Source organism: Ursus americanus, chromosome 33, assembly GCF_024610735.1.
Source record: "Ursus americanus isolate L20-20 chromosome 33, mUrsAme1.1.p, whole genome shotgun sequence".
NCBI lineage: Eukaryota > Metazoa > Chordata > Mammalia > Carnivora > Ursidae > Ursus > Ursus americanus.
Window position 1 is genome coordinate 11392194 of NC_142159.1, and position 121896 is coordinate 11514089.

Below are 121896 nucleotides of genomic sequence, written 5' to 3' on the forward strand. Positions count from 1 at the left end.
GGCAAAAGGTGGGAGTGCAGGACTGACAAGCTCTGATGCCACAAAAGCAGTCACATCATCATAGAGTCCGTTGCCCAGCAGGTCCCCAGAGACGGGCATGAGCCTCTCTTCTTTGCACCCATTTTAAGGTATGGAAACTAAAGATATGACTTGAAAAGCTCCCAGAGCAAGCAAGTGATGGAATTAGGCCAGCACCCAGATTTCCCACTCTGTTCTGTATCTTCTTTTCACAATCCCAAAGATCCTTGGTTAGGAATCCATGAAATTCAGAATGTTCCAAAATTTTTTTTGAGACTTGATGTAGTATTCTAAAGTATAATCAAGGCTAGTGATATGTTTTTCCCTTTTAAAATTTATTGGAAAAACATGTCCGTAATAAAAACTAAATACATTTCTGTGACTGGTCTTGCTGTGACATAATCCTTGCCTTTAATAAATGGTACGCCATACCAAGCATTGTGCATGCCCCAACTGCAATGGCAGAAATCCCTCACCACAATCTCCCCGAGGCCACTCTTCCCATGGCTTGCCCCCCGGCAGTGACCGAGCAGGCAAGGACTGGAAGCCAGGGCTATCTTGGGAGACGAGGGAGTCCTCTGATGGGCAACTTCGAATTGAGCTCCCCCACCCCCCCTTGTCTCTGCTGCAACTTTCTTAGAATTGCACCACAGTCTAAGACTTTTCCTGCCCGACCTTCCTTCCTCCCTCTAGCCTCTATCCGGGTCTCACTGGCGCCATCTTCTGCCAGCTCTTCCAGCTTCCTCCAGCTCCTTACCCATCTTCCCTCCCAAGTCTTTTCCCCAATAAATCTATCCCACATTTAATCCCCTCTTGACATTTGCTTCCAGGAAAAGCTGAACTAACACATCACTAACACAACAAGAATTCCTACAAGCTTCATGAACTCTTCCCCAATGCAGAAATGCATTGTTTCAACAAATATTTCTTCACTTTCATCTTAATGCATTCTCCAACCACGTACTGAATTGCATTTAAGATATTTGATCATTTTACTGTGTCTTGCAACTAGTCTTACAGTTTCAGTGACTGTGGTACTCAATGCATACTGTCTATTCAAAATAGGGGTACATTTTTTATCATGTTTTAAAGAAGATTTTATTTATTTATGTTAGAGGAAGAGACACAGCACGAGCACGGGTGGGGGGGGGCTAAGGGAGAGGGAGAAGCAGACTCCCCGCTGAGCAGGGAGCCCTACTCTGAGCTCCATCCCAGGACCCTGAGATCATGACCTGAGCCGAAGGCAGTGGATTAACCGACTGAGCCACCCAGGCGCCCCCGTTTTTAATCATTTCTTATAGCAGTTAATTTGTGACACCTGTTGTTTTGTGAGAGCCTGGGATGTCTCCTTTAATCTGAAGGTCGTGACCTCCTGGTAGTGTGCTAATATATTCTTACCTTATGAGTGTTCTATGGGAAATGAGTTTGTGAAGAACTGGCCCAAACCCATCTGGAACACGTATACCTTCTCAGTTCCTGACACCGCTCAGGGCAATGGGCTTTAGCTTCTGCTGGCTGAGGGCAGCAGCACTGCCATAATCCACAGGGAGCAAGCCTTCCAGAATCTGTGTCTGCCCATCTGGTGCCGAAAAGAGGACCCTCAGTTATGTCAGCCACCTTGTGTTGACCTCTTCGGTTTTCTTTGATGTGTTAAGAATCTAGAGGTGATAATACCGTTGGATGCCTTAGGGGTTTTGATCGAGATGAGGAGTTGTGTTTTATTGGTTTTTTATGTTTGTTTTTGTTTTTTTAAGTAGGCTTCACACCCAGTGTGGGGCTTGAACTTACGACCCTGAGATCAAGAGTCACATGCTCTGCTGACTGAGCCAGCCAGGCGCCAAGCAGAATATTTTTGAGTTAACTCAAAAGTGTTTTGTGTTTGTTTTTTGTTTTTTGTTTTTAGAGAGAGAGTTCACAGGGAAGCCAAGTAGGGGGAGGGACAGGGGAAGAGGGAGAGAGAACCTCAAGCAGGTTTCATGCCCAGTGTGAGCCCAACATGGGGCTCAATCTCACAACCCTGAGATCATGACCTGAGCTGAAATCGAGAGTCGTACGCTTAACCGACTGAGCCATCCAGGTGCCCCTCAAAAGATTTTTACTGTGAATGGTGTCTTTACATTTCTCTCATATATTTTCCAAGGTGTTTTCACAAATTGCTCATTTAGTTATTAAAAAGACTGTGAATCTTAGAGTACAGGCTCTGGAGTTAGGCCTGGGTTCAAACTCTAGCTTGTTCTGTAACCTTGGGCCAATCATTTAAAATCTCTGCAACTTATTTGCTTTTCTATGGAACAGAGATGCTGTCTCTTGTGGCAGGAAGTGAAGTCATGTACATTAGTAGTGGGCGGGCCAGGGGCTGCCTCAACAAGGCCTCACAGGCTAAACCAGGGGGTCTGGGAAGCCACTGAAACATTGAGTCGTTGTGACACAGTTGGCCTCCTCTGACATGGACGGGCAGAGGTGAAGCTCCCTGCTCTGTACTCCCTCAACACTTTCTCTGTCTCTTAAAGCTCTTCATCAGTACCCCTTATTGTGGTCTTTTCTACCCAGATGGGGAGATTTGGGGCGGCCGGACGGTATGGAGTCTACTGAGGTCCAGACACCGAGGGCTGACATGAATCCAGGAAGCCGTGGTGTACAAGGACTGCCCCCAGGCGGGTGAGATGGCCAAGACACTGAGCAACAGCCACTGGGTGTGATAGGCCAGCAAGCCCACCTGTCAGAGCTGAAGGAGCTGCTACCATGAGGGGCCCTGATATATGGGAGAGCAGGCGGTGCCCTGTTGGCTCCCCTTTGTTGACAGAGGGGGACCTGGGAATGAGAGGGATATTCTTCCCATTACTGACAACACAGCATGGCTTTGGTATGGTAGGCATGACTTGTCGGCTTAGTGCTTGGGGAGCCCCAGGAGACAGTGTCCTTGGCTTCCCATGGAGACAACGGGTAGCATCCCTCAGGTGGCATGTTTGCGAGTCCACAAGGCCATCCCCAAAACTTCCCGGAAATAATCCCCCTAACAGTTTCCATTCCTCCAGCCTTTGATCGGGCAAGGGGCTGGGTTAGGCACTTTGCATGCACTGCCTGTTACAATCTCCGTAACAACGCCAAGACTTGGATCTGTTACGGGTCCTATGTTGTAGATAGAAAACCGACGCTAAGGCATGCCGTGCAAGCTAGAGTGGCAGAGATGTGATCTGAACACAGTCTGGTTGACCCTAATAGCCTTGGGCTATTAGCCAAAATATTGAATTACCTACGTACCCTGAGGAGAAATAACTGAGAGAGGGTTCAAGGTTGGGTTGCAGTGCCTTGCTCACCTCACTGGGCTGTTGTGAGATTAACGGGCTGTGAGGGGCATGAAAGCATTTGTAAGGGGTCAAGTCTTAGAAGGGATTAGTGTGTCCCTTGAAAGAAGAGCAAGAGATGCAGGAACCCAGAAGAGCTAAGCTGTCTCCTGCCTCCAAGCCTCTGCCTAGAACTCTCCCTCCTCTTTGCCGGCTTCACTTATTCATTCAACATAAATTGATTGAGATCCACACCAGAAGGAAGAAAAAAAAAAGATGCCTCAAATCTTGACCCTGGGCGGTGAGCAGACACTTGCAAAAATGGCTGACCTCTTCACTTTTGCCTTCCAAATTTTACCCAAATGTATGTAGAGCGGAATCATATTCATATCCCCAGAGTCCTAGCTGCAAGGGAGTCTGGGAAATGTAGTTTTTTTTTTCATGTTCCACCTGTGTCCACCCACGCAGTACAGGAAGACATGCTAGGAGGAAGCAAAGGCTGTAGATCCCAAGCCGCCATTTCCACCACCATTTCTGCCAGTGCAGAGTCTGTGCGTTGGATTATTCTGTCCAGGGCCTGCTCTTGCTCACATATGCTTAGACTGGTGGTGTGGGGATGCTGACGTGTAGGTTTTCATGGAGACTTCATTGAGGACTCCTTTCTTGGAGCTGCAATTCCCATAGGAGGCATTTATGGGAAACTCCAAGAAGACATCCCAATGTCAGGAAAATAAGAATATACTCATTTTTTCTCTTTTTCTTGACAGCTTTAAGATATAATACATACATTTTGCAATTCATCCATTGAAAGTGTGCAATTCAGTGGTTTTTCGTGTATTCACAGAGTTGTGCAACCACCACGATCTATTTTACATGTCACTGAAAGTAGACACTCCCCATTTGCCCCCAAAGCCCCCTGCCCTAGGCAACCACTAATCTACTTTCTGTCTCCATAGATTTGCTTGTTCTGGACATTTCACGTAAGTGGAATTGCATGCCAGCTTTGTGACTGGCTTCTTTCTTCCATTTAACATAACGTTTTCAGTGTTCATGTTGTAGCATGTGTAAATACTTCATTCCTTTTTATGGATGAAGAATCTCCCGTTGTATGAATATACCACATTTGTTTATCTGTTCATCAATTCATGGGTGTTTGGGTTGTTTTCACTTCTTAGTTTTATAACTAATGCTGCTATGAAAATTTGTGTATATGTTTTTGTATGGACATATGTTTTCAATTCTCTTAGGTGTATACATCTAAGTAGAACTGCTGGGTCATATGGTAACTCTCTGTTTAACTTTATGGAAAACACCAAACTGTTTTCCACAGTGGCTGCACCATTCCCACCAGCAATGTAGAAGGATTCTGATTTCTCCACATTGAGCCAACATTTGTCTTTTCTTATAAATTATATATCATATATATAATTTTAATTTATTTTTTGTTTTTTTAAAGATAGATTTATTTATTTATTTATTTATTTATTTATTTATTTATTTATTGACAGAGAAAGAGAGCACAAGCAGGGGGAGTGGCAGAGGGAGAGGGAGAAGTAGGCTCCCCACTGAGCAGGGAGCCTGACTCGGGGCTTGATCCCAGGACCCTGGGATCATGACCTGAGCCAAAGGCAGATGCTTAACCAACTGAGCCACCCAGGTGCCCTTATTTATTTATTTCAGAGAGAGAGCACAAATGAGAGGGGCAGAGGGAGAGGGAGAGAGAATTTCAAGCAGACTCTCCACTGAGCACAGATCCTGATGCAGGGTTTGATCTCACAACCCCCAGATCACAATCTGGGCTGCAACCAAGAATCAGATGCTCAACTGACTGTGCCACCCAGGAGCCTATATATATATATTTTTTTTAAGTAATCTCTATACCCAGTGTGGGGCTTGAACTCACAGCCTACTGACTGAGCCAGCCAGGGTCCTCTTATTTTATATATATATATAAATTTTTTTTTTGGTTGTTGTTGTTTGTTTGTTTGTTTTTTGTTTTTTTTAATTACAACCATTCTGGGGCACCTGGGTGGCTCGGTCAGTTAAGCCTCTGACTCCTGATTTTGGCTCAGGTCATGATCCCAGGGTTGTGAGATCCAGCCCCAGCATCGGGCCCCCATGCTGGGTGTGGAGCCTGCTTGGGATTCTCTCTCTCTCCGCCCCTCTCCCTCTTTAAAAAAAAAAAAAAGGAGGGGGAGGCCCCTGGGTGGTGCAGTCAGTTAAGCATCAGACTCTTGGTTTTGGCTGGGATCGTGGTCTCCGGGTCATGTGAGCAAGCCCTGCGTCAGGCTTCATGCTAAGTGTAGGGTTTGCTTGACATTCTCTCTCCCTCGCCCTCTGCCCCTCCCGCTCATGCTCTCTCTCTCTCAAATAAATAAATCTTTAAGAAAATTTACAACCATCCTAGTGGGAGTGAAACAGTATTCATAGGGGTTTTGATCTGCTTTTCCCTAATGATGTATGACATTGAACATTTCTTTACATGCTTACTGGCCATTGGTATAACTTCTTTGGAGAAATGTCTGCATGAATATTTTTGCCCATTTTAGTTGGGTTCTTTGTCCTTTTCTTACTGAGTTATAAGAGTTATTGATGTATTCTGGATACAAATTCATTATCAGATATATGATTTGAAAATATTTCTTTCCATTCTGTGGGTTGTCTTTTCACATCTTTAAACACAATAAAATTCTGGGCGCCTGGGTGGGTCAGCCGGTTAAGCACCTGCCTTCAGCTCAGGTCATCACCCCAGGTCCTGGATCAAGTCCCCCATCGAGCTCTTTGCTCAGCAGGGAGCCTGCTCCTCCCTCTCCCTCTGCCTGCTGCTCCCTCTACATATGCTCTCTCTCTCTCTGGCAAATAAATAAATAAAACCTTAAAAAAATTAACACAACAAAATTCACATCACATAAAATTAACCATTTAAAGTGAACAATTCACTGGCATTTAGCCCATTCATAATGTGCAACCACCAGCTGTATCTAGTTCCAAAACATTTCCCTAACTCCAAAGTAAAATCTCTTACCTGTTAAGCACTTTCTCTCCATTCCCTCTTCTCCCTAGCCTCTGTCAAGGACCAGTCTGCCCTCTCTATGGATTCATCTGTTCTAGACATTCATACAATTGGAATCGTATAACATGTGACCTTTTGTGTCTGATTTCTTTCACCTAGCATAGTATTTTGGAGATGTATTTATGTAACATGTATCAGTACTTCATTCCTTTTTAATACCTGAATAATATGCCACTGCATATATATACAAGCACGTCTTTATCCATTCATCTGTTGATGGACATCTGAACTCGTGATTTTTTGCTACTGGAAGTAGCAGGTAAACTAGACTTTATAAAATTAAAACCTTTTGTGCTTCAAAGGATTCCACCAAGAAAGGAAAGAGTAGCTATAATTAAAAATAAAAGTAAAATAAGTGTTGGCAAAGTGGTAGAGGAATTGGAACCCTCAGATGTTGTTGGGGAGAATGCAAAGATGGTGCAGCTGCTGTGGAAAGCAGTTCACTGTTTCTCAAACAGTTAAACAAGTTACCATATGACCTGGCCGTTCCCCTTCTCGGCCTATACCCCAAAGAACTGAAAACAGGTGTTCAAACAAGCACCTGTATACACATGTTCACCGGAGCATTAAGCTGGTTGTAATTTAAAAAAAATATGTAATAAGGGGAACCCGGCTGGCTCAGTCCATAGAGCACCTGGTTTCTCTACATCGTTGCCAGCCCTTGTCTTTTATCATATCTGCACATCCACTTTAGAAAAAGTAACGTCTATACCCAATGTGGGGCTCAAACTCACAGACCTGAGATCAAGAGTCAGATGAGGATATTAGTAATTCTTAGCGTAGAAGATTTTTTTCTTTTTACCTTGAAAGATTTTGAGGCAGATTGAATGAAACGATTGTCAAGAGGTTTAGCACGTAGGAGTCCCTTAGTAAATGCACCCCTTGCTTTTTCCTGGCTGCACAGGACTTTGTCGCATGGATGCACAGCATGGGCAGCGTTCCTCTGGTAGTGGACGTGCAGGTGGACTTCAGTTTCCCATTTCCTACAAGGGTGCAAAGGATGCCCATGTGCACGGTAGGTAGCGTTGCATAGTGGTTAAAAGTATATCAACCCTACTGGATTTGAATCCAGAGTGTGTGACCTTTTTTGGCCTCCTATCCTCTTGGAATGGTTGAAATGAGAGGATGGATGGGATGACCTCACATGTCGTTTGAAGACATCTCTTAATTTTGTCCTCCGGATTGGAAGGTCACAGGTGGGTGCAGGCGAAGATGCAAGAGTCTTGAGGGAGCTGGGTGAAATCTGCAGATGTGAAAGCTGGTGCACTCTATCTCAGGATCTCCCCACCCTAGGGTGTGAAGCCAAAACGAACTCATTGCATTTGACAGACTGTCCAGGAAGATGAGATAAGTGGGTGTCAGGCAGGGGGAAGGAGGTGTCAACCGCAGAGCAGAGTGAGGTGAGAGCATGGAACTCCCCACCCTTAACCCTGTCCAGAGTCACATCCCACACAGCTGCTTAGCCCTCTGAACCAATGGCAGTCCCTGATCCCCTCCTGACCTGGATTCCTTACCTGCTGTCCTTCAAAAGTATCTATGCAACAGAGCTCCAGGACCCACGCACAGGGCGAGCTGGAAGCTCATCTGGCTGGCCTCAAGGTTGGAGGTGGCCATGGTTGTGGATTGGAGAAGCTTTTGAGGTTTTCAAAGAGGAAGTAGGGCATTTGCCTGTGGTTCCATTGTTTCTCCCTCTTACTGCATGAGCCAGCTCGACACCTGTTTTACTAATAATAAGTCCTGAGAGTTGCATCCCACTTTCTATTTCAGCAGCACCCAGCCAGCCTTCTGGTAACTGCGCTGAGGATTTCCAGGGTCTAGGTCATGTTCCCATGGGCTATATTCCCAGCAACTCATCCACCGCCTGAGACATAGTTCTCATAGTCCTGAAGGGAATCCAGACTCTCCTGTACCACTTGTGGCTCTTTTTACCTCTTCAAGCTGCCCCTGTAGTAATTCTCCCTTGAGCTCTCCTTCCTCCCTGGGACACGGCAGCTCCAACTTGGGTCATGTGATCTTGAGTCAGTCACTTTCTTTCTCTGAGTTTCAGTTTTCTTGCCTGTAAAACAGAACAAAAGCATTCATCTTGGAGGGTCATTGTACTGACTGAGTTAAGCAAAACGCGTCAAGATGCTTCGCAGGGTTCCTGGCCCATGGTGAGCGCCCAAGTGCCAAAGGCTATAATTACTGCGGGGTGTGGACTGGCGTGGGGGCAGGGCAGCGCCGGGTGAGTGCAGTGGTCTCCAACTAGGGGCTAAAGAATAACACAGAATGTAGTTAATCTTGCCAAGTGGGATGCTCAGTTCTGGTCTTCCAAAGTGAGCCAGGAACATTCATCACAACTTTAACACTATTCGGAAGCTGACTTGCAGATACTTGCCTAACTAGGCAAAGACTGATGTACAATATTAACATTAACCCACATTTGTCAAGTGCTTGCTTTGGGCCAGCCACTGTTCTAAGGGCTTTACATGAATTAACTTGAGGAATTCTCAGAAGAACGCTGTGAAGAAAGTACTCTTTTTTTTTTTTAAAGATTTTATTTATTTATTTGATAGAGAGAGACAACCAGCGAGAGAGGGAACACAAGCAGGGGAGTGGGAGAGGAAGAAGCAGGCTCCTAGCGGAGGAGCCTGATGTGGGGCTCTGATCCCGGAACGCCGGGATCACGCCCTGAGCCGAAGGCAGACGCCTAACGACTGCGCCACCCAGGCGCCCCTGAAGAAAGTACTCTTATTATCCTCATTTGACAGTTGAGGAAAGAGGCACAGAGAGGTTAAGTGACTTGCCATAAGGTCACAGAGCCGGGATTAAGTCCAGCGGAGCTAATATTCTTAGTCACTCCGCATATTACTTCCATATGGAGGTCTTTTCCAGGCTTGTGTGGAGCAGGGAAACAGTGGGAGTCCGCAATGCAGGAATGCAGTTTGCCCAGCCCTGCAGAGGAACACTATGCAGTCGGGAAAAAGCAGGAGGCCCCAGTAGACTGTTGGATGGAGAGAGCTGTACAACAGTATATGTACCGTATAAATCCATGGTGCATAAAAATGAAATTACAAAGTTCACTTACCTGTTTGTAGGTTTACACATAAATGTCTGGAAGCATAAACCCAAACAATTCACCTTGGCTTCGGGGAAACTGTGAAGGAGGGGAACTTCCATTTTTGTCTTTTTATTCTCTGCTGTTTGAAATGTTTACCATTAGTGCGTTTTATTTTGTCATTAACAGAAAGAGGAAGAAAGTGAGTGTGCATGAGCCGGGAGCCTGACGACCTCTGTCCAGCCCTCCAGCTCTTGTCAGAGTTCTCTCTGGTGTCTCCCACTGACTCCAGAAGGCCCTGCACCCTATTTCCCCTCCACAAGCACTTCCCAAATTCCCTCTGCTCCCTGAGGACTTGGCCTGGCCTGCGTCTCTTATCTGGGTCCAGGCATCTACACGGGCTCCCCAGCTATGAGGCTGTGGTCCTCTGCCTGTGCCACCCACCCCAGGGATGTCAGATGTGGGGACATCACAGTTGGGCTAATGACATCATAGTGGGTCCGTAGGCTGACAGGACAGAAGACCTAGCAGGGCCCAGGAGATGGGAGCAAGGAAGGGGTTGGCAGGTAGAGGCTGTTTTGGGCAGGAACTTGAGGGACTGTGCCCTCAGCCCACCTCCCAGGACATTCCTTTCAGGGACTGGAGATTCAGAAATCTCCAAGGCCGCTTCTAATCAAGAGGTTGTCCAGACGTTTTTGAGAGTTGGGAGCAGAGTATGATGCCAGAAGGGGGTGGAGTTGGCAGGTGGAAGATGGAAGCCAACCATGTGTGTGACTCTTCCTCGGGCGATGAGACTGGGGCCTTCTGTGGGTGCCCCCCTGTGATTCCAGGAAGGCGGTAGGGGAGGCAGTCTTGTGGCCTTGGAGGCGGGGGGACCCTAGTTTTTGGTGCATGGAGTTTCGGTGGATCGAGACTGCAAGGGGTGCTGTGGGAGGAGGTCCTCCGCTAATCTGGGAAAGGCAGGAAGCTGTGTGAACAGGTAACTAACCACTCGGACCCTTGACTGTTCCGGACTGAGCCCTGCTGCCTCATCTTCTGTTCTGTGCGTATATTATGCAGGATTCTCGGTTTAAGCTGTAGAAACCATTTCAGGCGGATTTAGGAAAAGTAAGTCCATTTAAAAGTTGTTGGGGAAACACACAGAATGTCTGGAAAGGCTGCAGAGGCAGGCCTGCAGAACAGGCTGGATCAGGGCAAGCTGGGAGGTCCAGGACCACACGTCTCCGGAGCAGCCCTGAGAAGATTCTGCCGCCTCCTCCGAACCGCTTTCTCTCCTCTGCGGCCCCGGAAGCCGAAGTGGCACCAGGTACAGAGTGGAGTCTCCACTGACCTCTACTTCAGGGCCACTGAGCTCTGATCCCGTCTGGATAGGGCCGTCCAAGTGGCCTGGTCCATGTCCTGTGTCTGCAACATGTGCTGGGACAGGGAGGTTAGAATTCAGTGTGTGGCCATGTTGGCTTTTATTATTATTTTTTTAAGATTTTACGTCTTATTTTGGCTTTTAGAGTGGGAGCTGCCTTCTGCCTCCCTCCAGACTCGTGTGGGGGAAAAGCTCCACAGGCTGGGCCTCCAGAAGACCCAACAGATGTCTGCAGGGGAGACAAAAATGAGTAGACAGTGGTCCCTGTCCTTGAGACTCTCCCAGACACACAGGAGTAAGTTATGTGGGAAGATAATTATGACAGGAAGTGATGGAGGCCATAGTGGAGGTGGTCAGCGGCCAGGGGCTGGGCTGGCAGAGAAACACGGATACCATGCCCCCGGCCCATGGCAGAGGGTCCAAGATGTCCTGTGTGTTCCAGGCCACCTAGAGGGAACGGCCGGGTGGAGTTTGATGACTGGTTGGGGCTGTGTCACACTGGGCCAGACACTGTGTGATACAGACACACCGACTGGGCAGAATTTGAGTCTCCAGAAACAAGCACCTTTTCTTGCTCACAGAAATAATGAAGTTGCTTGGCCTAAAAAGCTGCTTCCTGGCTAATGGAGCTTCTCTTTTGATATCTCGTCATGCCCTACCAGCATTTGGCAATGTCCTTGAATTGTCCCTGTTGGGGCCTCAGTGCAGCGTCTGGATTAGAGAAAGGGTTTCTCGGGATAAGCAGACCAGAGTTGGGACAAGAACGAGACAAGCGTATTTACTGCCTGCTGGGCTTCCGCTCTGTGAGACCAGACTTCTCTGCTTCATCCTATGTCCTCTGCGTTGCCTGCTCTGTGTGTGTCTGTGCCCGTTCCTGTCCCTGCATCACCGTCACCGTCTTCGCCGTCATCATCACGGCCTGCCTCTCTTGGCTGGGCCCCCATCTCCAGAGGGACCCCAGCTGCAGCCTTTCAGCCCCGCTCTGTCCCTCTTGGACTCAACCTTCTGGGTTCTCTGAGAACCAGACGTAGCAACCCCCACCCACTCCACCTCCACACACTGACATTCCAGCAGCGCCGCTTCATGGTGGCCCAAATCAGCATCTTGTCCTGTGCAGTTGCCACAGGTGGGTAAGGGCTGGTGGCGGCTCCTTCTGTTCAGGTCTTGCAGGGCCCCTTGCCTCCCCGCCTACCCCCTTCTTCCTATTTGTGGCAACTTCAAATGTAACACCTTCCTGTCATCTCTCACACTCACTGGGGCCCCAGCCGCAGTGGCTGCCCTCCTGCCCACCTCCTCGCAGCCCCCAGAGGGAACCTGCGCAGAGCCAGGTGACGAGCCTCGTGCAGGAGAAGAGCCTCTGCTGGGCAGGGTTGGGCGGAGTCGGGGAAGAGAAAAAGGAGACCGGGTTTTGGAAGGCTGAGGTACTCGAGTGAATGTGCTAGGGTCCCAGGGGCGCTTGAGAAGGGGAGACGTGTGGCTATTGAGGAGAACGGGAAGGAACTTTGGGGCACTTGCTGAGGTGAGGTGGTCCCTGTGCTGTGTGGCCTTCAGGGAAGGAAGATGGAGAAGCGGGGTGCTAACTGAGTGGACAGCAGGGGAATCAGGGCATCTTCCTGTCAGGCCAGTCAGGGGACCCAGAGGGTTCTTGGCCTAGTCTGTCAGACAGTTCCTGGTGAGGGAGCTGAGCCTGGGCAGTCTGGGTGGCAGGACCCTAGGGCTTCCTCAGCTGCCCAGAAAGGCTGTGTGGATGATCGAGGGTGCAGGGGTACCCCTTGGTGGGGAGGCTGTGGTTGGTAGAGTCATGGAGGCAGAAGTCCCTCCCAGCATGGAACAGAGCAGCTTCTCAATTCTTGGTGTCCTCCAGGAAATCTGGAATGTTCCTTCAGGTCTCTGAGTTCACTTAGAAATAACCTCCATGAGGACATTCCTCTCTCTCCTCTTCCCTAGGGATGAGGATAAGGCCAGCTCTGCTCCTTACCCCTGATTTTCTCCATTCAGTCCTCTTCCAGCACCTACCAAGAGAGAGCATCACTGGCTTCTAAATGTCAGTACTGAGTCCTTACACAACAGCCTGTCCAACCCTCGTGTTTTGCAGATAGGGAAACTGAGTCCAGGAGGGGCAGTGACTGGCTCCCGGTCACCAGGTCACATGATGGTTTGGTGGAAGGGCCAGCTCTAGAAGCCAGGCTCCTCTTTGGAGGTCCTTCACTGCTCACCAGTGACTGACCTGTCTTCCCAGGTAGTAGGGGCATGAAGGGGTTATCTGTTCCAGACTTCCATTGTTGCCACGTGGCTAAGCCTCTGGGGAGGACAGGGGGCTCCCCGTCCTCCAGCCTGGACTTCCAGCTCTGCCGAGGCGACCAGGTAAGGAGGGAATCCCAGCCCCATCTTTGAGGTCAGCCTGATTATGGAAGGGAGAGGATGTCAGGATGAAATGGGGGAAAATCTGTAGGGAGGAGATTCCCATTGTCCCCTGGGCCTGAGCATCCCTACCCCACCCTGCACATCGTGGGGATGTGCCCTTGAGGTGCCAGAGGCCCTCTCCCATGCCCCAGGGGCCAGACACTTCCTTTGGGGCATCAGAAGGGATAGAGCCTGCACCTGCAGGACGCTTGGCTGTATGACCATGGCCTGGGCCTTAGGGGGAGGGGATCCCAGGGCCATCTTGGGGGGCTTACAGTCTTTGATGAGTACTTTCTCCGAGTTCATCTTGGCTCCATTCAAAATAGTGTTGATGGTCTGAGACACAGTGGGGCCAGGGAGGTCAGGAACGGAGGCTAGGAGAGAGAACAGGGGTAGGTGAAGGGTTCTGGAGGGTAGGAGGAGGGCAATCCTGGGATGGGCATGAAAGTCCCCGAGGAAAGAAATTTTCAGCTGAGGGATGGGGAAGCCATTTAGTAGCAGACGTGGTAGAGGGAGGCTCTTAGCTTCTCTTCTCCTTTTGGAAACCAGACTGGAGCTGGGACCATCCCGGGGATACAGGTACCCTAGCCCCCCACCCCCAAGCCCCTTGCCTCCTGCCCTCCAGGTCTTCTCAGCTTGCAGGCCGCTCTCTGACACAGTGGATATCGGGGGCTTGTCCTGCGCCAGCTGGCTGCGCCCCTTGCCACTGGCACCAGCCAGGTCTGCCTTGCTGACCTGTCCCCAGGGCCTGGACCTATACCTGTGCACCCTGCAGCCGACACCACTGAGCACAGCCCCGCCGAGTCTCAGAAGCGACGTCTCCAGCACAAGTAAGTCCAGGGTGGACTGCTGCACCTGGATGGAGGTGGGAGGCGGGAGAGGACTCTTAGATTCCAGGACAGGAAAGGGAGGGGTCCCAGGGTCCCCGGACAGAGCCTCAGGCACTCTTTACCTCCACATTTTGGTTTGGACTTCTGGCCTTGGTGGGGGAGTGTTGGGGGGCGGGGGTGGTTTCAGGGGGTGGACAGGGGCTTTCTTGGGCAGGGAGATCTGGAGAACGTGTAGCCAAAGTCCCGGGGATTGAGGGGGGCGCTTTGTCTGCCTAGAATGTGTGAGCTAGAGAGGTCCTTATTATAAGAGTGGAGCACTGACTGGGAGCCCTCGGAGGGTGGGGTCCTGGTTCTGCCCTTTCTGGCTCTGGGACCTCAGCCACATCACTGAGGCCAGGTTCTTCTTCCATGAGAGCGGGATCTCACGCTACGCCTGTTCTAAGCTGTTGCATGGTAGTGCACTGCTTCATTGCACACTTGGGACCTCCTGACGCCGGGAACTATGCGGCCATGGCCCTCATTTCCTCTGCCCAGAGCAGAGAGAGAAGCCGTTCAGTGAGGCTGGCCGAGTGCATAAATGAGGATCGAAGCAGACAATCTACTCCGTGGCATGTTTTCTTTTTAGTATTTCACTTTCTGTCCTCCTAGCTTATCCCCCCTCCCTGGCTGTCCCTTCTCCGTCTCCCTTGCTAGCTCTTGTCTCCTTACCTCCTAAACATCCCCGGGGCTCCGGAACTCGGTCCAGAGCCTTCTTCCCTCCCCAGCCCCGCTTCAGTCTCCTCTCTCCTCTTCTTGCCTGCCTTCTTGTCTTGGAGAGCAGCGCGTTTGACAGGACCTCCTGCAGCCAGGGACACCCGCTGTGCTTGCGCTGTTGGCGGACCTACCGAGCCTTTTCAGCGGAGCTCACGGGAGTGAGGAGCTGAATGTTTATTGAACTTATTTTAATGAACTGAAATGGGATCACATGTGTCAAGTGACTGCCAGTTTTGAACACAGCAGCTCTCGCTCACCCTTAGGTGGTCTCATCAGGCAGGGCCCCTCGCACCCAAATGTATGTCTTCAGCTTGGAGCTCTCCTTGAAACTCCAAACCAACTAACTAACTAACTAACTAACTAACTAACTAACTAACTAACTAACGCAACTGCAAACCAATTCATCCAGCTGCCTACTTGACTTTTCCACCTGGTTGTCTAATAAGCTTCTCGAATCATTTTCTCTCCCTAAGAGTGTGGAGCACTGCACAGACACTAGGCACTTCTGTCCGCAAGGGCAGATCAGGGAGGCCCAGAGAGGGAAATGCCTGCCCCCCATCGTCCAACAGGCTTGCAGGCTAGAGGGCCCCCCACACCCCTCGCCAAGCTAGCTAGCAGGCCTGGTTGGATGGAGAGCAGAACTTTCCCCCAGGCTGCAGGGCCCTGACCATCTTTCTTTTCCTGCTCAGAGCACCAGCCACCAGGGCTGCAGGCCGGCTCCGCGGATGATGAGAAACTCACAGCCAAGTACCCTGCGAGCAGGGACAAGAGGGGAAGCCAGCAGGAAAGAGCTGGCGAGGGGGCCCTCTGCCCATCCTTCTCTCCTCGCAGCGGCTCTTCCCCACCCCCCTGGCAGAACAGAAAGAGCCCCAGCCCCTTGGCTGTCTGCTCCTGCCTGCTGCCTGCTCCCATCTCCAAAGAACTCCCATTCTGCCTCCACCCCTTCTACCCTGTGTATCCAGTTCTGCCTCCATCTCACCTGCTCACCTATGGGGCCCCACCTTCTGTCCAGGGTCCCCCCCTCTTCGTGCTGCCCCCAGGCCCCTCCTGCCCCACCATGGCTATGCCCAGCTTGCTGACGAGTGTCAGTGAGCCTGGGCACCCCACTGCCCAGAGGGAGACCCTGTATCCTTCCCCAGGGGCCTCCCAAGCCTCTGGCCAAAGCCAACCTTCCCAGGCCCGGAATCGAGGTCCTGGAGCGGCCAGGACCTACTCCCCAGGGCTAAAGAGTGCAGGCAGGGCGGCTCCATCAAGGCGGGCGCCAGTGGGCTCCCAGCGGGGCACCACGGCTCTGCCTTACCCGCTGAAGAAAGAGAATGGCAAAATCCTGTACGAGTGCAACGTGTGCGGCAAGAACTTCGGGCAGCTCTCCAACCTCAAGGTACCTGCCCCCCGGGCTCCGCGGCTCCCCTCAGCATCCGCCCATGACCCCCTCCTGCCCTGCTTCCAGAATCAAGGACCTTAAAGCTGGAGCAACTCCTGGGCAGCCCCTAGGCTGTGATCTGGGATGGCTCACTTGGCCCCTCACTGTCATGTTTGCAGAGAGGAGACGCAGGACAAAATGGCCTCACCAAAGTCCTCTCCACCCTAAGAGACTGTCTGTGAGAGCATCTCCTTCCAGTCAAAAATGGGGAAACTGAGGGAAGGGTTTGCCCAAGGTCACTTTGATTGCATGGTCACGTTAGGCCTTGATATTAGCCTCTCAGTGTCTAGTGCAAAGCTCTTTCCTGAACAACCATCTTTCTGGATCCCCAGTTAAGCCTCCTCTTGCTTATTTGTTTGAAGGTCCAGTGGGAGAGTGGGTAGATTTTAGTGAGTCTAGGTCACAGGCGTGACAATCAGCCTTTTCGACGCGGGACGCTACAAAGCAGCGTGTTGCCGCTCGGCCATCATCCGCAAGACCCCGGCCCGTGTCTGTGTGTCAGCCAAGTTGGGGATCTCTGCACGTGTAGGCAACACCGAAGTTGAGGAGAAGTTATGGCTGTTGAGGAACGACCCTTCGGGGTCCTCCAGGGTGTGAATCCTTAAACTTTAATGAGATTTAAACCTGGAGAGCCAGGAAACATGCAGATTTCTAGGTCCCAGTCCCAGAGATTTTGATTCAGTGGGTCTGGGGCAGGGCCTGAGAATCGGCATTTTCCACATGCTCCCAGGTGGTGCTGAGGCTGCTGGTCTGTGGACCACACTTTTTTTTTTTTAAAGATTATTTATTTTAGGGGGTGTCTGGGTGGTTCAGTTGGTGAAGTGTCTGCCTTCCGCTCAGGTCATGATCCCAGGGTCCTGCGATCAAGCCCGGCATCAGGCTCCCTGCTCACGGGGGGATCCTGCTTCTCCCTCTTCCTCTGCCTCTTCCCTCTGCCTGTGCTCTCTTTCTCTCTCAAATAAATTAATTAATTAAGAAAAAGATTATTTATTTGAGAGAGAGAGAGTGAGAGAGAAAGCAGGGGGAAGGGGCAGAGGGAGAGGGAGAAAGAGTCCCAGCAGACTCCACCATAAGCATGGAGCCCAATGCGGGCTCGATTTCATGACCCTGAGATCATGACCTGGGCCGAAGCCAAGAGTTGGTCATTTAACCGACTGAGCCAGCCAGGCGCCCCTGGACCACCCTTTGAGCAGCACTGCTCAGGATATATATACGTGGGCCATCCCTTAGCTAGCCTTCTGACCACTGTCACCTCCCCTCCCACAGGGCACCAGAAAGACTGAGGGTATTCTGGAGAATGGAAGAGAGGCCCTGAGGGCAGTGATGGAGTAGCAAGGGGACTGAGAAACCTTGATGCGAAATAAGGGTCCTGGGGGAACATGGGGAGAGATTTAGACAGGATCCCAGGCCCTGCTGGAGGGTTCCGGGCAGTTGGCAGCCTTTCTCCCACACCTGGCTCAGGTCCATCTGCGCGTGCACAGTGGGGAACGCCCGTTCCAGTGTGCCCTGTGCCAGAAGAGCTTCACCCAGTTCGCCCACCTGCAGAAGCACCACGTGGTGCATACTGGGGAGCGGCCCCATGAATGCCTGGTGAGACCCTCCTTCCCCTCCCCTGTACTCCTGCAGGCTGGTGAGTAGTTCCAGGCCCCTGGAGGGATGGCACCCGTAGCCTTCATTCCCCAGTGCTCCTGAACAAGTGGATACAGGACCGGAGGCAAGGGTGGAGGCGGGGAGGGAGGTGAAAATGACCCCTGTCAGCCTGGAAGGGCCAGAATGTGAGACTGGAGGTGTCTCCCTAGGCCTGGAGTGAGGAATAGAGATGTATGTCTACAGGAGGAGAATAATAAAGCTGGGGAGTCCTGGGGAGTGGATACCTGTAACCTACTTCCCAGGCTTGCTGGATAAGTAAAAGTCCTCGTGTGTGCGAAGTACGCAAACACTACAGATAACGTCAGCTCGATGTAGGCTCCTTCTCCCTTTGAGTCTTGCTACATTCCTCAGGAAGTCAGAACAGCAGGAATTCTTTCCCCAATTAACAGAGGCAAACTTGAAAGAAGCATCATGGTTCTAAGTCTGGGCTACTTGGGTTCAAATCCCAGCTCTCCCTCCAACGGGTGTGACCTTTGGCGAGTGGCTCTCCTCCTCTGAGCCTCTGCTTTCTCACTGTCATAGAGAAGTTATGCTAGGACTTAGTCATGCTTCCCCAGGGTCCTGGGGAAGACTCTATGAGACCAATTCCTGGCATGTGGCAGCTCCCTGTAAATGTTCATTACGCCCACGAAAGCTGTAGGCCCACGCTTAAGGGTCCTATGTGATGATCTCATTCAGTCCATCATACCTATGAGGTTAAGTATTAATAGTCACATGTTACCAATAAGGAGAACAAGGCTCAGACAGGAGATGTCACCTATGCAAGGTCATCCAGGGAGTAGGAACCAGGACACTAACCCAGGTCTGCCTGGCTCCAATGTGCCAGACGCTGTGGGTCCCAGCGAGAAATCATGGGAAAAGCTTCCAGGCTGGCGTTACAGGGAGGTGGTGGTGGTGTGTGTTGGGGGGGGGGTGTCCGGGGTGGGGAAGGGGAGCAGAGTCCCAAGCCAGCCAGGTGGGCAGAGCTGACACCAGTGCCCATTCCCACCAGATGTGCCACAAGCGCTTCAGCAACTCCAGCAACCTCAAGACTCACGTGCGCCTGCACTCGGGGGCCCGGCCCTTCCGGTGCAGTGTCTGTCCACGGCGCTTCGCCCGGCACAGTCACCCGAAGCTGCACCACAGCCTGCACGGCCCACGGCCTTGCGGCCTAGCTCACACCCACCTGCCCTTGACGTCTCTTGCCTGCCTTGCCCAATGGCACCAGGAAGCCCTAGATCTCGTGGCACTGCCATCAGAGAGGCAGACGGGCTGGGATTTGGAAAAGGTCAAGGTGTCCTTGGTCTCTGGGGAAAAGTCTGGGCAGCCAGTCTGAGCCCTGGTGCTAGGGCTGCCTTGGGGAGGGGGCAGGAGCAGAGCAATTAAAGGATTTTCTCTACGGCAAGTTGAGCCCTCCGGAACTTCAACGTAGCGGGGGAAGTCACTGTGTATCTGTCAGACTTCACACCTTACCTGGAAGCAGGTCAGGGAACACAGCCAGGGAGAGCCTATGATGCCCGCTCATGGGGTGGGTGCTTGCAGCCATCCACATGCGGCTGGATTTGGGTCCTGCTGCCTGTCTGGGACCTGGGCCTCCAATCTCAGCTTGCCAATGGATAGCCCAGCCTTCCAGGACTCTGCATGGTGCAGACTGTGCTGCCAAGCACTGGCCACATCGCTCTCTTTCCTGAACAGATGTTCCAGCACCTGCCTTGGTGTATGTCTGCTGCTTCCCATCACCTTCCTGTCTCACAGTTCCTGGGAAGCCAGTGTGCCTCCTTCGCTGGTACTCCCTGCCATGGTCAGGTGGGGTGTGCATGCCAGGATCTGAGGGCCTCTCCCCCCGCACCCGTAAGGGTGGAGGGGCAGGAACACAAGGAGGTCAATGTCCATTCATGACCCAGAAACACGAGGTCGTCCCGTGTGCCAGGACCACTCATCACAGAGGGCAAGGGGCTAAGGCGGTATGAGTCCAGGGAAGGCGTACAGACCCTACAAGGAGTATGAGGGAAGAACTGGCAAAGAGAACCTGAGGAACTAGGACCCTCCTAGTGACCTCTCTCCCTGCAGTCCCAGAGGATCCTCTCAGATGTGCAAGGTGTTCTGCACCCCCCGGAGTCGGGACTAGGGAGTTAGCATCAGGTGGGAAAGGGCACTGGCTGGGAAGCAGGAGACCCAGGTTACATTATTAAATAATAATAGCTGGCCAACGTCCAGCAGGGGGCTCCGTTCGCGCCCCCGTGGCTTTGAGAGCTCTTCCCCGCCCCGCCTCCCCCCCCCCCCCCCCCGGGGACCGGGCGAGCTTCGCGCTGTTTGTAGGCTCTCCAGGAGCGCGCGACAGAACGCTCAGGAGGAGCCCACCGCGTCCGGGCAACGGCGGGGTCGCCTTTGGTCTCCCCCGCCCAGGAATCAACGTCCGGGTTTAAAGCCCACCCCGTCACCCCTTTGGCCCTGCGCCAGAGGCCAACCACTCGGGCGAGGCCCCACCCATTCGACAAGACCGTGCCCCCTCCAGTCTTGACCCCGCCCCTACGTTCTAGCCCCTCCTCCTCGGGGGGAGAGACCCCCTCGTTCAGCCCCGCCTCCGGGTCCCCGCTCGCCCGGGGTTCCTCTTTCCCGCCCACCTCGTGCAAGGCCAGCTTGGCGGCGGCCGGCACCCGGTGTGCCCCTGGCGCCTCCCGAGGCCTAAAGAAGCAGCGCGGAGAGCAAGGCGAGAGCGGGGAGAAGTGGGGCTCAGGCGGAGCGGCCCCTGCAGAGCGCACCCCATGTCCTGGGGCGAGGGCAGCCTCTGGGTCAGTCCCCCGCCCGCAAGGGGCGGGCGGGGCCGCTGTTTGTTCAAGGGGGCGGGCCGGAGAAGGCGTTGCTCTGTCGAGGAGCGGATCCGGGTGGCCCCCGCGGCCACGGAGCGCTGCGGTGCCCGAGAGCCCGGGGCCTTGCCCTTGCCATGGCCGAGCGGCGCGGGGGTCTGGGGGCGCGCCTGGCCCGCGGCTTGGCCAGGCTAGGGCTCCGGAGGGAGCGCCGGGGGAAGCGGACCCCGGAGGAGGCCAGAGCTCGGGATAGGTGAGGGGGATGGAGGAGGGCTGCAGGGGCGCCCCTGGGCTCTAGGTGTGTGTGTGTGCGCGCGCGTGTGTTAGAGGGTAGTGGGTGTTCAAATAAGCGTGTATGAGTGTCTGAGAGCATAAAAATGTACGTGTCCGTGTACTACGATTTTGGGTCTATGAATGTGAACATGGTCTTTAGAAATTACCTGCGCTCTTTTGAAACTTCAGAACTTTTCTAATTCCCGAAGTCAGGTGGCGGCCCGTGGACTATGATTTCCTCTCGGGAGACAATTAGACAATTTAAAGGCAAACGTAGGGGCTCCTCCTGCCCCTGTGGACTTTGTCACATCACAGGCCAGTTTCCCTCTGGTCTAAATTCCCTTTGTCATGAGCACGACAGGCACCTGCGTTGCTTAGACCTCACTGCATCTGCCCTTAGATGTCAGGATGATCTCCCCTTTCATCCCCGATTATAATAACAATAAACCTTTATTTGCCACTTGCTTCGTGCCTCACCTGGATTATCTCATTTAATCCTCGCAGCAGCTCTGTGAGGCAGGTAGTTCGTGTGATTCAGGTATGGAAACGGCGGTTCAGAGAGGTGAAGTCACTGGCCCAGTCACACAGCTGGGAAGTGGTGGGGCTGGGTTACGAGCTTAGGCAGTCTGACTCCAGAGCCCGTATCCTGAAGCGCTGGGCTGCTCTGTGGCCTGGAGAGATTTCAAGACGGCAAGCCAGGGGGCCAGAGCTCCGTCCTAACCCTACGTGCCACCGGCCTGGTCACCTTGAACAAATTGCTTCCTCTCTCAGCCCATTCCCTGGTAGCTACGGTCTAAGTGGAAGTTCGGCTCTGGGCGGCAAAGCTGAATGGCTGCGAGGGGGATAGTGAAGAGGACCCCGGTGGCTCACAGGCCCGGTATCTGAAAAGAGCATGGAATGTGCTGGGAGGCATAGGATGTTGTGTATCTATGTAGTTACCAGGCAATTTGTTCTGATCTTATCATGACACAGCTGTCTTTAGCAGCCAGGGGAGGGGTGGGGTACCTGAGGACTGGGCGCAGAGGGAGAGGAGGGGTTTGTACTTCTCTCTCACGCCAGAGAGAGAGGGGAGGGGAGGGCCTAGCCGCCCTGGAAAGCCTGGAAGCCTGGGTGCCCCAGGGGGTACCCACACCCTGCCACTGCCCTGCCCACCCCCACCTGGAAGACACGCCCTCTCCCATTACCGGGTCTGGCAGGAACCTGCCCTATAGGCCCAGGTGGCCCTGCCCCTCCCTTTCCTCACTCCAGAGGAGGCAGGGTTGGCAAGCCGGTGAGTCAGGGGTTGGGAGGACAGGGGAGGGACTGTGCGTGCTCCTGGGCCAATGTGATGATACAGCCCATGTGTGCGCTTGGACTCAGTTCTCACCAGATGTGGGAATGGGACTCCAGCACTAAGGCCCAGGCCTCTCTGATCCCTGCTGATTGCCCAGGGTTCGGGGGCAGGGTGCTCAGGGGAGGAAGTCAAGGCACTTCCCCATCTTGCCCCCATTAGTGCCATGATGTCCAACCAGCCTTTGGAATGGGACGGTCCTAGTGTCCTTACTCGAAGGCTTACCAGCTGTGTGACTCCAGGCAAGTCACTTCACCTTTCTGGGCCTCAGTTTCCTTATCTGAAAAATAGGGGTATAATATCCACCTAGGATTATTGTGAGGCTCGAAGGAGATCACATGAACGCCCTACCTAAGGCTAGGCCTGGCGCTGGGGAGGGCCTCAGCAAATGACAGGCTTTTGAATTATTGAGATACTGTCCTTTTTCTATATTCTGGTCCCCACTTTTGTCCCCACTTTTTCCCAAGCTCATCCTTGTCTTTTTCTCTCTTTCTAAGAGTAGACAGCTAGGGGAGGGAGAGAGGGGAAGCTGCTGTGTAGACCTTGCCCCACTCCTAAGTTTTCAGGAGCTCAGCCTGCCTGTGTGCCCTGAGAGAAGTAGGGGAGGGCCCCAGGGTCCAGTCTGAGGGTGGGAGGGGAGGAGCCTACTTCACTCCTTTCCCTGCGCTTCCTTCCTAGGCCCTGGGGTGGCCAGAGCTGCCCTGACCTGGCCCAGGGCCTGGGCAGCACCAGCAATGTCAGCCTCAAGGTAAGAGAGAATCCGAAGGGGCGGGAGGGGAGGGGCTTCAGAAGCTCTGGGAGGGGCCGGGCAGGCCCTGAGAACCCTGACTTACAAGTCAGGTACCTGAAGTTCTCTAATCCTCCCTCTGCCACTGATTCACGGTGTAACCCTGGGCAGGTCACTCCCCACTTCAGTTTCCCTGTCTGCAAAATGGGGACAATAATGCCGCTTAGAGTTGTTGTGAGAAAGAAAGTCATGGAAGTAGAATATCCAGCAAGAGGCCTAGATGCGCTGGAAGCCTGAGCTTCCTCATGCTCAGGCCCTCGGGGAAGCCTGGAGGGCCAGGGCCTGGGCCCAGGAGCCCCCTTTCTACACTCCCTCCTTTAGCTTGACCTTGTCTCCTCTCTGGCCCCTTTTCCCCACTTCCTGGCATGGAGTTACAGGGGTGAAGCTGGGCCGGTGGTTTAACCTTCTGGCCACAGTTTCCCCATCTTCAGTGGGGACCTGAGCCATGGCTTGAAAAGTGACAGGGTGTCCTCCTTTGGAGGAGCGGAAGGCCGCCTCTGGAGGTGGCTCAAGCAGCCGTGTGTCTGTGGTCCTGAGTACCCTTGGTAATTACTAGCAGTTAATTGAGTACTCATTATGTGCTGGTTACTCCGCACGGCTTATCTCATACAATCTTCGTAGCACTCCCAGGAAGCAGGTACTGTTATTATCATACCCATTTGACACACGGGGAAACTGAGATTGTGGCTAGGAAGTAGCAGGGCTGAGATTTGAGTCTGGGTTGCTTGGCTCCAGGCCCCCACATTAATCACGGTGCCCCCCTGTCTTTAGAGGTATTTAGCCCTTGGGAAGCAAGAGGCTGTACCTATTTCACAGATGAGTAAATTGAGGTATTTGGGATCAAAGGCCCCTCCTAGGAGGACTTTTGACCCCAGACTTGGCTCCTCTGTTGCCAAGGACACAAGCCTGTCCCTGAAAATTAGTGGTTTGGGGAGCAGTGTCCATATAGGTCTGGGATCCCTGGCCCTCTCCCCTCACTCCCACGGCCAGGCTGGGCCCCAGAGAAGATAGCAGATGGAGGTTTGTCCCACTTTCAGGGGAACCCTCTTCCCTGGGTCCCTCATGGCCCAGGTACATCTCTATGCCCAGGTGCCTTCTCCCAGGTGTGCTTGGGAACCTCGGGCTGCAAGGGTACGGGGGTGGGGGGTGGGGGTGGGGGTGGGGGAGGTGGCTACAAGCTCTCCGGAAGCCTGGAGTGGGCAGAGATCATAGACGCTTGTACCAGGCACATCCACGCAGCCCCTGATCCCCAGAGAAGCTGCTGCCAAAGAGCCAGAGGCCTGGGGATGCCTGGGAAGGTGGCGGTTGGCCTGAGAGTTGGGCCCTCACTGAGTGACTTTAGTCAGGTCAGTGTCCTCTCTGGGCCTCACTTCCCTCATATGCAGAATGGGAGAGGGTGAGTGAAATGCTGAGCGCCTTCCCAGAGCTCTGCCCTTTTGTCCAGTTTTCATGGCCCTTAGGGCAGCTCTGCTTGGTGTCAGAGCTCTGTTCAGCTTCTCCTGTGCCCAGGAGGGCAGTCAAGGGTGTTGAGGGGTGCTCGCAGGGTAGGGAGAAGTGCTGTCACCAGGTCCCTGCCTCTGCTTTCCCTTAGGCCCAATCCCACAGCTGCTCAGAATGGGACCTTCGGGCAGGGAGCCGTGGTTCCCGGCTCTGGAGGAGACGACACAGCTCAGGGGAGCCCCCTCAGCCCCTGGGGCGCCTACAGAGGCCGGCTGTGGGCAGTGCTTCCGACCTAGCCAGCTATGCCTCTGTGGGCCTGGAGAGTCCGGCATGTCCGGTGCCAGCTCCTGGATGTGTGGAGCGAGGAACCCCAGGCTGCCCTTGCCTGCAACCCCCGTGCGCCACCCCAGAGCTTCCTCCGAGGCCTGAGCCACCAGGCAACCTGGAAAACCTGCTGCCCCGCCCAGCATCCTTCCCCACGGCAGAGGGGGCAAAGGGCGAGCCTGTCACACCAGGGCCAGCCCTGCCAGATTCAGCCCAGACCCTACGCGAGTGTCCCTGTGCCAGGAGGACCCGCTACCACATCACTATCACCCTCCAGGGGCACGGGCAGGCACCTGGGGAGGAGCGTGGGGAGCCTGAACCGGCCCAACCAGCTCTCCACCCCTGCGGCCCTGAGGAATCCAGGGGCTGGCAGGAGCCTCCCCAGGGGCCCCGCCCCATCACGGGGTGCCCGACAGACCTGCCCCAGGAGCCCCGGCTGAGAGCCCCGCCGCATCAGGAGGTCACAGCCCAGCAGCAGGAGCTCCAGGCCCACTGGACGCCCGGGGCCCCGCACAGACGGTGAGTAGAGGGCAGTCCCCACATGGGGCGACAACGGGAGGGAACACCGGCCTGGCTGCCCCCTCTTGGGTCTCTGCCTGGCCTCTGGGCTTTTCCAACTCAAGGCCCATTCATTCAGCCCCCTGAGCATGAACTGCCTCTGCCATCCGGGGCCCGCGCAGCTCTGCCCTCCTCTCCCTCCCCTCACCCACAGGCTCCCTCCGGGAACTACTGCTGTTCTTCTCCTCTGTCCACCTGTGGTAGCTTGTCGTGGACGGGATGGGGGAGAGTCACCCTCTCCTGAGCAATCCCCACCACAGACCGAGCCTGGGAATAGGTGTCCAGCCAAAGTGCTGCGTGTCCTGGGACAAGTTGCTTAGCCTCTCTGGGCATTGAGTTGTGGAGTAGGTCGCTGGAGGTGAGGAAGGAGGAGGTGATCACCGGACATGCTTTGAACTCCAGGGAGCTGGGCCGCCCAAATAGCAGGGATGCTCGTTACTAACGCCTCAGTCGCAGCAGTAATTGTCCCTTCTGGCTCTGGGGTGGCGACCACGGAGCAGGCGCGGGTTCCCAAGCCTTGGTTTTTATTTGTGTTGAAATGGCTCTCCTGAATCTGCCTGGTAGGCCTAGAGGTGGACGGGTGGGTCCCCTAAAACTCACTGAGGAGGGGGTGATATCTCTAGGGCCACCAGGAAGGGGCACTAGGGCTCAAACAGAGCTCTGAAAAGTTCCTAATAATGATGGTGGTGGCTGTTATTTATGGCTTTTTGTTTTAAGGTTTTATTTATTTATTTGATGGGGGGGGCACAAGCAGGGGGAGCTGCAGGCAGAGGGAGAGGGAGAAGCAGGGTCCCTGCTGAGTAGGGAGCCCGACGCAACACAGGACTCGATCCCAGGACCCTGGGATCATGACCGAGCCGGAGGCAGATGCTTAACTGACAGCCACCCAGGAGTCCCATGGCTTTTTTTCTAAGCATAATTCTTTTTATTTTTAAATTTTTATTGTTTTAAAAGATTTATTTATTTTATTTTATTTATTTTTTATTTTTTTAATGATTTTATTTATTTATGTGACAGGGACAGCCAGCAGAGAGGGAACACAAGCAGGGGGAGTGGGAGAGGAAGAAGCAGGCTCATAGCGGAGAAGCCCGATGTGGGGCTCGATCCCGTAACGCCGGGATCACGCCCCGAGCGGAAGGCAGACGCCCAACGACTGTGCTACCCAGGCGCCCCAGATTTATTTATTTTAGAGAGAGAGAGAGAGCTCATGCACACGCTTGCATGGGAGGGAGGGGCAGAGGGCGAGGGAGAGAGAGAATCTCAGCAGACTCCCCACAGAGCTTGATCCCATGACCCTGAGATCACGACCTGAGCCGAAACCAAGAGTCAGGCGCTTAGCCAACTATACCACCCAGGTGCCCCCTACACATAATTCTTTTAAATCCTCAGAAAGCCTCATGAGGCAGGACACATCTTGCTGACCGGCCCCATTGCAGCAGGGAAACTAAGGCTTAGGGAGGTCACATCCCTTGCCCAAAGTCAACTAGAAAGTGCAGGGGTCGGAACTTGAACCTGGATGCCTGTGCTCTAACCACTGCTTTCTCCTGCCTCTCCCAGAGGCCTTGCTGGCCCTGTGCCGCCCATGGAGGGTTGAGTGGGTGCTCTGCAGGGTTTTCAGTGACCCCGTGGGGGGGCATTTGGCAGCATCAGGAATGCCTAGGCCCCTGGGCAGGAGTCAGGATACCTCGTCCTGTGGCACGGAAGAGGGAGAGGTGGAACCCAGGCTGGCTCAGAGACCTGCTGGGGGGGGGGGCGGGGGGGGGGACAGGTGGGAGAGAAGGGCTGCAGAGAGAGGGAAGGTGGGCGGAGGAGGCAGGCATTGGAGAGAAGGAAGAAGCAGCAAGTTTAGCTGAGGGGACTCAGGCACTACCTGCCACTCCCTGGCTATTTGGGGACGAGGTAGCTAATGACAGACTCTGGCTGGAGGCTAGGGGCTCACTTACAGAGGCCGGAAGCGGATCTCCAGGGCCGTCACCCTTCTTTGACCCCTTTCTGGGGGAAGCATTCCCTGGGTCAGGATTGGCCGATGTTGGGGGGGGTTGGGGAGGTGGGACCCAGTCGGGGCTGCACGTGGGGCTGGGTAAGATAGGTGTGCATTCACGTGTGTGTCTGCGTTCAAGTGCAGGCAGATTTCAAGAGGAGGAGGAGAGCTGTGAGTGGACTGTGTGTATTGTGAACATGTGTTCACAGGGGCGTGTGTCACTGTGTCTGTGTGTGTGTGTGTGCGTGTGACTCATGTGTCCGCTGTGTCTCTGAGTGTGTGTAACTCTCTGTGTCTGACCGTGTCTGTCTGTGTAAGTGTGTGTGTCTGGTTTTGTGCCCGTGTGACTCGGTGGGTCTGTGCTGGTGTCTGGGTGTCGGTGTGTGCTGTGTGACGCAGCATGTGTTTGTGGGCCTGTGGGCCTGTGGACTGGTTTGGCCTAGTTTGGGGGTGACTCACAGGTAAGCGGGGAGAACCCAGGACTTGTTGGGTTAGATCAGGCTCTTTCCCACACTCCCCCCGCCCCCTCCTCAGCCTCTCCCTTTCCCAGCCCCACACACCTTGTTTGGAGGTCGTAGTCACCCTGCCAACGGACCCATTTCTGGTCCGGGGCCCTGAAGAAGAGAGGGCTCTGGGGATGAGGACTTCTGCTAGCCTCAGAGAGGCACCCTGGGTCATTGGGGTGTGTCTTCAGAGCGAGGACGTAAGGGGGCAGCTATGGGCAGGCAGATTCCAGCATAGTTTGAAGAACATTCTAGCAGTCATGACTATCCATGGATAGGTCAGGTCAACGTCAGATGGTGACCTCTGTATCCCTAGAAGTGTGCAAGCAGAAGCCGATGACCACATGTTTATGGAATGAGTGACTGTCAGGGGTGTTGTTCAGGGGCTGGGCTGGCTTGAGAAAGGCATGGAATTTCAATTGCTGGGAGGTCATTTACAGTGTCTGATCTGATGACCAGTGGCTTCCTTTGAAGCTGTTCTCTTGTTGCTTTGCCAAAACCAATGGGACCTTCCAAATGCCGTTCCTGTTTTTGTGTCCAGTTCTTTGGACCCCTGGACTCCTAGGATACCACCTTTGGGTGAACCAAACCAGGGTCCAGCACATCACCTAATACAATTAGCACTGAATGAATGAATCAATCAATCAATCAATCAATCAATGGATGACTTAGAACCCAGGCTCTGCCACTTCATGCCCCCGGGGGCAGGGAATTTCAGTGAAATCCTGGTTATTATTATTGCAGAAAATAAAGAGGAGACTCAGTGAGGGGCTCAGTGAGAGGGTGAAGCTCCCTGGCAGGGATCCCAGCAAGCAGGACAAAGTTTTGTTGGAAGAAAAGGGGCTCCTTAGTGAGGATGGGAGGGGGTCGCGGCCTCAGGCAAAAGGCTCTGATCTAGGGCCTCAGGTGTCTCCTTGTGTCCTGCTCTCAGGAATTCTGGTCTGGGGAAAGGTTTGGGATTCATGTCAGCCCCCTACCTTCCCCATACGCGAGGCTTTTCCAGGGCCACTCAGACCCTGTCATAGCTCCCATGGTTCCGGAGTCAAGTCAGGCTTCCCCGGGCCTCAGCCCCTTTCATCTGTGTTCCTCATAAAACCTGAGTCACGGCTGGGGCCACAGAGCAGGATCAAAGTTCTGGGTTCCACCAGCGTCTCAGGAGAGAAGACAGAGATGGGGGAGGGGAGCCGGGGGCAGGGGTGCATTTCTGGCCTTAACTGCCCTTATAATGGCCTGGGGGCTGCCTCTTGGAGAGGCGTGGCCCTGAAGACAGGCTGGCCCTGGGGCTGAGGACGAACAGCCTGACCTCTTGGGTCCTTGGGATCTGAGAATAGGATTGTCCTGTTCGGCACAGCCTGGACGTTGGAGTAGGGGCTGGGTGGTCCCTCCAGGACTACTGTGACCCCCTTTAAAAGTAAACCTCCAAACCATAGAATCTTGGTTCACCGGATAATTACATTAGGGAGTTTAGTATGGTGGTCAAGTGCCTAGGGTTGGGGTTCAAGTCTTGCCTCTGCCACCGTGTGATTCTGGGCAAGTTTCTTAATCTCTCTGAGCCTTTTTTGTCCTCATCTGCAAAATGGGAATATTTGTTTATAATTGATTCTTTGAGGTATCAAATACATGGGATTCTTCTGAAGAGTCAGAAGGACAATAAACATAAAGCAGTTAGCAAGGTGCCTGGCCCATGAAGCTTGAAGGGGAGAAGTGGCTGGCCCAGGGTCATCCAGCTAGTAAGCGAGAGGGTCAGGGGGAGCTCAGCTTTGTCAGAGGCCACAGCCCATCTTTCCTTCCCTTCCCTTATCATGGTCAGGAATGGGGTCAGAACAGTTGCCTGGTTTTCTAGTTTCTGGCTTCTGGAGAACTAGACCCAGGGCTCCTTGGGCAGAGTTATAGCCCCACCCATAGACCAGTTGAGTCCGACCCATATGCTTTTTTGCTCTCTCCCTTCTCTCTCTTTCCAGGCTCAGGCCTCAGCTTCACCCCCTTGAAGGACCCTGGCATTGGGGATCATCTGAAAGTGGGGAGATGGTGGGAGAGCTGGGAGTATCACGCCCATTTTACAGATGAAGAAACAAAGGTCCAAAAAGTCAAATGAGTTGCCTGGGGTGACCGAGCCTGAGCTTGGCAGGGGTCGTTACTCTGTACGGCCGAGAGCCACCCTCACCACCCCCTGACCCTGTCTCTCTTCTTCCTGGCACCATCTGCAGGGAGCTGGAGGACAGCGAGCCAAAGACACCTCAAGACAGGTTGCGAGGGCCCAACATGGAGGAGGCAGCTGGGCCCCCGGCTCAGGCTGAGGCCTCAGTGGTGAGCGCCATGCTGAGGCGACGGCTCCCTGCCCAGGAAGAGATGAGACACCGTTTTCACAAGGTGTCCCTGGTGTCGGGGGCGCACACAGAAGCCCCCCGGGAGCAGATGTTCCAGTACAGCCACTGTCGAGAGGAAGTCAATGGCTTTGCAACACGGGAAGAAACGACTATAAATTACCAGGGACCCCAGGATGGGACCGGCTCCAAGAGCTTCCAGAGCCATGGGCCCATCTTTTCCAAGAAGTACACACTGCTCCCCAAGGAGAAGAGGCCAGTGGGAAGGCTGAAGGAGGCCATAGACCAGGGTGATGGCAGCCCCCCAGAGCCCAGGACTGAGCCAACACACCCGGGAGCCATGGCCAGGACTGAGATTTTGGTGCCGCTGTCTGGGCCCCGTGAGCCAAGCCCCCACCCCGGTGTAAGTCTCATCAGTGGGAGCCCCCGGAGCCTCGAGGAACGTCGGGTGACACGCACTGTGCAGACCACCGTGATGGTGGGAGGGCACGTGGAGCGACGGGTGAACAGCTCTGTGACCGTGGGGCCGGTGCTGCCGGGCGAGGCCCTGCCGAGGGGCCGCAATGTTGTTCGTGCCATACGGGCGGTGGTGGTGAGCCCCCAGCCTGAGGGCTCACCGACCCGCAGTCAAGCCCGGGAGCTGCTGAGGAGCCTCGTACCTGCCGAGCGTAGCCCGGCCGCCAGCCGGCTTCCCAGGCCCCTGGCTCTTGTGCCAAGGAGTCCAGGTCTGGGCGGCACAGGGGGCGCGGCCTCGGGACAGCTGCCTGAGACAGGATCGGCAGAGCCGAAGGACAGAGTGGCCCTGGTACCTGCAGGCATCCCCGAGGTTACTCACCCACCTCAGAACCGAGATGTCCCTGCATCTCACCCAGACCGAGACCAGAGCCGAGCCCCGGACGCCAGAGCCCATGAGGTCCTAAGGGTGCAGGGAGCCTCCAGCCCCAGCCAGCCCCCTCTCCAGATTTCCCAGGGCCATGCACTGTCACCCTCTTCTCCCAGATGCCAGACGCCTACCCCCTCCCTGGACACAGTCCGCCCCCCAGCGCAACCTGCAGTGCCCACTCACCCCAGGACCCAGCTCACTGTCAAGCACAGGGGGTCCCAGGCGCTGCCCTCTGTAGAAGGGGAAGGGCTCACAGATCCGTCTGCTGCCACTGTCCTGCCCAAGGTGAAGAGCGAGGTGGTGGACACGGTCCCTGGACAGCCTCTTGCTCCATCCCCTACAAGAAGGAAGGCTGTCCCCAGCTCGGGAGGGCTTTCTGCTCCATCCTCCCTGAGAAAGAAGTTTGTTCAGGACTCTGAAAATGTCCCTGTCTTCTCCCCCACCCAGGAAGAGATTGTGCAGGGTCCTGGTGTCCATGCTGACCCATCCCCCACCCAGGAAGAGGTTGTGCAGGGTCCTGGTGTCCATGCTGACCCGTCTCCCACCCAGGAAGAGGTTGTGCAGGGTCCTGGTGCTCCTGCGGACCCATGCCCCAAGCCAACCAAGGTTGTCCAGGCCCCAGAAGGCAGCCCCCGCACCCAAAAAGAGGCTGTCCACAGTACTAACGGCGGCCTTGCTTCTTTTCTCAGCAAGGACGAGGCTGTTGGAGGCCTGACTGCCTCCGCTATCCCGACCCCCCAGAAGGATGAGGTTGTTGAGGGCTCTGAAGTAAGCCCCATCTCCTCTCCCGCCCAAAAGGAGATTGTCCAGGGTCCTGGTGCTCCAGCTGCCCCCTGTTCCACCCAGAAAGGGATTGTCCAGGATGCTGCTGCTCTCCCTGCCCTCTCCTCAGGGGGCAAAGCGTCCCCCAGCCCAGGAGGCCCTCCTGCCCCAGCGCTGATGGGATCAGAGGCCAGCCTGGAGTCCCAGCTTGTCCCTGACGCCGCCGAGGGCGAGACGCTCCCAGAGACATCCAGGGAGGAGGAGGTGGCCCTGGCTGCTGACCTGGAGATTTTCCTGGATACCCTGCGGAGCATGGAGCCCCCCGAGATCCTCCGCACTCACCGGCTGCCGCGAGCCCCCCGCTCCTCCTACCTGGCCATGTACGCTACGCTGCCCGCCATCGAGGAGGACCAGCCCGGACCATGGGTGCTGGGCCCCAGCCCCCGGGCGGCGCCCATGCTAGAAGGGAAAGAGGAGGAGGAAGAGGAGGAGGAAGAACTAGAGAACCCCTACCTAAGCGACGATGAGAAGCTCCAGCGCAGGCAGGAGAAAGCCGGGCCCAGCCCCTCCTGGGACTCTCGCCCTGCAAGGCCCCCCCAGGTCTCTTGTTCTCCTCTGGAGATGATGAAGAAACATGTAGCAGATGCCAAGGGCCCTCACCCAGAGCTGGGGCCAGAGTGGCAAGCAGGGAGCAGGCCCGCTTCCCGTCTTGGAGGCAGCCTTCTCTTCGGTGGTCTGGTGCCCGCCACGCAGGAGGCCCCCACCTCAGAACCCCTGGGCACAAAACTATCTGCTCTGCCACCCCACGTGACACCAGGGCTCAGGAAGGTGCCAGGACAGCTGCCCCTGCTCTGCAGCGAAAGGCCATTGTCAGAGAAGCCTGCTTGTGCCCGGCCCCCGGAGGGGTGGGTGAGTGAGGCCTTGGATGAGCAAGGGAGGGTGCCTGGCCTCACCTGGGGCAGGGTTTGGATGGCAGGAGGACTGTGGCACTGGGAAGAGAGTCTCAAGAAGCCAGAGGCTTGGGTCTGATGTCTAGTTCAGTGTGATCTTATACAAGCTACATCTTTCTGGGCCTCAGTTTCCCTAGTCACACAGCAGAAGCCTTGCACTGTGGAGCCCGAAGGGCTTAGTGGCTCTGATCTCTTGGAAGCTGGGGAGGGGGAGGGATAGGCACCCACCCCCTGGGATGGGGTGATGAGGTCCCTGGAGGTTGGTGACATCCTCTGTGGACCAACTCTTTGGGAGTGGGGCCCATAGGGAGCATGTGGGGACCTTGGAATGACAGATTGTGGGGAGGCAGTAAGGAGGCCACACCGTAAGCCTTTTTATCACCTCCCTGCCTGCCAGAGCCCAGCACTGAAGATCCAGGGCAAGCTGAACAACAGGCCTGGAAAGGTAAGGGGGGAAGGCTGTGGGGGGCAGCAGGAGGCAGGGATCTGGGGACAGGGCCAGAGGATTCTCTCTGTGTCTTCTCCAGATGACCCTCTTCTCAGAGCCTGGCTGCCGAGGCGGGAGCAGGGAGGTCTGGGAAGACACTGCCGACACCTCCGGCTGGGCCCGCGTGGCCTCCGTAAGGGTGGTTCGAGGCTGGTGAGTGCGGACTGCCAGGGCGAGGCGGGGGGCTGCTTGTGGACCTGGGGGATGCCAGGGCAGTGAGATGTGCCAAGGCCCACCTGGCAGAAACCCCCTCAGCCACCCTGCTTTGTGGCTACATCCTCTCCCCACCAGTGACCCTGGGTCTCTGTGCCCCCAGCTGGGTGCTCTATGAAGAGCCAGAGTTCCAGGGCCGGAAGCTGTTCGTGCCTGAAGGAGATATGGATTTAGGAGCCTCGGGGACCGCGTGGAGCACCCAAGGCATTGGCTCCCTGCGGCGGGTCGTCCGGGTGAGTGGCTGGGAGTGGGCACCAGATGTTGGCCCGTCTCCCCCAGGCCCCAGGCCCTGAGGACAGGGACAGCCTCAGGTGCCTGGAGTTGGAATGGCCGGGAGAGCTCATGTGGGCGAGGAACCTGAAGGGGGCTTACTATGGACTCACCTATGGATTCCTGACCTCAGAGCCCCAGCTGGGGAAGAAAGTTCCGGGGTGCTCTGCCTGGCTTGGGGAGGCAGGGGGCAGACAGAGGCCAAGCCCCAGCTTGGGAGAGCAGCCTGGGGAAATTTGAGCTGGACTTGGAGAAGGGTTCAGTTAGAGCCACAGAAACGGGTGGGAGGCGCTGTGGGTGCCAGCCCACCCCCCTGGGCCCAGGGTCTCAGGCCCACAGTCAGACCCAGGGCGCTCTGGATGTTTGTTCACTTGCTCACAGATGCTGGTTAATGTCTGCTGTGTGCCAGGCACCGTGCCAGGCAGCAAGCAGGCGGGGGAGACCTGCTCTCTGCCCTGCAGGACTCATGGTCAAGCTAGGGTAGGAGGGTGGGACTTGAAGCAGGAAAGCCATCTAATCAGATTAGGGGTTTATAAACGTCCCTCTGGCTGCCAGGAGGAGAAGTCCAGGACACAGGAAGACCAGGCAGGGCTGTGACTTCGAGGTGAGGGGCACTCTGAATGTGGAGGGAGAGGTCTGTGCTTTGAAAAAGCAGTATTATAGTTCCGTGTCTGCAAAGTAGGAAAAAACAATACTGTTTTTGTAACACAGATTTACAAGCTACCAGAATTAAGCTTGACAAAACCGTCTCGGCCAATAGGGAGACACACAAGAGAAAGCACTGACTCTAAAAGCAGGGCCTATCAGACTTTTTTTTTTTTTTTTAATTCAAGTACGAATAACTCCAAGACAGAGCTGTTGCAATCCTCCCGGTAAGAGGGCGAGAGCTGACGAGTCTTAACCAGGGCAGTGGCCCAGCTATGCAAAGGAGGGAATGGTTTTGAAAGCCTCTCCAGAAACACACAATGTTTGTGGACAATTTATTGTGAGCTTCTCACAATAAAATCATCTTCATGTAGGAGGTAATGAGGTAGAAGAGAAAAAACGAGAGCTTTGAAGTCAGGGGGACCTAGTTTCATTTCATTCATTCAGCATGGATTGGGCGCCTAGTGTGTTCCAGGCATGTGGGAGGTGCTGCTTGCAACAGGGAACAAAAACTACATTGCTCTGTTCCTTGCCCTGCTACATGCAGGCTTTGTGCCCTCGGGCAGGCCGCCTAACTTCGCTGAGCCTCACTTTCCTAGCCTGTGAATGGAGTCAGGACGCCCGTTGGGAGGGCCAGCTGAGAAGGAGTAGGACATGCCCTCACCATGGTGCCTTGCCCTCACAAGATGCTTCATAAGCGTTTGCCGACGGAGCGAGGGAATGAAATGGTCTCAGCGGGAAAGAAACACCAGAATGCAGAGGATCTGCTGCTCCCTGCGATAAGATGCAGGTAGAAGCCAGTCTGGACTAGGGCAGGAATTGTTCACCAAGGAAGAGTCAAAGTTAGACCTCAGGAAACAGCTGTCCATCCTGTCTGTCTCTGGGTTGGAAATTAGGCACCCCAGAGGCAAGGCGAAGGGCATGGCACTTGGCAGTCTCCCACTGGGAACTTTGGTCACAGGTACCAAAGGTCCAGAGGGCTTTGGTCTCAGGCTTGGCTGGCCCACCTTGCAGAGAACACCGCAGTCACCCTCCTGGCTTCTGTGGAGATGGCCACAAAGGTCTCCCAGAAGCGCCCTGGAGCCCTGGCTGGACAGACTTGGGGAAGCAGGTAGGGGCGGGGTGCTGGGTAGTCTCGGACGGGGGCTGTTTACACTCCCTTTTCCACGTCTCTCCTGCAGGGCTACATGACCCCAGAGATCATCTTGTACTCTGAGGAGGGCCTCAAGGGGGAGCAAGTGAAGCTGACCGACGCCTTGGAGGACTCCCAGGGCCAGGAGAGGCCCCTGCAGGTGGCGTCTGCCACTGTCTCTGCAGGACTGTGAGTGTGGGCAATTCTGGAATCCCTCCATTTAACATTCATTGTGCTGGCTGCCGGGGACACAGAGGGGGGTGGACACAACTCCTGCCCTCGAGAAGTGCTTAGTCTACTGGAGGGGACAGGCAAGGAAGAAGGCAGCGGCCATCAGAGTCATGGGATGCAAGAGCACGGAAAAGCACCAAACCAGTCTGAGGTCAGAGAAGCCTTCCTGGAGGAGGAGACATCTCAGCTGGGATGAGTTGGCTGCAGAAGATTCCCAGCATAATGAGATTCTTCGAGGGACTTTCCATGTTTTGTTCACTACTCTCTCCCTGATTCCTGAAGCAGGGGCAGGCACAGGGTAGATGCCCCTAAATATTTGTTAATTGAATGGGGAAGAGTATATCTAGCAGAGGGAACAGCACCCACAAAGGCCCAGAGGTGAGAGATCTAAACCTCGAAAGCTCAGTCTGGCCCAAGAAAGCAGCAGATGGGGAGATGTGAGGCTCAGGAGTCCGGCAGGGGGACAGATCCAGAGTCCTCTGTGCAGCTGGGCTATATTGTGGGGCTAACGGGGAGCTACTGAGGGCTCCTAAGCAGGTATGTGTGCAGGAAAGAACTCTCCAGCTGTGTGAAATTAGAGAGCACCAGCCCAGAGGAAGAGGGAAGGATGGTGGCTACTGCAAGAGATTATGGGGGTCTGAAATATCCTCCAGTGTCGTCTTGATGGGGGCCCCTTCCCCTAAATCATCTTCTCCCCTCTAAACCTTCCCCATCCACCAATCTGTGTCCCTGGGTATCTGGTATACAGCTGCCTCTCTCCCTCCCCCCCCTCCAGGTGGCTGCTGTACCCCAAACCCTTCTTTGAAGACACTCCCTGCATCCTAGAGCCTGGAGAGTACCCCACCTCAGAGGCCTGGGGTGCATCAGAGCCCAGCGTGGGCTCCTTGAAGCCCATGAGACTGGTAAGGGGCAACTGGTCACAAGTTACCTTGTCCTGTAGGTTGGAGGGAAGAGGCAGGGCCTGGGGGGCTCCTGCTGAGAATGGGATGGAGGAGAGGGGGAATTAGCTCAAGGGCTGGGGCAGAGGGAAGACAGGGGGTTGGCCTTTTTACGGGTCTCAGGATCAAGTAAATCCTGGGTTACCAGCCCCATCTGTCTTCTTCCTCTACCTCTGGGCCGGTGTCTCAGCTCTGTCCCCTCTGCAGGGCTGCCCAAGCGTGGAGAAGCCAGGGGAGCCCAAGGTAAGGGTCTGGGCTGCAGGGTCCAAGAGGGCCTTTGGGTGGGGTGTGTATATGCATGTGGCTATCATAGCCTGGACCAGAAGACTGGAGAGGAGAGTGCTGGGGAACAGAAGCTGGGTCTGGAAGGGTGGAATCCTATGGGCTCACTGGGAACTGGCTTTTGATGTGTGAGGAGCAGGTCAAAGGTCAGAGAAGACACAGGAGTTACCTAAGAGAATGGAGCTCAGTGAGAAGTGGGAGGACTGAGCTCTGGGCTCACGCTGGGCAGGGCCTCCCAGGGCTGGCTGGGTGTGTTGCAGTCCAGATGTCTCCCCACCAAATTCACACTACCCCTTTCCCCCAGGTTGTGGTTTATGAGTCCACAGGCTTTCAGGGCCAGAGCTGGGAAGTGAGCAGAGACATCTACGACCTTCAGCAGCCAGAGGACAGCCAGAGCCCCCACATGGCCTCTGTGGGGTCCCTGCGAGTTCTTGGGGGCTGGTGAGGACTCAGAACCCTTCCTCCTACTTCATCCTCTCCTCTGGCCTCTACCCTCAGGACTGGGGAATGGCCCCGGGCTGCCTAGGGGTGGGGGCAGCTGTCTTACACATCCATGGGCCTTCCGTGACCAAGTCTGTTTGTCCACCTCCGCCTTCCCCCAGCTGGGTGGGCTACCAGAAGGCAGGCTTCCGGGGCCACCAGTATCTGCTGGAGGAGGGGGAGTATGCTGACTGGTCACACTGGGGAGGCTATGACGAGGCGCTGACTTCCCTGCGAGTCATCCGGACGGTAAGCAAGGGCCATTGGGCCATCCCTCTGCCTGTGGCCCCAGCCAGACGCCCCCTCCCCCAGTACAATCTGTTCAGAGAAGAGTTGGTGCCCTCTTTCCTAGTTCGCCGGAGTACCTGGAAGTGTTCCCTGAGGTCTAGCCTCTTGCCTTCCTGCTGCTCTTTCCCAGGCCACACTGATCGCCTCACTCCAAAGTCCCCTGGTGGGCTGTATCCCCGGGGTCTGGGAACTCCGAGGGTTTCCGTGGGTGGGCAGGAGAGACCTGACTATCCCTGGGACCCAGGACTTTGGGGACCCGGCCGTGGTGCTGTTTGAGGCCATGGACTTCGAGGGGCATGGCGTGGAGGTGAGAGAGGCACTGCCGGACGTGGAGCTGGCGCGACACGGCCCCCACACGCAGGCCATCCACGTGCTCAGCGGCGTGTGAGTGACCCCGGCTCCGGGAGCGGGGCGGGCCAGGAGCGGTTCCAGCCCAGGAGCCGGCTTCGCCCCGCTGACCGCGCCCCGCCCTCCCTGCAGGTGGGTGGCCTATCAGAAGGTGGGCTTCTCCGGGGAGCAGTACGTGCTGGAGAAGGGCGTGTACCGCAACTGCGACGACTGGGGCGCTGGGAACAGCGCCCTCGCCTCGCTGCAGCCGGTCCTGCAGGTGCGCGCCAGCCGCGGGGGTCGGGGCCCTGGGACCCAGGCTTGGAACCTGGAAGGTGCCCGCCGCTGCGGGGGCGAGACTGGCAGGCGCGGGCTGGGAGCGCGGGGGCGGGGCCTCTGGGAAGGGGCGGAGCTAACACGGGCCTGAGCTACCTGAGAGCTCAGGGTCGAGGAAACTGAGGCTAGCGGCTGGTACCCTCCTTAAGTCTCGAAACTTTGGGCCCTCCCTTCAGGTCGGCGAGCACAATCTGCACTTCGTCTCAAAGGTAAGGAGATGGTGGGGGGCCTGTCTCCTCTTCCCCATTCTCTCTGTCCCCCTCCATCGCCCTGCATTCTCAGCTCTTCCTGTCTCTACCTGCAGATTCAGCTTTTCTCCGGCCCCGATTTCCTGGGCGACCACATCTCCTTCGAGGATGATCAGACCTCCCTGCCCGCCTCCTTCCAGGTCCAGTCTTGCCGTGTCCACGGGGGCAGGTGAGGACGTGGGGGAAGGGAGAAGCGGGGCGCACCTGCCCCGAGCGCTTAACTCAGCTTGGAAATCCAGGCTGGAGGAAGGTCTTTCTTTGAAATGATTTTTCCTTCGGCTTCCTTGAGATTAGCTATTCTGTCCCGAATCATTCAATCTTAAAACAAACGAAGCAAAATAAAGTTTTAATGGAAAACGTAAATCTTGTAGATAGTATAGGATAAAGAACCCCAATCTTGTTTCATCTATCTCGCTGCCTTTTTTTTTTTTTTAGTGCAGCATTTAAAATCCCTGACCCAACATAAAATTTTACAGGTAAATACTTAAATATATATCTCTAATAAGAAAGGACCCTCCCCAACCCACATAACCACAATTTATTATCACATCTAATAAAATTAACAGTAGTTTGTTAATATTACCTAATACCCAGTCCATGTTCAGATTTCTCTTATTGTCTTAAAAAGATGCCTTTGTGAAATTGATTTGTTTTTCTCAGGATCCAAACAAGGTCCACACATTGCTTTTGGTCAATTTGGTCTTTAATTTATAGCAGTTCCCCTCCTCTCTTTTTGTTTTATACCATTTATTTGTTTAAAGAAACCCAATAGGGGTGCCTGGGTGGCCCATTTGGTTAAGCCACGGACTCTTGGTTTTGGCTCAGGTCACAATCTCAGGGTGGTGAGATGGAGCCCTGGGAGCCCGGTGTCTGGCTCCACACTGGGAGTGGAGACTGCTTGAGATTCTCTCTCTCTCTCTCTCTTTTTTTAAAGATTTTATTTATTTATTTGACAGAGATAGAGACAGCCAGCGAGAGAGGGAACACAAGCAGGGGGAGTGGGAGAGGAAGAAGCAGGCTCATAGCGGAGGAGCCTGATGTGGGGCTCGATCCCTTAATGCCAGGATCACGCCCTGAGCTGAAGGCAGACGCTTAACGACTGTGCCACCCAGGCGCCCCGAGAGATTCTCTCTCTTCCTCTCCTGCACCCCCCACCTTTTCTAAAGGAAAGGAAGGAAGGAAGAGAACCAATAACTTGCCCTCTAAGTTTCCCATCTTCTGAATTTGCCTTTTTGATTCCTTCTGGTGCCTTTTTTTCCCCCTTTGTGTCCCATTTTCCTGTAAACTGGTAGATCTGGAGCCTTGATGAGATTCAGGGTGTTTTGTTCAGTTAGCAAAGAGACTATATAGGTCTTACTATAGGTAGAAGTAAGGTCTTACTTCTTACTACATTACTTCAGGCACGTGCCTGGTTGTCCCACTTTTCATGATATCAAGATCCCTACATTATAAGATTTGCCATTTAAAAAAAAAAAAAGATTTACCATTTACCTCTCACCTAGCATCCAGTGATGATAATTGCCTAGACTCACTATTTCTTTAGAGGTTACAAAATGATGATTTTAAGATTTTTTGGTATTCCTTCTATGTATGTTAGCTGGGGTACTTCTGTAAAGAAGAGCTTTCCCATTTCAATTATTTGTTTCCCTGAAATAGTTTATACAAAAAAGGCAGTTTGATCTTTTCCCAAGGATCAGTTTCTCTTGGTCAATTTTCAGAATAATTTCTGAATTGGTGCCCTGGCAACCTCCAGAGCTGACTAGTGAAATATTTTTGTAAGTATTGTTACGAACTCATGGATTTATATGTAGTTGAAATGCTTCTGTCTATTGGAGTTACTGTTCTTTTGTGTGCTCTAATCATTCTGTCTTTGGCAAATGGGAGCCCCTTCAAATTGTCTACTTTTGATGCAACTCCAATAGGTTTTTTACAATTTCCTTGTTTTCCTGGTACAATAAGATGCTCCAGGATCATTTTGTTCATTTTTGCCCTAAACTTGGATTCAGTTATCTGCCAAGGGACTTCGATTTCAATGGTATTTAGATGGAAGCTGGTTGTTTCAAAACTATAATACTAATATCACTAACAGTAAAGAGCAGTAAATACTGTTTGAGGTTTCTCTGTGGTTCTTTTTGTCCTCAGAACATTCACCAACATCCCACTTCGTATGTGCAGTTCAAAATATTGTTGTTGTTTTTTTTTAAAGATTTTATTTATTTATCTGACAGAGATAGAGACAGCCAGCGAGAGAGGGAACGCAAGCAGGGGGAGTGGGAGAGGAAGAAGCAGGCTCATAGCGGAGGAGCCTGATGTGGGGCTCGATCCCTTAATGCCAGGATCACGCCCTGAGCTGAAGGCAGACGCTTAACGACTGTGCCACCCAGGCGCCCCGAGAGATTCTCTCTCTTCCTCTCCTGCACCCCCCACCTTTTCTAAAGGAAAGGAAGGAAGGAAGAGAACCAATAACTTGCCCTCTAAGTTTCCCATCTTCTGAATTTGCCTTTTTGATTCCTTCTGGTGCCTTTTTTTCCCCCTTTGTGTCCCATTTTCCTGTAAACTGGTAGATCTGGAGCCTTGATGAGATTCAGGGTGTTTTGTTCAGTTAGCAAAGAGACTATATAGGTCTTACTATAGGTAGAAGTAAGGTCTTACTTCTTACTACATTACTTCAGGCACGTGCCTGGTTGTCCCACTTTTCATGATATCAAGATCCCTACATTATAAGATTTGCCATTTAAAAAAAAAAAGATTTACCATTTACCTCTCACCTAGCATCCAGTGATGATAATTGCCTAGACTCACTATTTCTTTAGAGGTTACAAAATGATGATTTTAAGATTTTTTGGTATTCCTTCTATGTATGTTAGCTGGGGTACTTCTGTAAAGAAGAGCTTTCCCATTTCAATTATTTGTTTCCCTGAAATAGTTTATACAAAAAAGGCAGTTTGATCTTTTCCCAAGGATCAGTTTCTCTTGGTCAATTTTCAGAATAATTTCTGAATTGGTGCCCTGGCAACCTCCAGAGCTGACTAGTGAAATATTTTTGTAAGTATTGTTACGAACTCATGGATTTATATGTAGTTGAAATGCTTCTGTCTATTGGAGTTACTGTTCTTTTGTGTGCTCTAATCATTCTGTCTTTGGCAAATGGGAGCCCCTTCAAATTGTCTACTTTTGATGCAACTCCAATAGGTTTTTTACAATTTCCTTGTTTTCCTGGTACAATAAGATGCTCCAGGATCATTTTGTTCATTTTTGCCCTAAACTTGGATTCAGTTATCTGCCAAGGGACTTCGATTTCAATGGTATTTAGATGGAAGCTGGTTGTTTCAAAACTATAATACTAATATCACTAACAGTAAAGAGCAGTAAATACTGTTTGAGGTTTCTCTGTGGTTCTTTTTGTCCTCAGAACATTCACCAACATCCCACTTCGTATGTGCAGTTCAAAATATTGTTGTTGTTTTTTTTTAAAGATTTTATTTATTTATCTGACAGAGATAGAGACAGCCAGCGAGAGAGGGAACGCAAGCAGGGGGAGTGGGAGAGGAAGAAGCAGGCTCATAGTGGAGGAGCCTGCTGTGGGACTCGATCCCATAATGCTGGGATCACGCCCTGAGCCGAAGGCAGATGCTTAACCGCTGTGCCACCCAGGCGCCCCCAAAATATTGTTTTAAAGACATTGGAAGTAATACTTTGTGTGTGAACCTGATCATTTATTTTATTTAATTTAGGTTCATATATTTTATTTAATTTATTAAAATGTTTAGGAATATTTCGCATTTTTACTTGGCTATATTTTAATTACATAAAAAATTTACAGTGTCCCTGTCTTAGCTCGGGCTGGTGTAACAAAATATCATAGGCTGGAAGACTTAAACAACAGGAATTTATTTTCTCATAGTTCTGGAAGCTGGGAAGTCCAAGGTCAAGGTGCAGGCCCATTCGGCTCCCTGGCAAGGGCTTACTTCCTGGCTAGCAAACAGCTCCCTTCTTCCTGTGTCCCCATGTGGTGGACAGAGTGCTCCTGTGTCTTCCTCTTCTTATAGAGACATTATTCCCATCACGAGGCCCACCCTCCTGACCTCATGTGAACTTCCCAAAGGCCATCGTATTTGAGGTTAGGGCTCCAACATATGAATTTCGGGGAGACACCTGCAGTCCAGAGCAGTTCCAAAGCCAAGTCAGTCAGTAGGATCTATCTCTATCCCTGTGATCTTCCCCCTCCCTCCTTCATAGGTAATCTTTTGTTTTTTCAGTGTTTAATTAATTCATCCATTGTTTCTTTTTGAAAATAGAAGCAAAATATACTCTCATATATAAATTTGCATATAACTATAGAAACCAAATATATTTGTTGGCCCCCTTCCCCATTTTCTTACCCAAAAAGACGCGTACGACAACCTGGTGAATACGAAAAACCACTGAATCGTACACTTTAAAGAATGAATTTTATGGTATACAAAGTATTCAAAAGGGAAGGATACTATAAACACTGTTCTGCCCCTTGTTTTTCCTTAACAGTTGGGAGATCACTTTATATCCCTCTAAGAGCTCTTCCTCATTCCTTTTTACTGCTATGTTATTATACTCTACATTCTGAGTTTACTCAGCTGTCCCCTGTGGATGGACATTGGGCTGCTTCTCTGCCTTGGCAAACAGTACTGCACGGAGAGCGTTGTGCACGTGCCATTTCATGTTTTTGAAGGAGGGTTCGAGATTCCGAGAAATGGGATTGCTGAGTGATTGTGCATAGAGTTTTGCTTGATATTGCCAAATACCCCTCCACGGGGGGCAGTATGATTTCATCCCGTCGTTTCTCAAGTCTCGACCTCAGTCTCGTGCTGCGGGGCCTGTTCATCCTTGACCTCCCATGGACTTGGGGGCGGTGGGGGTCACAGTCAAGTCTGCATCCACTCTCATCTCAGAGGGCCTGGCAGGCCAAGCACAGGATGGGACAAGCTCAGATACTTACTCCCATCGCCCCACTCTTCCCCTTCCCCAGCTGGATCCTGTTTGATGAGAAGAACTTTGAGGGTGACCAGCACATTCTCTCCGAGGGCGAGTTCCCCACTCTCACAGCCATGGGCTGCCTAGCCTCCACAGTCCTGGGCTCTCTCCAGAAGGTACCCCTGGTGAGTAACCTTGTCTGGGTCCAGGCAACCCCCTGAGGTAGGGCTGCTGCTGGGGGCGTGCTGGGTACCGAGCCTCTTCTCACTGTTGGCTAGGCGGCTGGAGCTTGAAGCCAGTCTTCGTCAGAACCATCCCAGGTCCCCCTGAGCCCCTGGCTTCAAAGGCAGTTCCACTCACTAGAGATTTATTGAGCGCCCACCGTAACAGGTCCCGGGGACGCAGATATAAGTCAGACATAGCCCTGCGTTCACAGGAACCCTGACCACACTGACATAAAGATGACAATGCAGAGTGGTGGGTCCAGATAGAGGTGGTATGGGGACAGGAGGGACTAGCACTCGGGTGGGCTGCGGGCAGGGGCCAGACTGCGGAGCGGGGCCTCTGTGCAGGAAGGAGTGGGACAGAGAGCTGGCTCTGCTGTGTGGGGAGGACGGATGGGCGGGGGACAAGGCAGTAGGTTTGCTGGTCCAGTAAGCGGGAATGAAGGGTGATGTGCTGGACCAGGGAGGAGATGGAGGGAAGTAAGGAGCAGAGTCTGCAGGATGGGGTGGGCCAGCCGCGGCAGCACAGCCGACAGTGACCGCCGAGCACGTACTTGGCTGCAAGCGGTGTTTAAAAGGCTTCCCGTGCACTAAGGTATTTAATCCTGTGAGGTTTGTTGCTGCCATCATCTCCCTTTTCCAGATGTGCAACTGAGGCACAGAGAGGTCATCAACTTGCCCCAGGCCACAAAGGTGGTAACGGGCAGAGCCGTGTTCTCCAGAGGCAGCCCTGCTGCTGAGTCCGAGCTTTACAACTGCACGCTGGGCTCTGGATGCAGACAGACCTGGGTCTGAAGCCCGGCTTTAGGGACTTGAGCAGGTGGTTTAATCTTCTCCAGACTCAGTTTCCTTTCTGTTAAGCAGGGATGATAATAGTAACAGCTACCTTACAGGGTTGCTGGGAAGTTATAATGCGATCAGATAAAGCACTTAAGACAGAATCTGGCGTGTGGTAAGCTCTGAGCAGGTGAGCACCGCTATAATTACCCACATTATTATCACTATTCTTAGAAGTACCGTTGACTGACACTGGGGAGAGGTTTGAGGGGGCAGTGGGGGACCCGGTCTGACACATGCTGCATCTGAGAATCTGGGGGACACCCAGCTGCCAGTGTCCAGGAGTCCGGGGCCCTGTGGGGCAGAGCTCAGGAGGGAAGAGGGCCTGAAATACAGATCTGGGAATTGGAGTATCTGGAATTTGGGGCCGGGGCTCTCTTGGCCTCACCCCTTCTCCATGCCCCCGGCCCCAGCACTTTTCAGAGCCCTCCATTTTTCTGTACGGACTGGAGTGCTTCGAGGGGAAGGAGATGGAGCTGGACAGGGAGGTGCGCAGCCTGCAAGCCGAGGGCTTCAACAACCACGTGCTGTCCGTGCGGATCAGGGGGGGCGTGTGAGTGTGTTGGGGGGGGCTCAAGGGCGGGGCTGCTAGGGAGTGAGGGCTGGGTCCCTGGCTTCTTGTCCCTTCCCGTTTCCCTTCCACTCCCCACCCCGAGCCAGGAGGGAGGGAGAGGGGCCATGTGAGGAGGGCTTTGCACCCCAGCCCAGATCCTCCAGGATCCCCCTCTGCCCTGCAAACCCCAAATCCACTTCCCGGCCCCCCCTCCTCCCTCGCGACCCTCACACCAGACAGAGGAGTCTCAGCGTGAGAGAAAAGCAGTGGAGAGTGTTCTGACATCTGTGCTTCCTCTTCCACCTGTCTGTCTGTCTGTCTTCCTCTCTGCATCCCTGGCACCTGCGGGGCCCAGCTGGGTGCTGTGTGAGCACAGTGACTTCCGGGGCCGCCAGTGGCTGGCGGGCAGCTGCGAGATCACCAACTGGCTGACGTACAGCGGGACGCAGAGGGTGGGTTCCCTCTACCCCATCAAGCAGGTGGGTAGCGCGTCGGGTCGTGTGTGTCCGTGCCAGTCTGGCCGTGTGCTTCCCGTGTTCCCCAAACCCAGCATTTGGGTACTTTGGTCACACCTTTGCCACATCGTCATTCCTCTTGGACCATTATCTACTTGATATTTTCCTCTAAACCAGCTCACTTTTTGTCTTCACTTTATCCTTATCCTAAGGACTTATAGCCATAAAATCATGGTTTTGATGTGTGTTTGTAGTTTTTCTCTCACTGACATTATAATAATTACATTACCATTACATTTTTAATTTATAAATTAAATTATACGTTTTTATACAATACGTTTATCCACTTGGATTAGAAATCACTTCATGTGAGGCCAAGAGTGGTACACAGGCCTCCCCCTGGGGAACACTGGAGCCACACTGAGGTTTCTCTAGGGCTGTGAGCACATGTCTGGACCTGCTTCTCATTTATGTACATGAGCATGGATGCGGAGGCGTGGCCATGGGGACGCGTGCGCGCGCGCGCATGCGTGCCTTTGCACGCATGCCCACTCAGGGTATTTCTATGGCTGTGATGTCATTTGTATCCACGTGTCTGTGTTCTGGAGGTGACGTGGTTGTGTGGGAGGTGTGGGAGGTGTGTCTATGACTACACGTGCCTGTTTTTCTGACACTGTTGAGACAGCGTGTGTCCTTGTATGAGGGTCTTTGTGTGGCCCCTAGATTCACAGACTCTTAGGACATGCTTGCTAGAAGAAACCTTGGAGGTTATCTCTAAGCCCCACATTTACAGATGGGGAAGTACAGGTCCACAGAAGCGGACAAGGATTTGCTCTACAATCTTGGGCAAGTACTGTACCTCCACGGACCTCTTTAAAGTGGGGATAATGTAGGGGCCGCCCGGCTGGCTCTGTCAGCGGAGCCTGCGACTCTTGATCTCAGGATTGTAAGTTCGAGCCCCAGGTTAGGTGTAGAGATTACTTACAAAAAAACCCAAAAAATAAAATCTTAAAAAAAAAAAAATTAAATGGGGATAACACATCTGATGAAGGTGTCTTGAGGACTGAAGAGAAAAGATGTTTGTAAAGCCCTTAGAACAGCCCTTGAGGGGGTAAGCACTCGGCACACGTTAGCTCTAGTTCTGTTGTTAGCGTCACCACGATGCAAGAGCCTGTCTGCGGTGCGGCCACCGGGGGTCTGCCCCACTGTGGTACTTAAGCGCGGGCGCGTGGGCGCATGTCTGGATTCTTACCTGCATCCATCCTGTTAGCAAACACCGGGTGTGGCGTCAGCTGGCGGGGGCCTGTGTGTGCGTGGCTGCGGGTGTCTGTGGCCCTGGAGCTGTGTGGCCAGAGCTACCCCCGGATACACGTGTGTGAGAGAAGAGGTGACTTAGAAGCAGGGCCAAGAAAGGGTTCAGGGCAGGAAGGAGGGCTCGAGGTGGGGGCTGGGGATCCTCATGGCTTCAGAGCTGAGGGTGTCGGGTGCCCAGCTGGGAGCATCCCTGCCCGGGGACCTCTCACTCTCAGCTCCCCCTGCCACTCAGCGCCGGGCGTATTTCCGCCTCTGGAATGCCGCACTGAGGGGATTCCTGGCCGTGCCAGACCACGTGGAGGACATGAAGGCGGGCCGTGTGGTGGTCTCCGAGCCCCAAGCGGGAGGCAGCTGCATCTGGTACTACGAGGATGGGCTGCTGAAGAACCAGGTACCGGCTGAGAGGCTGGGACGGGGGATACCAGAGCCCCGGGCCCTGGAAGGCTCCCTGCGAGGGCAAGTCCCAGCCAGGGAGGCGCAGGACCTGCCCTCGGGCCAGGGAGACAGAGAGGGACACACACCTGCCAGGCCCCCTGGGTAGGGGGAGGAGCTGGCACTTTGGGCTCTTCTCTGGGCCTCCGTTCCCCATGCGCAAAACGAAAGCATTGAACCAGATACTTCTAAGGGAACTCCCAGCTCTGATATCCTGGGACAGAACTTGGATCCTAATAATAATAATAGATTCACTCCACAAACATTCCCCGAGCACCTACTACATGCTCGGCCCTGTTCTGGGGGCCAGGAATAGAGCAGGGGGAAGCCAGAAATGACTCCCGCCCTTCTGAAGCTGACATCATCGTGGGGAGAGAGAGAAACCATTTAAATGAGTAAAATATCTCAGTACGTTAGGGGACGAGAAGTGCATGAGAGGAAAAATAAATAGAAGGGGAATAGGGAGTATCAGTAGCTCTGACAAGGGGAGCCCTTCTTAAAAAGCTGGCATTTGAGGGAGGCAGCCATGTAGGTGTCTGCAGGAAGCGTGCTCCAGATAGAGGGAACAGCGGTGGAAAAGGCCTTGAGGTGGGAACCTGCCTGGCCACAGGCCTAGCCAGCTCACCCCACCCCACGGGCTGGAGTGAAAGGAGGGAGGGAGGGAGGGAAGGAGCAAGAGAGGAGGTCAGAAAGGTTATGGGGGTGTGGCTCTCTGGAGGCCACTGAAGGAGTTTTGGGTTTTGCTTGAAATGAGAGAGAGGCTCGCTCTGTGGCAGGTGCAGTGATAAGCCCTTTACACAGATGCCTCCTGTGAGCCTCGGAGGGTAGTATGGAGCGGGTCTTACTCTACTCTCCATTTTATAGGTGAGGAAACTAGAGCACAGAGAAGTTAAGTAACAGGCTGAAAGTCACACAGGCAGTTAGGGTGTGAGAGCTTGTCCGATGCTCGGTCTTGTACTTTGGGAGTCAGTCGTGCGAGGCTTCCTGGAGGAGCTATTTTTCTAGACCTTTTACGGATTTTCACATTGAATGCTTGCTGCAGCCAGCGCGCGGAGACTCCCATCCCCAGGGAATCCAGCACGCAGAAGGGTTAGGAGATTTGCCCAGGGTCACAGTCCGTGAGAGCCAGGATTCAAAGCTGGGTGTGTGTTTCGGGTGTGGGGTTTGGCGGAGTCCCGGTGGGAAGGAACGGTGCCTGATGACCTCCTGGGGCCTCAGGTGGCCCCGACCATGAGCCTGCAGGTGATCGGGCCCCCCAGCACAGGCTCCAAGGCGGTGCTGTGGGCCGAGAGCCGCCTGCCCCGCCAGACGTGGAGCATCCGTGAGTCGGGCCACATCTGCAGCCAGATGTTCGAAGGCCGGATCCTAGATGTGAAGGGTAAGGGGGCCTGTATGCGGGAGAAGGCACCTGAGAGGGCTGCGGCCAGTGGGGTCCTCATCAATCTCTGACCCTCTCCCCATCTCTTACCCCTTCCCCCAGGCGGCCGGGGCTACGACCGGGACCACGCGGTGCTGTGGGAGCTGGCCAAGGACCGGGAGTCCCAGATCTGGACCGTCCATGTGCTCTGACCGCCCCTGCTCCCCAGCCCTGGAGGCTTTCCCTGGGATGAAATGTTTTTATAGGTGTTTTGTTGTTGTTGTAACATAAGCTGTTTTCTAATATGCCCCCAGGTATCCTCATCTTTGTGCACCTTGATATTGGGGGCTGGGGTGAGGATTTGTTCACCTGCCTTCTTTGCCCTATCTATACTCACCCTGCTTCTTTCCTCCCACCTCTGGTTCTGGGGCTCAGATGTAAGGCCTCCCTCGGCCACCAGAGGGAGCCCTGGGCCCAGACGAACTAGTGAGTGTGGGTTGTTTTTTTTTTTTTTTTTTTTTTTTTTTTTTATGCTGTTACCCCAAATGATGGGTTCCTAGAGCCTACTCTGAGCCAGGTCTGGCAATGAGCTGTGGGGCACAAACATGAGCCAAGCCCCTTGGTACCTGCCCTCTGAGAACTCACAGGCTAGTGGAGGATTCCAACAGGTAGGGTGATAGGCTCAGAGGTAGGATAAAAAGGGAAGTAGAGGGATGCACAGAGGAGGAGCCCGAACCACTTAGGGGCACAGGGCAGGCTGCTAGGAGGAAGGGATGCTCAGCTGAGATGTGGAGGAGGGGAAGGAGTCAGCCAGGCTAGCGGGTGGCAGAGGAAGAGTGTTCTGGGATGCAGGTAAGTCGAAGTGTGAAGACTTGGAAGTTCAGTGTGTTGGGGTTGCAGCGGGCCAGGCAGGAGAGGTGAATGGGAGACACACCCCCAAGGACCTTGCTCACCAGAGCTCCTCTTAACTTCCCCCAACTCTGGTCTCAAGGCCCAGAGGTTTGACCTCTCAGTCAAAGAAGCCAGAACAGGGGGTCTGGGTTCTTAACCCAGCCTAGAGAAGGCAGGACATAGAAGAGGAACAGCTCCCTCCATCCCCTAATCTAGCAGGCACTTCTCAGTCCCTTGGTCAAGGTCCTCTAGGAAGAGACAGAGAAGGTCAAGGCCCTTGGGGGCTTCTCTGGGGCTCCCTTCCCTCCTTGCAGCTCCCAGTACCACCACTGCAGACCTAGGAGGGTAGAAGTGGTTGGAGAAGCTGTGTGTCCTTCCTGCCTTCCCAGCCTGGGCAAGGTGGGGAATAAGTGGACAGCCTCCTCTTCATCCTTGAAACCCCAAGAGACTGGGGGGGGGGTTCTCTGAATCTGCCATTCTGAAGACACCCAGGTACTAGGGTGAGGGACTCTCTGAGCCTCTGCAGCTGGGATGTCCAGGGGCAGGATGGGGGTTCCTCTGGGACCATCATTCCCAAACACCCAGGGATGGGTAAAGCGAATGCAAGAGAACGGTAGATTCTGGGCCGTGTCCTGCAAGGTGATCCTGAGGGGAGAGGCGGCCACCCTGGGATTTAGGGGTAGGAGCGCTCTGGTGCTACCTCTCCTGCGGATGGGGGTAAGGGAAGGTCCTTGGTGCTGCTGCAAACCAGGCTCTTGGAGCCCAGCGATGTCCAGTGACCACACAGGACCCCACTCCAAGGACAGGACAACTTTATTGATCCCCAGCTGGGCGGCGCTTGCCCCTCCATATCAGCACCTCCCTGTGGGCGTCACTGCCTCCAAGGCACGGCCTTTCGATTCCCACAGCCTGCCCATCTCTGGCATCGACCCCTCCCGGGGATGTGTTGGGGAGGAGCTGTCTCAGGGGGGCCCGGGGCTCGGGCTGAGGCATGTCACCTCAGCTGAGATAGAAGAGCTGGATGAGGATGTTGGCCAGGAAGAGGAGGACACCGCCACCCCCCAGGCTGCTGAGTGCTGGGGTCGCACTCTTGGGTTTCCTGGTAGTGGCAGTGGTGGTAGCGTTTCCCAGGACTCCAGTTTCTATCTGCAAGAGAAGTGGCGCAAGCTCAGGGGCTTTCGAAGCTCACACTTAGAGACCTAGTTCCCTACCCTGATACAGTGGTTCTCCGTTCTCTGTCTCCTGTGACCGTGACTTCTGCCACAAGGTCCTATGGGGACAGGACCTTCCTGCCTTGACACAGGCAGGGTCAAAGGCGGTCCCTCCTCTGCCTCCCATGGAACCTTCCTTTCACCTCCACCAAGCCACCAGGTCCTCCAGCACGTGGGAAATAGGAACCTGTGGTCTCAGTCCTTGACCTGACTAGCGGGGCTAGGGGCTTAGCCTCTCTGAGCCTGCTTCCTCGTCTCTGGATGAGCCCATCACAGTCTTGAGGTCATGTGAGATGGGGCTGGGGAGAAGGCACTGGCAGGAGAAGGAGGTGGGAAGGGTGTGACCTCTTGCCCAAGGAAATCACCAGCTGGTGAGCAAACTGTTCTCAACGCTTGACTGGGCTACAAGTAAAGCTGCTCCTGATGGAGATGAAGCTGTTTTTGATGGCGATCAAGCTGTTCCTGATGCTTGATCAAGCTGTTCTTGATCTAGAACTTGATGGCCCTGGTCTAGGCGGACTAGCGCCCTTAGGGCACATGGGACGCTGCCAAAGCTGCCTCCTGGAATAGCATTTGAACTGGAGACTCCAGCTGTTTCTGGAGTGTGAGATTTCTATCTTCCTTGCATTCCTGAACACACAGGCTTTTCTCCCTGGGGTAGTCCCCCCCCCCCCCCCGCTATCTCCAGGACCAGCTCTGGCTCCACTTGAACCCGTCCTGGCCCCTTCCCAGCAAGGCCACTTCCCCACCTTCTCTGCAGATTGATGCCATCCTCACTCCAAGCTGTCCCCAAGCCTGGTCATTCCTATTCCAGCACACCCCCTGTATGCCTCACTGTGCCTGGCACCCTGCGAACACCCCCCTCCCCCCAGCCTCAAGCAGTCTGCCCCCAGCCAGGGGGCTGGAATGCGGGCACCAGGCCCTCCGCTCCCCTGGAAGGAGGCTGAGTGCCCAGGAGATGCATTTCCTCCCTCCCCTGCCAGGCAGGTCTGGGGAGTCCTGGGTGGTGGTGTCAGGCGGCTCCGAGGGGCTGTTCTTACCTGAGTCATAACCAGGAGACTGATGGTGAGGAGGAGGAAGAGGAAGCCCTTCATCTTTGAAGAATCTTAGTGGCTGTCTCAGTGGCAGCTTTTAGAGATGAGCGCAGGCTTGTCTGCAGGCCTCTTGGCTTGGTTGCTTTTGAACCAGGAGGCAGGAGAGGCGGGGTAGAAGCAGGAAGAAGGAGGGGCTATGCGTGTGGGGTGGGGTGCTTCTACCTTTCTCCAGACCTCATGATTGAGGACACCAGGCCCTAGGTGCTAAGGCCCTCCGTAGACAGTCGGTTCCGGATAGGGACCGAGGCAAGTGTTGTCGGCGTGGGCGGTGGGCAAACCAAGGGAGCCACTGTGGGGCGGTAAGCAGGGCTCTGGGCCTGGAGTCCTGCAGACTTGGTCTAATCACCTAGCAACCCCGAGACCTGGGCTAGCCCCTGCGCCTCTCTGAGGCTTTAACACTAGAGCTGTCCGGGGATTAAATGCAATATAATTAAGATGGCAGCAGGGGATAGGAGCTGAAGAAGAGGCTGAGGTAGGCTGAGGTTTCAAGGTAAGATAGCTGGCTCCACAGGCTCCGAATGAACGTTTGGGGAACATGAAAGCTTAGGGTTCATAGATTTCTGTGAAATCAAAGGATCACAGCTTTAGGAATCCGGAGACCTAACTTCTGGTGAGCCCATTCCCTCCAGGCCTCAGGTGTCGCCTTTCGAGTGAGAACACTGGAGTGGATGATTATTTTAAGGTCTAAAATTTTGTGATTTATTTTTTTTTTTTTTTAAAGATTTATTTATTTATTTGACAGAGATAGAAACAGCCAGCGAGAGAGGGAACACAAGCAGGGGGAATGGGAGAGGAAGAAGCAGGCTCATAGCGGAGGAGCCTGATGTGGGGCTCGATCCCATAACACCAGGATCACGCCCTGAGCCGAAGGCAGACGCTTAACCGCTGTGCCACCCAGGCGCCCCTAAAATTTTGTGATTTAGATACAGAAAATAGCAGATGGGTTGTTCGTGTTGCTGACCTTAACAAACAATTATTTGATCAGCAAAAACGGGTTTATTCGGGAATAGCAGAGAATTGCAATTCAGGACCAGCAACCTACCCGCAAACCCAGAGGCTAGCCCAACAAAGGAGAGAAACCTTATTTGATGGAGGAGGAGGAGGAAGTTGGGAGGAGTTGTTTTGAACAGAAGTCGAAAGGAGAGTAGGCGGCAAGTTCAGGATGGTGCTGATTTCTCATTGGCTGAGCTGCTGGGGTGGTCCGCCTCTTGTAGGAGTTGCAATGTACCGCTTTTCCTGTTGGGGTCTGTAACCGACACTTCTTTCTGTAATTGAGGTTGGGTGATTTGGCCTGAGAGCTCCCCCTGCTGGCCTCTCCGCTCCATTTTAGTGAGGTTTCCTTTTCTTTCCACATTTCCTCCTTTTTTTTTTTTTTTTTTAAGATTTTATTTATTTGATAGAGAGAGACAGCCAGCGAGAGAGGGAATACAAGCAGGGGGAGTGGGAGAGGAAGAAGCAGGCTCCCAGCGGAGGAGCCTGATGTGGGGCTCGATCCCATAATGCCGGGATCACGCCCTGAGCCGAAGGCAGACGCTTAATGACTGCGCCACCCAGGCGCCCCACATTTCCTCCTTTTGATCAAGAACTTTCTCCAAAAGCATCACTGATCAAGAGTCCGGTTTTCCTAATTCAGTGGCTTTTTGTCCCTCAGTGCCAGGAAGGGACTTCCCCTGGGTGTCATTTCCCAAATCAAGCAAATTGTACAGGTTGGAAATTCCCATTTGAGGAAGAGGGAGGGGAAGCAGGAGAAATCTCGGGCACTTTCCACCTATAGTTCATATTTATCAAGAACGTAGTATCGGAGATGATCTCCTTGTTGGGTACATAATTTTGGAAAGGTCTGACAAGCAGGTTCCATGCCCAGCCCGAGCCCGACCTGGGGCTCCGTCTCACAACGCTGAGATCATGAACTGAGCCAAAATCAAGAGTCGGACACTTAACTGACTGAGCCACCCAGGCACCCCAGCATGGTTATTTTTTTAAATTCATTTTATTTATATTCAACTAATTAACATACAGTGTATTATTAGTTTCAGAGGTAGAGTTCAGTGATTCATCAGTTACAGAGAACACCCAGTGCTCATTACATCACATGCTCTCCTTAATGCCCATCACCCAGTTACCCCATCCTCCCTGCCCCGTCCCTCCAGCAACACTCAGTTTGTTTCTTATAGTTAAGAGTCTTTTATAATTTGTCTCCCTCTCTGATTTCATCTTATTTTATTTTTCCCTCCCTTCCCCTATGATCCTCTGTTTTGTTTCTTAAATTTTGCATATGAATGAAATCATATGATAATTGGCTTTCCCTGATTGACTGATTTCACTTAGCATAATACCTTCTAGTTGCATCCATGTCATTGCAAATGGTAAGATTTCAATTTTTGGTGGCTGAGTAATATTCCATTGTATGTATATACCACATCTTCTTTATCCATTCATTTTGTCAATGGATATCTAGGCTTTCCATAGTTTGGCTGTTGTGAACATTGCTGCTATAAACATTGGGGTGCAGGTGCCCCTTTGGATCATTATGCTTGTATCTTTGGGGTAAACACCTACTAATGCAATTGCTGGGTTGTAGGGTAGCTCTATTTTTAAAATTTTGAGGAACCTCCATACTATTTTCCAGAGTGGCTGTACGAGTTTGCATTCCCATCAGCCATGTAAGAGGGTTCCCCTTTCTCCACATCCTCACCAACATCTGTCATTTCCTGACTTGTTAATTTTAGCCATTCTGACCAGTGTGAGGTGGTATCTCATTGTGGTTTTGATTTGTATTTCCCTGATGCTGAGTGATGTTGGGCACTTCTTCACGTGTCTGTTGGCCATTTGGATGTCTTTGGAGAAGTGTCTGTTCATGTCTTCTGCCCATTTCTATACTGAGTTATTTGTTTTTGGGGTGTTGAGTTTGAGAAGTTCTTTATAGGTTTTGGATACTAACCCTTTATCTGATAAGACATTTGCAAATATCTTCTCCCATTCTGTCAACTGTCTTTTGGTTTTGTTCACTGTTTCCTTTGCTGTGCAAAAGCTTTTTATCTTGGTGAAGTCCCAATAGTTCATTTTTGCCTTTGTTTCCCTTACCTTTGGACACATGTCTAGCAAGAAGTTGCTGTGGCCGAGATCAAAGAGGTTGCTGCCTATGTTCTCCTCTAGGATTTTGATGGATTCCTGTCTCACATTTGGGTCTTTCATCCATTTTGAGTCCATTTTTGTGTATGGCCTAAGAAAAGTCCAGTTTCATTCTTCTGCATGTGGCTGTCCAATTTTCCCAACACCATTTGTTGAAGAGACTGTCTTTTTTCCACTGGATATTCTTTCCTGCTTTGTCGAAGATGAGTTGACCATAGAGTTGAGGGTCCATTTCTGCGTTCTCTATTCTGTTCCTTTGATCTGTGTGTCTGTTTTGTGCCAGTACCACCCAGCATGGTTATTTTTAATGGAGGCAATTACACCTTTACCATATTGAAGTGCACCTTCTTTTATTAATTGTGGGTCAAAGGAGGCAGGGGCCAAGTGCACTGGACCTACTGTGACTATCTCAAAGGGTGAGAGTCTCTGTGTTCCCAAGGGGGTGGGTCTGAGATTTAGAAGGAGCAGTAGCAATGCTTCAGGCCAAAGTATTTGGAGGGTTTCTACAAATTTGCCAATTGAGTTTTAACAGTGCCATGTTCCACTAGCCCTGAGGATTGAGGATGGTCTGCACAATGAAAGTATTGCAAAACTGGCCAAACAGCGCAGACTTGTCAAAGCATCTGCCCAGTAAAATGGGTTCCCCAATCACTATGATGTTCAAGAGGGGTTCCCCAGATAGGGATAATCTTTTCTAACAGAATTTTAGCCACAGAAAAGGCAATGGCCTGTCTACAAGGGAAGACTTCAATTCAGTGAGAAAACACACAAACCATGACTAAACCGTATTTATATTGATGAGACAGGGCAAGCTGTATGAAGTCCATTTGTCAAAACTCAAAGGGTCCATTCGGCCATTTTAAGTGGGAGCTGTGACAACAGATTTCCCTGGATTGTATTTTGGACAGGTGGGACACGTGAAGTAGGCCCTATGGATTCTGTCAATATCAGTTGAAGATTTTGCCCATCAGAAGGGTGGTACCTGATCCAATAGGAACTAATGATCAGTGTTCCCAGATTCAGCTATAGTGCCATTAGAAATAGAGCTAATTTAAAGAGTCAAAAGGACATTTAATTCACTTGTTTGGCTATTTCGATTGCTACTGTCAAATTCTAGAGTTATTTTCCCCTTTTGGGAGAAGGAAATTCTGGCATGATACTTCTCTCAAGAAATCTTGGCCTGATGGGGCGCCTGGGTGCCTCAGCCGGTTAAGTGTCTGATTCTTGATTTCCGCTCGGGTCCTGGTCTCAGGGTTGTGGGATCAAGCCCCACGTTGGGCAGCAAGAGATTGCTTGTCCCTGTACCTCTCTTCCTCCCCCCACTTCCACCCTTTCTCTCTCAAATAAATAAATAAATAAATAAATAAATAAAATCTTCTAAAAAATAGAAATCTTGGCCTAATAAATGAATAGGGACAGAGGAACTTCAGAGAAAAAGGTGTGTACCTCTCAGAGCCTAAATGAAAGGGAACAGGCACAGAGACAGGGACATGTTGAGGTTTATTAGAGACGCCTCCGTGAGAGCTGTTTAGTTCTCCCTCCGCGGGGGCTGTACCAATCTCCCTATCATTCCAGTTTTAGTGTGTGTGCTGCCAAAGTGAGCAGACTCTTGTAGTGCTCCAAGGCAGGTGCTGTTTTATTACAGTGGGGCTGAGCACGGATAGTGTAGGGCCGGGACCTGTAAGGACAGAGATTCACTCTCATTCTAAAGAGTGGTTTCTCTGAGCTGATAAATAGGAAGGACTGGGAAGAGCCTCTGTAGTTCCTCAAAGCCCCGACTCTGGGAATTGGAAGGACATTGGAAAGGCTGGCTAGGGGGCTAAAAATGCCTGGGGCACTTGAGTTTGTAACCATCTTTTCTCTAATATCCTGGCCCTTTGCAGTAATAGCAGAAACTAGGACATATTTTATTTTTGTTTAGGGGCCTTGATTTGCCAGAGTTGAAAATTAATTTTAGCAGCCTTTCTTGTGACTCGTTTAGGGTGCAAGTGACCTGGTTTGCCAAATTAACTAAATCTGGAGTGGACATAGTTTCCTGTTCCATCCTGGTCCTTTTAACTGAAAGAGAAAGATCCCGGGTCAGCCCATGAATAAACAAAGTCTCCCCGAGAGGATCCACCAGCTAAAGGAAGACCAGCGTTTTCTTTGAAAACAATCTGAAATTGATTATAATTCTCACGAACAGGTTCATCAGATTTTTGTGTGCAGGCCTGAATTTTGTTCCAATTAACAGGCTTAGGGAAAGCTGCTGCAATTGCTCGGTGGGGGTTTTCAGCAAGTGTTCTAGCCATAAGTTAGGGGCTTGTTTTTTTTCTTTTTTTTTTTTTAAAGATTTTTATTTATTTATTTGACAGAGATAGAGACAGCCAGTGAGAGAGGGAACACAAGCAGGGGAGTGGGAGAGGAAGAAGCAGGCTCCCAGCAGAGGAGCCCGATGTGGGGCTCGATCCCAGAATGCCGGGATCACGCCCTGAGCCGAAGGCGGACGCCCAATGACTGAGCCACCCAGGAGCCTCAGGGGCTTGTTTTTTAAAATCCTGTTCATGATGTGCCCATCAGGCAAATTTTAGCCAAGATTTGGCCTGGTCCTCAGCAGCAAACTAACTGATATGAATCTGAGAAACCAGGTTGGTAAGTTTGAATAGCTATTAGTTCTTCAGCAAACCTATGAGGGTCCTCAGTCAGTTTCATAAGAAACTCTTTAAATATGGCTCACAATTGGGCCTTCTTCCAGGGAACAGAAGACATTTGGGGGTCATTTGAATCCTCAGAAGACTTAACTTTAAAGGGACTGTGTGTTTAGAAACAAAGGGAATGGGGGAGGGAAAAGAGAGGCCTCATAAGCCCTTTTCTCTTTAGTTGTTTATTTGCCTCAGTCCAGAAATTGTATTTTTCAGAAAGGCAATTTTAGATTCCTGATAACATTTGGAAGCTTCAAAACCTCAAAAGAAGGATCCCATGCCATTTTGGCAATTTTAGAGCCATGGCTGTTCAATTCGGTTTTGAGAAAAGTAAGTTTGGGGTGATTGAAAGTTCCCCATAGTGGTCATTTGTGTTCTAAATTACTTTTGCTTAAGTGATCCACTTAGTTAGAAATGCACATGAAAAGGGACTGCAATTTTTAAACATAAAACCAGCTGGGGTGCCAGAAAAGGGGGGATGTACTCTCAAAGCATTTTGATTACTGGGATCCCACTGCTTACAGGCTTTTCTAGGGGGGGGGGTATCCTAAACAGCATAGTTCCAATAGGAATAGCCCAGTTCCCCAAAGCAGTCAAACCAAAAGCCAGACAAATACTCCCAGAAAGGAAAAATCCTTAAAACAGATCCTGAATAAAGCCTGGAAAGCACAAAACAAAATGAGAGTGGAGCTCAATGTCCAGCAGAGACTTACCTTCAAGGTCCAGTGTCAGTGAGAAAGCACTGAGCTCAGTGGTCCCAGTGGGTACTGGCACCTGTTTGCTCACCGGCCTTGGAGTCGTTAGGTGGTAGGGAGGGAATAGGGTCGCCTCTGGATCCCACTTCTGACACCAAGTGACGTTAGCCTTGGAAACAAAACTGTCAGTTATTTTACCAGCAAAAATGGGTTTATTTGGGCATGGTAGAGAATTACACTTTAGAACAAACAACCTACAGCAGATACCATAGGCTAGTCCAACAAACAAAGAAGAGAAACATTATTTTATGGTGAAGAAGGATAAAGTTGGGAGGAGTGTTTTGGGACAAAAGTCCAAAGAAGAAAAGCATGAGTTAAAGGTGATGACAGTTTCTCATTGGCTGAGTTGCTGGGGTTGTTGATTTCTTGTAGGAGATGCAATGTACATCTCTTCCTGTTGGAGCCTGTAATTGATGATTCTTTCCTCTGGACAATTCTTCTGTTGGGGTCTGTAATTGACAATTTTTCCTGTAATTGGCCTTGCGTGAGATGGCGTGAGAGCTCCACCTTCTGGCCTCCTGACCACATTTTAGTGAGGTTTCCCTTTATTAATTTTCACAATATCAATCTAGGACGGATGGGAGGAGGGCTAGTGGAGGGACAAGCAGGTGACTACACTGTAGCAGAAAGGATCTGGAGTGGGGATGGCCATGAAGTCCCAGCGAGGGGTGGAAGATGAGATAAGTCACAAAGCTGCTTAGGTGGTGCTCTATTCTTTATATATTCTCTCACTTTATTCTCTTGGGGCTCTGCAATAGGTTTTCTAATTATCCCCATTTTCCTGATGAAGAAACTGAGGCTTAGATATTAAGGTAGTAAATGGTGGAGCCAGCCTCATTTGAACTTGAATACAGGTCTGTCTGAAGCCACAGACATGTGTGTAAACTCTAGGGCTTCCCTAGTAGTCAGTGATTCCCTGCCCCTCTCCCTCTTAGAGGACCCAGTGGTTGTCCCTGAAGCCCAGCTCTAGCCTCACCCACTCACCCTTCCTTAGTCTATTTTGTGCATTTGCTTGCCAGGTAGTAAAAGAAAACCTCTCTCATTTTCCTTCTGTGGTTTTAAGACTCCTGTTGCAAGCTTTAGAAAAACCTGAGTGGGCACTTAGGGGCATCCATCCCTGGCTAAAAAGAAAGAAAGAAAAAAGAACTGAGAGTGAAGACTGGTGAGAGAAAGCCAGGAAGTGAGGAGGGAGGGGGCAGGAGTCTTGAAGGGGTTGTTGGTTCAGGAGAGAAGCAGGAGGAGCCCTCAACTACCTATCACTGGGGTCCAAGCCCTGGGAGGGAGGGGAAGGGGTTGCAGCACATACTACCATATGTTCCGCCCTGCATTGTTCATCCACACTGAGAGAAGGCTGTGATCCAATAGTACCCAGGGCACTCTAAGGTAAATCTTCCTCCATCCGTCCATCCATCCATCCATCCATCCATCCACCCATCTGCCCATCCATCCGTTTCAGGCAATTTATTGACACATACTGTGTATTAGGCAAGATGAATGAGTGAGGGTCTCTTCACTTGAGGAGTTCATAGTCTAAGAGGGAGACACATACTGTAATAATCACAAAATTGAATAAGAAATGCTGTACTGACAGCAGGACTATTAGAATGCAGAGTGTAATTCTTCTTGGGAGGTGTGGGCATATCCATGCAGGAAGGAACACCTAAGCTAGTCCTTGAATAATTAAGGGAGATTTTCCCAAGGGAAAAAGGCAAAGGTTGATGTTCTCACTGGAAGGAGAGGCCTGAACATAGGAGAAAGCATGATAGTTTCTGGAACACTGAGAAGGATGGAGGGCAGGACTCATACTCTGAAGGCCCTAAATGCCAGTTAAACTAGAGATGGTGGGGCATGAAAGAGGCATAAAGTGGCCTCGATGTAGGTGGGAAGAGGGGAAGATGGGAGAGATGACCAGGGTTTTATTCTGAAAGGAATGTATGGACTTTGAGGACTTCTCTTTCCTTTATTACTTACCTTTCCCTCCTCAGCTGTTGGGACCCAATAAACTCTTTAACCCCAAAGGGGTCATAATTGATAAGGGTCTTTCAAGAAATGACCTAAAAGCAGAAGACTCTGTCTATTCCCAAGAATAGAGACTTCCAGAATCATCTAATGCCAGGTCTGGGGTCTACTTCCTCATCTTACAGGTGGGAAAACGGGCCCAGAGACAGCCTTGCTCAGAACCTCCCTCCTCCCAGTCCAGGGTCTGTCCACTGTGGTCAAACAGTGAACATCCACCCTGGGATGGAATGAAGAAGCGGCCGAGTGGACCCCACCCAAGAAGTCCAGAGGGAATCCTTGGAAGCCAGGCAGAGTGGCCTCCGATGTCCTCCCAACAGTCAAGTCTCATGTGAGCCTAGAGACCTTGCCAAGATTTCCAGAACCATCTAAGCTGAGGGATAGTGAAACCTAAGAAAAATAACTATTAGGTGAGCTTAAACTCTTGTTTTGTTTTCATAACTTTATTTCTGGAAAACACCTTTTTGAAATCAATAATGCGACAATGTTATGAGATTTAATTTGCACAATAATCCTATGAGATAAGGGACGCCTGGGTGGCTCAGTTGGTTAAGCGTCTGCCTTCGGCTCAGGTTATCATCCTGGGGTCCTGGGATCAAGCCCTGCGTTGGGCTCCCTCCTGAACAGGGAGCCTGCCTGTCCCTCCCCACTCTGCCCTTCCCCACTCTCTCTTGTTCTCTCTCTCTCTCAAATAAATAAATAAACAAATAAATAAATAAATAAAATCTTTTAAAAAATAGTCCTATGAGGTGGGTTCTATTAGTATCTCTATTTTATAGATAGGGAAACTGAGGCTCAGTGAAGTGGCTTGAGCAGGAACAGCCAGCTGCAAGTGACAGATCCCAGCTTTATAGACTTGATAAGTTATGCTGGCCCATAATACATCCTAGATAAATGATGGCTATAGTTATTTGCCAAGTTTCTATGTGAAAATGTATACTTGTTTTATAAAAAGGCTCTGACTTCTCCCAATAAATGTTTTTTTTAAAAAACTAATAAACTGGCCTACCAGGGTAGAGGGCTCCCACCTCTCTCACATCAACTAGGTGTTTGTTGAATATTTGCTGCTCCAGGATCCTGGGTAGGAGGGAGGTATGTGGTAAATTCTGATGCCCGGGTAAATGCCAATCCATGCTCCCCAGTCTTGCTGAGGAGGGAGGCAGTAGGCAGACCACAGCAGGGCTCATGAGGCCAGACCACCCGCCCTCACCTCCCATGCTGTTGGTCCTTGCTTACCCTCAAGAGCAGAATGAATATAAGCAAGGTGACGGTATAAAATTGCTGACCATGGCTCCAACCCCCTCAAAAACACCTGGCCCAGCGTAACCTAAAGATTTCTCAACTCATCTACCTCAAGCCACAGAGAAATTTCTGGGAGAAGCTCAGTGGCAAAAGAGCTCTCCCACCTCTCACTTCCAGTCACTTTCCACCTGAACCCCTCCCTTGGCGGTGGGCCTGTACCACCTACCCCTTGGCCTATCTTTGCCTGCCTGTTTCACCGAAGTGGGAGCTTCTAGAAAGAGCACAGATTCTGGAGGCAGACAGTTCTGGATTTGAATCCACTTTTACTGATTACCTGCATAATCCCGAGCAAATCTCTTCACTTCTCTGAGCTTGTTTTTTCATCTGTGAACCTCATAATGTTGGCATCTGGCACTGGGAAGGCACTCATTAATTTGTAGCTCTGTGTAAGGAATGCCCCAAGGAGCTGGCCCTCCCCTGAATGCAGTAGATTAGAAAGTCAAATGGAAAATATTACAGGTGCAGTCTGAGATATGCAAGAGAGTTTTGGTGGTTGAGCCCATCCATAAGGAAGTGGGTGCCTGAGAGTAGAAGTCACCGATTTTCAGACCATCACTGCTGAAAGGTTGAGAGATAATGCTAACAATAGTTAAAAACAGGAAATGTTTTTGAAAACTTACTCTGTATGGGTGTTGTGATAGGTACTGTGAATAATTATTTCATTTAATCCTCAATGTAACCCTGCAGGGTGGGTATTATCCCCATTTTACAGATGAAGAAACGAAGGTGAGTAACTTGCTCAAGGACACACAAGTCAGGCGCCAGGACTCCTGAGGCCAAAATCCATGCTCTTAATTAAACTGCCTCTAGTTCTAACCTAACGTCTTATTTTTTAGATGAGGCTGGGAGGGGAAATATCTCACTCAAAGTCAATGTCATCCAGAAGCAAAACGAGTCTCACCTGAACTTTTACACAAAGGAACTAGGATTTGAGCATGCCCGTAGGGCTTCATCTGGTCAAGAAGTGAGCAGAGAAATTCGGATTTAGGAAACATTTATTAAGTACTTGCATCATTTCAATTCATGTTCAAAAAAGCCCCCGCGATGTACTGTACTGATCAGATGGGGAAACAAGAGACGCAGAGGGATAATCTCCCCCCAAATCAATTTAGCAAAAACGGTTGCACTGTCGGATTACACATTCAGGTTTCAGACGCTTCAAGAATCTAACTCCAGGTTCTCTCCTTTCTCAGAGTGGGAGGTATAAATGAACCCTCCATTTCTCCAGACTCCAAAGGCAGTCACGGCGGTGGATTCTGGGATTTGCAGTATCCCGCGAAGAGTTTAGACTCGTGGGCCAATAGAATTCGAGCACAGGCGGTGGTACCCCGCTGGGACCCCTTGAATTAGCCAATGAGAAGCGCACGGGTCCTGGTCGCCTGGGAAACCGCGTGACAACAAGATGGCGGCGCCGCGGGACGGCTCTGTGGCCCTGCGTGGTGAGTCCCGGCTCAAACCTTGGCGGCTCCGGAGCGCCTCCCCCCCCGCCCCCACGCAGGCTGGGGCCCTCGCCCCGAGCGCCCGAGGCCCCGCGAGCCCCGCGGCCGGGCGGCCCAGCAGGCTTCCGCGTCCTGGGAGCGGCTTTGAGCCCCCGCCTACGGTGGCTAGCGAGGAGGCGGGAGGAGGCGACGCGGCTCCCAGGGAGGGGTTAGGTCGTGACTGAAGGCCCTTCGTGAGCGCTTCCAGCTGCAGAGTGAGGGCTTGAAGGCGTGCAGCCGGCCGGGCCTTGTCGGCGCTGGAGAGCTCGGGGGCCTGGGGTGGGTTGTGCGAGTAGACCGAGCAGGTGTGCCGGAGGATGTCATCGGTCAAGCACAGCCCTGACTTGGGTCCTAAAGACGTAGGGGCATGGGACACAGCTTTCCTCTCAAAGCCCCAGCCTGAAGGGGAGACAGTCCAACATTTAGGAGTCTCCAGCCTGAGGGGGAAGTCAACAGTCGGCCCCTGGAAGCCCCCATGTGAGGGAAGTAGACGTGGCTCTGTCCTCAGGCCCACCCCCACCCCCACCCCGGGTCTGAGTGAGGAGGAGACCCAGTCCCGGGCTCAGGAGTCCCTAGACTGATAGGGAGATGCATTCATCACCCTCAGAGGTCTCTTACAATCCATGGGAAAATTAATCTGGAGACAGTGTGTTGAGTTGGCCTGAAGGGTGACGGGAAGCAGGGAAGTCACTCGGCGGCCGTCGTGACAGCCCCAAGGAAGGGCAGTGAGAGCCCCACGAGGATGGCCAACGTGGGCATGGAAAGAAGGAGCTGTGTGAGAGACACTGCGGAGTTTAACCTGCCAAGTCTGGCAACGAATGGGATTAAGAGAGGAGGAAGGAGAGGAAAATTTTGTGGTTGGATGAAGGGATCCCATTAAGAAGGGGGAAGTGGGAGGAGCTTATTTTGAGGGAAGATGTTGGGTTTGGTTTAGGGACCAGGCCCCTTTTTTTCTGTGGTAGTTTTATTGAGATATAATTCCATACTATATACTTCCCCCCTTTGAAATCTAAATTCCAACAGTGTTTAGGACATTCCTGAGAGTTGTGCAACCACCACCACAATCAATTTGGACATTTTCATCTGTCTAAAAAGAAACTCTGTACCCTTTAGCAACTACCCCCATTTACACCCCAGTGCTCCCCAGCCCTAGGCAACCACTAATCTATTTTCTGTTTCTAGAATTGTCCATTCTGGATATTTTATATCAATGGGTTCATAATAATATGTGGTGTTTTGTGACTTTCCCTTAGCATAATGTTTTCAAGGTCCATTCATGTGGTGATCTGGCTTCCATTTCTTTTCATTGCCATATAATACTCCACTGTAAGGATACGCTAGACTTCTTTGTCCGTTGGCTGATGGACGTTTGGGTTGTTTCCATTTTTGGATATTATGAATAGTGCTGCTACAATCATGTAGACGAGTTTTGTGTGGACATAAGGTTTCATTTCTCCTGGTAGATACCCGGGAGCAGAATTGCTGAGCCATCAGGTAACCTTTTGAGGAACTTCCAGACGGTTTTCCACAGCTGCCGCGCCATTTTCCATTCCAGCTAAGGTTCCAATTTCCCCACCTCCTCATCAACACTTGTGAACTTCTGTCTTTTTTTAGCTAGTTTGTTCTGCGGGGTTGTGACGGTGGTAAGAATTTGGAGAAGGGAGGGTGGAAGCTCGTGCAGGACAGTGTTAGCCACAAAAGGAACATCACCTGTTAGCGTGATGAAATGTTCTGATGATTGATTGTGGTGATGGTTTCACAGCTCTGTGAATATACTCAAAACCACTGATTTGTACTCTTTAAAAGGGTTAAGTATGTGAATTAGATCTCAATAAAGCTATTCTTTTTAAAGGTCAATACTGTATGTTTCCATTTATGTAACATTCTCGAAGTAAGAAAACAGTAGTGGTTGCCAGGGGTGGGGGATGGTATGGATGTGACTAGAAAGGGTTGGCATGAGGGAGATCCTCAGGGTGAGGGAATCTCTGTGTGTGATGGAGTGGTTCCTTAGCTTGACTGCGGTTACCTGGAATGTCCCAGTGGGTGACAAAGCATAAAAGGGTACACGCGAGTAGTGTCACTGTTGGGAGCAACTGGGTAAAGGGTGCACAGATCCCCTCTGTACTATTTTCCTAATTTCCTGTGAATCTATAATAATTTTATTTTATTTTATTATTATTTTTTTAGATTTTATTTCTCTGTTTGACAGAGAGCACAAGTAGGTGGAGGAGCAGGCAGAGGCAGAGGGAGAAGCAGGCTTGCCATGGAGCAGGGAGCCCAATGCGGGGCTCGATCCCAGGACCCTGGGATCATGACCTGAGCTGACGGCAGACGCTTCACCGACTAAGCCACCCAGGCTCAGTCAGTTTTAAAATAAAAACTTAAAATATAACTAAAGAGCAGACAAAAACAAAAAAGAGGAGTTAGCCCAACCAAGGGAAGGGTGCAGGTAGGAGGGGGGATGCCATTCCAGGAATGGGTTCCAGGCTGGGGGAGCCATGTGTGCCAAGGCCTGTGCATTTGAGGCCGGGCTGGCTCAAGTGTAGGAGGGGAGATGGGGGAGTGAGGTCAGGAGATACAGTCAGGACCCTGATCATCTCTGTTATGGCATTTTGAATTTCTTTTTTTCTTTTTTTTTTAAAAAGATCTTATTTATTTATTCGACAGAGATGGAGACAGCCAGCGAGAGAGGGAACACAAGCAGGGGGAGTGGGAGAGGAAGAAGCAGGCTCATAGCAGAGGAGCCTGATGTGGGGCTTGATCCCATAACGCCGGGATCACGCCCTGAGCCGAAGGCAGACGCTTAACCGCTGTGCCACCCAGGTGCCCCAGCATTTTGAATTTCTTTTCTCTGGGCAAGAAGGAGTCATTGGGAGCTTTTAGCAAGGAAGTGACCTGTTAGCTTTGTTTCTGAAGATCTCTCTGGCCGGAGACTGGCACAGGGAACCAGGAGGGGCTGTCACACTTGGCCACACAAACCATGAGGATGCCTGGACAAGACAGCAGGGACCGGGGCAGGCTAGGGGCAGATTGGGAAGGCTGATGGTGGGGGTGAGGAAATTCTAGGCCTGGGGCAGGAGTCCCAAACTCTGGAATGAAGACCGAGAAGCTGCCTCCCAGTGGCACAGCTCCCCTTCTGGGAGGCCATGCCACACGTTTTCAAAGGGCAACCGCCTTGGATTTGTCCTAAAAAGACTTGATTCAGGCCCTAGTGGGGGTACTTTCGTTCTAGGATTTCTGGATATTAGCCACATAATATACTTAATTCACTGAATAGAGTAGTGGCCTTTAATTCCATTCCTGATGTGCATTCATCTTTCCTGAAGGAAGAGAGAAGGAAGGGCATGAACGTGTATGAGTGTCCTCAGTGTATAGTAACAAAAGCTGCAACAGCCACATTAAAAAACTTTTTTTCTTAAGAAAAAAAATTATTTTATTTTAAATTTTTTTATTTTTAAGTTATCCATACACCCAACATGGGGTTCGAACGCACGACCCCGAGATCAAGAGTTACAGGCTCCACTGGACTGAGCCAGGCAGGTGCCCCCACAGGTCAGATTTTTAAGTGCTTCCTTTTAGCGTGGTGCTGGGCTACGTGCCTTACGTACGTTATCTCTGAATCCCCTTGATAACCCTACCTGACTGGTACTATCACCATCCCTACTTTATATCCAAGGAAACCAAGGCACGGGTTACCCTGGCGGGTCGCAGAGCCTGTGCAGAGCCTGCGCTCTTGACCTGCCTTCCACATGGACTGTGCCTTGGTCATATCCTGCCCTTGGGTTCCCCCTCTGTGGCTCTGAGAGTCAGAGTGACAGCTGGGTTCTTGTAGGAGGGGACGGGACACTGGAGCTTTGTGTCAACCAACTCCTTGAAGGACAGGTAAAAGCCTCAGGCCTTCTGAGTAGTCTTGTGTCCCGGCTCTAAGTCCCTGGCCCATCTCTGTACCCCCCACCCCCATCACGGTTTTCCCAACCGACATCAAGCACAGGGATCCTGAGGCCAACCTGCCACCAGAAAACTCTGCAGGTGTGGTGCGAAGAAGTGAGGGGTGCTGCTCCCTGGACAGTGCTCCTTCCTGGGAAAAGAAACCAGGGAAGAGGAAGTGTCCCTGGTCCTGAAGCCCTGGGCCCCCTCTGTCCCCAAGGACTGACTTCCTTCTTTCTTCTCAGGGAGTTCCTGACAGCTAGAATCTAGAAGTGGAACATGAGCTCACCTTTGGCCTCCCTTGGCAAGACCCGAAGAGTCCCCCTGCAGTCAGAGCCTGTGAATCCAGGGTAAGGAACCTGCCTGGGGCGGGGGCGGGGTGTCTTTGTGTTCACGGCCCCACCTCCTCTTGCCCCCCCCCCCTCCCGTGGACTAGGAGAATGGCTCCTAGTGTCTCAGGGAAAAAATGAGGAGTTACAGAGCCTTCCCTGACCACCGTGTCTTTCTCTGTGTAACTTCTTCAGAGAGGCTCCGCAGCGTGTCTGAGCCAAGCGCTGGCTTGTGTCCTCTGCCAGAGTGGGGGCTGGGTGGGAGCGGCACAGCCCCGGGTAGTCCCTGTTCAGGTGTCGATTTGCCAACACCGATGGGCCAGCTACTCCGGCCCCGCCCTGTGCTGGGCCCTCAGGAAAGGGACTCCGTTACATCTGTCCCATGCTCTCATCCTTTTGAAGCATTTCTTACCTCCTTGCTCTTCCGAACACCACTTTGAGTCGCTTGAAGGCCAGGGAGATCTAGGGCAGCTTAGCAACAGGCCTGGGGTCCCACAGCCATTTCAAAGCGGAGCTGGGGCGGGGGCTGGGCTCCTGGGCTCGGGAGCTCTTGTGCCTTCCACCCAGACCTCTGCCCTTCAGCCCTACCGCCCGTCTCCGTTGGGAGGAGGGGACACCTCAAAGCCCGTCCCTTGGCTTGCCCCAGCACAAGGATGGGTTTTGGGGAGGAGATAGCCTCGGGAGGCAGAGGCCCAGCCTCCATTTCCTTTAGGCTTGGCTGGGCACCTAGTGCCAGAGCTGCTCCCCCAGTGACACTCCAGAGGGTCCTAACTTGTCTGTCCTTTCCTTCCTGCTCGGCTTCCCAGCAGGCGAGGGATAAAAATCTACGGAGATGGTAAGTGTGGGTTCTGCCCTCGTGTCCCCCTCACCTCCCACCTGCTGGGTGTCCCTGGGGTCCTGCAGATGGAGAGAGGGCCAGGATGATGGCCCTGTCAGAACAGCTGGCCCGCGTGCAGCTCCCCTACACCGCCCTGCGGCAGGACTTCTGACAGGTCTCGGATGAGGAGGCCCCACGCCCTTAGCAGAGACGTCACTGTTGACACGGAAAGCCCCCCTCCCCGCCCCCCCCCCCCCCCCCCGCTCACTGTGGGGTTGGCTGGTGGGTGCCAAGAAGCCATGGGGGTCAGACCCAGCTCTCCTTCCCCTGACAGCCTCTCCAGCCCATTACCGCCTGTTCCCCCAGAAGCCCCATCCTCACTTCGCTGCCCCGCCTCCCACGGGCTCAGACCTTTGCCTCCCAAACCCCATTCTTGCTGCCACCGTGTGGCTGGCCTTGGCTGCTCAGGTCCTCCCGGGAGCCAGGCTGGAAGAATTGAGAGAAAGCCTGTTCTGGTTGGATCCTTGCTCCCTGACCTCTCACGTGTTCTATCCACGTACACTTGGGGGTACAGAGTACAGGCTGCTTCATCTGGGCCAGAGCCCAGGGTCCCAGTTTCCTCTGGGCTTCAGCCCTAGAGTAGTGACCCGGGCATCCCTGTTGGCAGAGGACGAGGCAGACGTGCTGAATAACGGACTTGACTCAGAAGAAAGGATCTCTGTCCCTTCCTGCTATGGTGGCGTAGGTGCCCCTGTGAGTAGACAAGGTGAGAACAGAGGCCTGAGGGGGTTTGGGTCCCCAGCAGCAGGAGAGGGTCTCAGAGAGGGGACGAGGCCCAGAGAGGCATGGACCTACTCTGGCCTGCTGTGGGTGAGCCACTGGTCCCCAGACAGCCCTCCTCATCTGGCCTGCACTGTCCCCAAAGGGCTGTGATGGCACTGATCTCAGAGGTGCCCGGATGGGGCTCACTGGCAGCTTCCCAGAGGAGGGAAGGTGGAACGGGCATGGGCACTAGGGAGACATGGGCAGGTAGGGTCACAGTCTGCCGCAAGTCTGGAGGAGATGGGGATGAGGTTAGAAGGTTCCACTAGCTCTGATACCTTGGGTAAGCAACATTCTGTCTCTTTGCCTCCCATTTCCTCTTCTGTGAGGTGGGAGGCAATCCTCCATGGAACACCCCTCCAGGTGATAGGACAGGGAATGGAGGTGGGAAAAGGAGACCAGAAGAGCCTGGCTCCACAGTCATTCAGGCACAAAGTCAGGATCTCCTGCAGCCCAGCTGGGGACACTCTCATTAGCAAACCCTAATAACCAGCTCCTCCCCTTAAGGAGCCATCCTGTGTGCTCTCTGCCTCTCCCCTGGCATCTGCTCCTCACCCCACTGTCAGCCAGTGTCTGTCCTCACCGAGGTCACAAACAAGAACTTGCCTGTCCTGTCTCACTTCTCTGCACAGCAGCATTCCACACGGGTCACCGTTCCCTCCTTCCCGGATCGCGCTGGGCGCTGGGCCACCATGACACTGCTCTCTCGGATTTCTTCCTGCCCCCCAGGCTCTTTCCTGTCTTTGCTAGCTCCTTCTTTTCCTCCCAGCTTTTCAGTATGATGCTTCTCGCTTGAGTTCTCCCCCCGCCCCCTCTCTCTTTCTCTCTCTCTCTCCACTGCCTCAGTGAGCTCATCCGTGCTCCATGCACACACCAGGCCCAGGTGTCTGTATAGCCGTTACAAAGCTTCGCCTGCAAGGCAGAGAAAACCCTAACTCAGCTAGCGGGAACACTGAGGAGGACTTACGTCCCGCCAAGCCCCAAGTCCAGGAGGCAGCCCCGGGCTTGTTAATCCAGCCACTCAAAGACATCATGGAAAGTCCAGGTTTCGGGGCACTTGGGTGGCTCAGTCGGTTAAGCGTCTGTCTTTGGTTCAGGTCATGATCTCGGGGTCCTGGGATGGAGCCCCGAGTTGGGCTCAGCGGGGCGTCTGCTTGTCCCTCTCCCACTGCCCCTTCCTGCCACTCGTGCTCACTCTCTTAAATAAATAAATAAATAAATAAATAAATAAATAAATAAATAAAATCTTAAAAACAAAAGTTCAGATTTCTCCATCTTTCCATGAGCCATCCTTGGCATGTCAGCCCACATGGCTGTGTGGTGACAAACGTAGTCCCTGCTCCACACACAGGGCAGCATGCAGGGGAAGGAGAGGGCCCGTTCCTCCCACTGTGTTTCTTTTGTTTCTTTTCCCAAGCTTTTTGTTTTGAAGAATTTCTAGCCTATAAAGAAATTAATGTAATAGTACAGTGAACACCCATATGTCTGCCGTCTAGATGCAACGAGTGACATTTTGCCGCTAATTTGCTTTCTCTCTGTCCACATACACCTATGTGTGGATGTAAATGTATTTTTTTGATGAACCATGTAGGGGTCAATCTCAAATATCATGCCATTTCACCTCTAAATGCTTCAGCGAGCGTCTCCTCCGAATAAGGAAACACATGCCCACGGTACCGGGACGGCACCCAAGAGCGTGGTAACTCGGTGATGCTCTCAAGCCCCTCTTCTGGGCTCAAACTTCCTATGTTCCAGAATTAGCTCCTGGCTATTGTTTTTCCTGATCTAGGTTCTAATCGGAGTCGTGCTCTGCATCTGACTGTTAAACCTCTGTAGAACAGTGTCCTTGCCTTTTTAAATTTAAAATGACACGACTCTTCGAGGAGCCCGGGCCATGTGTCCTTCAGAGAGCTCACACACTGATCTGGGTGCTTGTTTGTCCTCGCTGCTGACTTGCTCCTCTATCCGCTGTGTTCCTGTCAACAGAGGTGCACTTTGGAGACAGCACGAGCTGATATAGGCAAAGTATTTAGGACAGTCCCTATTATCTAAGCGGCAGCTACTATTTCTACTACTCTTTCTGCTTCTGGGGATCCCTGTCCCCCTCCACTGGACCCCCACACTTCAGCCTCCACTCTAGGCCTGGGCTCCAGGACTTTGTCTGTTTGGCAGTCCCCGTATTCCATGAGTCGGAGCTGGTGGCCACCTTGACCAGGAAGATGCGGGATCTGGAGCAGCGAGTGAGGTCTCAGACTGATGAGCTGCTGTCCAAGGTGGGACCCCATGGAGGGCGGGGAGCGGGCCGGGGTCTGGTCTGAGGGGTGGAGCGGCCCAGGCTGGGGAGGCCAGTGAGTTTACTACTGCAATAGGTCAGGGCAGGTGTGTTCTAGAACCATCTCTCCCACTGAACCTCCCAATTCAAGGGCCACGTAGGGGCTGGGGCTGATCTGGGTCCCTGTGACCTGAGCAGAGAGGCGAAGGGTCTTCTCTACAGCTGAGTAAGGCCAGTAGCCTTGGACGAGGTGGCAGCAGTGGCTGCTGGCGCTGGGGGACTTGGGGGTGCTCCCCGCCTCTCCTCATCGCAGTGGAACCACAGAGATCTGAGGGATAGGAGCAGTGGCTGTGCCAAAGGGGGCAGGGGCAGGGTCTTTAAACTCCCCAGTGCCCCACAGAGGCAAGAAGTTTGGGTCTTCCCGTCTGGAAGGGGCTCCGGTCTGCCTGTCCCTCCTTGTCTTGCTGCTGCAGGATCGGAAGATACGGGCCCTGGAGGAAATGGTGCAGACCCTCCAGGAGCACCAGGGTAAGAGGCTCTCTCGGTGGGCCGGTCAGCCCTCCTGGGGCACCTCCCCTGGGCCGGTGGCTCCTGGGCATCAGGGCTCCAGGAGCGGCAAGATGAGCCCTGTAGTGGGGCCTGGACAGCGGAGCCCAGAGAGCGACCGTGACACACCAGGACAGTGCCGTCCTCCTCGCTGAGTCCCCGGAGTGTGGACATAGCCTAGCCCTGAGCACTGGGCACGCCATCAAAAGTGTGGAGGAACACAGGCCCCTCAGGAGCCTCGGGGGGTGAGGTTGGGGGGTGGCGGTCTCCCGAGAGTCAGTCTGGGCATCCCCTCTCAAGGTCGGGGGAGAGGCCAAGAGGCCGTTTTCAAGGGACCCTTCGAGTTTTCAAGGGGCAGCTTCTCCCAATGACCCTCAGGGCAGAAGGCTGCGCAGGGCCAGAGGTGGTCCAGCAGCCTCCCTGCCGGGGCAGCAGAACCATTCTCGATCTTTCCCCGCAGGCAGGGTCACCGCGCAGCAGCAGCAGGAGCTGGAGGCCACGTGCTCGCGGCTGCAGCGGCAGGTCGGGGAGATGGAGGTGAGAGAGGCGGCGGCCCAGGGCTGTCTGCCCCTCGGGACCTGGCTCGGAGCGCTCCTGTCTGGGTCCCCCTCTCATAAACCCTGTAAATCCTTCTGCAGGACTAACCCAGAGTCTGAAGGCTGGCCTCTGCCGACCCCCTCGGTCTCGCCGGGGGCCTCTCCGCTCCCGCCCCGGGCCTGCCTCTTGTTCTTTGACCCCATCGAGCTCTTCCCACCTCAGGACCTTGGCCCGTGGGAAAGGTTTTTCCCACCTTCCCCTGGCGAGTCTTCACTCAGCCTCAGCCTCAAATCGGGGTGGGGGCCCTTCCCAGGGGGCCTCAGTCTCCCCGTGGGACTGCGAGCTGCACGAACGCAGGGACGCCCTTGCTCCTGTTGGTTGCTGCACAGCCAGGAGCCGGCGTAGCGCCCGGCTGTGTGTGCTCGCCGCCGGGCCACGGCCACCCCCGGCCTCCGAACGGGGCGTCTCACTCACCATGTGCCCTCTGTCGCGCCCACTGACTTCCCCATTCACACAGCAAGACTCGAACTGTAGGGATCGTAGACTCAAGGGAGGGTCCTGGGCACACAGGCCTCCCCAGGGCCCCCACCCCTGATGACGGGCCCCCCACCCCCAGAAGCTCTTCCCTCGGTCTAACCTCTCCCTCTTGGCACAGAGTTGACTCCCAAAGCCCCAGCCTAATTTAGACCACGGAAGCACACTGTAGCTGAGGGCCCTCACCCCCCGGGCCTGTTCTATACCTGGGGCTGCCGGGCCTGCGAGAGGGCTGGCAGCCCGGGGGCTTCGAGCAGCTGCCGCAGGGGGTGAGCGCCGTGCCCACAGCTTCAGGGCAGAGGGGGTCGCGGCTCCCACGTTGGTGGCATTCACGTATCGACTACTTCGTTTAACTCACACGCAGTATCTCTGTGTGCCAGGCATCCTGCCAGGCGCGGGGAGGTAGACGTGGTCCCTGTCCTCGGGGCCAACCGGCTGGAGGGGACAGAGACATAAACAAGGGCGCAGCTACACGAGTACAGAGCATATGACGAAATATTTAGATCTTTAGCTGGGTGACAGGATAGAGGCGAGCTGGAGTTTGGGCCACTCTGCAGGGTGGCATCGGGCAGATCTGGAGATGAGACCAGGGAGGGAGGATCGAGGCGGAGGAGATGCCAGGCCCCACCTCCTGTCACACAGACGGTGGCGTGGACGCGGGGAGCGGGAGTGAGAAGGAGAGGTGGCAAGGACCATCCGGGGCTCGTCTGTCGTGCGGGGCTGGGTTCTGTCCTCAAGCGTGGGAGACCATGGGAAGGTTTCAGAGGCGTGGACGGGGAGGCCGGTGGAAGCGCAGTTTGAGTTGTCCAGGGGGAGACGGCCGGGGCTTGAGGGAGGAGCTGGAGCGGAGTGGAGGGATTCGAGTGTGCGTTGCAGGTGGTGCTCAGAGGCCTTGCGGGTCGTGGCTGAGGCCCAGGTGGAGGGGGTGCTGTTGACTGAGACTGGGGATCTGGAGGGGCAGAGGTTTGGGAGGTGGGGACACGGAGTCGTGACCGTTGGGGACAGTTCATGTTGCGATGCCTCTGAGACCTCTAAGCGTGGACGGCAGGAAATACGAAAGTGAGAAGGAGCGAGACGTGTTGAGGGGCTGAGGACTGAGGACGGAAGCCCTCTGGGTTTGGCCCCGGGTTGGCCGTCAGTGGCCGCACCTGCGCAGTTGCAGTCAGTTGTGAGATGGGGGCCCTGTAGAGTGGGTTCAGGAGAGCAAGGGAGTCGAGGAAGCAGCGACAGGAAGTGTAGAAGAGTCAGAAGTTTTCCTGTGGCAGAGGGGACGGGAGGCCGAGCCCGGGAGAGGCTGCGTGTGGCTCACCACGTCCTCTCGGTCCTGCACAGCCCGTGGCCCTGCCCCTCCTCCACTCAGGCCAGACGCACCAGGTGCCCCACTGCCATCAGGGCCGCCTTCAGTGAGGCCTTCCTGGCGCCAGACTGTGCTTTAAGTGCTCGATGTGAATTACCTTAACTGAATCCTCCTCACACGCGCGTGGGGCAGGGAGGAGCCTGCAGCTCTAGGAGGTGAAGTGGCTCCCCAAGGTCACAGCCAGGAAGTAGCCACGACCCCGGGCGCCCATCCCTTCTGCCCAGTGCGTTCTAGGAGCTGAGGCCTGAGGCTGGGGACTGGGCTGCTGCTGGCTGCTCCTTGAGGGGCTGAGCTGACCGTGCCCCCTGCACCTGCCTCTTCTCTCCGTACAGCGGTTCCTCGGTGACTACGGGCTGCAGTGGGTGGGCGAGCCCATGGACCAGGAGGGCTCAGATGACCAGTCAGACTCAGAGGATGGCAAGAAGGACTGGATGACAGCCAAGAAGTTCTGGAAACCAGGTAAAGTAGGGGGTCCGCCCCCAGTCCCTCCTACAAAAGGAATTCTTCAACACCACTATTGGCCAGCAGCTGTCCGGAGGCGATCTCACTCGTGCCCCTGACCCAGGAGCAGGGAGGACAGGCCTCTGCCTCCATCACTGACCACCTGACCTGCCGACCGCTTTCTTCCTCTGGTCTGGCCTCAGACCCTCTGCTTGCTCATCTTTCAAAGACTGCAGAGACCCAGAGATTTGAGATGTAAGAAGACCTCATTTGTCTCAGGCTCCATAGTTTACAAAATGTCGTCCATCCCAGTTTTTTAAAAGTGAGCCCTCTGCTTTGGAAGCTGCCCTCAGTGCCAGGCTCGATCCCCTCTTTGCGTTCCTTTTTCAGCCTTGCTTGTAGCCAGACCATTGAACTCGCCCTGTTTCTCTGGGACTCCACCGTTCTTTATTCTGAACTTGACTGCTCAGATCTAGAGGAATGCCCCCCACACGTGTGGGGCCATAGAACCGGCCATTTCCGAGAGCCAGGTCCATTCTCTTCAAAGAACGGAGGCGACTGGCCAGGAGGTACTTCTCCAGGCTCTGGAGTGGGTCAGACCTGGGTGCTCATCTCCATTCCACCGCCCGTGGCCGGTGGGACTGGGGCACATGACTTCTGTTCTCTGAGCCTCCAGTTCCCCATCAGTAAACGGGGGTGTGCTCTTCCCCGCGGAGTTGGGAGGAGTCGGCGGGGTCGATGCAGAGCACCTGGCACTGACCTTGCGTGTCCTCGGCCCCACGAGTAGGGGCTTCCCTTGTTTTCCGCGGTCAGGCGGCAGCGGCGCCTCGGGAGCGTGGATGAGTGTGGCTCCCGAGGGAGTGTTTGGAAAATGACGACGCCGTCTTGATTTCACACGTTTCAAAACATGAGAGTCCTGCCTCCCATTCCGGCCTGAGCTTCGGCCAGATCCCCCTAAATCTCAGGGCACAGCTCCCTCACTGCGTCTTCTAAAAACCTCACTTCCCACTTGCACACCACTTGCAGCTTTCAGAGCGTTTTCATCAATAGCCTTGACACGGGCCAGGGGCTGTTCCATTTTATGGATGAGAAAACTGAGGCGCTTAAGAAATCTGGAGACGGTTGAGCGAAGGGGGCCAGACGTAAGGCCGAGAGCCGTTTAGGGGGTGGTTCCAGTCCTCCAGGCAGGAGACGAGATGTGTCCAGCAGAAGGGTGATCCTGGTGGGCACCGCGAGGAAGGGCAGGGCAGATTTAGGAGCTGGAATCCGTGGTCTCGGTGATTATGTATCAGGGAGCAGACAGGAGGAATCAGGGATGGTCCGGGACACCCGCTCCGGGGTGGGAGGTGGAGCCCTGAAAGGTGACCGCCAGATACTCTAAGAACGTTCTGGGGTCTAGCACCAGAGGCCTGCCCCCACTGCACCCTGGGCCCCCCACACGCCCCTGCCGGCTGGAGGGCGGCCTTCCTCCTGGGAGGGGGGGCTCCCGGCTCCTTTGGGGGTCAGCCCGGCTAGCTGGTTTCCGGACCTGGCTGTGTGGACTCCTACCCTCTCGCTGCAGCCCTCACTCTGCTCCATGTTGTTTGTTTACGCTCAGAATATGCTGGCTCTAGGGGAGCCTGGGTGGCACAGCGGTTGAGCGTCTGCCTTCGGCTCAGGGCGTGATCCCGGCGTTATGGGATCGAGCCCCACATCAGGCTCCTCCGCTGTGAGCCTACTTCTTCCTCTCCCACTCCCCCTGCTTGTGTTCCCTCTCTCGCTGACTGTCTCTATCTCTGTCGAATAAATAAATAAAATCTTTAAAAAAAAAAATGCTGGCTCTGAAGCCCAGGGCTTCAAAGCTAAAGCAGCTCCGAAAACCACTGGCCGCAGCCCCCCGCTGTGCTGCCGCCCGCCCCCCCCCCCCCCCCGGCTTTCTGATTCTTCAGCATGGAGTGGCCTCGGTTTAGCTCTTCTGCCCCCTGAACTACAGGCTCTTCATTTCCAGCAGCTTTTCCTCCTGGCACCCCCATCTCTCTTGGCTTCTCCCCTCCCCCACGGCTTTGTCCCCAGGTGCCAGGCTGCTGCCACCCCAAGGGCCCTCAGGGGCACAAAGCTGGCCTCTTGCTGGCCCGGACACTCTGGCTCGTTGCTCTGGCTCTCCCTCTGTTGGATACGACCCAGGCCCCCCAGGCGGCAGTGCAGGGTGGGCGACGCATCTGTATGGGGCTAACTTGTCTAGAGCCAGGACTCTTGCCTTGGGAAGGAGGCTTCTCTGGCCCAGGAAGGGGACTCAGCCCAGGGGAAGCCTTGCAAGGACTTGGCCTCAGGCTGGATCATTCACCCCTCCCCAGCCTCCCCACCAGTAAATTGAGCATTAAATAGGATGCCAGGTGCTTCAGGCTATGCGGAGACTTGAAAGGGACAGTCCTGCTCTGGTGCAACCCATTACCAGGTGGTGAGCCTTAGGGCTGAGAGCTCCTTGCTCCTGCTTCACTCTCCCCTCCGAACTCCCCACTGTCACTCGTCCCAGTCCTCCAGTCCTCGTCCTCGCTGAGCTCCTCCTCCCCCTTCCCTGTCCCCTGTGAACTCTTCCTCCTCCTCCTCCCCATTCCCTCTGAGCTCCTCCTCCCCTCATCCCTGTCCCTCTGAGCTCCTCCTCCCCTCATCCCTGTCCCTCTGAGCTCCTCATCCCTGTCCCTCTGAGCTCCTCCTCCCTGTCCCCTCTGAGCTCCTCCTCCCCTCATCCCTGTCCCTCTGAGCTCCTCATCCCTGTCCCTCTGAGCTCCTCATCCCTGTCCCCTCTGAGCTCCATGGCTTCATCTGTGAAATGAGCAGGTGGCGTGCGTTTGCCCAGGCCACCGAGGGCACTGAATGCCGTAGCGCACGTGGAGGCTCCCACGGGTCACTGATGGCGTGTGAACGACGACTGTGAGCCGTGGTTGCTTAGCCTCTGTCAGGCCACAGAGTACCCAGCACGGGGCTTGGCCAGGGGCCAGGGCGTGGGCTTGTGCGCGGGATCGGTGGGGGTGCCTGGGTGCCCAGGCCTGGATGGTCTGGCACGCCGGGATGACCCTCTGCACAGGATGAGGCAGGGGTGGGTGGCACGATGCTCAACTGCGGGGGCCAGAGAATTGGCCGTGACCCTGGCGGTGATCGGACTCTCAGGGCCTGATGTCTTTCACCGGCTCCGCGGAGGAGCAGAGTGAACGTAGGTCCCCAGAGCAGGGCCAGGCTTGCGGGTGTGTGGAGACAGCAGGTCTGTTTCCTGTGCAGCCTTTGTGTGAGGTGGTGGGGACAGGCGTGCCGGGGCCCCAGGGCACGACCTTGGTATTCACAGCAGCAGGTGGCCCTTCCCTGCAGGTGTGAGGAGCCAGCCCCGAGCAGGCACCTGCCGAGAGTGGCCAGGTCTGGCCCTCCTCTGGGCTCAAGGGCCTCCACAGCGGTACTTACCACAGGTCATTGTCACTGCTGTCACCCTGTCTCCTTCCCTCAAGTAGGAGCTTGAGGAGGGCAGGACTCAGTGTGGGCACAGCCATGATTCTCAGGGCCGAGCAGAGCTTGGGCACTCTGGACATACTGGTGGGATGGAGGGAGGGCGGAATGGGTCCAGTACGTGCTCCTTGAGCCCCCACTCTGGGCCAGGCCCCAGGCTGGACGCTCTAGCCTGCATTCGAGGGGTGCCCACTGTGGTTGGAAAGACAAGCAACCAGAAAAGGACAACAACCTGTGATAAGGGCCGCGCTCCGGAGTGGGCCCAAGGGCTACAGGAGCTCAGCAGGCTGAGTCTCCAGGGCAGGGGCTCCTGGCAAGGCCTCTCAGAGGAGGCTGTGGGTGAGCACCCTGAGCCAGTGATGAGCGAGGGGAGGGGGGGTTGGTGACAACAAAAGCCACAGTCTGCCATGCACTTCCTCTGAGCCTCACAGCCACCTGTGAAGTGGGGACTTTTATCGTCCTCATTTTATAGAGGAGGAAGCCAAGGCCCAGAGAGGTTGACCCACTTGTCCAGGATCACACAGCTTAGAAGCCGTAGCCCTGGGAGGATGGCTCCAGAGAGTGATGGGGGAACAGGTTGAGGGGAGGATGGGGAACCGGGGTTCCAGGGGTCTCAAGCTTTGGGCCAAGGAGCTTGGTGTTGATCTCCATGCCTCCCCAACTCTCCTTTTTCATAAAATCATGGGTGCTCAAAGTTGGATGAGGCCTCAGAGATGATCTCTCCCTGCACCACACCCCTCCTCAGAAAGGGACCCCAGGGAGCAGCCTCCGAAGAACCAACGCCGAGAGGCAGCCTGCATGGTCACGGAGAATAGAGGCGTGGGGTCACCTGGGCCCCGAAGCCGCACGACCAGGAGCATGTCACCTTACAAGGCCCCGTCTCCTCATCTCTAAAACGGGAGTGCTAATACCCGCCTCTAGGTGCGCGACGCGAAGTGAACGCTCACTGAGCCCTTAGTCAGCTCCCCCTGCTGGATCTTGCTGGATGGAATAAAGGTTCCTGTTCTCTCCCATCCGTGGACGGGAGCCGCCAGCTCAGAGAGGAAATGCCTCAGTAGACCTCTGACCTGCCTTGCGCCATGTGACCTGGCGACAGGCCAGGCTTCTGTGGCACACTCCCTGCTCTGTGGTGCCAGTGCCAGGCTTCCTGCCTTATTCTCAGGCCCGGTTGGCCCGGAGCTGCGGTTCTATCTCCTGGGCCCCTTGTGTCCCCGCGAGCTGCTGCACCCGCCGCCTGCCCAGCCCAGCGCGCTGACTTCTGCACACCTTAGCCCCACTAGCTGACAGCCTCCAGGGCTGACTCTCAGCAAACTCTTCTCCCTCCAGTTGCTTCGTGGCATCCTCCCCCGGGCTTCCATCTGCCCCTTCCACTGTCCCTCACCCCATGTCCTTCAGCTCCCTGAGAAAGCCTTGGTTCCCGGATGCAGCTGGATTCGCAGTCAGCGTATCTGAGTGGTCCTGGGTCAGCTTGGTGTGGTCTGCGTGGGCCCAGTCACCTGACCTTTCTAGGCCTCGCTTTTCCCACCTGTAAGAACATAGGGGTAGGGGCAGGAGTTCGACGAGACAAGCTCTTCTGTTGTTATTTTTAGGGTTACCAGTGTGTTCTGAATGTAGTTCGTTGTTAAAGAGAAAAGTGGCTCGATACTGTTCTGACTCATACCAGGGATGCCAGGTGTCCTGTGAGTTTTTCTTGGACATCTCAGGAACTCCAGGGGACCCCAGAAGGAGGTGGGGAGCAGGTGCAGCCCCTACAACCTAGCAGATGTAGGGGAGGGAGGAGTCCAGCTGGGGCCGTGGCAGCCACAAAGGCAACAGGAAGCAAAGCCGCCCACATCTGTACTTGCTCAGCACAGCCGCCACGCCTCCAGAGCCACTGCGCCACTGTGAGGAAAGGAGTTGGGCCCCCAGAGTCCTGACCCACATCCTGCCGCAGCCTGGCTGTCCTGGTGAAAACAGGTTTCGTAGGGTTACACCCTAGTGGATGATTTACTGGGGAGCCAGATCCCTTCAAGGACTGACAACGGGCCCCCGGCCTGTCCCCCTCCAGCATCCCACTGCCCTCCAGCCTTCTTGTTCTGGCGTCTGTTGTGGCTGTCCCCACCATCCCCTGAAGCTTAGGCACACGTGTACGTGCAACACATTTTTCAGAAGAGGAGGCCAAAGTGTCTGTCAGCTTCTCAAAGGGGTGTGTGACCCAGAAATAGTTGCACAAGCCAAGGTCGGCCGCATATCTGTTCTGTCCAGCAGCTGTCCCAACGCCCCCTGCCCCCAAACAGCCATGTGTCCCTACCCCCACCTCCCTTTCCTGATGGTGCGGATGGGTGGGAAAGGCAGACTCGAGAGTCGGCCCCTCCTCTAATTTGCCAAGTGACCTGGGGCAAGTCATTTTCATCTCCGTGGACCTGTTTCCTCATGTGTACAATGGAGATGAATGACTCCTGTGTCATAGCCTCGAGGTTGGCCTGAGGTCCGTTTGTGCAAGGTAGGGTTGGTAGCAATAACCCACTGGGCAGCCGGCCTGCTCCGAGCTGGCCCTCTCACAGTCCCCTTCCCAGACCCTTGTAGGAGGGGAGGCTGTGGTGCGGAGCATTACGGGACTTGACCAAGGCCACACAGGTGGGAGCTGAAGCGCTGGGATTTGAACCCAGACGGATGATCCAGAGCTGACGCAGGCAGAGCTGGTATCAGAGCCTGCTCCCGCTGCTTACTCTCTGCAGCCCAGGCCGCCGCGAACCTTCTCTAATCTGGGGTTTCCTCAGCGGAAGAATGGAGGTGATCCCAGCCCCAGCATAGGGGTTGGTAGGACGAGAATGGCACGATAGGTATTAAGCCCCCAGCACAAGGTGAGTATGCAATGAGACAGCTCTTCTGTAGCGGTAGTTGTCCCCCCTCCCTGCCCAGATGGCCGCTCACAGAGACGCCGAGGCCACTGCTGCCCACGCTAGGGGCCAAGGAAGTTGGGGCTGCTGGAGCACACAGCTGCCATGAAGAGAGCCTCATGGGTGTTTGTCCTCTTTGCCAGGGGACTCACTGGCGCCCCCCGAGGTGGACTTTGACAGGCTGCTGGCCAGCCTGAAGGATCTCAGTGAGCTGGTGGTAGACGGTGACACCCAGGTGACACCAATGCCCGGTGGAGCACGGCTCCGTGTCCTGGAGCCCATCCCACTGAAGCTCTATCGGAATGGCCTCATGATGTTCGATGGGCCCTTCCGGCCCTTCCGTGACCCCTCCACGCAGGTAGGAGTGGTGGGGAGGGGAGACAGGCCGCTCTGGCGGCCTTGCCCCGCCCTCACTCACCGGTAGCTGGAGTCTGGGTGGGCAGCTCAAGCCACCCTGCATAGGTTCCCAAGCCCACGTGCAACTTGCAGAGCGCGCCCCAACCCCGCCCAAGTTTTGGGGCCCTGAAAATGTCCAGAGTGTGATCCACTGGGTAAACCCAGGGCCCAGGGCCGGTCGTCCAGACAGGAAGCAGAGCAGGAGGCACCACCCGGGTCCAGCTGGGCCTCACTCTTCCAATCCCCGCCACAGCGCTGCCTCCGAGACATACTGGACGGCTTCTTCCCCTCAGAGCTCCAGCGGCTGTACCCCGATGGGGTCCCCTTTAAGGTGATGGGCTGCTCCTCAAACCACCCTGTGTGAGGAGTTTGGAGGGGGTGGGGGATAAACTGCTTCCTCGGGCATCACCCAGTCTGGGGGGGAAGCCACTGCCCCACCTAAGGGAGCCCCAGTCTGATGACCTCTGGGAGGAGGGTGAGCCTAAGCTGGGCAGAGAAGGGAGGAGGGAGGCCGCAAGGCCACAGCGGCTCCATTAGCCAGGGCGACGGCCTGTAGCTGAGCGGCAGGCAGTGCCCCCTGCTGGCACCCTAGAGGCACAGCCTTCAGCCTTGCAGGGCCACTGCCCCTCCCCGTCGAGGACACCTTCCTTGACAGCCTGGGGTTCCCGAGGTTCTATGCAAAAGCGGCCTGGCTTGCCCCAGAGGCCCCTGAAGCCATGTGGTGGGTGTGGAAGGCAGCGCTCTGGGGGGCAAATGTTGGGACTAAAGGACAGGGCATGAGCCAGGCCCCCGCTGGTGGGGTGGGTGGGGGTGAGATGAGGGCTGCGGCGGTGGGAGCTCAAGAGCAGCATCTGGGAGGGTGGTGCGTCATTCCACAGCAAGGGTGCGCGAGGGAGGGTGCACCCCCACCACCTGGGCTTGGCAAACCGTGTGAGTCACGACCGGGGGTGTTTGAGGCAGTCCATGCCAAGACGGGGCTTTGCCCTCTCCTAACACCCTGGTCCCTCGCTTCCTGGCTGGCTCCTGAGAGTGGCTCTCTGGGGAGGATGTCAGTATGGTGGCTCCAGCTGGCATGGTGAGGGGTGCTTGCAGGGGCCGGGCCCAGGTGGGTGACAGCAGCATGAACTGCAGCTTTCCTGCTCTCTTGGGGGCCTCAGTTTCTTTATCTGTAAAATGGGGATTGCATCAGACCATCCTTGAGCCTATTCCTGGGGGGGGGGGAGGGGGGAAGGAAGGCCTCTGGGTGAAAAGTGTGGGGTGGAGCCCAGGGCTGAAGGTCTGCGCTCACTGCTGTTGCCCTTCCTTCTTGCCAGGTGAGTGACCTGCGCCATCAGGTCTACCCGGAGAATGGGCTGGACCCGTTCCCAGGTGAGGGCCGTGTGGTGGGCCGACAGAAGAGTCACAAGCTGCTGGACAGGATGGAGCACGCAGGTGAGCTTGGCGCTGAGGCCGAGCCGGGTGGTGGGGGCACTGTGCAGGACAGGCTCTGGGCGGCCTCCTCCACCATCACCCATCACACAGTCCCTCCCCTGGCCCAGGCTCCCAATGCACTCCCTGCAGGCTCCAGGATGACTGCTGAGAAGTTTCTGAACAGGCTCCCCAAGTTTGTGATCCGGCAAGGCGAGGTGATTGATATCCGGGGACCCATCCGGGACACCCTGCAGGTGAGGCCAGCCCTTGCTCCCCCAGCCTTCTTGGGCTCCCAGGCCCAGCCTACCAGAGCAGTGGCTTATCTGGAGACTCAGGCTTAGGGGCCGCTGAGGAGGGCCTGGATGGAGAGATGAGGCTCTCAGGGTAGTTCCACTGTCTTCTGAACACAATCTGGGGAGGGCTCCGGGCTGGCACCGAGAGGCTGGGTTGGCGGCCGTGTGGCTGTAAGAGGGGCGAAGTCAGAGTCTAGGCCAGGGGTGAGCCCAAGGCCTGGGCCACCTCCTCGAGGTCCAGACCAGAATATCCATTTTGGTCCTGGATTTCCCTTCCTGGCCCTTAGAACACATCATCCTCCCTCCTCCCTCCCCATCCTGCTGCTCCTCCCCATCCCCACCAGTGAAAAGCACCAAACCTCCGTTTCCTACCATTCTGCTTCCTTCACTCCACCTTGCCAAGTCCTGTCTCATCTGTCCATCTCTAGCCCTCCTCCCAAATCCATCTCCTCTCCCTTCCCACTGCCCACCAACCCAGACTAGGCCCCAGAGTGGCTGTCTCAGACACCTACAGCACCTTCTTGCTGGCCCGCCATCCCCACTCCTGCCTTTCCAACTGTCCTCCCCCTGCGGTCTCTGTGCTTCTGTAAAACAAACTGGATCTGGGCCTTCCCTGTTGAAAGCCTCCAGTGGTTCTTGGGTAAGGCCAAGCTCTTATCCTGGCACTCAAGGCCCACCATCCCTTGTTGGCCCTCTTCCCATATCCAACCTTTTCTTTCTTCCAGTCCAGCCTGATTCTCAGCTTCAGCTACGTGAACTGCTAACACTTTCTCAAAAGTATCATCTCCCAGAGAAGGTTTCCTTGACCAGGGGTTCTCTTCCTGCCCCCATTCCATTTCTATGGACTCCTCATCCTTAGTCACAGCTCAGGTGTCATTTCCCTTGGGAAGCCTTCCCTGACCCTTGCTGGGTTAGGCCTCCAGCCCAGTTACTGTGTGGGGTTCTGTCTCCCCCACTACCCTGGGGGAGCTTAAGGCTTCTTAGGGGAACGACGGGGCTGCCTCCCAAAGCTTCCATTTTCTCCCCCTTTGGCTCACTGGTCTCATCCATCCTTGGTCAGGTAGAAGTCCCCTCTAAGTTGGGGAAGGGTGTGACTCTAGCAGGGCCCAGGGATCATCCTTTCATCGATGCCTTCCAGAACTGCTGCCCATTGCCTGCCCAGGTCCAGGAGATCGTGGTAGAGACACCAGCCTTGGCTGCTGAGCGTGAGAGGTGAGGGCATAGTGAAGAGGTAAGGACCTTGGGGTTGGGCCACCAGGGGGCACTGATGACCTCTGGGCCCACAGGAGCCAGGAGTCACCAGAGTCACCGGCACCCCTGCTCTCCATGCTGCGCATCAAGTCTGAGAATGGTGAGCAGGCCTTCCTGTTGATGATGCGGCCTGAGGACACTGTTGGTGATGTGCGCACCCTGCTTGCACAGGCCAGGTGGGCACGGGGCAGGGCGGGCACCTACAGGGGCTCTCCAGCCCCAGGACCCGGCCTGATGCATTCCGCCCGGTCCCCAGGGCCGCGGACGCCACCACCTTCGAGATCATCAGTACGTTCCCACCCACGGTCTACCACGACGACACAGTCACACTGCAGGCCGCGGGCCTGGTGCCCAATGCAGCGCTGCTGCTTCGGGCGAGCCGGGCCCCACCGCCTGCTCCAGGACCCGGCCCCTCCTCCAAATAAACGCCCGCTCCCACACAGGCTGCTCTGCGAGGCTCTCTTGGCGGGGCAGCCCAGCCCCGCGCCAAGGAAGGCCAGGGGCCCAGCTGGACCGGGGAGGGGGCGGTGCCGACCCGCCCCCTCTGTAACTCGAGCCCCAGCTGGCGGGCCTGGCCGCTGGGTCTTTGTCCTCTAGGTTCCTCTTTCTCCGCAGAAGGGCTGAGAGAGCCAGCGGAGGGAAGGCGGGCTCCAGCTCCGCCGCAGCTGGTGTAGAAGAACCTCACGTGCGCGTGTGCCACTGGCAGATCCCTGTGCACGGACAGGCACAGAACCACAAGCACACAGGGACACTTCCTCAACGCTCTGCACAAAGCCACTGTCCCCGAACGGGTAGAACTGCAGCTGTGAACCCACTTCCATGACACACGCACTCCGAGCCAGTCTGCTGGATCCCGGGCAGGTGGCCACAAGGCACGGACACATTACCGAGTGGCATACGGATGTGCTAGACTCACCAACCTGGGCACGTCAGGACACTATCACATGCGTGTGAATCAGGAGGTGACCCACCCACACTGTTTCCAGAAACGCAGGTCCACACAGTTATGCATGTGCCAGACATACACCCACATACGTGCACAGTCATACCCACAGGTGCCATGCAGGAGACCGCTCCACCGACCTGCCCACAGGAGCCCAGCCTCAGCACAATCCCATCTACCAGCCTTGCTCCGAGCAAGGGCGCGGGTCACATCAAACAGACACGGTGTCCATGGAATGGGACATTTAATTGTCTCTAGGGTGCTCCCAGGACGGGGAATGCGGGGCCTTTGGCAGAGCCCTGGCTGATGGAACCAACAAAGGTGCCCATCAGCCAGTGCCAGGCAGGGTGGCAGCCTCAGGGCCTGGCGGAGGACAGCCAGCACTTGGGCTGTTGCTTAAGACAATTTTTGAAACTAGTGGGTAAGGAATGTTGCCTTTGAACGGAGGAGAGGGGAGGAGAAGGGGCTCGGGTTGGGGGAGAGATCCCAAGGTCAGAAGGTCCTTCATGGTCGGGCGGTGGCTGGGGGAATGTGGTGACGGAGTCCGGGGGCTCAGGCCAGCTTCAGGAACTCCTGCAGTGTGTTCTGTTCCACCGCCTCCACGAAGAGCTCATAGTCCTGGAGGAGGGCAGGGGAGATGGTCACCTGAGTGCTGCTGTTTTGTCTCGGGTCTGACTCGGACTTCTGACTCAGGAGAAGTCCTCCTACACTTCCCCACTCCCAACCCCCGGGGCCCATACCCCACAGTACTGGTCCCCGTTGACAATCTGGGGTGGGGTGGCCTTGGGGTTGCCCGCCAAGGCTCGCATCTCATCCCGCAGGGCGTTGTCCTGGGAGATGTCCACTAGCTGGTACTGGATGCGCTTCCCATCCAGGATGCGGGTCACCTCGCTCTGCTGGGACTTGATCTGGGGGTAGAGGGCGGGCAGGGGTTAGTGAGCAGGCTGGAGGATTCATGGGGGAACCCTGGACAGAAAGAAAGGGACTGTGGCCAGTAGTTTTTGTCTCCCTCCATACCTGGGCCAGCGTTCTGGCCACTAGGGAGTTAGGAGGCTGAGTCAGGCTTGCGGTGGTGCAGGATGAGAGAGGGACCACCATGCGGAGGGGAGTCAGAAGGAAGAAGGGAAGTGGGATAAAGTTCGGGGTGGGGGAGCGGGAGAGAACCAGGAGCTCCGCGAGGGGAAGGCAGGGCAGGCTTGGGTGGAGGCTGGTAAGGGGCCACCCCCGCCCAGGTACACACAAAGTGGAGGAGAGGAAGGGAACGATCAGGACGTGATCGGGGTGGTAGTGGGGTTGCAGAGAGTGCGTGTCTGAGCGACGGGATGGGCGTGGGCAGCTTGTGCTGGGGCTGCCTAGGATCCAGGATGCCCAAAGGAGGGGTTCGAGCCTCGGAGCCCACCTTGGGACCCGACCCGGGAGTCCGAGCCCCACATCTCGTCGCCGCCCCCCCCCCGCCCCGCCCTGGGGGTGGGTCTCGGGCGCCGGGCCGTAGCGCCCCGACACCGCCGCCCGCGCTCTCCCCCAGCGCGGCCCGGGCGTGCACTCACTTCACGCGAGCCGGTGACCGACGTGCTGTAGACGCGCAGGCCGCTCATGCTGTGGGTGGACGGGCGAGCCGGCAGGCGGACGGACGGCTGTGGCGGCAGCTGCACGGCCTGGAGACGACGCCGCCGCGCTCGGGAGCGGTTTCCTTCCTGCTCAGCCCGCGAGTCACCGCTCTCGGGACCAATGGGCGGCGCGGGCAGGCGTGCGGCCGGGGCGGAGCCTGCGCGACCCCGCCCTGCACGCCGCTGTCCCCCTCCCCTCCCCCCTCAGTGGCGACTCGCCGAGGACCCTAGTGCCGTGCAAGGCCATCCCCTTCGGCCCTTCCCAGATCTGGGGCTCCGTGTGAGGCTGGGGAGGGGCCCCGGTGGCCGGAAAGGCCAGGGAGGGCAGGGGTGAGGGTGTGGCCAAGGCCGCCTCAGCCTCCCCCGGGTTTGCTGCGCGCAGCTGCCCAGCCCTGGTGCCACGGAGCGCAGCGCAGCTCGGAGCTTTGAAGGCTTGGGCTGTTTTGAAACCGACAGTTCCTTGACTAGGGAACCTCACTCCAAGGGACCCTTTCCACAGCCCCCTGGGCGACACGCACACCTGGCTAACCCCATGGCACACCAGGGACAGCCCCTGCTGGGAGATTTCCCCAAAAGTTCCTCAGCACTCAGGTTTAGACAAGGAAGGGTGGTGGCCAGAGACAGGGCCACACCCTCAAGGCACCAGATGGAGGCCACGGTAAGAGGCTGCTAGCTTCAGAAAGGGTGGAGGGGAGGCTGGCGAGGACTCCTGAGCCTCACCCACCCTTGTTAAAGATCTACAGATGGTCCTAGGGTGGCCCTGGCTCAACCTCAACCCCTGATGGCATTCTGACGCTGCTCCTGCTCCCAGAAAAAATCTAGGGGTTCAGAGGGAACAGACTCCAGCAACCAGCCCAAATCTGGAGGCTTGGCTGTCTGGGGTTGGACATGACTCCCCTCACGAGTCCTCCCCAGGTCCAGGGGTCGAATAGCAGCCCAGGAAGATAAGCCCAGTTCCCCAAGGCAAACAGTGGCCTGCTCCAGAGCAGCCACTTCCTCACAGCCACCTAGAGGCAGCTGACTTCCTCTCAGAGGATTACTGAAACTCTCTCCAACGACAGACCTGCTCAATGACTCAGGGCGGCTTCACCCAATAGAAAGTGGTGCAGGAAGAGATCTTATTTGTCCCCACAGAGAACAGAGGAGCAGAAGTGGTAGAAATACAGACGTGAGGCTGGACCTGCCAAAGGTCCCTCCTTGCTGCCATCTGGGGAACTTGGCTAAACACCCGGGCTTTGGCTCCAATAAGCCAAAATGAGGGGTGGAGTAAGGGATGGTGATGATGGTGATGGAAAACTGAGGAGTTTGTTAAATATTTTATTTTGTAATCAAAATAGGCAATACAAACCAGTTGACATAACAAGGATTCATATAAATAACTGTTTATAAACTCTGAGGAAAAATACCCGTGAGCATGGTGGCTGGGCTCCCAGCACAGGGTGGAGACCAGCCAGGCAGCTCTGCTTTTAGGAGGCAGGAAGGAGCCCAGAGGCTGAGGGGATGGCTGGGTGGGGCTGTTCTGAATGGAAGGGATACATCACTCCATAAATAATTCACAAAATTGTAAAAACACTTAAGAAGTCTCATTCAGACCCAAGAGGGAGGTTCAGGACGCTTCTCTGATGGCTCAAAGCTTACCAACAAACTCATAGTGGCTGGCTCCTGAACTGCTCTGTGCTCCTCCCTCCACACCCTTACAAGGCCCTGGCTTGGCCTGGCTCCAGATCTAGTGGAGGTCTGGGGTCAGCCCAATAACCAGATACAAACAACTGTGTTGTGAGATGCTCCCTAAGTGAGGCAGGACAAACCAGAAAGCGTAGGGCCTAAAGGCCCCAAACAAAACCCAGCAAATAAGGAAAGCTATACCTTAGAACCAAACTATACTGGGTACTCTGAACTCTCAAGAAGCCCCAGAGCAAGAAAGGGAAAGGACCCTGCCCCCAAACAAAAGAGAGGCACAAATCAGGGCTGGACACCAGCCCTTAGCCCCAGGAGGAGGAGGTGAGCAGCTTGATAGTTGCCCTGTGGTATTCTACGGGAAAATCCTGCCCAAATCCAGAACCATAAAGAAGAGTTTGCAAGGGGGCTACTTGACTGGCCTGAGAACAAAAGGGAAGGGAGCTGTGCTAACCACATGACCAGGGCCCCAAGGGACAGGGCAGCTGGAGAGTGGGGCATCCTGTAAAATGGCATGACAGCACAGATGAAGGCAGCCTGGATATAATCTTTAGGCCAATTCTAGTGGGTACTTTGCTAATAAACAGATCACCCTGAGGCGTCTGTGAGAACAAGAGCCCTGAGGAAGCAGCAGTGGGACCAGGCCTAAGAATACCCAAGAAAAGCCAGCTCAGATCCCAGGCAGACTGGCCTACTGGCCTGAGAATTCTCACATGGCCACTGTGACTGTTACCCAGCCTTTCCATGCCCTTCTACTTGAACTCTGGGCATTAGCAGGACCAAGGTATGGAGTGGGAATGAATGTGAATCCGTCCCAGAGGATGGAAAAGGGAACTGAGCAGCCTGTTTACCTTTGCCATCAGCCTGGGGCTGGAACAGTCTGTAGGACTTACCAGTCAACCTGCAAAAGTTAATTAGTAACTCACCCTCAAAGGGTAAATCAGGATGACAGGACAAATGCAATCCAACAAGGCAAAGCCAGTGTGGGGCAGGGCAGGCACAGTTCCTTCATCAGCCCTTGGCCCCCGGTGGAGGTTCTTAAGCCCCTCTACCCCTTCTCTCTGGGAATAGCAGCAGACAGGAGGCAAGAGATTGTCAGGGCAGGACCTGCCAGACTGGGTGCTCAGCAGACCAGATCTTCCCTGGGGGAACAGAGCGTGTGCCACCCCCAGCATTCCTCACTGTGTGACACAGTTTTCTCCCATATCCTGGGCATATCGGTCTGACATGGTGGTCCTTAAGTCCTCGATGTCACGGCGCAGCTGTTGAACCTCTTCTAGTTTCCTCTTGATCACATCCGGCTTCTGCAAATCCATCTGAGTCCCCGGGTGCTGTACAGCTGAGTAGGAGAGCATTTCGAGAGAATGTTAGTGAGTCACTTAGGAGATGCTTTCATGTGGAGGGGGCAATATAGATAAGTAGTTCTTTGAGGCCCATGATCTGGGGACACGGCACGTCATTTTGTTTGTTTTAGGTAGGCTCTATGCCCAGCATGGAGCCCAATGCAGAGTTTGAACTCACCACCCTGAGATCAAGACCTGAGCCGAAATCAAGAGCCAGATGCTTAATCGCCTGAGCTACCCAGGTATCCCAGGACACAACATGCTTTTAGAAAAGCAGATGGGGATAGTGGGCTGAAAACTTGCTGCCTCAGGGCAATCTTCTGGTTGTCCTGCATTCAGGTACCCATTAAGGGATGCTTGTTTCCAAAACAGATTTACTGTCTACTTTGCTAAACACATAAACTCCCAGGGGGCAGTGACCAGACCTACAAAGCCTTATTCACACATTACCATACGGATGGGAAAGTTGGGTGAGGGTGATAAGAGAGTGAAAGTCACTCTCTCCTGGGTCCCAGACTGGCCTGAGGACTCACAGTGAATGCCCAGGAGCAGAGAGAGATTGGGGTCATGGCCCTGGGCCCTCTGGGTCACAATGCTACAGACAGCCTGCAGATCTTGAAGGCAATTGGCCAACTCCTGGTGCAGCTCAAATGCCAGGTGGGCTGTGTCTGGTGAAGACAGGGACCCTGGCTGGGCCCGGCGCAGGTGTTCCTGGAGTGTCAGATTCTTCTCAATCAGGTCCTGGTTCTGCACTGAAAGCTGAGCATATAGACAGGCAGACACATTAACCCAGGCCAAGGGAAGGGCAGAATATCTGTATCTGTGTGTAGATATATAGGAGTCACAGGTGGTATCCCCCCTCCTAAACCCTACCAATTCTCCTGCAGGTAGGTTGCGCCTGTAGGGTTCCAGCACTGGAGAGGAAACCACTCCCCAACAGACTGAGTCATCAGCCTCCGGGTTTCTGTTCAGGAACCAGAGAAGATACTCTCGCCCCTCGGAACTCTATCTGAAGCCAGTCCCTCAGCCAACTCTGTTAACCAGGCTATTAGAGAAGGCTTAACGTGAACTGTGAAATCTGAGGAGACACTGGTTTCAATCTCTCCCTGCCACCCTGACAAAAGTGGCCAACCGCCAGCCTGATCAGAGCGTGTCAGAGGAATAAAGGGGGCAAGAAAGACAACAATACAGCTAGCGGCTGGCCACCGGGTGGGGGGCTGGAGAAACTAGGAACCTGGAGAACACAGTGCTAGAATGTGTCCTGCCTGCCTTTTCACACCCTCATCTCAGTGGAGTCAGGCTTCTCTACGAAGACCAGCTACTCATGTCTGTCTGTGTCTCCTTCCCTCCCCCTCCCTGAACAGCTTAACCCATTCTCCCCGCCCTACCTCTATTCCGATTTAAAGACACTGAATACAGTTCCTTTTCCAGTCCCAGGCCTTCACCCACACTGGGCCATCTGACAAATCCCAGCTCTGAGAGACTTCTTCCTAGGTCACTGAACTTGGTCACCCCTTGCTGACAGCTCTGTTTATTCCATGAGGACCACCAAGCTCTCAGCCTTCTTGAACCCTTCCTCCCCAGCCCCACAAACCTGTGGCTACAGAAAGACAGAGAGACTTCTCACATCCCAAAAGCATTCCTGGGTAATTATGGCCACTCTGAGATGGGCTTAGGACCTTTAATATAGAGGATGGTGTGATGTCCCTTCCCATTCTTCTGCCAAAAAAGCTCAGCAGGGACCTCTCCGACAGGAGGGCTCTGTGGGAGTAGGGATGGGACGGGTTCACAGAGCAGTCAGGTTTGTGGAGGCAGTACTGAGAAGCCAGCTGATGCTACTCGCCTCTTTCACGGCTGTGCGCAGCTGCTGTAGGGCTGTCTCCCTCCGCTGGGCCTCCTCTTTCAGGGCCTGGCTTGTTCCTTCTTCCTGAGCCACTTCTTGCTCTAGGCTCTGAATGGTGGGATTACACATGAGGAGTCACAAATCTGGTTCAGACCATATCACCTCTGGCCCGGACTACAGTAAAGCCCCACCCCACCCACACACTGCTAAGAGATTACCTCAGAACAGCCCTGATCCGCTACTTCCCTTTGAAAACCTCCTGTAAGTCGATGACCATGTACCCAATAGAGGCCAGCTTCTCAGGAGGGCATTCCAGGCCAGTTTGGCCCTTACCTACTTTTCCAGCCATATCTCTTTTTACCTTCCACACAGGGTCCACTCCGGTCACACCAAATGACTGAGCAGCCTTCATTCCCAAAGGCTCCAGCTCCAATGCTGTTGCGCTCTCTCCTTCCCCTTTGCCCAGGCTACTCTTCCGCTCTGTCACCCAGGAAACCTTCAAGGCCCACCTGAGCCTTCCTCAATCTGCAGATCAGATCCTATTAATCATATTCTCGCCCTGCTACTCATACCTCTGTCATGGTTCATGAGTACATTTGTTGGCTGTGCACATGATTCCCCCTCCATAACTTTCCTGAGGGTAGGGAATGTCCATTCAGTTGAGTTCAGTATTTATTGAGCACTTACTGTAACACGCACTGAGGATACTGACAATACCAAACAATACCTGTCTTTGAGGAGCTCACAGCCAAAGCCCTTGAGAATACTGTATATTAAATGCTTCTGACAGAGATAAAGAGTAGGAGAGAGCTCCCACAGGCACCTAATCTAGTTAGAAGGGAGGGAGGGAGGGAGGAAGAGAGTGTGTGTGTAGGGAGGGTCAGGGTCAGGGAGAGGGAGGTATTTATGTTTGCTATTTTTTTTGCCTCTCATTCTATTCATTCCAATCCCCTCCCCCAGTTTTGAAACTTATTTAAATCAAGTATTCAAAAATTTTCTGAATTTTCCATTTTGTATTAATAAAAAAATGTTTAACTGCCAAAGGAGAACACCTCGTCACCATGAAATACTCTAGGCGACCATTCTGAATCTACCTGATTCCAGCAAATTCACCTGATACTTTAATTTGCCTGAGGAGTTTCATCATGGGTAAATGTACCACTTAAATGTTGGGCTTTTTCAACCTTTGGAACCTGTGGGTTCCAGAAAATGTATCTGAGATCCATTAAAAACTCTACCAAGAATCTGGGATTTTAAATGGGTATAAACACTCACAAGGCTTGACTACCGTTAACAGGACTTGAAATAGGGGAAGTAGACAGACACAGCCTGACCCACATGATGGCAAAGGCAGAACTGCAGCTTTGAGCTGTTCTCAGAGTGAGTGCATTTCACATGTTTTGGTGTGAAAACCTCTTTTGGAGTCCAAAGAGAACCTGAGTAAACCTGCTTTGCTTAGGATTTCTTGGAGAACATAATTAAGGACACCCCCCCCACCCCACACTCTGGCCCAAAATAGAAACCAGGAGTCATCTGTAATTTTTCCTTATTAACTCCCTACATCTTGTCAATCACTGATTCCTCTCAATTTTACCTAAAATTCACTTAAATCTGTTCACTCACATCTCCTCCTTGCTATGCTGCCTTATGCCACGTTCCTTCATCATCTCTCACCAGGATTTCTGTAATAGTCTACCAGCCTCCAGCCTTGCCTCTCCCCAAATGTCACTCTTCTTTCCAACTCAAGCCTGAGTTGCAAACCCAACTACATCACACCTAAATTAAATTCTATAGGAAATTCCCATGAGGCACTTGGGTGGCTCAGTCAGTTAAGCATCTAGCTCTTGATTTCAGCTCAGGTCATGATCTCAGGGTCCTGGGATTGAGACCAGCATCAGGCTCAACAGTCAGTGGGGAATCTGTTTGAGATTCTTTCTCTCCCCTCTCCCTCTGCACCTCCCTCTGCTGGCAAGTGCTCTCTCTGAAATAAATAAATCTTTATAGTAGATTCCCATCACCTACTAAAAGAATAAAAGCAAATTTAGTTGGAAAGATGAAGCCCTCCCATAGCCCAGTTTCTTTTCACCACCTTACTTCGACAATATCAAACTGCTTGCAGCTCTGTGTGCAAACTCTGCTGTTTCATGCCTCCATGTTCCCACCAGTGTTATTCCTTCTATCTGGAATTCCAAAACCAACCTATCCAGCTCTTCTTCTTTCCCTGGCTACTCTTCCTCCTCCTTCCAGGCTCATGATCTCCAGAAACCCTTCCTTAACCTCCCCTGCTCTGACTCTTCTATGCTCCCCCAAAGTAACATAGACATTGCTTTCACACAGTACTGTGCTGAAACCCCTTCCCAATAAGACTGTAGGCTAAAAGCATTGATTGGGTCTCATTCTTGCTATACTCCCAACACTGAACAAACTGTATGACACAGAATAAAGATTTGGCTGAATCCTATAGATTCCATCAAGTCCTGCCTACTGTACCACAAGGACACCAGCTCACCTGTACTTGTAAACGCAGCTGATCCATCTTCTGCTGTTGCTTCTCCACAATCTGAAAGGCAAAGTTATTAAGGCAGGCTACAGCCAATCAACAGTGAAACCAGGGTGAAGACAATTTAGCTCTATTTACAGAAATATAATCCAGACTCCCTATCCTAGCTAGCTTCACACTTCTGTGTTCTGCTCATGAAGAGGTTGAAATAGGAATGTAGTGTGGACCTATGACCACTACTGGGGGGAAGGGGGAACCCACCCTGATAACTGTGGGCCAGTGGAATAAACTTTATATATAACCAGTATACATTTTGGTTCTTTAGTAAAGGACATGACTAAAAATTCAGTTTAATGAAGTCTATCCTAAGCAGGGCTGTGATGGATGCTATTATTTATAGCTTTGGTCACACTGAGAAGAGAACCTGAGCAGGCCCAGTTTCTTGTCCTTTGAGACCCCAGGTATTCTCTGAACCATTTCTGGGTCTTCTTTCTTGCTGACCTGCCATCAGTCTCACCCACAGGTTTGGAGACTTTCTTCTCTGAATTAGGGCCACCTCACTGGTTAGAACTCTGGCCAGTGGAAGAGGTCTGTATGGGGCCTAAGCCATGAACAAAATGCACCAAGCTTCAGTGCACCATTTTGGAGCACCTAGTTTGGATGTTCAGAAGCACACCCTCCCCTAACTCTGCTTGCCTGTCAGAAGGATAAATACCTAAAATGCAAACATTATGCAGGGTGACTTGTCAGAAAAGGGAGGAAAGCTCTGGGTAATAGAGCTTAGGTGGCCTAGGGCCAGAAATTCATGGTTCCTTCCTAGTACACAATCTTCTTTCCTCTTAGCCTGCCCCCTATTACAGCCTGGACACTCTCAGTCACCTTTCGGAGGGAATCACATTCTTTCTGCCAGGACTCCATTTCCGCTTTTGGACCTTCTCCCTGTTGGGCTGAACCTTCTCCACTGGCCTCCTCCACACACTGCTTATCTTGCAGGCTGAAAAACAGTGGCCTCTTCAAGAATTTTGAAGTCAGACAGATGTGGCTTTGACTCCTGATTCTATTATTTACTTTATATTTTGGGGCAAGACACTCAGGTGCTTCCAAGCCGTAGCTGGGGATAATGTTAGGTCTGTTGTAACACAGTGTGTGCCATACACAAGCTGCCTCGTGTAAGTTAGTTCCCTTCCCTAGAGGCTAGCATCTATCTAATGTGCCATCAATTCTCTAACTGCCCAAAGCTCTTTTATATTTGTTTTGATATTTAAAAATAAACATCGCATGTATTTAGATTATAAAAGTCATATATGTATACTGCAGAAATTTTGGAAAATACAAAAAAAATCTTTTTTCTTGGCACACAAAGTCTGGCGCAGAGTCAACTTTGACCCCAATCGCTCTTCTGACTCCAACCAGTGGTCTCCTCCAATGGATCCCCACAATCACTTTCATCATGCTTCATCTGCTGAGATAAACAACAAGGTCACTGTGGTTGAATATGGGATGAGAAATCTAATCCATCCCATTAGAAACTGGATTTGGTTCAAGAGGCTGTTGAAACACAGACATCACATTTTCAGAAACTGCAATTAATATGGAAGAGGCTCTCAAGACACCCTGAGAGTACATTATAGCATCTTGTTTTGTTCTTAGAACCTGTCATGACCATCGAGAACAATCCCTAGGGCTGAAGAGAAACAGATGTTCCTGGTAGCCTTTAGCTTACAAGGTTCAAAATGTAGATAATCCCCTCTCCAGTCCTTAACACCAGGATCTGCTTTTACAAATATACAGATAACTAATTTCCCAGTTTATAAAGTGGCTCCCTTCATTCAACACATACATACTCAATTATTATCCAGTAACTATCATGTCAGGCACTGGGTTGGACCTTCCAAAGGATACAATAACAAGCCCCCACTGCACCACTATACCCTCCACTCTCCATCTCAAAGACCTATTCCTTACCCATAAGCAGCTTTCCTATTACTCATATTCTAAAGAAACGAACCTCAGAAAAGGAAAGTGATTTGCCCAAAGTCACACAGGTAGTGAGTGGGACAGACTTAGCTTTCTACTCCTTTCCTCTACCATACTGGGGTATTTACCTGTGTCTAATGGAGAATTCTGCTCCTTTCTGTCTCAGGCTTTCCAGTTGAACCTCCTTCTCTCTGCAGGCTGCCTGGGTCTCCTCCAGCAAACTCTCCAGCTCTGTCACTCTCTCCTGCAGCTCTGTACTCTTCAACTCGGAATCCTTAAGCTAAGAGACAGGATCCCATGCTTAGGTCAACAAGCCAAAGAACACTGGGTATCTCAAAAACTCTGCAGTCCAGTTGCAAATTTGACAGACGTGAGTCTGGACATGACTCCTTTGGGTTTTTCCTTTCAGGAAACCATAGTGTGACTGCGTACAGCAGAGGCTGAGAAAGTGCCCCTGCTTGACTACTCCCCGCTTGCCCCAGGTATGCCCAGACATTGCTGCTACCTGCTGGCTCTGCTTCTGATGGTCTTCCAGGGTGGGCAGGTCAGCCAGGTAGCGCTCCAAGGTCTCAATACGCTGCTGCTTCTCCCGGTTCTGTTCTGATTCCTTCTGACATTTCTTTTTCAAATTATTGATATGCTTATCACGACCCTTTACCTAGGGAAAGAAGCGTCAAGAATCTGTCTCCACTGACTCTTCTAGGACCCTGAACATCACGGTTTTTCTGAAGTGACCACTGTCTCTGCCCTTAGGGCTGTAAATGTTGTTCCACTGCAATGAAGGCAGGGAGGTGATCAAATTTTGTCATTCAAAATTAGGGCACACTGCAGAGTTAACACACCTGAACTTTCCAATCAAGGGTAGGGAAGAAGGGCTCCTTGGGCAGTTTTAAAAAACTGGTAGCACTTCTATATACAGGCATACCTGGGCGACACTGCAGCATTGGTTCCAGACCACTGCAATAAAGCGAATATCACAATAAAGCAGGTCAAATGAATTTTTTGGTTTCCCAGTGTATGTAAAAGTTATGTTTACACTATACTGTAGTCTATGAAGTGTGCGATAGCATTATATCTAAAAAACAATGTACATGTCTTAATTTAAAAATATTTTATTGCTGGGGTGCCTACGTGGCACAGTTGGTTAAGTATCCAACTCTTAGTTTCGGCTCAGGTTATGATCTCAGGGCCCCGAGGTCGAGCCCCGCATTGGGCTCCCTAGTCAGCATGCAGTCTGGCTTAAGAGTCTCTCTCCCTCTCCCCCCGACTCTCACTCTCTAAAATAAATAAATAAATTTGAAAAAAAAAAAAAACTTTATTGCTAAAACATACTAATCATCATCTGAGCTTTCAATAAGTCTTAATCACTGATGACAGATCACTATAACAGACATAATAATAATAATAATGCAAAAGTTTGAAATATTGCAAAAATTACCAAAATATGACACAGAGACATGAAGTGAGCAAATGCTGTTGGGAAAATGGCACCAACAGATTTGTTCGAGGCAGGGTTGCCACACGCCTTCAATCTGTAAAAACTGCAGTATCTGAGAAACACAATAAAGTGAAGCATAATAAAACAAGGTGTGCCTGTTAAAAAAGAATTTGTCTGGTTTTTGTCCTGGGTTCCTGGCCCGGGAGAAAACTTCAAAACTCTTAGAATTTCCCAAATAACAGGAGTGTCTTTGTTATTCTTAGTGGTCTGGTCTGTCCTGGTGAGATAGGTAATGCATTCTTCCCTAAACACCACACATGATTTATAGCTAAGCAATCATGTGGAAGGGTTAATGAGACTCTAACTTCTTGAGAGAAGGAGCTGTGTCCATTTTGCTCATTATCATAGCCCCAATATGATGTGCCAAGTATGATGCTTGGCACAGAGTGGGCACCAACCAAGATTTGCTGAACGGAGACTTTTTCTTCACTATTATGGTTTTTTCTTTGGCTTATGAAAAAAGGATGCTGAAGGAGCAAGAGAAAGCAGAGAAAAAGGCAGATCTACTGAAGTCAAAAGGAAACACAGACCTAATTTAATCCAAAGATAAGAAAGTACTAAGAATGGATACCTGAAAATCAGCCAAAGGATTTACTTCAGGTATAACCTGTACCCTTTTAAGCTCTAAACCAGTGATTCTTACATTTTAATATGTCTCAGACTCAGCTGGGAAGCTTACTGAAAATGCTGATATCCCTGAGTCTGGAATCCTCCTCATCTGATTTCTCCAGAGAAAAAATCTCCAGTCTCCTGCTGGGGAAATCTTTGAATTAAAAAAAAAATGGTGGATTACCCACAGACGTTTCTTTCTTCTCCCTTCGAAAACACCTCTAAAATGACAGAAAGGAAACAAAGTACTAACTTTAAAAAGTTAATAGAGGAAGAGACAAAAGTGTATGAGAGATTTCAATGTGTTTACAGAAGATGAAAGTAGATGGGAGATAAATTACTCAGAGAAGAGTTATAACCTGCAATGGGAGTTACAGACAACTTGGAAAACAATGTGCCCTTCATACCCCACAAGCGCCTCTGTACTCAGAGCACCAGGTATGTCGGAGGCAGGTATCAGACATAGATCTGAAAACAGGGCACTCATTGGAAGTCTACATAGAGGTTAGCTGGATACCATTTTTACTCTAGATTTCCCCAATAGGAGACTGGAGGAGATTTATTCTCTAAAGAAATCAGATGAGGGAGATTCCAAATGCAGGGATATCAGTCAGTAGAGAGAGTGCAGCACTGGGTTGAAAGTAAGTGTAAGTAAAAATCTATGTACAGAACTGTGGGACTCTAAGCCTAATCTCCTTCTCAGTATTGAGATCCTAAAGGCCAAAAGCATTCTTGTCCTTAGCCTCCCAACTAGGCAGCAGGCTGAAGATTGATGCTTTTCTGGGGAGAGTGAGATAAGACATTCAGATACTAATATTTGAGTGTCCCCAAGTGAGAAGGCAGTCTAAATCTGATTATCCTATAATGCAGTCCACCAGGAAATTACCATGAACCCAGAGCTTCTATCCGGCTTTTAAATACTTCATTATTAAACATGAGTGCCCATTCATTCAAGGATCATGAAAGACACCAAAACAATATAAAACGTTCTGAAAAAATAAGAAACAACACTATAAGCAGATGTAGACATCCCAAAAGATATGATCAATATCATCAGAGAGAGAAGTTGCACCCATGAACCAAAACAGCAAAAACCTCAAGAATACTACTCAGAAATAAAGAGGTACATGTCAGGAGAAAAAGAGTTAAGAATGGAAATCTTTGTGGAGTGGGGTTGGGTACAGAGCTACTAAGTTTTATTATAAACATACTGGTATTTGATTATTAACTTAGATACACGTATTCTGACTAAAGGTTTCTTTTTCAACAAGCCTCTAAGTCCTTGCTATACCAGTGGCACCAGCATCACCTGGGAGCTTTTTAAAAATGCAGGATCTCAAGCGCACCCCACTCTAGTAATACTAAATCTAGATCTGCATTTTAAGAGAATAAGAAAAGATTTTATTTTTAAGTAATCTCTACAGCCAACGTGGGGCTCAAACTCACAACCCCGAGATCAAGAATCACACGCTCCACCAACAAGCCAGCCAGGTGCCCCTGGATCTGCATTTTCAGCAAGATGACCCAGTGATTCTTAAGCATATTAAAGTTTAAGAAGCACTCCTCTGGTTGATTTTGATGCAAGCAGTCCAGAACTAAACATTACTAAACTGGTTCCCCAAGAACATTTGCATTAGAGCAAGCTGTGAAACCGAAGCAAAAGGTTTTAAATCAGCTCCTTCTATGATGACCAATCTTACCCTAAGGCCATTCTAAGAGCACTGGCAAAAATGTAAAAATTCCCTAACTGGCTGTACACACGGAATTCTTTTCTACTTTTTAGGTAGAATAAGGAAAAACCAGGCTAAATGACGTAAATTTACCACAGATGTTTAAACATCTCGCAACAGTACCATCCGGTATGACTGCCCAGGCTGGTTTTCTACCCAGGTCAGTTGAAGGCTCACCACAACTTGGGGCAGTGAGGGACTTTGTCTGTGGCAGTTTTGTGGAGCTGAAGCAAAAAGGAGGGGTGCCATTTCTAGCAGGCCAGTCCTGCACGAAAAGTCAATGTAGCATCTTACCCAACTGGTTCCTCCTAGTTCCAAGGAACAGCTTAGGATTTGGCAGGAGAAGGCTGACTGCCAACTCCTTTGTGAATTAGAAAGCTACCAATTCCTTAGCTCACCCTTTCTTCCTGTTTCTTCCCCTCCTCTGAATGCTTCTGCAACGCCACTTTGAGTGATTCTCTGATGAGCTGGATTTCAACTTCTGAAGCAGAGAGTTTCTTTTCAAGCTCAATCTTTTCTTTGCTCAGGGCTTCTGTCTTCTGTGCAAACTGTGCACGTAAGAACGTGTTCTCTCGCTGCAATTCCTGCATAAAGATTCTCGATACGTAACCGTTCCTCACCCTTACAGCCCCATGTACTTTACTTAACCTCGGTCTACTTTGTGGTCAAATATCATCTTTCTCTAAGAATTTCTTCAAGCAGTGCTTCTCAGTGTGGTCCTAGGACTAACATCTTCAGCATCACCTGGGGATTTGTCAGAAATAAAGATTCTTGAGCCCAACTCCCAGCCCATTGAATCGGAGACTCTGGGGATGGGGCTCAATAATCTCTTTTAGCAAGCCCTCCACACGATTCTGAAGCACACTCAATTTTCTCCTCTACTCATTCTCTATATGATCTTAGACAAAAGTTCTTCCACGTTCTTGGGCCTCAAGTTTTTCACCAGTGCATTAGAGGACTGAACTAGATTTTATGGAAGGGTCTTTCTCACTCTAACATTCTGATTCTATAAGACAGAACACTGTATTAACAGGCCCCCTAGGTGGCAAAGCCAGTACCATAATCTGTCTTAATACCCATCGCTAAAAAGCCCACACTGCAGAAGACGTCAACAAAGCAGGCTTTTTTAGGAGCTACCACTCTCAGTGAAAACATCATTTCCTTTAGTTGCTCCTAGACATGGAAAAATAAAAAAATGAGAATGGCTCTAAATCCCATTACCTTTGCCTCCCTCCATTTGGCTAAGGCTGATAGATTAAGACTTCTCAGAACATCACCCAACTCTAGAATCTTACGATGTACCTTGCTCTGCCTTCATTTTCTCTCAAGTACGTCCTGACACCAAGGCATACCTGATTCTACCCTCGAACCTTTTCTGCCCCCACAAAGGAAGAACAAGGGATGCCTACCCTTTAAAGGCAAGGACACCTTATATCACTTGATCTCTTTCCTATCTCCTGGGTACCTAGAAGTACCAAGCAAAAGGAAGAAAGAAACTGGACGCCAATCCTTACCTGCAGCCTCAGCAAGCAGACATCCCCAAAGGGGGCAGGGCGGCCCAAAAGGGCACTGTGGACTTGCAGTTCACTTTCCCGTACTTTCTGCTCCAGCTGAGAGATGTGTTTCCTCTGCCTGCAAAAGCCAATAGAATGAGATCCAGGGTCCTGACACTAATCCACTTCCAACATGAGCCCCTACTTTCCTTAAGTGGGTACAATTCATACTATGTAAGGCAAAGGCCTTGTGTCTGGGCAGTACTGTTTTGCTGAAGGAGGAAGAGCAAATAAGAAAGCTGACTTGGGGGAAATGAGGAAAGATCAGCTACAAAGAACTGGCTGCCCGCTTTAGGTACTCCCAGAGTCCCTGCAGAGGATACACAATCGGCCTATCCCATTAGTCAGATAAAGGACTAGGCTGCTTATTAACCTAGCTCTACCATGTGTGAGGCAAGGTATGGACCCAAACAGAGAGGGATGTGCTACCCTTGGATAGACCTCATTAGGTGCCCTCAGTGGGGGCTGGGAGAGCAGAGGCTGGTCCTAGGGCACCCCTTGACCTCTTACTTGTCAATGAGGAGCTCCTTTTCCTTCAGAAGGTGTTCATTACTGTTTAAGATGCTGATCCACTGTGCTGGTTCTAATGTGGGCAGTGATGGAGCAAAAGCAGCAGGATGGTGGCAGATGGCTCCATTCTGAAGCTGGAAGACAAGGAGGCCCAGAGGAGCTTGATCTTGACCCACAGGCACCTGAAAACACCTGAGCGATACCCAGCTGGGTCTCTAGTCAAGGCTCACTTTGGCTCAGCCTGAGAAAGCCCAGTGTTTATGAAATAATTTTAGCTCTGATGCATGACTGGAAAGAACCTGCCAGGGAGACTTCTGCCAGCTGGATACTCCCTGCTCACAAAGGCTCTAGTTTCTAAGAAAAGGTCACTTATCTTACATTATCTGGCAAGAGAGGCAAACAAGGAGCTAAGATGTCCTCACCAACCAGGAAAGGAGAATATGTCTTGCTTTTTTCCTTCCCACTCTTAAGCAGCACAAGGCCTTTTTCTTTTTTAAACACAAAATTGGTATAATGGAAGAAACACAGGGGTTCAGAGATGGTTTTTAATCCCTAGCTCTGCTACTTACCAGCTTTGTGACCCTGGACAGATTACTTATTCTAAGAACCTGGTAAATTTCTACATTTACCTCACCAAAGTGCTACAAGGATTAAATTAAGATTCTGTATGTGAAACTAGCCTAGTGACTGGTACAGAAGTACACAATCAGTGTTAATGTCATACTTTTGGGGTCTTCTGTTATAACCCTCTACTCTGGAGGACCTTTTGGTGTTTAATTAGACGACCAACATATTCAATGGCATTCACAAGCCTTCATTTCCCATCTATAAACATCTTCCATCTTTCTTACAAATGTTTTCTTTAGAGTCAAAACTTGTAGGACAAAACCTATATAGTTCTAAGCTCTTCTAAGAACTCACAAAATCCAAGGAAAGAAGGGCCTCTACCTGCATTTGTTCCATCTGTAAACGGATCAACTCCAGCTGCTGCCGACAAGTGCTGAGCTCACAAGATCGCTCACGGGGGTGCCAAGGGTCAGGGTTCGGCTGCCATACCTGAGAGGGTAGAGGCTTGGAGAAGCCAGGAGCAGGCTGGAGTCCCAAAGGGAGCACTCCACTGCTATTAGGGTGAGGTCCATTCCGCTCACACACCACCCCACTGCCCGGTGCCTTCTTGGTCTCAGGCAACACTTTGTATAACTCCTTGTTTGTGTCAGCTCTTGGGTTGTGAAAGTGGACTTGGTAGTGGGGATCTGAATAAAGTGTCTCCATCATTGCCGACTGATTAAGGGTAGACTCCATACTGGGAATATCAAACTTCCTCACCTCTTCTTCTCTTTCATGGCCCACTGCTGGAAACCAGGACTGCTCAATTCCATTTTCTCCAGCAGCACCACAAAGATACATGAAATCTCTAGACAGGCCTGGAGAACGTTTCATTGCACCAAGGTCTCCATTTCTTGTCATCCCCACACTTTCAGCCAGCCCTGACAAAGGGAGTTTGGAGGAAGAGAGTCCAGCAGGTATAGAATTTGGCTTGGCAGGAGAGGTCCCCAAAGTAGAAGGTATCACATGGGCTGTTGGAATGGTTATGTGGCTTTTGATGGGCTGGAAAGAAGGGCTGCTACTTGAGCTACAAAAATCTGCAAAGAGAATAGTCTTCCATAAGTCAAAACTGAAGCAGCAGGCTTTCTGGAATTTGGCTGCTATGCCAGATGTTCTCTGCCTGTCCTGAGACCAGGCAGAATAGACACTATCATCCCAAATATCAGGCAGAAAGGCAGCCTAACTGAGAAGTTACGTGTATTCTAGGATCTCCAATGCCATTCGCAAGGTAAGCCAACAAAAGGCAACATTAGCTTTACTTTTAACTTACACTCTGTCCTTTTACTCGAAAAGTATCTTGCCAGTCAACAAACAAAGCTGAAAAACGAACTTAAAAAAAAAAAATCACTTACTTAAGGGAAATGGATTAGGTCCTACTCTTCTGGGAGCTGGGCAACTCTCAAGCTATAATCCAATCCAATAAAAATACTCTTTCCAAGGGCTGCCAGAATTCTCTGTGGACTCCAAAAGCTTCCCAGTGAAGGTAAGCAATGAATCTAAACTAACCGAAGAATAGGCAAAGTGCATAGTGCTGCTCTGTACCCAGGACAGGGAGTACAGCATCTGAATCAGGATTCTATTCTCTCTCCCACACACCAGACCTGACTGCTTGGATATGTGAAGTTATTCTTAGTAACTCTCAGGTTTCACTCCAGCACAGTGAGCACTCTCAAGTGGGTACACACTGAAATCCTCTATTTTATATTTTGCCTTTCACTTCCCCCTTGTTTATATCCAACTGTGACTTTTCACTTTTCTTTCACACTGGATTTATGCTTCCTTTAGCTCTCGCCTGGTTTTGGGAGACAACTCTCTGATTAGACCTGCTGCAGAAGGTACACATTTCTACATTATTTCCAACTTTCAAGTACTAATCTGAAAAAGACTATAAGGTCACAGAATTAATGTGTCAAGGCAGCGGGCTGCAAGCAAACAACAAGGCAGGCATGTCAGGAAACATACCTGTTATCTTCAGCAGGGAGAAAACGGAGTAAGGTGACAAAGAATATAAATGCCTTCCTTTTTCAACTATGTCCAGTACTCTTTCCAAACCAAGCACATCTACCATGGAGAAGAGTGGACTACCAATTTAATTCATTTGTCTTTTTTCTTTCCATCAACCAACACAAACACACTCAGCTAATGAGGACAGATACTACAACCTTCCCCAGAATTACTACAGATCAGCTACCATCTTCTCATATGGGTTTGTAAGCAGCTCTTTAAAAACATGGGCACAGGGCACCTGGGTGGCTCAGTCGGTTAAGTGTCAACTCTTGATTTTGGCTCAGGTCATGATCTCAGGGTTGTGAGACTGAGCCCCAAATCAGACTCCATGCTCAGAACAGAGTCTGCTTGAGATTCTCTCCTTCTCCCTCTGCCCCTCCCCTCAGTCACACTCTCTGTTTCTAAAATAAATGAATAAACAAAATCTTAAAAACAACAAAAAAAGAGGGGGCGCCTGGGTGGCTGGGTTGGTTAAGTATCTGACTCTTGGTTTCGGCTCAGGTCATGATCTGGCTGCGGGATCAAGCCCTGCATCAGGCTCTGTGCTCAGCATGGAGTCTGCTTCAGAGTCTCTCTCCTTTCCCTCCCATGCACATGTGCTCAAATAAATAAAAAATCTTAAAAAAACAAAACAAAACAAAAAAAAAAACACCCCAAAAATGAAAACCATGGACACACCAAATTATCCCTTATAACATATGGGATAAGGCAAAGTATCTAATTTCCTATATTTAGATAATCTTGGGATATATATAAAAGGTCATACTAAAACAAAACAAAACAAAACAGTAATTTCTTTTTTCTTTTCTTTTTTTTAAGATTTTATTTATTTGACAGAGAGAGACACAGTGAGAGAGGGAACACAAGCAGGGGGAGTGGGAGTGGGAGAAGCAGGCTTCTCCCCAGGCACCCCAACAGTAATTTCTGATATATATGTCTGCCTCCAAGGACCAAGAAAGAACATTTTAGAGGCAAAGGACACAGTTTTTGATGTCCCGTAACTTATACACAGGAATAGTCAATAAGCTAAGGTAGACTGTGGTGATGAAAACATCCAAGACTACTAAGCTCTCTACTTCAAATCCTCAGTAACAGCACCATAATATTCACTCTCACCAAGGGTCTCTGCTCTCAAAGTATAATTATGGAACAGAAGACAGTGAGGTTTCGGCATATGAGGGGCGGCTATCACGCTGAACTTTGTAACACTTCCTTCCATTCTCCATCTACGGCACCACTCACTCTCAAGACTCACCAAATTCAGTTTTGAGCCCATAACCCCCGAAGTAGTAATGCCAAAACCAAAGCCTGAAAAGGTACCAAACGGCCCAGGAAAATTTGGTTTTCTTAATTTTCTTTTCTTTTCTTTTTTTTTAAAGATTTTATTTTATTTGACAGAGAGAGACAGCCAGCGAGAGAGGGAACACAAGCAGGGGGAGTGGGAGAGGAAGAAGCAGGCTCCTAGTGGAGGAGCCTGATGTGAGACTCGATCCCAGAGCACCAGGATCACGCCCTGAGCCGAAGGTAGACAGTTAACGACTGTGCCACCCAGGCGCCCCAGTTTTCTTAATTTTCTAGGCGTGTGGTCCATTCACTGATTAAAGAATAAAGGAAAATCTTTGTCAGCATGTCACTTATCTATTAGGTTTATCTATTTATAGTAAGGAAACTGGCAATTCTGACAAATTGCTATAAAATGTCAAGTTACACCTTAAGTCTGGTTTGTATTTTGAAACGCCTTGAAGCAAAACAGCAACGCTCATTTTCAAAAGGGCCACTTTCTACAATTTTCAAAGACTTTCAAAATTTTGTGTATGGGATATGTGATTTTTAGAGACGTCTACAGTTCTCAGAATCATTGGGATTTTGCCACTTTAAGGATATCTATATTTCTAAATCTTTTCTCTCAACCACACTCTCTCCCCACTCCCTAATTCTTTCTAACAACCCTGCTTTTTTGGTAAGGGGTAGATTTAGGTATTGCTAAATTTTGATCATTTCTGTCTATATCCCTTACTGGTTTATGAAGTAAGGTAGTCTGAACTAAGCCAGTAACTACTGCAGTCTTCGGCTGAAAGCCTTCTGAGCTCTCCAGTATCCACCTCTACCCCATCCCTTGAGAGTCTTCAAGGTAAAACATTTTAATGAAGGGTGAAATCAAAAGCAAGCCTGTTCATTTTAAAGATGCAACAATGAAAAAAAGAAAGATGCAACAACAAACTATATTTTATACCAGTCATAAGGGTTCTTGTCAACTGGGCTCCAAATAAAACCGAACTAGACTGATGAGCAAGGATTAAGATAAAGACCATTGTACATAACAAACATGGCAGAGAAGACATCTTGGATCCTTTATTTATTTATTTATTTATTTTTTTAAGATTTATTTGTAGAGAGAGAGAGAGATTTGTGCGTGTGCAAGCGGGGGGAGGGGCAGAGGGAGGAGGAGAGAATCTCAAGCAGAGTGCTCTGAGTACGGAGTCCGATGAAGGGCTCAATCTCACAGTCTCACATGATCTCACCCCGAGATATGACCTGGGCTGAAATCAAGAGTCAGACTCTTAACTGACTGAGCAACCCAGGTGCCCCACCTTGGGTCCTTAAAAAAACAAAAAAACAAAAATAAGCACTACATCAAGGCTACTACAATTTAAAAAGAACTCACTACACAAGAAATATATTTTCCTCCCCCAAAGGAATAAAAAGCACACATTGTGTAACAATGTGACTGAACTAAATACAGCCGCTCAATTCAATACAGGGAAAATCTAGACCATTGTTTGATTTTTATTTTTTTTATTATTATTTTTAAAGATTTTATTTATTTATTTGACAGAGAGAGACAGTCAGCGAGAGAGGGAACACAGCAGGGGGAGTGGGAGAGGAAGAAGCAGGCTCATAGCAGAGGAGCCTGATGTGGGACTCAATCCCAGAACGCTGGGATCACGCCCTGAGCCGAAGGCAGACGCTTAAGGACTGCGCCACCCAGGCGCCCCCAGTGTTTGACTTTTTAAAAGAGCTATTATTTAGTCAAAATGAAAAAGGTCCCATGACTGCACATGTAGACAAAACCTTAACAAATAACTAAACTGAGAGGAACACCTGATTACATAAGTGACAGAAAAAAATACTACAGCTGGGAGATCTGAATCCTACTAGTTGTATGACATTAGGCAAGTTACTTAAGCCCTCAGGGAATTTTTGTTACTCACCAGCAAAAAGGAACTGAATTAAATGAATTTCAAAGTCCTGTCTACAACGAAATCTGTGATTCAGTTCTACTCAACATTTATGAGCACCATGCCCATACACACACAGCTATCAAACTATTAAAATTAAACATCAGGTGTCTAGGAGTCAACACTACTATATATCTGTTTGGTTTTTGTTGGTTTTTTTCCCCAAACATTTCTATCCTTTTCTTAAAAAAAGAGCTCTACTGAAATGTAATTCACATAACAGTCAATTCATCCACCTGAACTGTACAATTCAATGGTTTTTAGTATATTCATTGTTGTGAACCATCACTACAATCAATTATAGAATATTTTATCACCCCAAAAAGGAACCTCTTACCCTTTAGCAGTCACATTCTATTTACCCTAACTTACCTAGCTTTGAACAACCACTTTTTTTTCTGTCTCTCTGGATTTGCCTATTTTGGACATTTCATATAAATGGAATCATACAGCATGTGGCCTTTTGTGTCTGGCTTTACTTAGCATAAATGTCTTAAAAGTTCAACCATTCTGTAACATGTATTAGTACTTCATTTCTTCTTAATGTGAAATAATATTCTATTATATGGGTATACTACATTTGACTCATCCATTCATCAGCGGATAAACATCTGGGCTGTTTCCATTTTTGGCTACTATGAATAATGCTGCTGTGAATATTCGTGTAACAAGTTTATGTGTGGACATATGCTTTCATTTCTCTTGGGTATATAGGTAGGAGTAGAACTGTTGAGTCATAGGGTAACTCCATGTTTACCCTTTTGAAGATTTGCCAAACTGCTTTCCAAAGCAGCTGCAACATTTTACATTCCCACCAGTAATGTATAGAGGTTCCAATTTCTTTACATTCTCACCAACACTTGTTATTATCTTTTTGATTATAGCCATCCTAGTGGGTGTGACATCTGATAAAGTACTAAAGTGACTTTGGTGACTTTAATCAAGTCATCTAATCACTTTGAAATTCAGCTTTCTTCAGGCGGCTGGGTGGCTCAGTCGGCTGAGAGTCCAACTCAGTTTTGGCTCAGGTCATGATCTCATGGGTTGTAGGATCGAGCCCTGTGGAGGGCTCTGCCCTCAGGAGGGAATCTGCTTGAAGATTCTCTCCCTCTGCCCCTCCTCCCACTCATGCTCTTTCTCTCTCTCTCAAATAAATAAATCTTAAAAAAAAAATAAAGAAATTCAGCTTTCTGTGCTGTAAAATGGAAATATTTCATAGAGTTCTTAAAGATGTTCATGAAAAACGTAGAAAAAATTTAGTTTAGTATCCATCATAAAATATTTAATAAACAGTTATTGTTATCATCAGGTCCTCTGCCCTCTAGGAACTCACTATCTAAATGAAAAAATAAAATACTCTTGTGGTGCTTGGCTGGCTCAGTTAGTAAAGCATGGGACTCTTGATCTCGGGCTCATGAGTTCAAACCCCACACTGGGTGTAGAGATTACTTAAATAAATAAAACTTTAAAAAAAGAAACTACTCTTGTAAAGCGCTGTCTGGCAGTTATTACTTAATTTAAGTGTCCCCAAAATGGCAGATACAATAAAGATACAAGATTGCAGAAAGGGAGGGGTGCCTGGGTGGCTCAGTGGGTTGAGCATCTGCCTTCAGCTCAGGTCATGATCCCAGTGTCCTGGGGTTGAGCCCCGCATCGCATCCGGCTCCCTGCTCAGCAGGGAGTCTGCTTCTCCCTCCCTCTGCTCTCATTTTCTCTCTCTCCCCCTCCCACCTCCCTCTCAAATAAATAAATGAAATCTTATTTTAAAAAAAAAGATTGCCAGGCACCTGGGTGGCTCAGTCGGTTAAGTGACTGCCTTCGGCTCAGGTCATGATCCAGAAGTCCCAGGATTGAGCCCCATGTTGGGCTCCCCGCTTAGCGGGGAGTCTGCTTCTCCCTCTAACCACCCCCCATGATCTCTCTCAAATAAATAAATAAATAAATAAATCTTAAAAAAAAAGATTGCAGAGAGGGAGATCAGTAATGCGTGGAGGGGATGGAAAAAGTCTTTTCAGACACTTTGCTAGATTTTTTAAAAAATAAGATCAGCATAGCTGGGAAGTGCAAGAGGAGGTGGAAACAGCACAAATGGGCCTGGATTAAAGAAGAAAAGAGCTCAGATATCCAAAACAACAACAACAACAAAAGTTCTGTGCTTTTTCATTGCATAGTAAAACGCCACACTTTGTAACAATGAGAAATATGTCTGAATGGGTGGGATAGGGCCAGATCACAGAACTAATAAGCCCTCTGAACTTGATCATCCAAGTAACAGAAGAAGTTGAGGATTTACAGGAAAGGGAAACTATGAAACCAGGCTTTTAGAAAGATTAACCTGGCAGTAGAGGGAAAGACTTGAGGACAAGAAACCTATTAAAAAGTTATTTAAGGGGCGCCTGGGTGGCGCAGTCGTTAAGTGTCTGCCTTCGGCTCAGGGCATGATCCCAGCGTTCTGGGATCGAGCCCCACATCAGGCTCTTCTGCTGGGAGCCTGCTTCTTCCTCTCCCACTTCCCCTGCTTATGTTCCCTCTCTCGCTGGCTGTCTGTCAAATAAATAAATAAATAAATAAAATCTTTAAAAAAAAGTTATTTAAGATAGGACAAACAGTAAAAACTGAAAAGAAAGGGCCAGATGTAAGAAACAAGGAGTAAGAAAAATCAAGCAAACTCCTTGGCTGAAGGGATTGAGTTATGAATATTCTGGTAATGACAATCACCTGCAACACAATCTGAAAATGACAACACATATTAGTAATCAAAACATTAATCCAAACTTACCCTCTGCAATGTCTGAGCACGATGTGCCAATGGCTGTGTCCCCACTGTCAGCTACACTTGAACAGCGGCTGAAGCGACTCCGAAAAGCCTCTGAGATAACTGGGGTCTGCCATTCAGTCCCCAGGGAACTACCCTTTTGAATTACACCGGAACCTGAAACAAGTGGTATTTCCCATCTTTAGTGTGAACCAGTTGATGTAACCCCACAAGACCGTTTAAATAAAGTACTTAAAGGTATTTAAACCTATGAAAAAATAGCATCACTCTCTCTCCTGTGCCTATTTCAGCTTCTCTGAGTTAGCTAATTTTAAATGGAAATAGGATGAGAGGTGAGAATGTTCACAGACAGAAATAAGACTTACCAAGAATCCAGGAATACTAGGATAGAAAACTACTATTCAAAAGTAGCTACCATTTTTTGAAACTTAGGAGCCATAACACTTTACCAACATGATCTCATCTACTTACTTACTGAACAGTATCATCACCCCTATTTTACAGAGCATAGAGCTGAGATTTGACCCCATGTTGTTTTGACTACAATATCCACATTCTTTCCTCTTATAAGATTTCTCAATAGATGCTTTTGGCATACTGTGCATGACAATTCTTCAATGTATAGTCTATACATGTCAGGATGGTTTAGCATCCCTGGTCCCTATTAAATGCCAGTAGCAGCCCTAACCCTATCCCATCACCACTGTGAAACATGAAAATACCCCATATGTTTCCAAATGCTCCCTAGGATAACAGGCAGTCCAGTCTCTTGTTGAAAACCATTGCTTGGGGGTACCTAGGTGGCTCAGTCAGTTAAGCGTCTGACTTCAACTCAAGTCATGATCTAGGGGTCCTGGGATTGAGCCCTGCATTGGATTCTGTGCTCAGAGAGGAGTCTGCTTCTCTCACTCTGCCCCTCCACCCACTCATGCATGTGTGGGCTCTCTCTCAAAGAAAGAAAGAAAGAAAGAAAGAAAGAAAGAAAGAAAGAAAGAGAAAGGAAAGGAAAAAGGAAAGGAAGGGAAGGGAAGTGAAGGGAAGGGAAGGGAAGGGAAGGGAGGGTAGGGAGGGAAGGAAGGGAGGAAGGGAGGAAGGGAGGAAGGAGGGAGGGAGGGAGGGAGGGAGGGAGGAAGGAAGGAAGGAAAGAAAGAAACCATTGTTTGACTGAACTGGGTACCCTGTGGGCAGCGTGAATGCAGATCAAGGTAAGTCTTAAAAGTCAATCTGAAGAGTTTAAGACTATTTTGAGTGCAATGCAAAGAAACCACTAAAATGTCTGAGTGGGTAAGACAAAACAAGACTGAAGAGATTTATTTAACTTTATTAGCTTGCTACTTGAGGGCTAGTAGGTAGAAAGTATTCAATAAATGCTTGATTTACTAGTATTTATTGTTAAAAAAAACACTGTAATTTTTCTAAACTGTATCTCACGATCCACATAAACAAATAGACAAAAATGTAATGATGGCTACTTATCCATCTAAAATGTCATAGTTTTAGTTGAAATCAGAAAACAAGGTTCTACAGCCTCTTTGACTTAGTGGGAAGCAAATGATATTTGAACACAAATCACTTTATTCTCTCTTCCAATTTTAGTGCTTCTTCCATCATTTTTAACTCACTTTCCTCTAATTCTGCTACCCTCTGCTTTCTACTGAAGGCACTCTAACTTTCCCCCAAGGACTTATTCTTAGGGTCACAGTGCACTGTCTGATATGAAAGAATCTATATACATGCAGTAATCTATAATAATCTTTCACAGAAGACATACCCAACAATCAGAGCTACCGATTAGTGTAAGATTAACTGGTGTTACCATCTGTACTAAGTATATTTCTAGCTAGAAGGAAAGAAATTTGACTTCTTGATAAGTCTATATGGTGTTATCACTCTAGTCAGTAGACAAATTTCCAGGCCATTTAAAATAATGAAATTCGATTGAGGGCCTCTATTACCATCTTCTTGGCCTCTTACTTCTTGTTACTACTACTAATCTTCCATTCTTTACCAGTACCACTTTTCTCTCTCCTCACTCCATACATCAATTCTGAAGAGATATTTGCTAAAATAAAAATGTATTTTGGAGGGTGTCTGGCTGGCTCAGTCAGTAAAGCATCCAACTCTTGATCTGGGGTTGTGAGTTCAAGCCCCATACTGGGTGTAGAGATCACTTAAATAAAACTTTTAAAAAAATGTATTTTGGTATAGGTATAGAGGCTTATGCTTATTTCAAAATTCAAGTTTGAAAGCTGAAATTTTTTTGTATTATGTCACATGTCCTATCACCAACATCTTTTTTATCAAAATATTAAGACCATAAATAATCGAATGAGAGACTACTGAAGACAAAGCCATCAGAAAACCAGTGAGTTTTGTTAGAAATTGCTACATCCCCAAAATTTGTGTGTTAAAACATAACTGCCATGTGAAATTATACGATCCAGCCCTAAAACAGTGTATATGGCATATAGCAGATGTTCAACAAATATTTGCTGAAGGCATCTTGAACGGATTCAACAAACACTTTTCAAAATACTTAATCCATGCAAGGCAGTTCCTAGGAGAACACAACAAATATCTAATAAATGTCTGCTGTAAGGCACTGCAGGATTTTAAAGTTAAATAAAATATATCCTTAGTTGAAAAAATGTACCCCTCTCTTCATAAATACCCCAGAATTCAAAAAGCTTTCTATCCTACTTTCTATTTAAATATACCATATCTACTTAATATGTCTACTGAATATATATATTTATTTATATATTTATATATGTTTAACATATATACTAAATATATGCACTTAGTATTGAGCTTTCAAAGTCTTGTCAATCCATTCTAAAGATAAATTCCTGAGTCTCTAGTGACAACGTAACTGAGACTGTTGGCATCCAAGAAGAATTCCAATCTTTGTGGGCTAGCAGATGACTGACCCACCCACAGGACTACAAAGACAACATAGAACACAGTAATTTATGCTGTGTTTTTCTGATTTCAAATGGAACTATGTTCCAAGTCATTCTGTTCCTTCATGTGTCCTCCCCTCCCAAATATATCATGTGGTCTTCTTGGAAGCCATGTAGGACCAGAGATAAATAGTTGTTCTTTTGGAGAGGGCTGTTTTTCTATTCAATATAGAGTCATGTTATTTTTGTTCTTTAAATACCAGCATTTCAGTGAATGTTTGTTTGCTAAGTATTTCCTTTAAAGGAAATTTCTGTTATGAAAACACAGACCAAAGGTCAGAAAACTTTGACTACTCACCTGGTGAAGTGGCATGAGAGATCCTCTCACTTGGGTATTTCTCCTGCATGGCCATCAACACTGTTATTTGAGCCAGCTGTAGAATGAAGGAATAACCAGTCAGATCTCTCCACTGTCTTTTAATTCCTTGTAACTTGCTCCCATTCAGCTGAAACTGTCCAAACCACACAGGATTCGTCTTCCACATGTTTTACTCCTAAAGATATTTTTTAAAAAAGATTGTATTTATTTATTTGAGAGAAGAGAGAGCATGAGCCGGGGGGCGGGTGTGGAGGAAGAGGGAGAAGCAGACTTCCCAGCTTAGCAGGGAGCCCAACGTGGGGCTCAGTTCCCCTGGGACGCTGGGATCATGACCTGAGCCGAAGGCAGATGCTTAACTAACTGAGCTACCTAGGCGCCCATCCTAAAGATATTGTTTAAGGCAAAGCAACTTCCAATACTTCATCCTACTTCTCTTCCTAAAGTAAGGGAGAGAAAATCTAGAACCAAATGAAGATTCCCAATACTGATCCTATATGTCCTAGAACCCCTCAACTGTTGCAAAAATTAAAAATAATATTACTTTTATTTTTTTGTAAAGGTTTTTATTTATTTGAGAGCGAGAGGGCGAGAGAGAGAGCACAGGCACGCAAGAGTAGAGAGGAAGGGCAGAGGGAGAGGCAGAAGCAGGCTCCCCAGTGAGCAGGGAGTCTGATGACTCCAGGCTCAATCCCAGGATCCTGGAATCATGACCTGAGCTGAAGGCAGACGCATAACCAACTAAGCCACCCAGGTGCCCCATAATATTACTCTGAATTAACAAACTTTACTATTGGGGCGCCTGGGTGGCTCAGTCGTTAAGCATCTGCCTTCAGCTCAGGGCGTGATCCCAGGGTCCTGGGATCGGGCTCCCTGCTCTGCTGGGAGCCTGCTTCTTCCTCTCCCACTCCCCCTGCTGTGTTCCCTCTCGCGCTGGCTGTCTCTCTGTCAAATAAATACATAAAATCTTAAAAAAAAAAAAAACAACTTTACTATGGATTTTCTTAGCCATGGAAACAGGAAGAGAGTGGGGTAGTGAAAGAACTAAATAACCAAACCAACAGTGAAGTAGTATAACTTCAATTATGATTAACATAAATTCCCCAACTCCTCCAGTAATGAAAGCTAATTATATGATGCACAAATAGAATTCTTGGTCATAAGCAGAACCCCAAGTCTCAGCTGGGAACATAAGATTTTCTTCCCATTTCCTTACTTCTTAGAACATTTATATTTATTCTAATGGTAGGCTGTGAGAATTCAGCAAAAGTCTGATTACTATCTGTGTAAACAAAAGCTTTAATTAATGTAACTAACAATAGCAAATAATAATAATATCTTATATTTCCATAGTACTTGAGAGGCGTGGCAGTACAGGGAAGTGGTTCAGAGTATGCAGTTATGATCAGACAGCTTGGGTTTGAAGTCTGACTTAATTAGCTATGTAACCCTGCACAAATTTTGTAATATCTCTGTACCTCAGTTCCTTCATATAAAAGTGAGGGGGGGGGCGCCTGGGTGGCTCAGTTGGTTAAGCATCTGACTTCGGCTCAGGTCATGATCCCAGGGTCCTGGGATCAAGTCCCATGTCGGACTCCCTGCTCAGCAGGGAGTCTACTTCTCCCTCTCTGCCTTACTCATGCTATCTCTGACTCTCTTTCTCTCAAATAAATAAAATCTGGGCGCCTGGGTGGCACAGCGGTTGGGCATCTGCCTTATGCTCAGGGCGTGATCCTGGCGTTCCGGGATCGAGCCCCACATCGGGCTCCTCTGCTGGGAGCCTGCTTCTTCCTGTCCCACTCCCCCTGCTTGTGTTCCCTCTGTCGCTGGCTGTCTCTATCTGTGTCAAATAAATAAATAAAATCTTTTTTAAAAAAATAAATAAATAAAATCTTTAAAAATAAATAAATAAATAAAAATTAAAACGAGGATGGGGGCACTTGGGTGGCTCAGTGGGTTGGGCATCTGACTCTTGATTTTGGCTCAAGTCATGGTCTCAAGGTTGTGGATGGAACTCCGTGTCAGGTTGTGCATTCAGCAGCGAGCCTGCTTGAGATTCTCTCTTTCCCTCTCCCTCTGTCCCTCCCCCAGCTTGTGGGCATGCACCCACTCTCTCCCTCTCTCAAATAAATAAATCTTAAAAAAATAAAATAAAATAAATGAAAATGAGGACAAGAGTGCCTGGCTGGGTCTGTCAGTTAAGTGTTCAACTCTATCTCAGCTAAGGTCTTGATCTCAGGGCTGTGAGTTCAAGCCCTGTGTTGGGCTCCATGCTGGGTGTAGAGCCTATTTAAAATAATAATAATAATAAAAATAAATAAAAATGAGGATAAAGACAGGACCTAATTCACGCCAATTCATTTAGAATTAACTCACAACAGTGCCTGATGCATATTAAGTGCTTAATTATGGTTTTTTTTAAATTATTACTAGGTAGTTTAAATCAATAAAAAGTGGCATATGATCATCCCTGGAAGATAAAGTATGAATTTAGAAAATGAATTTACAAGAGCCCCCAAAGAGTTTGGGACAAACTCAGTCAACAGATCACAATTCTTAGAAGTAAAATTCAACTTTGGTAAGAAAACAAAGGCTATATGGGTACTATTTCTCTAATGTGCTTTACTGACCTCTATAGTTTTCTCTTAGTAACAACAACCCAAACCTTTGCTAATTGCACTGCATCTACAACAGAAATGGTACCATCCCCTGAAATCCCAGGTCTTCACATAGTGGGCAAAAGACAGTTGTTCGGTAAAAGCTTCGATTTATAGCTATTATCATTTAGTGTGTTAATGGCGACACAGAAGGATTAGATTATCTACCTAGCAGTGATATCAAATGGTCAATATCAAAATCCCTTTCTTCATTCATTTCTTTAAGGTATAACAAAATGGTAGTAGGTCCACTGGACTCTGAGACCTTTCCAAATTCAGAGGAGTTGAAAACAGGATGACAAAAAAACTCTCGGTTAAACAGAGTTACTCTAGAGGCGCCTGGGTGGCTCAGTCGTTAAGCACCTGCTTTCGGCTCAGGGCCTGATCCCAGGGACCTGGGATCAAGCCCGCATCCCCGGCTCCCCGTTCAACAGGAAGCCTGCTTCTTCCTCTCCCACTCCCCCTGCTTGTGTTCTCTCTCTGTCAAATAAATAAATAAAATCTTAAAAAAAAAAAAAAAAACACCCAGAGTTACTCTATAACTCGGCAATTCCATTCCTAAGTATATGTTCAAGAGAAATAAAAACATATGTTCACACAAAATTTTGAACACGAATGTTCATAGTAGCATTATTTATAATAGCCAAAAAGCAGAAACAACTCAAATGTCCATCAACTGATAAATAGATAAATTCCATTTATATGAAATGTCCAGAACTGGCAAATCCATATAGACAGTAGATTAGTGGTTGCAAAGGACTAAGAGGAGGGAGGTGGGGAAATGGGGAGTGACTGCTAATGGATATGGTGTTTCTTTCCAGAGTGATCAAAATCTTCTGAGATTAGATAGTGGTGGCGGCTGCACAACCTTGTGGATGTGAATTGTACACACATAAAACTTTTATTGTGCATGAATTTTATCTCAATTAAAAAAAAAACAACTCCCACAAGTAGTAAAACAGTACGGAAGAGATAATTCTTTTTTTTTTTCTTAAGTAGGCTCCAAGCCCAGCATGGGGCCCAATGCAGGGCTCAAACCCACAACCCCCTTCAGGGGCGCCTGGGTGGCTCAGTTGTCAAGCATCTGCCTTCGGCTCAGGGTGTGATCCCAGGGTCCTGGGATCAAGTCCCACATCGGGCTCCACGCTCCACTAGGAGCCTGCTTCTTCCTCTCCCACTTTGCCTGCTTGTGTTCCCTCTCTCACTGGCTGTCTCTGTCAAATAAATAAATAAAATCTTAAAAAAAAAAAAAAAACAAACCTACAACCCTCAGATCAAGACCTGAGCCAAGACCAAGAGCTGGACGCTTAGCCAACTGAGCCACCCAGGTGCCCCTGGAAGAGATAATTCTTTTTTTTTTTTTTTTTAAGATTTTATTTATTTGACAGAGAGAGAGACAGCCAGTGAGAGAGGGAACACAAGCAGGGGGAGTGGGAGAGGAAGAAGCAGGCTCATAGCAGAGGAGCCTGACATGGGGCTCGATCCCATAACGCCGGGATCACGCCCTGAGCCAAAGGCAGACGCTTAACCGCTGTGCCACCCAGGCGCCCCTGGAAGAGATAATTCTTGACTTTTTCCTACTAAGTTCAGAAGTAGATGAGCTACTGATAGTTTTTAGGACCATTTGAAAGACATAAAGATTTCCTGAAATAAAAGTGAGAAGTGAATGTACAAAAAGTAACAAAAATAACGAATTATACAGCCAAGAAAGGTAGCAGTGAATGGAAGCAGACAAAAGAAACACCCAACATTGATGGTTTCTATCTTCAAAGCCCTTTAAACTACCTAAGTATTCATTCAACAAATTTAACATGTATTGAGTACTTACTACCCACAAAGCACTGTGCTAAACACTCTATTACAGGTATAATGCCATATTTAATGCTTACAATAAATGTATATTTAATGTAATATACATTTATTACAATGTAAATATACAATAAATGTATATTTAATACATCAAACTTACAAGGCAGTTACTATTATTACCCTTATTTATGGATAAAAAAATGAAGGTTTAGAGAAGTAAAGATCATATAGCTAGGAAGAGGCTTCAAAGACAGGACTGTGCTCTAATGCTACAGAGAGTCTAGTCAGCATTCTTCCTGTGTGTGACAAAAAGAAATGAAGTTATGAAGGCACCAGAAGTTGGAGTTTCTGCCTCAGACACAGCCAGAGCTGCAAGCCCCAAAGTAGTTAGGAGCAGGGACAGCTCATACAATTTCTTCATGTTGCCCTTGGTCACCACTCAGGCTCTATTTCCTGAATTGCCACCCAAGAATTAGGTTTTGACTATTATAAGTATTTCTCCCCTTGAAGAATTATAATCTTCACACTTGGCAGAACGTCACACTTGGCAGCTGTTGAGAACCACATCAAGACAGGAAAGGATTTGAAGGGATACACAGCTGACAAAAGCACATTAAGAATCTCACACCATCGCACTATTTTCACGACCCCGATCATTCATTAAACCAGACCTAAAGAGAAGCCAAATCCTTCCCAAGAAGTTGCCTTTACAAAGTCCTGATACCTACACCACCACCAGACTATTATAAAACCTGCAAGGCCTAAGGGCAGGTAATGAGGCATGGTTACCTTAATCATCCTGGTATCATCACCCGTCCCTACCTAGCACACAGTATTCGATTCATCAACCAAAATTTACGGAGGGCCTACTATTCACCTGGCTCTGTGCCAAGTGGTGGGAATATACCGGTGTAAAAGACAAACGGGATTCTGATCTTCCTGTTTTACCGTGAAGGAGTGCTACTGAACAAATTCGCTGTAACCCACTGAACTTGTAGTCCATCCAAAGCACCAGCTCCTCCTTGTCTAGAGCACGGTGCTCTAGGCAATCCGGATGCTCCTGACATTTTAGGTCAGATAAGTCTTTGCTGGGGGCGGGGGGGGGGGGGGCTCTCCTGCACATAGTCGGGTGTTTCGAAGCAGCCCTGACTTCTACCCACTAGATACCAGGAGCAATCCCCGAGTTGTGTTAACTGGAAATGTTTCCTGACACCGTCAAATACCCCGTGCGGGCTTGGAAACTCCAGCCTAGCGCCTTCACAAGAGCTGTCTTGTCCCCCAACCGTAAGTCTCTATTCATCCTGTAACCCTCAGCCCCCAATTCCCTTCCACAGGGAGGCCTCCCTGCCTTCTCGGACTACACCGGCGCCTTCTGCCTTCGTGCTGTGTACTTCTCCAGCCCACACCACGGAGTGCGAACCGAGTCGTCACCCGCTTCACGTCTGCTCTTCTCCCGGGACCGTCTGCTCCGCGAAGGCAAGCAACGTGCTTCCCTCCGTCCCCTCCCCCGGCGACTGGCACAGGGCCTACCCTTTACAAAGGTAAAGCAACGGCTGTGAACGATGGAGAAAGCCACGCGCAGAGGGCAGGGAGGAGAGCGAGTGGCGAGGGGGCGTGTGCGGGGCATTATTTTAGGAAGCCCAGCGAGTGAGAGACCCAGAGGAGAAGGGGACGGCTTAACAGCTCCGCGCATGCGCTTCGCTCTCCCGCGGCCCCAGAAGAAGGTAGGTCACGAGTGTCTGGGGCTTTTCTGGGGCTCCTCCGGGTCTCCCCAAGGTGGGGCGGGATCTCCCAGCCCGACAAGGGCTCCCGAGGGGAGGAGGACTTACGTAGGGCCGAAAGCGGACGGCGAAATCCCTCACCCAGGGACGCCGACTGCGGCCACCACGTCAGCCGCGGGCGGCAATTCAGTCCCTCAGCTCCCCTAACGGCCGTTACACGCCCGCCAGGCCGCGCGCCTGAGAGCGCGCGCCGCCCCGCCCCGCCCCGCCCCTTTCTGCCCGCCTGCGGCCAATCGGGAGTCGGGCCGCGCCGGTGTCCCGCCCCCGCACGCTGCGCCCGGCGCGCGGAGCGGAGGCATCTCTCTGCGCATGACTCCGCCGCTTCTCGGAGCCTTCTCTTCAGCCCCTTGCGCGGTCTCGCCTGTGGGCGGAGCCCTCGTCCCTCGGGTCTGGAGTGGCTTGCCGGGCTTGGGCTCTTCGAGGAGCTGGAGGCCAGGGAAAATCATTCCGAAGCTCCCCCAAACTTACCTGCCCCACCCTTCTCCCATATCCCCACGGCCTATCCGTACTCCCACCTGAAATGAAGCAGGGGGTCAGGTTGTGGTCCCGAGTTAGGGTATGGCCTGGGTCACTGCCATGTCAGGGTTAGGGCTGTCTGTGGCTGGGGTCAGGGCTTGGGCTGGGTTAGGGTCAGGGGTCAGACTGTGACCAGGACTCAGGTTGAAGGGTAACTAACGGATCGATCTTGCCTCCTTACCTAAACTCGGTCCCCAAGAAAAGAACTAAGTTCATTTGCATTAATATATACTTAAGAATCAGACTGGGGAATTGTTCAAAGGAGGAACAAAGCCATCAGCCAAAGGACAGTGAAAAATTCAAAGCTTCTAGAAACCTGACTTGGGAGGGAGAGGGATTAAAAAGTTGTGTGATTTCTTAACTCTGAAAAACCAGACTTAAAGAGAGTTAATTACCGGATGAAATTCACCCTGGAGTTAGGACTCTGGAGATGTGCTCCAAAATTCTATTCCGCCCCACTGCCCAGCTTCATATAACATTTTAAGGTAAGCATATAGAAGGCATAAAATAGATTTAATGGATAATGAATCTGGGTATGATGTGACAGATGCATTTAGGGGGTATTCTCTGAAATTAGGACCAAATGCTTTTGTTAAAACATCTATGGTAAGGATAGGTATCTAAATGAATAAATGTGTGGACTAGTGGGTAGGAAGTAGACTGATGGGTGGTGGAAACATCTACTTGATTGCTTCTATTTTTTTGTGAAAAACATCTATGAAGAGGGAGGGAACAGGGAGGACTGAGAAGAACCGGTAGGATTTGAAGAGTTGATGCAGGTAATGGAAGACAAACCTGACTGGAAACACAGTGGTAGTGCTAAGATTTAAATTTACAAGGGCAAACAGTGCATTTGTACA

General features: G+C 51.4%; 6 protein-coding genes across 16 annotated transcripts; 3 read left to right on the forward strand and 3 right to left on the reverse strand.

The window, feature by feature from the left end:
• The first annotated feature begins 12039 nt into the window (after positions 1 to 12039).
• On the forward strand, positions 12040 to 20071 carry ZNF683 (zinc finger protein 683). Of its 2 annotated transcripts, XM_045782602.2 has the most exons (6): positions 12040 to 12291; positions 13012 to 13136; positions 13801 to 14005; positions 15448 to 16139; positions 17643 to 17771; positions 18823 to 20071. In XM_045782602.2, the coding sequence occupies exons 2-6, from the start codon at positions 13023 to 13025 to the stop codon at positions 19144 to 19146; spliced, it is 1464 nt and encodes a 487-aa protein (XP_045638558.2). In that variant the 5' UTR covers positions 12040 to 12291; positions 13012 to 13022; the 3' UTR covers positions 19147 to 20071. The 2 variants fall into 2 exon arrangements, with proteins under 2 accessions (XP_045638558.2, XP_087714463.1); XM_087858337.1 differs by lacking the exon at positions 12040 to 12291 and having other exon boundaries at positions 12672 to 13136; positions 13921 to 14005.
• Positions 20072 to 20147: 76 nt separating this feature from the next.
• CRYBG2 (crystallin beta-gamma domain containing 2) lies at positions 20148 to 49127 on the forward strand. Of its 2 annotated transcripts, XM_087858313.1 has the most exons (22): positions 20148 to 20870; positions 22899 to 22968; positions 24599 to 25290; positions 30021 to 32691; positions 33130 to 33177; positions 33260 to 33372; positions 33536 to 33665; positions 35529 to 35668; positions 36486 to 36612; positions 36856 to 36891; positions 37235 to 37371; positions 37533 to 37659; positions 37943 to 38082; positions 38179 to 38305; positions 38538 to 38570; positions 38666 to 38778; positions 43615 to 43744; positions 45034 to 45173; positions 45529 to 45652; positions 47175 to 47333; positions 48593 to 48752; positions 48855 to 49127. In XM_087858313.1, exons 1-22 carry the CDS (start codon positions 20755 to 20757, stop codon positions 48941 to 48943), a joined length of 5622 nt encoding a protein of 1873 aa, XP_087714439.1. In that variant the 5' UTR covers positions 20148 to 20754; the 3' UTR covers positions 48944 to 49127. The 2 variants fall into 2 exon arrangements, with proteins under 2 accessions (XP_087714439.1, XP_045638507.2); XM_045782551.2 differs by lacking the exons at positions 20148 to 20870; positions 22899 to 22968 and having other exon boundaries at positions 24600 to 25290.
• Positions 49128 to 50417: 1290 nt separating this feature from the next.
• CD52 (CD52 molecule) lies at positions 50418 to 52025 on the reverse strand. Its single transcript, XM_087858330.1, has 2 exons — positions 51874 to 52025; positions 50418 to 50768 (listed from the first exon to the last, which is right to left on the reverse strand). The coding sequence occupies exons 1-2, from the start codon at positions 51925 to 51927 to the stop codon at positions 50622 to 50624; spliced, it is 201 nt and encodes a 66-aa protein (XP_087714456.1). The 5' UTR covers positions 51928 to 52025; the 3' UTR covers positions 50418 to 50621.
• An 11166-nt stretch (positions 52026 to 63191) lies between these two features.
• On the forward strand, positions 63192 to 85026 carry UBXN11 (UBX domain protein 11). 4 transcript variants are annotated; one of them, XM_045782402.2, is made up of 15 exons: positions 63192 to 63252; positions 67464 to 67568; positions 68354 to 68382; positions 69032 to 69130; positions 71359 to 71459; positions 71932 to 71986; positions 72465 to 72541; positions 74765 to 74891; positions 81370 to 81584; positions 81876 to 81953; positions 82936 to 83053; positions 83183 to 83286; positions 84464 to 84537; positions 84612 to 84752; positions 84833 to 85026. In XM_045782402.2, exons 2-15 carry the CDS (start codon positions 67498 to 67500, stop codon positions 84999 to 85001), a joined length of 1458 nt encoding a protein of 485 aa, XP_045638358.1. In that variant the 5' UTR covers positions 63192 to 63252; positions 67464 to 67497; the 3' UTR covers positions 85002 to 85026. The 4 variants fall into 4 exon arrangements, with proteins under 4 accessions (XP_045638358.1, XP_045638359.1, XP_087714641.1 ...); XM_045782403.2 differs by having other exon boundaries at positions 68357 to 68382; XM_087858515.1 differs by lacking the exon at positions 69032 to 69130.
• Positions 85027 to 85746: 720 nt separating this feature from the next.
• Positions 85747 to 87241, reverse strand: SH3BGRL3 (SH3 domain binding glutamate rich protein like 3). The gene is made up of 3 exons (XM_045782404.1): positions 87067 to 87241; positions 86260 to 86427; positions 85747 to 86137 (listed from the first exon to the last, which is right to left on the reverse strand). The coding sequence occupies exons 1-3, from the start codon at positions 87112 to 87114 to the stop codon at positions 86072 to 86074; spliced, it is 282 nt and encodes a 93-aa protein (XP_045638360.1). The 5' UTR covers positions 87115 to 87241; the 3' UTR covers positions 85747 to 86071.
• Positions 87242 to 88427: 1186 nt separating this feature from the next.
• On the reverse strand, positions 88428 to 120716 carry CEP85 (centrosomal protein 85). Of its 6 annotated transcripts, XM_045782263.2 has the most exons (15): positions 120569 to 120689; positions 114256 to 114451; positions 110998 to 111150; positions 103693 to 104009; positions 103315 to 103422; positions 102367 to 102500; positions 101818 to 101935; positions 100702 to 100887; positions 96972 to 97124; positions 96595 to 96746; positions 95369 to 95483; positions 94499 to 94549; positions 91990 to 92097; positions 90680 to 90905; positions 88428 to 90142 (listed from the first exon to the last, which is right to left on the reverse strand). In XM_045782263.2, the coding sequence occupies exons 2-15, from the start codon at positions 114440 to 114442 to the stop codon at positions 89982 to 89984; spliced, it is 2169 nt and encodes a 722-aa protein (XP_045638219.2). In that variant the 5' UTR covers positions 114443 to 114451; positions 120569 to 120689; the 3' UTR covers positions 88428 to 89981. The 6 variants fall into 6 exon arrangements, 5 of the variants coding, with proteins under 5 accessions (XP_045638219.2, XP_045638218.2, XP_045638220.2 ...); XM_045782262.2 differs by having other exon boundaries at positions 103315 to 104009; positions 114256 to 114331; positions 120569 to 120716; XM_045782264.2 differs by lacking the exon at positions 103315 to 103422.
• Between the last annotated feature and the right edge of the window lie 1180 nt (positions 120717 to 121896).

What these genes read in the sequence shown, in the direction of transcription:
- ZNF683 (XM_045782602.2), top strand. Translation starts at nt 13,023, where the DNA reads ATGAAGGGGTTATCTGTTCCAGACTTCCATTGTTGCCACGTGGCTAAG. An exon ending in AAGCGACGTCTCCAGCACAA is followed by an intron (nt 14,006 to 15,447) that starts GTAAGTCCAGGG and finishes TTTCCTGCTCAG; the next exon opens with AGCACCAGCCACCAGGGCTG. An exon ending in AGCGGCCCCATGAATGCCTG is followed by an intron (nt 17,772 to 18,822) that starts GTGAGACCCTCC and finishes CATTCCCACCAG; the next exon opens with ATGTGCCACAAGCGCTTCAG.
- CRYBG2 (XM_087858313.1), top strand. Translation starts at nt 20,755, where the DNA reads ATGGCCGAGCGGCGCGGGGGTCTGGGGGCGCGCCTGGCCCGCGGCTTG. An exon ending in CCCGGGGCCCCGCACAGACG is followed by an intron (nt 25,291 to 30,020) that starts GTGAGTAGAGGG and finishes CACCATCTGCAG; the next exon opens with GGAGCTGGAGGACAGCGAGC. An exon ending in CGCTGCAGCCGGTCCTGCAG is followed by an intron (nt 38,306 to 38,537) that starts GTGCGCGCCAGC and finishes CCCTCCCTTCAG; the next exon opens with GTCGGCGAGCACAATCTGCA.
- CD52 (XM_087858330.1), bottom strand. Translation starts at nt 51,927, where the DNA reads ATGAAGGGCTTCCTCTTCCTCCTCCTCACCATCAGTCTCCTGGTTATG. An exon ending in GTCTCCTGGTTATGACTCAG is followed by an intron (nt 50,769 to 51,873) that starts GTAAGAACAGCC and finishes CTTCTCTTGCAG; the next exon opens with ATAGAAACTGGAGTCCTGGG.
- UBXN11 (XM_045782402.2), top strand. Translation starts at nt 67,498, where the DNA reads ATGAGCTCACCTTTGGCCTCCCTTGGCAAGACCCGAAGAGTCCCCCTG. An exon ending in TCCGTGACCCCTCCACGCAG is followed by an intron (nt 81,585 to 81,875) that starts GTAGGAGTGGTG and finishes TCCCCGCCACAG; the next exon opens with CGCTGCCTCCGAGACATACT. An exon ending in ACCCTGCTTGCACAGGCCAG is followed by an intron (nt 84,753 to 84,832) that starts GTGGGCACGGGG and finishes CCCGGTCCCCAG; the next exon opens with GGCCGCGGACGCCACCACCT.
- SH3BGRL3 (XM_045782404.1), bottom strand. Translation starts at nt 87,114, where the DNA reads ATGAGCGGCCTGCGCGTCTACAGCACGTCGGTCACCGGCTCGCGTGAA. An exon ending in CGGTCACCGGCTCGCGTGAA is followed by an intron (nt 86,428 to 87,066) that starts GTGAGTGCACGC and finishes CTCTACCCCCAG; the next exon opens with ATCAAGTCCCAGCAGAGCGA. An exon ending in ACGGGGACCAGTACTGTGGG is followed by an intron (nt 86,138 to 86,259) that starts GTATGGGCCCCG and finishes GCCCTCCTCCAG; the next exon opens with GACTATGAGCTCTTCGTGGA.
- CEP85 (XM_045782261.2), bottom strand. Translation starts at nt 114,442, where the DNA reads ATGTGGAAGACGAATCCTGTGTGGTTTGGACAGTTTCAGCTGAATGGG. An exon ending in TCTGCTTGCTGAGGCTGCAG is followed by an intron (nt 100,888 to 101,817) that starts GTAAGGATTGGC and finishes ATCTTTATGCAG; the next exon opens with GAATTGCAGCGAGAGAACAC. An exon ending in AATGTGATTCCCTCCGAAAG is followed by an intron (nt 94,550 to 95,368) that starts GTGACTGAGAGT and finishes TTTGCCTTTCAG; the next exon opens with ATTGTGGAGAAGCAACAGCA.